This window comes from Notamacropus eugenii, chromosome 1 (assembly GCF_028372415.1).
Source record: "Notamacropus eugenii isolate mMacEug1 chromosome 1, mMacEug1.pri_v2, whole genome shotgun sequence".
In the NCBI taxonomy this organism is placed as follows: Eukaryota; Metazoa; Chordata; class Mammalia; order Diprotodontia; family Macropodidae; genus Notamacropus; species Notamacropus eugenii.
Window position 1 is genome coordinate 14,671,785 of NC_092872.1, and position 144,179 is coordinate 14,815,963.

Sequence of the window (144,179 nt, forward strand, 5' to 3'; positions counted from 1 at the left end):
CTATGTGCTGGCACTGTGCTAAGCACTTCTATAGATATTATCTCATTTGGTCATCACAGTAACCCTGGGAGGTAGGTGCTGTTATTACTCCCAATTTACAGATGAGGAAAGTGAGGCAAACAAAAGAGAAAGGAAAAAAGAGAAAGTGTATCAGTCCACAACCAATCAATCAGTGAACATTTATTAAGTTCCTACTATGTTTCATGTACTTTGCTGGGTCGCAGGGATGCAAAAAATAAAAATAATCCTTGCATTCAAGGAGCACATATTTTTATCAGGGGATATAAGATACAAATAAATAAATATACATAAAATATGTGCAGAAGAAAATATAAGTCAATTGGGAGGGATCAAGGAAGGCTTCTTCTAGGAAGTGGCACCTGAATTTGAACTTTGAAGGCAATTAAGGGAGTCTAAGGAGCTGAGAGGAGAAGAGAGGGCATTTCAGGCTTGGGGAGTTAGTGCAAAGGCATCAAGACAGGATCAAGTGATGAACAAGGAACCCAGTTTGAAGTAAATGAAGGGGTTGCTGGTGTTCAGTTATTTAAGTTGTTTGACTCTTCATGATGCTATTTGGGGTTTTCTTGGCAAAGATACTGGAGTGATTTGCCATTTCCTTCTCCATTTCTTCCTCCTTACAGATGAGGAAACTGCTTGACAAAATGGATTTTGTGAAGGTTAAATGATATAACGTTTGTAGAAGTGCTTAGCACAGTATCTGGTACATTGCTGTTACTTTTGTTGAGTCATGTCTGACTCTGTGATCTCGTTTGGGATTTTCTTGGCAAAGATACGGGAGTGGTTTGCCATTTCCTTCTCCAGCTCATTTTACAGATGAGGAAACTGAGGCAAACAGGGTTAAGTGACCAGCTAATGTGTCTGAGGCTGGATTTGAACTCATAAAGAAGAATTCTTCCTGACTCCATGTATAAGACTAGAGAGATAGGTTGGAGCTATGTTGAAAAGGACTAAATAATGAAAACATTTTGATCAGTGTAGAAAATACTGGGTTTAGAATCAGAATCCCTGGGTTCAAATACAGCCTCTGTGAGACCTTGAGGAGGTAGTTTAGCTGTTCTGAGCCTTAGTTTCCTTCTCTGGGGAAAAACTAGAATCTGATCACTAGACAAACTCAAACTCTAGAGCTATGACCTGCATGATACAAAAGCCAAATGCTACAATTGTTCCATTTTTTTTTAATTATAGTTGTTACTGGTCTTCTTTAACTGTGGAATACTTGATTTTTTAAATATAAGTGTGTCGAATGGCTCCTTTTCTCTCTTCCTCCCACAACTGGTACAGAGTTCTTCCCCTCCTGCTGCCGTGGCAACCCTCGTTCCCAGGAGGCTGCTGCCAGAGACCCCTTTAGCCAAAGCCCTTTGCCAGAGCTACTTGTCCCTCCAAAACCTCCCGGGACAATCTCCAGGACTCAGTCAGCCATCTCAGCTTCTACCCAGCTCCCCCAAATGGGATAACAAAGCACTCAGCCTCATGTTTGCCACATGGTAGATACTTTATGAAGACTTTCCCCTCCTTTCCCATCCTTACCCTTGTCTTCAGGATCACAGCTAAATGGGGTTCAAAGTTGAGGTTGGGGAGGGGGCTGGGGGACTCAGAATTTGGGACTTAGGACACCATAGTTCAGTTACTTTGTTCTTTATGTCTTTGCAGAGGCTGTCTCCCATGTCAAGAATGTCGTCCCTTCACACCTTTGCTTCTTTGAACACCTTCCCTTAAAGATTCAGCTCAATTGCTGCCCCCTTGAAGAGGTCTTTTCTGATCTCCTAGTGGTTAGTGCTTGTCCTTCCTCTAGCCCCACCCCTGCAAAAAAAAAAAAAACCTTCTTATTTATTTAATATTTATTTGTCTATGAATATGTTGTAACCTCCTGCTCCTTGTGGGCAGGGATTGTGTCACTTTTGTATTTGTGTCCCCAGCATCTAGCACTGAATAAATGCTTATCTGTTGATTACTTGATCCAAAAGATCTTTCACAAGCTGGGCTGGTAACATAAACTGTTTACCTTATTACCTAAAATTTTAGGTAATTTTAAAAAGTCCATTTAACTCCCTTTCTCTCTGTTTCTCTCTCTCTGTCTCTCTCTGTCTCTGTCTCTCTCTCTCTGTCTCTGTCTCTGTCTGTCTCTCTCTCTGTCTCTGTCTCTCTGTCTCTCTCTGTCTCTGTCTCTGTCTGTCTCTGTCTCTGTCTCTGTCTCTGTCTCTCTGTCTCTCTGTCTCTCTGTCTCTCTCTCTCTGTCTCTCTCTCTCTCTCTCTCTCTCTCTCTCTCTCTCTGTCTCTCTCTCTCTCTCTCTCTCTCTCTCTCTCTCTCTGGTTCTTTTACAGCCAGCAGGTGGCTCTAACGAGCTCCATTTCTTTTTCTGCTCTTGACCTTAAGATTCAACTCTTACGGTTCTTTAGGGAAAACTTCCAGCAAAAGTCAATGTTTTTAAAAATTGAGTTTATTTTTTCTATCTTCACTTGCTAATTCTACTATCAAAGGCTCTGTAGCTTATAGGGACTCAGTAATTTAACTGCGAAATCAAACACTTTCCCCTTTGCTTTTATCTCCTGAGCCATGAAAGAATTTTTTAATGAGCATTAATTCACTTCTTATCTTTGTGAATAATAATGAATTACAGTTATATAGCCTTTATTTTGAAAGAGTTTTAAAGAACTTTGTAGAAATCACCCCAAATTCTCTCAGAAGTCCATCCATGGGGGAGCTGATCCATGAAAAGATGAGGAAATGAGCTCAAGAGCAGGTCACTTGTGATTTTAGGAATAGAACTCATCACGTTTTTCCCTTCTCAAGGGCATCCTTTAAGAAAACTTGGGAAGGGCACCAACAAGCCTTTGAACTTGTCACTGAATTGTGGTGTAATATAAGGAGGGCGGAGATTGGAATTCTCAGAGCTTACATTCTAATAGGGAGGTAGGGGGGCACAACATATATAGGACAGTGGTAGCCAGGTAAGACAATGTGTCTAGGGAGTCACAGGAATTGTGAGTGGAGCCATGGGCAAGTGAGTTGTCATTTCCTTTCCAGAAGTATTTGGTAGTATTGATTTGATTACTGTTTTTTGCAGTGGTTGGGGCACTGGCCCTGGAATCAGGAGGACCTGAGTTCAAATCAGATGCTTGACATTTACCAGCTGTGTGACCTGGGGCAAGTCACTTAACCCTGATTGCCTCCCCCCAAAAAATTTTCCCCAAACTCCCAGGTAACAAGAGATAGAACAGAGGTGAGGGAGTAAAATTAGTGGTGGTGGTGGGGTAAATGGAGTGATAACTCAAGAAATCAGAGAAAGATGTATGTAATGGTCAGGGACAAGCTAGATGTTACAGTTAAGTGGATGAATGAAATAAAAAAAAGCATTTATTGAGTGCTAAGAGATGGGGATACAAATAGAAAAAGTAAGATAATTCTGACTCTCAAGGTGCTCACATTCTTCTGGGGGAGCCAGGACACATAGAAGGTTTTAGTTGCAAGTCAGATGGAAAGCCCCATTGTTCTTAGGGTGAAGCGGCAAAGCAGATGTTAATTCCTCTTCTTTTATGTCATTACTTAATTTAATGAATTTATTCTCATTCATTTGCCAATGTAGCTCAGGCTTACAAGATGGCTTCCAGTGCTGAGTGGTTTAATTCACTCATGGAGTGAGGCGTGGTCTCTGGTTCATAGAACCGGCTTAATTCATGCTTATTGACTGATTGGCTGGTTCAGATGTTCTGTGATAATAAGATAATTGCCACAAGCTCAGGAGGTGGGTGCTCTAAGAATTGCAGTGCATAGACAGGCTCAGAGGCATTAAGTGATAAGTCCATGATCACACAGCTAGTATGTGTGAAGGATAGAATTTGAATTTAGGTCTTTCCTGACTCTGAATGCAGAGTTCCGTTCCTTACCCAATGCTACCATGCGTGGTAGGGAAAGGATTGGTAGAAGAGATGAATAAGTTACTGGCAATGGTCTTTGAAAGGTTGTGGAGAAGGGGAAATGCTTCATGTCAAAAAAAAGGGTGGAGTCTTAAACTATATTAAGTCAATGAACTTGACTTTAATTCCTGGCAAATTCTAGAATGCACTATTACAGCAAAAGGTTATGGGCATTTTGAAAGGTAAGTGGTTACCACAAAGAGCCATCATGGAATCATAAAGAATAGATCATGTCAGATTAACTCCATGTCCTTTTAGACACAGAGAACCAGATTGTTAGATCAGGGGAATTCTAGAAACACAGCATGATAGCTGTGTTCAAGTATTTCAAGAGCTGTCACATGGAAAACTTCTTCTGTCTGGCCTTTGGGGACAGAACAAGGAGCAATGGGTTGGAAGTTCCAAAGAAGCAGATTCCACTTTGATATAAGGAAAATTTTCCTAATAGTTTTTTTTCCTATCAAACCAGAATGGCTATCTCAAATGGTGGTAAGTTTCCCATCATTGGAGCTCTTTCAGTGGAGATCAGATATGTCAGAAATATTGTAAAGGGAATTTTTATTCAGGGAGGGGTTGGTAGATAGCCTCCAAGGTCATGAGGAGGAGACATTTTGCTTGTTTCCCTTAGCACCAGTGGGACAAAGCATGGTAGACAGAAGGAAGCAACTAGTTAGCATAGGGGAGAGAGCACTGGGCTTGGAGTTAGGAAAACTTGCATTCAAATCCTGCCTCCGACACTTATATGTAACCCTGGGAAAATCCCATAACTTCTCACTTGCCAAATGGGGATAATAATACCTACCTCCTGTGACTGTTGTGAAGCACTTTGCAAACCTTAAAGTGCTGTGTAAGTGCTAGATTATTATTAACTTGGAGAAACATAGTTTGATGTGCACAATAGGTTGCCATAGGAGGTAGTAGAAGGAATAATGATGAAGATGTATGATGGCTGCCTTGAAGTATTTGAAGGGCTATTCTATGGAGGAGGAGTGATATTAATCAGTTTGTCCCTGAGTTGAAGGAGCCAATAAGAAAACTGAAGCTTGATGTAACGAAAAACTTCCTAATAGCTGGAGCTGTCCAAAGATGGAAAGGGTTATCTTGTGGAATAGTGGTTTCACTGGCAGTCTTCCAATGGAGCTGAATGGCTACTTGTTGACAAAGTTGTAGGTGGGATTCTTGGTCAAGTGTTAGTTGGACTAGATGCTCTCTGAGGATCCTACTGGCTCAGAGATTCTGTGGTCCTGTGGGTAGCTCTGAACCCGTGTTTATAACATTATAGGGGTAACATTTTTTAAAGTGAGAATAAACCAGTTGTCCAGTGCTTCCAAGTACAAGCAGAGAGCCTGGGTAAGAAAACAGATAAGGATAGCTTAAAGTTGACTTATTTGATTGTTTTTAGAGCAATAATAATCAATATTATCTAATATTATTAATGTCCATAATAGATTTTAAATACAAAATGGTGACATTTATATCTGTACCATGTACAAATCATTTGACATAATAGCAAATCATGTGCTTCTTATAACCACTTTGTGGGGTAGTTTGAGTAATAAAGAATCACAGAATCCAGGTTGGAATAGACCTCAGAGGTTATCTAGCCTAACATGGACTTGTTAGGAATCTCTGAAAAATTCAATTCAATTTCAGTTCAATACTACTATGTCCTAGGCACTGTGCTAAAATAAGAAAAAGAAAGAGTCTTTTCCCTCAAGGAACTTGTAATCAAATGCAAGAAGACAACACACAAAAAGAAGTTAAAAGGGGAGGAGTAAAAGGAGAGGTTACCAGGGGGTACCCCACAGTGCTGAAACTAAGCAAAGCTACACTGGAGAATGTAGAGTTACCTGGAAAGTTCTGCCAAGACTAATGGTTATTCATCTTCCACCGAAAGATTGCCAGTGATGGGAACCCCCAACAGTATGATTTTTAGTGATCTCATCATCCTGGTCACTTTCTTCTGAAAAGTTTTCAATATCCTCCAAGGTAGCCACAACTAATCCTATTTCTCCAGATGTAGTCTCATCATTCTCATATGCATATTTATATTATTGCCTCTTCAGACATAGAAAATTTCTGACCCTCTTATTCCAACTTCTGTTCTCATAGATGAGCCTAGTCCCTGGAACTTGGCCACATCTACCCCGCACACTTCCAGTGGTAACTCTGAGGAGGTATCTTTCCATGATGGCATTGGCCCAAGCTCCCATCCCAGGGTGTTCTCCCCGCCATGTTAACTGCCAGTGATTAGCACCCCAGTTTCATGTAACCAATTAAATTGAGTTAGATTTTACAAAGGGATATTTATGTGGAAGATATATCAAGAACAGAGGTAACAAAGTATTCCTTCTTTCCCCTCATACATTAAGTAGTTTCTATAAAACATTTGACCCACCAAGTTCACTTCCAAATGCATTACAGCCCCTGAATGAATACTCATTTTATCTACCGCTGAACTGGCAAATCAGACTGCTCTTCAGGACCTCTGGTGCTATGTTACTTGTTCTTTCCCTTTGACTTGGCATGGATTCCAGCTCCTAGACTTTTGGCACTTCTGACCTTTCAAAGCTCACAAAATTGAGGCCATCTCCAATATTTCTTCATCTAAAATCAGGAAAGAAGGGACACAACAGAAACAGAGGCAATGGCAGAGCCCTTCACTCTTGAATTCATGGTGGCTCTGGGTGAGAGAGGGCCAGAGCTGGTGGTTCATAGCCCTTGTCCTGCTTGCTCAGATACCAGCCAGGAAGAGAAGAGGAAGAGACTTGCTTGTGTTAGTGCCTTTTGAATGCAGCCCACTTCAGGCTTTTTGGTTGCGCTCCGTCATTTCAATCATGTCCAATTTTTTGTGACTCCATTTGGGGTTTTCTTTTCTTTTTTTCAGTTTTCTCAACTTTATTTTTTTTCCCCCTCCAAATTTATTTATTTATTTGTTTTCAGTTTTCAACAGTTACTTCCCTAAGTTTTAAATTTTCTCCTTTTCCCTCCCCAAGATGGCATGCAATTTTATATGGGCTCTACACATACGTTCTTATTAAACACATTTTCACATTAATCATGTCATCTGGCATTTTCTTGGCAAAGACAATGAAATGGTTTGTCATTTCCTTTTCCACCTCATTTTACAGATGAGGAAACAGAGGCAACCAGAATTAAATGATTTGCTCGGCTAGCAAGTATCTGAGATCAGATTTGAACTCAGGTTTTCCCGACTCCAGACTTGGCACTATGTTGCCTAACTGCTCCATTCTCCACTCTAAAGGACCTTATATTTTATTTCAGGGACACTCAGATGGTACACAAGTATACGACAAGGAAAACTGAGGAGAGAGCACTAATACCTTAGGGATAAAGGAAGACTTAATCTTCTCCTTAACATTCCTCCCCCTGCCAATTCAATACCTCCTGATTGGCAGTTGAGGTTCCAGTACTTAGTTAAAAGTTCCTCAGGGAATTTGGCTGTGACAGGTTTGTGTCACAAAGAAGTCTTGACCTTGAGAACAGCTTCTGAGGCATCTGCCACTACCTATCCACCTTACCCCTAAGGTGCCATTACCTATCTACCTTATTCCCCATGTCTGTGTTGGACCCTAGGAGGATGCTGACAGAAATCTCACTCTTCCTATTGTTAACTGACTATTAAAAAAATTTGATCTGATAGAACAGAATGTCACCTTAGGGCCTCTCTTTCATGTGTCAAAATTATACAAGATTTCTTGAAAAACATGACAGAGAGAACTGTGTTTAATGACCATCTGATTATCAGTATCCAAAGAGGCATAACACAGGGAGACAGGTTTGTTGAAGCTACATGTGCAGCTATTCTCCAATTGATGAGTAGTTTGTATTTCTCAGTTCTTTGCCATTATAAAAGGAGAATAAGTGTAAATATTTTTGCACATACGGGTCCTTTCCTCCTTTCTTTGACCCCCAAAATAGACCTTGGTGTTAGAGGAGGTATCACTGGATCAAAACGTTATGCCCATTTTAGTCACTTTTGGGGTGCAGTTTCAAATTGATTTCCACCATGGACAACTTCATCAACAGTATATTAAAGTACCTGTTTTTCCACAGTCTCTCCAACATTTGTCATTTTCCTCTTTGATTATCTTTGCCATCTTTTCCTTTTTCTTTCTTTTTTTTTTTTTAAAAGAAGACTGGATGGAAAGTTTATTTGATTTTGGTAGCTTTTCACTTTCCATGAATTCGATTTGCTTTCTGGGAAAAATCGGCCTATATATAACATTTCATTTTCACCTTTTTGACTTCTTACTGGTATCCTTATGGATGGAATGCACTTCATTCTGCCTCTTAGAATCTGTAGCTTCATCTAAAGCACTGCTCAGGTGACATCATTTCTGATTTCCTCAGTTGTTAGCATTCTCTCCCCATTAAAATTACTTTGTATACATTTTATATTAATTTGTTGTTTTGTTATATTCTCCATGAAAGCTTTTTATCTTTGTACCCCTGGTACATAACATAGCCGCTTAATAGATCTTTTGAATTATTCTATTAAAGAATAACAGTGTACTTTATAATGCTGATGTAGAGGAGCGGATTAATACGATTGTACGCATCTACTGTGTGACTTTTCCGAGGGGGAAGGGGAGATTATCTGAAGTTATTTTAAAAATAGTTTTACAACCACATCTTTGTAAATTTAATCAATAACATTATCTTTCAGGCTATTCTCTAGAATTACATTTTCTTTTCTTTCAGAAATATGCACCTTATTAAACAAAGACGATCGTAACTGTGGCCTGAAGTTTCCCATTTCACCTCAGATGTCGCTAATTGGCTCACGCTTGTGAAAAGTGTCTCCCATTCCCATCAGACAAAGCTATCAATTTTATCTGCCTTTCCACACCCAAGATCAGACTTGTATGATGTGTTGGATATTTTCTTTTTAAAATATGTTTATGATCACTGAATTTAATATAACTCATTAGCTTCACAAACCTCAGCTAGAATCATGCTGAACAGCTCATTATCTCAGGAAGAAAATGTTCTTTTAATTCCCCTGCTCTAGATTTGGAATTTCAGATTATTCGTAGAGTTCTTCCTAAGGTTTTCTCTCCTGTTAATGCCAAGGGAGAGAACACATCTCTTTTCTAAAGAAGGGAGAATGAATTCCTTTTCTCTTCCTCAATACATTTTTGATAAGGGTTATTATGCAAACAGAACAGAAATCCCACCCCTCCTATCTTTGAGGGATTTCTGCTTCCCTTAAGTTCAAGCTAGTACATAGTCTAAAACGAAGGGAAAAAGTCCCTGAAAATTTTGGCCTTTAACAAAAATTTATTGACTTTGAATTGTTGAAAATCCTTTTGGTTCAACAAATGGAAATGCACATATGTTGAAGAGGAACCTTCCACAGAGTTGTAACCTCTTTCTCAGTAAAGTTTGAAGAGGACCCCAAAAGAATTACCCTAACAGATCCTCTTACTTCATAACATTGTACATTAGAGTAATTTAATTTACATCAAATTAATTCTCCAAATGCTACTGGGTATCAGTTGCAAATTGAATTTTGGGAGTCATTACATTAGGTGGCAGTGTGATTGACATAAGTTTAAAAATAGGAACACTGTAGCTTCCACTCCAAGGGAGAGATTTTATTTTTATATTTTTGATTTTTAAGTAGGATAAGAATTCAGAAAATTTCTGGTATTTTTGTATGGGGAAAAACAATCCTGGATGTGGAGTCACAAGACCTGGGTTCAAATCCTGGCCCTGCCCTCTATTATTTCTATGACTTTATTACTTCTTGGCAAGTCACTGTACCCCAGTGGGCCTCAGTTTTCTCAGCTTTAAAATTATGGTGTTGAAATAGAGGATTCTAAGGTTACAAGGTTACATTGATGATCCCATGATTCCAAATATTATGATGGGTACAGAACTGTGGACTCCTGCTGTTGAAGAAGATACCTCATGCCAATTCTTCAAGGACCTTGATATTCTAAGGTTGTATTTTTCAAGCAATGCTGATTTCAGTTCTTCTACATTTTAGTGGAGGAGCTTTTGGCGTGGCTATGGCCGAAACATTCTTCACCCTGTAGTCAACTTCCAATTTAGCGATGGACTCTTGGACTAAAGCCATGCGTTTATCACTGGGTCCCTACCGTAAACTTTCCCACCTTGGCTAGATCTGCCAGAACTTGAATTCCACAGTCATAGCTTTCAAGGACTCAGGGTTAATCTTCTCACTCTAATGAAGTATTGGAGTTGGGCTTTGTTGGAGATCAGACAGGGGTGTGCTTGTAAATGTTAACAATCAGTTCTTTGACTGGGAAGCAAATTTTGCTTATGACATGCTTTAAAGTTTAATCTTCACTGTTAACATTTTTTTCATTGCTTTCTGAGGTCTGGGAAATCAACAGAACAATAAATTAAGCCTTGATTTGTAGCATTTGCTAATTTCTGAAGTATAAATGCTCACAGTAAACATTTAACAATGATTTCAGGAGCTGGCTTCAGCACACACCTCCATTATGTACCAGTTAATTAAAAAATGACACAGCCTTTACCTGATAGTGCCTAGAAATTGAATGTGTAAGTTGTATAGATTGTGTTTAAGTCCATAAGGATACATGGAACACCTTGATGCAAGCAACTCTTTTCCTTAAAATATACTTTCTTTACCAGTTTCCTGATGCCTGAAATTCGTTTACCCAGTGTAAAAGGAAAGTGTTTCAATCCACACCTGGAAATATGTTTTATAAAGTCAGTTCCTGTAGCCTATATCAAAGTGCATGCCATCTTTGGAGGGGTAGGGAAGGGAGGAAAATTCAGAACTCAAAATCTTATAAATATGAATGTTGAAAACTAAAAAAAAGCAAATGCCTGTGGGTGTGCTAACCCAGGGACTTAACAGTTTTCACACTGTTTAAGAACCAGGCTGAGATAGTGAAAAAAGCCAAGGGATTTGGACAAACAAGGGGACATGGAGTAAGATTGCACTGTTCTCATCTTATAACACAGCTTTACATTTTGAAAAAATAAATTTAAAGGATAAATTAAGCAGGAGTAGGAAAATGTCAAAGCTGTTGAAACATGTTGTGATTTCTGTGTTTTCATTCCAATTCTATGATGTTCATGTTTTATATTCTAAAACAATTTGCTTTATAAGTGTTCATGTGATTTCATAAGGATAGACTTGTCCTATTCATTCTATTTTGACTCTAGGATGGAGTGAATCTTGTTCCTCTTCAACAACTAGGTGAATGACTGATTTTAAAAAATCATTTATTTTTTAAGTTAATTTATTTTTAATATTCAACATTCACTTCCATAAGTTTTAAATTTTCTCCCCCTCCTTTTGCTCTCCCCATCCCAGATATCATGCAATCTGATATACGCTCTGCATATACATTCCTATTAAACATATTTTCACATTAGTCTTGTTGTATAGAAGAATTAGAATGAACTGGAGGAACCACAAGAAAGGAAAAAAATAAAATAGTCTGCTTCACTCTGCTTTCATACTCCATAGTTCTTTCTCTGGATGTGGATGCCATTTTCCATCATGAGTCCTATGGAACTGTTTTAGGACCTTGCATTGCTGAGAAGGGCTAAGTCTATCAAAGTCAGTCATCACACACTGTGGCTGTTACTGTATACAGTGTTCTCCTGGTTCTGCTCACTTCACTCAGCTTCAGTTCATATGAGTCTTTCCAGGTTTTTCTGAAGTCCACCTGTTCATCATTTCTTATAGCACAATAGTATTCCATTACATTCATATACCAAAACTTGTTCAGCCATTCCCCAGTTGATGGGCATCCCCTCGATTTCCAGTTCTTGGCCACCACAAAAAGAGTTGCTATAAATATTTTTGTACAAGTGGGTCCTTTTCTCATTTTTATGATCTCTTTGGGATATAGGCCTAGAAGTGAAATTGCTGAGTCAAAGGGTATGCACATAAAAATTATTCCTTAAGAGCAAATTTTGATGGGAAGTTTTTGATAGGGGGTATGAAGGTATTAAGGACCAGAAAGTGGAGCAGAGATGTAGGGGAATTCTATGTGTACACAATGAAGCTCATGAACTTGCTCCCTAAACTTGTTCTTCTTTCAATTTTTTCAATTTCTGTGGAGAACACTGCCATGTTTTTGGACCCCCCAGGGTTTGCAACCTGAGAATCCTCTCTGACTCATTCCTCCTGACTTATCCTAACTCCCTAGATCCAACCAGTTTCCAAGGCCTGAGAATTCTGTTTTTACAACATCTCATATCAGTTCCTCTCTCTGTGCTAACACAACCAAAACCATAAGCCAGTCTTTTCTCCTTTTCTGCCTGAATTACTATAATAGCTTCCTAATTGGTCTCCTTGTTTCTTGTCTCTTCTTTCTCCAATCTGTCCTCCATACAGCTATCAAAATAAACTTTCTAAGGCATGAGACTGATCCTGTCTCTCCCTTGCTCAAAAACTCAGTGGCTCTCCACTGCCTAAAGAAGCAGTAGCTGGGTTTAGTGAACAGATTGTTGAACCTGGAGTCAGGAAGACCTGAGTTCAAATTAGTCCTCAGATACTTCTGGGTAAAGCTGGTGTGGTCACTTCACCTCTGTTTGCCTCAGTTTCCTCAATTGTTAAGTGGGGATGATAATAATAACACCTATTTTTCGAGGTTGTTGTGAGACTCAAATGAGATAACATTGGTAGAAGTGCTTAGCGCAATGTTTGGTATGTTGTTATTATCATCTTGGTTCAGTCAGACATGATCTCATTTGGGGCTATTTTTTTTGGAAAAGATACTGGAGTGCTTTGCCAATTCCTTCTCCCACTTATTTTACAAATGAGGAAATGGAGGCAAACATTGACCTACCCAGGGTCACAGAGTCAATAAGTATCTGAGGCTAGATTTGAACTCAGGTCTTCCCGACTCCAGGTCTGATACTCTATCCAATGTGCCACCTGGCTGCCTTGGTATATAATAGAGTAGGCACTCAATAATGATGGCTCTTTTTCTTCCCAAGAAGATAAAATACAGATTCCTTAGCATGGCATTTTGGTCCCTCCACAGTTTAGCTTTTCCTCTTACCTCATATTGCCCTCATTCATACTATTTCTTCTGTCTTCATATTCACAGTCCCTTAGCTGTCATTCATGGTCTCTCTATTCTGTCAACATCCTTTATTACTCTTCAAATATGCTGTCTAGGATTGAAGACAGTACTCCAGATGTGATCTGCCCAGGGCAGAGGACAGGAGGGCAGTCATCTCCTTGATCTGTACACTATGCTTCTTTTAAGACCTAAGATTGCCTCAGCTGTCTCGACTAACACACTATACCAACGGCACATATTGAATCAACCCATTTCTGGATTTTTGTCAGAAGCATCATTTGTAAGCCACTTCTCCATCTCGTGCTACTGAGAAAGCTTTTTTAAACCCAGGTGAAAGGTTCCATATTTAATAAATTTCATGTTATTATATGAAATGCATTGCTTCAGGCTGTCAAGGTCTTTTTGGATACTGATTCTCTCATAGGTTTGTTATCTATTCTTTCCAGATTTTTTGTCATTCACCTATTTGATAAGCCCACCATCTTTACTTAAGTCAGTTGATCCCATAGTTTCAACTATCACCTTTATTCAGATAGTTCCATTACCATAGCACCAATGACTACCAGACACTTCCATGGGCACCATCTACAGGTATCTCAAACTCACGTCCAGAACTGAAATCGTTATCTTTCCTCCAAAGCCTTTTCCCTATTTCTGTCAAGGGCACAGTATTAAGGTGTGAATTGGGCACAGTATTAAGGTGTGAATTGGACACATTTGTGGCCTTGGCCTTACATTATCATTGTAGTCTAAGTTCTTGCCTACTCTTCCCGTGGGAATTTTGGATGTTTATAAGTTCATGTTTGCTAGTGGTAGAGGGAATGTTTTGTAACTACTGTACTTACTATTGTATCTTAGTAAGTGCCTTTGCTTCGAGCTTATTGTTTCTCTTGGCTGACCAAAAAACTTAAGTCCATTGGAAGAGGTTTATGAGCCATAGTTTTTAAAGTGTGGACCCCCAGGGAATCCTTTGAATTCAAACTTGGGAGTAGTTATTCTCTAGGGAGCCAAATCAAGAACCAGTGAATGTTGAATTGGAGAGGTAGCCCAGAGAGGATGCTACAAAAATATCGAATGGACAGTGCTAAAGGTCTATGGGACGACTAGTAAGCTACTTCTGGGGGTATGTTGGAGTCAACTCTTACTGAGAGCCTTGTTAAATTTTCACAGTGAACGTTTATATCTTGTAAATTGGCAAAAACTAAGACTGCAGTTTGATTTATTGTCTTATCAATTGTCTTAGGAAAGTGATGGAGAAGATATTAGTGCAGATTAAATTGAAAAGTATGTTTTATGTACTTTTTTTGGAAAGTTGGTTGTTAAACATTAACCAGCCTACCTCTGCTTACCTCTACAGCATGGAAGTCAAACACTGGCCATTTCTAAGTGTAGACAGAATCAGATTAAAATACAATTGGGGAATATTTACTAAAACAAAATCATATACAATATAGATAATTTTAATATGTAGTTTTCTAGGTCAGTGTTGTTTGCAGGTATACTTATCATATATGGTTAAGCTGAGTTTGACATCGCTGCTTTACAATATATCTGAAATATGAACTCTACTGTCAAGGGGCAGCCAGGTGGTCCAATTATGATAGTATGCCAGGCCTGAAGTCAGGAAGACTCATCTTTCTGAGTTCAAATCTGGCCTCAGACACTTACTAACTGTATGACCCTGGATAAATTACTTAACCTTGTTTGTCTCAGCTTTCTCATCCATAAAATGAGCTGGAGAAGGAAATGGTATCAGCATCTCTTCCAAGAAAACCCCAAATGGGGTGACAAAAATTGGATACAACTAAAACAAATAAACATCGACAAAAAATTTAATGCCAGTGAGTATACCTCAAGTAGAACTGTGTTGTTGACTTTTGGTCTAGACCAAGGCGTCCTGAATGTAAATAAGAAAGGTGCAATCTGACATAGCAGAGTAAACACTGGTCTTGGAAGAAAGAGACCTGATTCAAATCATGGTTCATGCCATTTACCAGCAATGTGAGGTCTGGGAAGTTGTGTCACTCTTTGTCTCATTTTCCTTGTAGGTAACATGGGGATAAAAATAATAATTGTGCCACCCTATCTTGCAGGGGCTCCATGAGGAAAGTGCTTTGTATGTTGTAAATCATGGGCTGAATGTGGAATGTCATTTCTACAATAGTAAGAGAAAACCTTTAGAAGGTAGCAGAAAATACTCATTCATATGATGAGAGAGAAGGTCAACCTTCTATAGGCACAACTGAGAGGAACAGTGATCTAGAATATTCACTTTCTCCCAACTGGGACCATTTGGGGGCTAGAATCCAGCTCAGCGGCAAGTGGAAAATCTCACGTAGGAATTCATGTCATCATTTGGTGGAGATGCCTCAGTCACTAGTGCTCCATCTTTGGGAGGCAAACATACAGAAGGATGTAAAGATGGCCAATGACTGGCTATAGGAGCTGTTATTGTTTTCAACTGGCCTCAAACTCCATGAGCCCGAAACAAATTGACGCAGACTGGTTCATGTTTCGGGTCTCATTACTGGATAATTTCTGGATTTTCCCCTTAGTCACAGAGTCTCTCTGGGCTCAGGACTCCAGCTCAGTTACTATGTTATGGGCTTTTCCTCTTCAGTGCACCTTGTGATGAGACAGTAGCTTGGTTCTCATCATTACAGGAAAGCAAACAGTAGCAGGATTTCTCTGCATTTAGTCCCTGGTGGCATGCTGTGTTTGGCAATTCAGAATAAGCTGCTAATGGGTGAGAGGATGAGAGAAGGGGAATGTGGGAGAATGCAAAAGGAGGAGGAAGTGGGGGGAAGAAAGTGGTGGAAAGGATGCTGTCTTGTAGATTGGGGAAAGTGGCTTGAATAGTCTGCTGCTTTGTAGGGATTTTGGAAGAGATTGAGTTTCTATAAAAGGCATATTCTCACTCAGGGACTTGAAAGCTGTTACAGAAATGCAAATGATCTGAAATTCTGGTAGATGGGGATGGTTCCAAAGAATTCAGAAGGGAATCCATAGCAGAGGGGGGAGCAATAACTCTTGATATTCCTTTACTCTCGATGGGGTGCCAGGTGGTTTCTAAGATTCTCTGGGGTTTCTCCTATTTTGGGAAATCCATAAGAATGGCTAAAGGCCTTCAGAGTCTAGGATGTTTTCATTTTGTGTTGGTAAAAGTGACAGAGAGTGGGCGAGTGGGAAAAGAGCTCCATCTGGAGTCAGAAGATGTGCGTTTAACCCCTGGCTCTGCCACTTAATGCCAGTACAATCAATCAATCAATCAATCGACTTTTCTTAAGTGCCTACTGTGTGCCAGGCACTATGCTAAGTACCTAAGTACAAAAAGAGATAAAAGACAGTCTCTGTCCTCAAGGAGTTTGCAGTCTCGTTGAGTACATTTCTGGAACTTAGTTTCCTTGTTTGTAAAATGAAAGGGTTAGTGCTTTCCAGCTCTACCATGCTATGATTTTCTGAATAGCTTCCTGCTTATCAAATATTAACCAGATTGGGGCAGTGCTGCAAGAGGCCACTAGGAGACAGCCCACATCAGGGATAGAAGCAGAGCAGCTAATGAGACTAGTTGGCTAGAAGAGAAGGATCTCAAGGGAAGCTGGTTTGGGGTGAGGTCTAGTTTTAGTTCATAGAATCACAGATTTTAGGGCTGAGAGAGAACTTAGAGGGTATCCAGTTCAACCCTCTCATTTACCAAGACCCAGAGAATTTCATGACTTCCTAAATGTTGAAATAACTTGATCTTTCTCACAAATCCTAAGTGACAAAGTCAAGATTTGCTGGCCCCTAAATCCAAGGCTTTTTCTGCTACACTAAGCTACTTTTTAACATAGAGTGGGCCAGATGGGCTAGAGGGGAAGGCACTGGCAGCACGAGGGACCAGGAAAGAAGGCTGTAGTTGAGGGGTCTTGAAGGAGGCTGGGATTCTAAGAGGTAGAGGTAGGAGGGAGGGCCATAATTCCAGGCATGAGAGACAGGTTTTGGAGCATTGGGTAGGCTGTTACGGCTGGACTGTAAAGTGCATGGAAGAAAGCAATGTGGATAAAGAATAGAGAGATAGGTAGAGAAAGAATTTATTAAGTACTTGGTAATTTATTAAGTATTCTCCTAAGTGCTGGCAACTCATATTCTAATGGAAGAAATGTAGGGGGAGCAAAGAGGGAGGAGCAGAGAGGCATGAGAAGAGCCAGGGGAGAAGTGAATGCGGACAGCCTGGCGCCTCTCTGGTATAGTGATTCTGGGCCAGGACTCACCAAGGAGAGGAGGAAGCTATGACGGGGGAAGCCTCTGTAGGCTGAGAATGCTGCCAGGGAAGAGGTAGAAGTCCAGAGAGGCATGAGCCATTAGCAGAGCCAGAAAAGACGTGAACATACATAGTCCAGACTCCCTTAAATGATACAAAGGGGCCAGATTGTGAAGTGATAAATGCCAAATAGAGTTTATAAGCAAAAGACTGTAAAGCAAATTAAATGAAAAGAAAACATCCCGTCCACCATTCACACATGGGATACATTTTGCCCACAGGGTACCATCGAAGCACTGGGGAAGTTGCCAGAGAGCACGTGGGGAGGGCCTATACAGAGGAGCACATGTGGCCAGGTCACTCTACATCTTTCATGTAGCAGAGCTGCCATAGTCCTCTGTTAATACCATTGCTTTGCATTCCACTGGGTACCATGCTTTCACTCCCTGCTGAGTATCATGTCATTTCTGCTGAGTGTTGAGTCCCTACTCTGCTGAGTTATCTATTCATTGCATCATGTCTGTTTTCTTTTGAACATCTCTCCTGATCTTGTGGACTCTAAGCTGGTCTCTTACCATCTGCTGGCTCTCTAGCCAGCCTTCTTTGGATCATCAAATGCTTGGTTCCTATCTATTGGGGTAGAGGAGCTATTAAGTCTGTCCCTGATAAGGGAGGGCTAAAGCTGTTTTAGTATATAGTCTAAGGTCTCATGCCTAGCCAGGTTACCTACAAAAGCCAACAGAAACTTCAAGGCTAAGGCTGAATAAATCATTTTATTTATACAGTTGTATTTTATTTTTTTCAATCAGCAAAATTCTTCTGCTCATTTTTATGGTGCTGACTCAAAGTCTGGTCCCAAACAACTCTCTGACTTCTATAAGACAGCTCTTCAGATACTTAAACACAACTCTCATATTTCTCCTGAGTCTTTTTTCTCCAGACTCAACACCCCCAGGTTCTTGAAGCAATGTAAGGGGGAAGAACTGGGGTTGGAAGGGAAATAGGTTCCCAATAAAAGACCATGAAATGGCAAGAGACACTCATTGGTCAATAACCTCAGGCTTCTTGAGTTTGCAAGAACTATCAAGCTCATCAGGAAAGAATTAGACCCTCACCAGCTCTTGCTGGGAGATAAGCAAACACAGAGGGACCCCCAGAGGATTTTTAATCTCTCATGTCTGTGTGTTTCTTTTTCCTTTTGAGAAGATAATCCGACAGTGGCTATCCTGAACAAAAACCCAGTGGGCCAGTTTCTTCACACAGTTGGGATATGGTTTTGAATTATGAATGTAACAGCTTTTTCTTCCTTTCCTTTCCCTTTCCTTCCTTTATTTAATGGGGGAGGTTAAGAATATTTGTGAGCAGTGGGGCAGAAGCCAGCAACTTTGGTAGGGCTTTATTACTTCATGTGTAAAATGAGAGAATTGGATTAGAGGTGGCCTAAGCTCCTTCTCAACTCTAAACCTATGATCTAATGATCCGTGGTAGAAAGACAAAGAGAGATTGATGGGATCCACTGATTTTGACTGGGGTGGGGTATCATCTCAACCTTCAGGACTAGAAAAAGACAAGGGAAGGCTTTTTGAAAGATGGGATCATTTGCCACTGCCGTGTGGATTGGGGTGGGGAGTCCTTCAGAGACAAAAGAAGGGATTTCAGCTTTTGAAAGCTGACAACATCACTAAGACTTTTGGTACACCCTGTATGATATTTTTTTTGGTATATATTTTATATTTATTTACATATGTATATGTTGTTTTCCCTGACAGAATGCTAGCAAATTGAAAGCAGGACTACTTCCATTTTTGTCTTTGTATCTTTAGTGCCTTGTATGGTGCCTGGCACATAGTAGGTCTTTTTATTAGTGCATTAAAGCATTTAATAATGCTTATTGATTGATTGAATCAGTTCTCATCTGATTTAATTTTGAGATTCAAGTCATCTCCCTACAATCTTTATTAACTCTTTAGAATTTGGTAAAGATCAACACATTAGCATAAGAAACATAATTATCTCTTAGCAACCCCAGCTTCATTCAATGCTGCTCAGCTCATGTGCTTCCTCCTGTGAGAATCCTTTATGAGCTCTGTGGTTGTCACTGCTCTCTTCCTCCCCAAATTATCCTGTTGTTAACTATTTGAGGAGTAATATAATGTAATATATAGGGCACTATTCTTAGAGATTGGAAGACCTGAGTTCTGACACACACTATATACTAGCTGTGTCACAATGGGCAAGTAAGTGACTATCCCAGATAATTCTCTAAGACTATAAGTTACCGAAACCCTTGCCAATCTGTATTGGTAAAGCGAGTTTTTACATCTGGCCTGTAAGTACTTTGAGGGTGGGTATTATTTTCTTTTTGTCTTTGTATATCCAGGGCTTGGCACATAGTGCCTAGTCCATAGGACGTATGTTGGGTTGGACTGGACATTTTAAGGATATCTTGAATTTCTATTGTATTCTACATAGTTGGTTGTATTTCATCTAACTTGTGATACCTCTGTGTCTTTGGAGGGGGTTCTACTTATCTCTGTCTTACTGATGCAAGCTTCTCAGACTCAGACAGATGGTCAATGTTTAGAGGAAGAGCCAAGCCTGCAGTCCTGCTCTTGTTTTCTAATAGCCCAAAGTAGTCTTCTTTCTGAAATTCCATTGTCAGCATTCCATTTTCTTTAATTTTACTCTCACTTTTTTTTGGAGGCAATTGGGGTTAAGTGAGTTACCCAGAGTCACATAGGTAGCAAGTGTCTGAAACCAGATTTGAACTCAGTTCCTCCTGACTCCTGGGCTGGTGCTCTATCCAATGCATTATCTAACTGCCCCTTGTTATTCTCTCAACTCTCATTTGGTCAATATTTTGTACAGAACTGTGGATTGACTCCCTGGTATGTCACTGCTTGGGTCCTTTCTCACTACTATAGCTGGTTCTGGCTAAAATCAAAGGTAGAGTAAATCTAATTCTTCTTTTACAGGGCAGCTTTTCTAAATACTTGACTACAAGGAAGAGTGAAAGAGGGTAAGGAAAAACTCAAGCATTTATTAAATACTGGTTATATGCCAGGCACTGTGTTTTATACATAACAGTTCATTTGATTCTCATAACAACCCTGGGAAGTAGGTGCTATAATGACAGGGTTGGGCTATATAACCTCTGGCATCCTTCTAGCTCTAGCACCTGGAAGGTAGGAGCATTCTCATTTTACAGTTGAGAAAACTGAGGCAGACAGAGATGAAATGACTTGCCAAGGGTCACATGGTAATTAAGTGTCTGAGGCAGGATCTGAACTCAGGTCTTTCTCACTTCCTGCCCAGTGTTCTATCTATGACTCCACCTAGTTGCCTCTCTGTCAAATGCTTGAAAGACAGTGCTACATTGTCTTTTCCTTTGAGATGCAGTTTAGACATCATCTTATCCATGGAGTCTTTCCTAATCTCCCAGACTTCTAGTGCCTTTCTTCCTGCAGTGTGCTGTAAGCAGCCTGAAGTCAGGAGAGTTGATTGTTAAGTTTTCAGCATAAGCATTTACACCTTGAAAATTGTCAAACGCTACAAATGAGGGCTTGACTTATTGTTTGTTAATTGCCTAGATTTAAGAAAGTGGTGGAAAAGTTAATTAGGCAGTTATTATTATTGGAATATTATCTGCTCCTCAGGAAAAATTTAGTAGTATGGTCTGAAAACATCCCCCTTCACCCCCCACCCCATACTAACATGTTGTTAAACATTTATCAGCGTACCCCGCTTCCCACTCATAATTACTTTGTATTTAACTACTTTGTGTATGTGTGTGTATATATGTGTGTGTGTGTGTGTAGATGTGTAGATTATTCATGATATGTATATTTTGACATGTTCTTGTTTCCCTCATTAGAATGTAAGATTTTTGTAAATAGGACTTGTTTCTTCTTTACTTGTATCCCAAGTACCCACCACAATGCATGGCACGTAATAGGTGCTTTATAAATATTGAATGATTGATTGAAATTGCATTTCTGACGCTTCCTACCCTAGGGACCTTGGACAGCTCCCTTCATGTCCAGAGCCTCATTTTCCTTCTGGGTAAAATGACAGGGTTAGGCTAGGTAACTTCTGGCATCCTTCCAGTTCTAGCCCTCTAGCTCTGCCTAGGTGCTTTCTTTGTCTTACTTGATAGCTAGCTCTTTGCCACTTTAAAGGCAGGTCATGTTTTCTCCTGCTTTATCTTCTTGGCATAGAAGTTTTGAAGTTTTCGTATCTTTTCTAAGATGTTGTATATCTGACAGAGCTTGGTAGATCAGGAGCACTTCCCATGGGTAGAAAAGAATGATTTGTGGGCTTGTTTCTGTGTTTCTCCATAAATTGGGTAGTAGCTCTGCATGTTTGAGGCAGGTAGTATAAGTTCTAAATTGCCTTACCAAAGATGTACATTTTTCGTAGCCCACGTTGTTTTCCTGGAAAGGATAGTAAAGAGGCTGAGAACTAGACTGCAAAAATAAGATGAATTATTTTTTCAGTGTTCAAGAAGACAATAAAGTAGTCAGGGTATGGTTGGCTGTTGCTCACCAACGAATGTGAATCTTAGCCCTGGTTCCCTGACTCAGCCTGAAAATAGAGTAGGCTGTCAATGGATATTTATTGAATAAAATGAACAGATGAATGGAAAAAACACAACAATGTCATTTCACATGTAAAACTGCATCACTAGTATTTTAACTTGATAGGCAACATGGTGCAATGGACAGAGCACTGAGCCTAGAGCCCTAAGACTTAGATTCAAATCTTGCCTCAGACACTGTGTGACCCTGGGTAAGTCACTTGACTTCTCTGCATCTTAGTCTTTTCTTTTCTTTGTTGTTGTTCATTTCTTTCAGTTGTGTGCAACAATTTGTGATCTCATATAAGGTTTTCTGTGGTGGTTTGCCATTCCTTTTACAGCTCATTCTACAGCTGAGGAAACAGAGGCAAACAGGGTTAAGTAACTTGCCTAGGATCGTAGACATAGTAAGTGTTTGGGTCAGATCTGAACTTGGGAAGTTCAGTGTTCCTAACTACAGACCAAGCACTCTATCCACTATGCCACCTAGCCACTCTAATATAATATGATATATAGTATACCACTAATATAATATATAGTACACTACTCTATACAAGAGGCAATAGTCTTTTAGAAACAGAAAGAGTCTCAGAGGTAATTTAATATTATGTTCAAATGTCCAGTTCGTACTTCCATCCAAAATGAATGAGTCTATTTTAGGGGAAAAAGTAGAGGATAATACATTTTCAAGAGATTTTTTTAAAGAAGGAGTAAATTTTCCCTTTAGAAGAAGCAAAATGGGGACAAAGGTTGAAAAAGAAGATTTAATTTGCTTTCTGTGTTCGGAGCAGTGTTGTAACTAGTAGTTTTGTGTCCAGGGCACTAAGCACAAAAAGGGGGGAGTGGGGGCAATGAGGAGGTGCAGTGGATAGGGTATTGGCCCTGACATCAGGAAGACCTGAGTTCAAATCTGACCTTAGACATTTACTAGCTGTGTGACTCTGGGAGAGTCACTTGGCTCTGATTGCCCTCCTCCCCCCCCAAAAAATGATTAAAAAGAGTGGAGAGGGAAGGGGAACTCATTATCAGGAGAAGATCTTACCTTGGCATAAAATGAGGCTTTTTCTGGGGAGATTGATCCTGGTGAGGCCATTGGGAAGGGAGGCAGAAGGGCCAGGGTTAGGCTGGGCCAGGGAGAAGGTCACCTAGGGTGTAGATACAAGAAGCCCCCAGATCTTCCCTTTGGCCTTTCGGATAAGAAGACAGGAATTCTATGACTGCCCCTGACACATACTAGTTTGGGGACCGTGGGTGAGTTACTTAACCTTTCACTGTCCCAGATACCTCTGAGACTATATAAGTTATAAACCCTTGCTGATTTTTATAATTTATATTTTATATAATATATAATATTATACTTAATTATATAATATTAATATTATATTTTATAAAATGTAATTTATATTTTCTGAAAAATTTTTTTCCTTTTTTTCCCATCATGTTCCATTACCCTTTACCTTATTTTCCCCAGCTGAGTAACAACAAAAATAATTTATGAGAAGCCAACACTGCAGTACCCACCTGTGCTGTATGAGCCACATTTCCCATCCATTCATTCCTACCTCTTTCCTTATTGAGAGGAGAGTGTATTTCCTTATTCACTCTCTAGGGCTGATCTTGTTCATTGCATTAAGGAATTGTTTTTGTTCATCCCGGTTGTTTCTGTGCACATGCTCCAACTGCCCTCTATATTTCAGTGCTCAGAGACAAAACCTTGTTCATTCTGCCTGGCTCTCGCTCAGAGCACCTTTTGTTTCCCTGGCTGAGCCCTTCTCTTTGCATTTCCATGGTTCTCCTTCACTGCAGTAAAGTCAGACCAGAATAATTAGGTGATCACTGGATGATCTCCAGCCAATCTAAATATTTGCTTCTATGCAGAATGAATGTTTTGACATGTGAACTCTACAGAATGAGGAATGCAACACATTTTCAAAAAAAAATCAGCTCCAGGTGATTAGACATTTAGAGCTGGCTTCTGTCATAAATGAAGAGATATCATAAATGACACAGAGAATGTAAGACAGGTGATCTGGGAAGATTCCTGTGGAATTCCTGCTGTTTTAGTTTTGGTTCAGAAAATAATTTCCTTCACTTTTGAGGTTCTTCTACATAAAGTAGTGGAAGTAAATATGAAGCAAGAGACTGGAGGACTGAGAGTTACATGGGGTGGTTCCTGTTTGCTTTGACCTCCTCGCAAAATGAATCCTTTAGCAAGACCACTTCCTACCTTCCTCCAACAATACCCTATTCCAATTCCTGGAGGTGACCCTAGGGTTGCAAAGGTCACAGTGGCAGTAGTTTGCTCTCTTTCATGTCCCAAGGATTGTGGGAGAGAATCTTATTTACCATATAGAAGACTTTGGTCTCAAGGTTTGGGAACTTCATTGGGAAGTTCCCCTGGAAACTTAGTCCTTCCTTATATTCCTATATACCAAATGGGGCAAGTACTTAGTCCTACCACAGGACACAAGATGCAAGAAAAGGGAGAACCCATGGACACAGCTTTCTTGGCTGATTTGATACCATTCAATACAATATTGAAGCAATGAAAGGCATACTCATCTCAGGGCTACTTCTTGGGGACATAGTTAACTACACATTGTCAATTCTAGAAGTTTACCCTGGTCTGACTCCTTGTGAATGATTTAAACTAGCTAAAGGTTCCAGTTTTTTAGCTACCCTCAATTTCTATTGAAAATAGGTAAGAGCAGACTCTTTAAATGCCCCCGGCAGCATTGTTTCTGTACACTAATAGGACATGCTGAAGGAATACCTGAGTTGATTGCTAGCCTAATGCACTTTCTTCCTGTGTTTGTCATTCCTAGGACCATGCCATTATAGATGTAGAGCTGGAAGGGACCTCAGGGACCACACTTGTGAAAGGGACATGACTAAGGTATAACCAATTTTCTTGGTAGTTAGGTGGACCATTGCACAGAGTGCTGACTTCAGAATCAGAAAGAGTTGAGTTCAAATCCTTCTGTTGGACGTTTACTAGGTGAGTAACCCTGAGCAAGTTACTTACCCTCTCTCAGATTCAGTTTTCTTATTCTGGTGTTTAAAATCGTATACAGTTAACTCCAACTTACCTTTCCAGACTTATTTCACACTTACTTCTCTTCAAGCAGTCTATATTACAGTCAGATTCCAGTATTGGCTGTTTCATGATCTAGCTATCCCCTCTATTTTCTCCTACTTTTGCTCAAACTCTACTTCCCCCATTCCTGTAACAAACTGTTTTCTTATCCCTGACTTTTAACATCTTAATCTTGGTTTATGGCTCAACCCTGATGACACCTATCCTGGTAGTTCTCTCCACAATTGATTTCATTATTAATATACTGTCCCTCCTCAAATTACCTTGTATTATTTACTGATCCATGTGCATGTCATATTCTCCCCTCCCAAGTCAGGGGTTATTTTTATATTGTTTTTGTATCCTAGTGCTTAGCATAGTTCTTTGAACATAGACACAATAAATATTTGGTGAATTAAATTGCTTTCAGTGTTTTTCTTGATGTCTCCATGGAGGGTCTCTTAGTATTAATGGTATTGTAAGGGGAAATAATCAATTCAAGTTTGTTTAATCTGATGAAAATACAGGGTTATTATTTGAAGGAAATTGAAGGGTTATCCTCTCTCATGGAATGCGAGCATATGCACTTCCCCAATACTAATTGGGTTTCAGATCTGGAGCTATCTAATGATTATTGGTTGACTAGAAATCAGCAGCTGTTTGCTTTCTTCCTCTTCAGTATTTCATCTTTCACCCTCCTATATCTTCTTTGAAGTGTTGCAAGGGACAGAAAGAGAATTTATCCTTTCTCTGCCCTGTTGCAGTTAATCGTTATTGGAAACCTTCAGCAGAAGCATGTAGCTATGGTAGACATGTACTTGCATCTGACCTGAGAGGAAAGATTCTGAGAGCCAACTTTCTCAGCTTAACATGGGGTTGTAGTGAAAGGTTTCCTGCAGAAGCTTGTGGTAGAAGGATATGTGTCTATTCATACTCAGCGCTTGAAGAGAGCCCCAGCTTTGGAAATAGCCTTGTAGGTACTCCAAGTTTAAGGGGAACTAGAGAAATATTTGCTGATATTATCAGTTTCTGGGAGATAGAAGAGGATACTCCAAATACTTCCTGTGCAGCCTCCTAACTGGAGAGCAAATCTAGAGAGTTACTTGGTTTGGTGGAAAGCAATTGCTTGTTCACCATCCCCAAACTATGTTTATCTTTCATTGGAAGTCTAAACATTAAAATGGTCTTATGGGTCTGGAAAGAAATGTGTATTATCCTGTGAGAGAGAGAGATTTTACCAGAATGTTAGTCTGGTATTAACTCTGTGACCCTGGGCAAGTCACTCTGTCTCTCTATGACTCAGTTTCCTCACCTGTAAAATGGGTATAATAGTACCCTACATCACAAGACTTTGTGAGGATCAAGTTAGATAATATATGTAAGGTGCTTTGTAAATTTTATAACTACATAAATGTGAGATATTATGATCAAGGCATCATAGATTGACAGATGAGGAAACTAGGCCCCAGGGAAGTTACTTCCCTCAGGTCACACAGGAGATGACAGAGATGAAATTCAAATCCAGATTCCTCTACTTCCAATGCAGTTCTCTATCCAGTGCACCACACTGCCTCCAATCTTAAAAAAATAATGTTTATTTTTTTCTTAATTACATGTAAAAACAATTTTAGCATTCATTTTTAAAAATTTGAGTTCCAAATTCTCTTCCTCCCTTTCTCCTCTCCTCCTCCCTGAGATGGCAAGCAATTTGATATAGGTTATATACGTGCAGTCGTGCAAAACATATTCCCATATTAGTCATGTTGTGAAAGAAAACAGACCAAAAAGAACCACACAAAAAGTGAAAAATAGTATTCTTCGATCTGCATTTAGACTCCTTCAGTTCTTTCTCTGGAGATGGATAGTATTTTTCATCATGAGTCCTTTGGATCACTGTATTGCTGAGAACTCATTCACAGTTGATCATTGTGATACTGTTACTATGTATACTATGATACTGTTACTGTTACTATTGCTGTTACTGTGTATAATATTCTCTTGATTTTGCTCACTTCACTTTCATTTGTTCATGTAAGTCTTTTCAGCTTTTTCTGAAAACATCCTGCTGATCATCGCATTACAATACAATAGTATTCAACTGTATACCACAACTGTTCAGTGATTCCCCAATTGATGGGTACCCTTTCGATTTTCAATTCTTTGCCATGACAGAAAGAGATGCTATAAATACCTTTGTACAAATACATCCTTTTGCCTGTTTTTTTAAATGTCTCCTTGGGATATAAACCTAGTAGTGATATTGCTGGGTCAAAGGCTATGGAGAGATTTATAGCCTTTTGGGTATAGTTCCAAATTGATCTCCAGAATGGTTGACTGTTCATGACTCCACCAACAGTGTATTAGTGTCCTAGTTTTCCCACATCTCCTCCAACATCTATCACTTTTTCTTTCATGTTAGCCAATCTGAGAGGTGTGAGGCAGTACCTCAGAGTTGTTTTAATTTATATTTCTCTGATCAGTAGTGATTTAGAGCATTTTTTCATATATGCCTAGAGTTAGTTTTGATTTCTTTGTCTGAAAACTGCCTGTTCATATCTCTTGATTATTTCTCAATTGGGAAATGGCTTTTGTTTTTATCAAATTGAGTGAGTTCTCTACATATTTGAGAAATGACACCTCTGTCAGAGACATTTGCTGTAAAACTTCTCCCTCCCCTCACCCAGTTTTCTGTTTTTCCTTTTAATCTTGGCTCCATCGATTTGGTTTGTACAAACCCTTTTTAATTTAATGTAATCAAAATTATACATTTTATATCTTATAACGCTCTCTATCTCTTGTATGGTTGTAAGTTCTTTCCTTATCCATAGAACTGACAGGTAAACTATTTTATGGTCTTCTAATTTGTTTATGTTATCACTCTTCATGTTTAAATCATGTATCTATTTTAACATTATCTTGGTATATGGTGTGAAATGGTGGTGTATACCTAGTTTCTGCCAAACTGCTTTCCAGTTTTCCCAGCAGTTTTTGTCAGTAGTCTTGTCCCAAAAGTTTGGATCTTTAGGTTTATCAAGCACTAGTTTACTATGGTAATTTACTACTGTGTATTGTGAATGTAATCTATTCCCCTGATCCACCACTCTTTCTTAGCCAACACCATATTGCTTTGATGATTACTACTTTATAATACAGTTTGATCTGGCATGGCTAGGCCCCCTTCCTTTATGTCTTTTTACCCCCATTAATTCCTTTGATACTTTTCACCTTTTATTCTTTCATGTGAATTTTGTTATTATAATAATAATTATTTTTTAGCAATTCCCTTGGTACTCTTGACCCTTTTTTCTTTCAGATGAATTTTGTTATTGTTTTTTTTCTGGCTTTATAAATATTTTTTGGTAGTTTGATTGGTATGGCACAGAATAAGTAAATTAATTTAGATAGAATTGTCCTTTTTAATGTATTGTCTCGGCTTACCCATGAGTAATTAGCATTTTTTTGATTGTTTAAATCTGACTTTATTTGTGTGAAAAGTATTTTGTAATTGTGTTCATACAGTTGCTGAGTTCTTCTTGGCAGGTAGATTCCCAAGTATTTTATATTGTCAACAGTTATTTTTAATGAAATTTCTCCTTCTGTCTTTTGCTGCCAGACTTTGTTGGTAATATATAGAAGTACTGATGATTTGTGTGGGTTTATTTTGTATCCAGAAAGTTTGCTAAAGTTGTTAATATTTCAACTAGTTTTTAGATGATTCCCTAGGGTTCTCTAAGCACACCTTCATATCATTTGAAAAAGTAATAATTTTGTTTCTTCATTACTTAGTCTACTTCTTTCAACTTTTTTTCTTCACTTATTGTTATAGCTGGCATTTCTAGTATAATCCTGACTAACAGTGGTTATAATGGGCATCCTTGCTTCTCCTGATTTTATTGGGAAGGCTTCTAGCTTTTCTTTATTTCAGATAATGTTTGCTGATGGTTTTAGATAGATATTATTTATCATTTTAAGGAAAATTCTATTTTTTCCTATGCTTTCTGGAAAGTGTTTTAAATGAGGATGATTTAATATGAAAAATATTTAAGTTTAATATGTCAAAAGCTTTTTCTGCACCTATTGAGATAATCATATGATTTCTGTTGGTTTTGATATTGACATGGTCAATTATACTGATAGTTTTCCTAATACCGAACCTGTCCTGCATTCCCAGCATAAATCCCACTTGGTCATAATGTATGATCTTTGTGATATATTGCTATAATCTGCTTGTGAGTATTTTTTTTAACATTTTTTCATCAATATTCATTGGGGGAATTCATCTATAGTTTTCTTTCTCTGTTTTTGCTCCTCCTGTGCTGAAGAACTCCTTCGTTGCCTCTTTTCTTCCCCAGATAGTTAATATAGTATTGTAATTGATGGTTTAAATATTTGGTAGAGTTCACTTGTGAATACATGTGACCCTGGGGATTTTTTTCTTAGGATATCTACCATGTTATTTCTCCTTATTCCCTTTTACATCCTATATTTAGCCCCCATAATTCTTCTGCCCTCATTTTTTTGATTTTTCTTCACTGTTTTATTTCCTTGACCACAAATGATTTATAATTAATTCATGTCAATGAAATTTAGAAAATTAAACTCATAAACCATAGCTTTCTACATATATGTGTAAATCTAATAATATATTACTTTGACCTTCTAATAAGATATGCATGTACAAAAATAAAATAAATAGAGGAAGTAGAAAGAAAATTGGGAGCAAAACCAATACCAGAGACAGAAATATCCATCAACTAGCAAATACTACTGATCCCAAAACCTGATGACAATAATGATCTTGAAGGGAAAGACTGTACTCTCTCCAAGCCTTGCCAGCATGTTTCCATGCCTCAGTCTCACTCATCTACCTTCATACCTTTGTTATTGACATGAGGAACTGAAATGTAGCTTACGTGAGATTATTTCTAGTGATTGCAAGAAAATAGATGACAGATGAAGGACTGTCTTCCTTCATTTAACATTATAGTCCTAGGGGAAAGGAAAATGAAAAGCAATGATCAACAGTGCTGCTTGACCAGTTTACTAGATAAATTATTCTGGCCTTTGAAACAGAACAACTGCATGCTTTTCATTTTGCTGATCTGTGTGAAATTTTTTAAACCAATAACATGAAATATTCATCTTGTGCATTTGGTATAATGCACAATGTGGAGTAATGACAGTTTTCTAGTAGTCTTATTTTCCAATTGCAATGAGTTTTCATATAATATTTAAGCCCCTGTTGCAAAATATTTCAGAAATAATTCTAGTTGGTCTATTTATAAGGCACTGTATGGAATTTCACAACAACATGGGAAACATGAATGGAAAATAATGTCATCACTTTGCATATATCTTTTTAACTTAGAGATTTTTATGCATAAGGTGTTTTTTTCTTTCTATTTCTGCTTCATGGAAAAGAACAAAAAGAGGATTTCTTAGAGTGGGACTCTCTGGGGAATTGTTTCAGCAGCAGCCTGTGAAGGAGGTGAGGAAGAAGATTCCTTTAGCTGGGTGCAAAAGCAACCAATCTCTCTGCCTTGCTCTGTTTTTTTTCTGTCTTTCTCTGTCTCCCCTCCCCTCCGGTCTTCTTCCCTCCCCTCATTTCCTCTCTCCTCCCCTCTCCTTTCCTCTTATTGCTTTCTCTGTCTCTGTCTCTCCCTCCCTCTCACCCTTCTCCCTCCTTCTCTCCCTCCCTGTCTAACTCTCTCTGTCCTCTTTCTCTCTGTCTGTCTCTGTATCTGTCTGAAAAAATTATAAAAAAATTTTCTTTTGGGGAAAAAAAAACAAATTTGAGAATAATTAGTCATTATCATTGAGTGACACTTGTAAACATTCCTTAATTTAGAGCTCCCCAGGCAGATTTGGAAAACATTTTTACCAGATATTAGTTATTGTGGATTGGAAGGTCATAAGAATACTATTAGGATAATAAACAGTTCACAAAGAAAAACACACAGAGACACAAGAACCCTTAAATTTCTTATGCAAGCTGAAAGAGGCTTAAGAAAATCAGGTATTAGACTCAGAGATTTGAGGTTTGAAGAGACCTGAGAGATAATTTTTTCCAGTCATCATATTTTATACTTGAGGGAACTGAGATCAAAAGATGTTAAGTGACTTGACTAAGTTTGTGTAGTAAATAGTACAAGCCAGTTTCAAACCCAGGTCCTTTGATTCCAAATCCTGCAGTCTTTTCTTGTATCATGGTAGGCCAATTTTGGTGCCTGGTCAACGACATAGAAACCTATAGATTATACAGCAAATCCCAGTTTGGGCCTTGAAGTCAATAGCCTTGTGTTCTAAGATTGACTCTAGGATTAATTCACAGTATGCCCTTAAGTAAATGTTTTCCCAGCTCCACTGAATTCTTGTGGGGGAGAATATGTCAAGATAGATGTGAAAACATTGAGGAAAGTACTAAGTTGAAAGTACCAAGGCAGGAAATGAATAATTGAATCCATAGGATTTGGACATTTCATCATATTGCTGGGGTTTGGGTTTGGACAATGAATTGTTGATCTGTGCCTTTGCTGAATCTGAGTTGGAAGGGAACTCAGAAGGGTAAAAGGATTATCAATCAGGAGCTGGAAAGGAACTTTGAGACCATCTAGTCTAATGCTCTCATTTTACAGGTGAGGAAACTGAGGCCTAGAAAGATTGAGTAACTTGGGGGTGGAGCCAAAATGGTGGAATAACAGCATGGACTTGGTAGTACTCTCTCCCCAAACACAGCCAAATATCTGTAAAAAATGGCTCTAAACAAATTCTGGAGCTGAAAAACCCACAGAATGATGGAGTGAAGCAAATCTCCAACCCAAGACAGCCTGGAAAGTCACCAGGAATTGTCTATCGCAGGTCTTGGGGGGACTGAATCTCGTGTGGTTTCCAGACTTCATGATCCCAAAATACTGAGGCAAATTGGAAGGTCACAGGAGAAAACCTGTGGGACCTGTATGAGAGAGTAGAGTGGTCGGGCCCCAGCCCCAGGGTAGGAAGGGGTGGAGGAGCCCACAGCAGAGGAGCCTGCAGCAGCCACAGCAAGGGCAGAGGCAGTGACTGTTTCTGGAGCTCTAGGTCCACAGATTATGTGGGATCCAACTGCTGACGGCACTCGCATCACCCCCACTGGAAGCAGAGAACTATCTTGACAAAGAGCTCAAAAGTCAAGTAGATAGCTGGAAAAATGAGCAAAAACTGGAAAAAGAATCAGACTATAGAATCTTACTTTGATGACAAGGAAGACCAAAGTATACAAACAGAAGACAAGAAAGTCAAAGATCCTCCATCCAAAGACTCCAAGAAAAATATGAATTGGTCTCAGGCTGTGGAAGAGCTCAAAAAGGATTGTGAAAATCAAGTAAGAGAAGTAAAGCAAAAATTGGAAAGAGAAATGAGAGTGATACAAGAAAACCATGGAAAACAAGTCAACTGCTTGATAAAGGAGACCCCCAAAATGCTGAAGAAAATAACACTTTAAAAAATAGACTAACCCAAATGGCAAAAGAGATCCAAGAAGCCAATGAGGAGAGGAATGCCCTAAAAAGTAGAATTGGCCAGATGGAAAAGGAGGGCCAAAAGCTCACTGAAGAAAATAATTCCTTCAAGATTAGAATGGAGCAGATGAAAGCTAATGACTTTATGAAAAATCAAGAAATTATAAAACAAAGCCAAAGGAGTGAAAAATAGCAGACAGTGTGAAATATCTCATTGGAAAAAACAATTGACCTGGAAAACAGATCCAGGAGAGATAATTTAAAAACTATGGGCCTACCTGAAAGCCATAATCAAAAAAAGAGCCTAGACATCATCTTTCAAGAAATTATCAAGGAAAATTGCCCTGATATTGTAGAACCAGAGGGTAAAATAGATTTTGAAAGAATCCACTGATCCCCTCCTGAAAGAGATTCCAAAAGGAAAACTCCTAGGACTATTGTAGCCAAATCCCAGAGCTCCCAAGTCAAGTAGAAAATATTGAAAGCAGCCAGAAAGAAACAGTTTGAGTATTGTGGGAATACAATCAGGATAGCACAAGATCTAGCAGCTTCTACATTAAGGAATTGTAGGGCTTGGAGTATGATATTTCAGAGGTCAAAGGAAATAGGATTAAAACCAAGAGTCACCTACCCAGCAAAACTAAGTATTATCCTTCAGGGCAAAAGTGGTTATTCAATGAAAAAAGGACTTTCAAGTATTTTTGTTGAAAAGACCAGAGTTGAATAGAAAATTCGACTTTCAAACACAAGAATCAAGAGAAGCATGAAAAGGTAAACAGGAAAGAGAAATCATATGGGACTTTATAAAGTTGAACTGTTTACATTCCTATATGGAAAGATCATATTTGTAACTCTTGAGATTTTTCTCAGCATTAGGGTAGTTGGAGGGATTATACACATATAGCCAGAGGGCACAGGGTGAGTTGAATATGAAGGGATGCTATCTAAAAAATTAAAAGGTGAGAGAGGAATGTGTTGGGAGAAGGAGAAAGGGAGAAATAGAATGGGGTAAGTTATCTCTTATAAAAGAGGCAAGAAAAATTTTTTTAAATGGAGGAGAAGAGCAGGGAGGTGAGAGGGAAAGAGTGAAACTTACTCTCATCACATTTGGCTTCAGGAGGGAATAATATACACACTCAACTGGATATGAAAATCTACAGGAAAGTAGGGGGGAAGGGGATAAGTGGGGGATGGGGATGATAGAAGGGAGGGCAAATTGGAGGAGGGGGTAATTAGAAGTTAACACTTTTGAGGAGGGATAAGGTCAAAGAGGAGAACAGAATAAATGGGGGGCAGGATAAGATAGAGGGAAATATAGTTAGTCTTTCATAATATGACTGTTATGGAAGTGTTTTTCATAACTACACATGTATAACCTACACTGAATTGCTTGCCTTCTCAGTGGAGATAGGTAGAGAGGGAGGAAAGGAGAGAAGTTGGAACTCACAGTTTTAAAAACGAATGTTGAAAATTATTTTTACGTGCAACTAGGAAATAAGATATACAGGTAGTGGGTTATAGAAATCTATCTTGCCCTACAAGAAAATAGAGGGGATGGGGGTAAGAGAAGGGAGGGGTATGATAGAAGGAAGGGCAGATTGGGGAAGTGGTAATCAGAATGCACAGTGTCTTGAGGTGGGGGGAGGGGAGAGATGGAGAGAAATTTGGAACTCAAAATCTTGTGGAAGTGTCTGTTGAAAATGAAAAATAAATAAATAAATTTTAAAAAAGAAAAGAGTCCCCTTCTGCCCCCCCCCCCTCCCAAAGAAAAGATTAAGTGACTTGCCAAAGTCATACGGGTAAAGTAGTATCTGAAAAAGGATCTGAACTGAGGTCCTCTCACCCAAGAGTCAGTGTTTTTCGCACTTTACCCTATATATATAAGGTACTTATAAAAATTCCTGGCAAGTGGTCACCCAACCTCTACTTAAAGACCTCCCAATGATGGAGAACCCATTACCTCCAAAGAGGACAGCACCCACTATCTAGAAATTTTTCTTTATTTTGAGTCAAAATTTGCATTTCTGCAAATTCCACTCATTCTCCCTGGTTTTGCCCTCTGAGACCCTCTGAGCTTCAACAGAACAAAGCTAATTGCTCTTCTCCATGCCAGCCCTTCAAATAATTTAACCTGGAAGAGTTTTCTTTTCTCCAAGTTAAACATCTCAGTTCCTTCAATCAGCCTTCCTATGGCAAGGTTGCCAGTCTTCTCACCATCATAGTCACCCTCCTTTGGGTGCTCACTTCTACCTTGAGATGCATATATCCAGGTTTGGAGGTGATTTTGTGAATTCAGGAGGTCCAAACATCTTGTGTTCTCAGTGAATTTTGGAAAGAGTCCCTAGTGACTCTCTCTCTCTCTCTGTTTTTCTCTCTCTTTCTCTCTGTGTCTCTCTCTGTAGTAGACCAGTGATTGTAGTGGTGTTTGGGAACTCCCTATGTGGCAAATGTCTCCTCACCCCCCCAAAGCAATTTGTTTGTATATTTTTAGTCTTAGAGAGTTTCCTAGGTTCAGTGAGAGGTTAAGTGGCTTGTCTATAGTCTTCCATCATGAAAAATTCATGGAATAGTGGATCGAGTGCTAGATTTGTGGTGAGAAAGACCTTTGACACTTGCTAATTGTGTAATCTTCTGAGCAAGTGACCAAATTTTTTAAGACTCTGTTTCTTCATCTATCAAATGAAAGAGGATAATAATATCTGTAGTACTTACTTTACAGGGTTTTTTTGAGACTCAAATGAGATAATATGCATGATATGTTTTGAAAATTTCTAAAAATACCACATAAACACCAGTTTTTATTTATCCCAGACAAGACTTGAAATGTGATTTTCTTGATTCCAAGTCCAGCCATCTATCCACCTTTAAAGAGATGATACAAATACAAATATATTTTGAAATATGATAATTATTAATTATTCATTAGATATCTGTTAGGTCATCCTTTCCAGCTCTCCTTCAGTCATTTGTTTGACATGTAAAATTTCTCCAAGATTATGGAGGAGAAAGGTTTAATCTACCTGCAAATGTACAAAAAAGTAATGAAAACAAGCATGCCTCATATTAGAGTATCTATTTTGCATTGGGTTTCCCCTTTGGTTTTCAAAATAGTGAATGCCTCCATTTTGTTTTTGCCTTTCTGAACCTCATTAAGAGATAAAAACGACCTTTTAACAGGATCATGAACATCTTTTCTTGGAGGCGGGAGGTCATTGTAGAATACGATTTGATCTGGCAGTTTGGTTCCCTTTTAAAGTGTATTAGAAGAGGGTCCCAGCAATACTCACTGACCCAGATTGTTGGAAGACACACTAGAGACACACAAACAGCCCATCATGGCTGCTATTGGACAGAGAGCTATTGATGCTCCATGAAAGGAGAAATAAAGGTGTCATGGCTTCATTATGATCAGGGCTTCTCTGTAATGAATTTCCCAAAGAGTTCTCTTCTCAATCCTTAGTGCTTGCTGTGTACCACCCACTCACCCTTTGTAGCCTCCTGGATACACAAGTTGTGTAATTTAACCATTTGCTTTTATTTTCAAATGAAAGAAGTCTCAGGTAGGAACTACTTGGAAAGGAAAGTGATTACATGCTAAGCAAGATTGAGAAATGTCAGCAGTCTTCCAGGAGCCATGAAAATTGCATTTGAGGGAAATAACCCTACTCATTAAAGTAAATGGGTAAGAACCAGCAGCTCTTCTGAGCCACAGTGCTAAATTGGAGTCCTTATAAATACCTGAACTAAGGACAGGTTTTTTTTTTCTGAAGGAAATGGAGTGAGTTCAAAGCTGGATTTTTCAGACCAGTACAACCTCATAGTCTCAGTATTCAGGCACAGAGGGAAGAGTGCAGAGGTTTTCCCAAGAGAGTGTCTTCTGACAGATGCATATCATTATTAAGGTTTGCAACACCATTTGCTATAATTATCCCCTATATATGTCAGTGATCCCATTATGGGTTTTTCAGAGAAACAAAACAGCTGATCTCCTTTATGAAAAATATGCCATGTTGGTGAAATATTGCTTTTTCCCTGGTCTTTCCTCCCACACCTTCATTACTTCAGTATTAGAATGAAAAAAAATACAGGGATTACTGGTTTGATAAATTTAGCTTCTGCTGGGAAACTGTTCCCTCTGAGTGCTCAATGGGATCAACAAACTTGAGTCATGGGGAGAATGAAATCACTAATTGTGAATCATCACATCAAACTCAAGACTAAAATTGCATAGGATGAAGGGAGCAATCCCACTATTTGAGAAAAGATGGAAACTATTCTGTGATTGTGAAATGTAGTATTTAGTAGATCTGTAATCTAATTACAATAAATGATAATAAATTCAAATATAACTGGGGTACACAAGGTTCCCCCCACCCCTGCCAAAGCAACTTCAGGTTTGAAGGCTTCCAAAACTCAAAACTATGTGAACATCCACTGATGTTCATAGCCAGAGGACTTATTAGTTCAAAACAAAAGACCTTTAATAAGACAGTTTAGAAAATAAGGTGATGATAAAAAAAAACCCCAATACACACGTGTGGTACTCTCTCACAGGTTACCATATCACCAATAAGGGGGATAATCCCCCCCTCCTCGAGAACATGTAACCAATAGCACCCTAGGGCACTTATGTAGGAAACACATAAGGTAGGACTTTTATGAAGGGACACTGTCCAGAATCCCATGTGGCTAGATCATACATAGAGGGGACACATGCATGGGGGCATATGTGACTGGGGAGGGCACTTATGTGGGCAAGGCAACTCATACCTCCAGTATTATAGGGCTGATAATATTATCTAGCAGTCTTCACTTTGCTTTGTTAAGGTGCAATGACTAGAAGGTGTCTTCCTGACAAGGTCAGCTTAGTAGTCTTTTAGTTTATCGTTGAGTCTATGAGTCACCACTCTTAGCTAAGCCAATCAACAAAAGCCAACCAGAGTGCCCCATAGTGAGATTAAATCAATCTTTTTGACAGAACAACGTCTGCTGCTGATTGAAGTCTATGACTGTGGATAACCATATGACTTATAAAGAAATGCACAGTCAATACTTCTCCTTTCCAATCCACGGTTAGAAATTCACTATAACTCCCTCATGGAGAGGCTGTGCCCCCAAATCTCAATTTTAGGAATCCTGCTCCCTCAAAAAAACCTATATAGAGGCTAGGGGTACAAAGCCTACTTTATTCCCAAGGGTCTTCCCACTTGGAATACGAAAATGAAGTTGAGTAATAACTAAGCTAAGGGAGGATGGCAAGGTAATTTCCTTCTGTCCTCTTTCCCCATAATCCTACTTTTCTACATAGCAAAGGCCTTTAATTTTCTGCCTTAAACTGCTCAAGGAATGTTAACAACAAGTCAACAAGCATTTATTAAGTGCTTATTGTATGCCAGATATTGTGGTAAATAAGGAGGACACAAATAGAAGCAACGAGAAATGACAATACCTTGAGGAGCTTGTATTCTAATGGGGAATCCAACATAAAAAAAACTGAAAGGAGCGAAGATACTCATTTGGGGGTATGGTGGAGAAAGAAGTCCGGAGGGTCAGGGGTGAGGCCCAGGGCAGAATGCAGTAAATGTTGCTTTCTGAAAAGTCTTCCTTAAAATGGAAATGTTGGGAGATGATGAAAGGAAGGAGTTGCAGAGGAGGGAAGAAAGTGAATAAGTACTTGTTAAACACCTACTATGTGTCAGGCATTGTATTAAGCGCTTTACAAATATTATCTCATTTGTTCATCATAACAACCCTGGGAGGTAGTGCTATTATTATTTCTACTTTACAGTTGAGGAAACTGAGGCAGAGAGAGGTTAAGTGACTTGTTCAGCTAATCACACAGCTAGTAAATACCCAAGAGGGGATTTGAACTCAAGTCTTTCTGACTCCAGGCCTACTGTGCCACTGCAAGGATAGAGGGATCTTCCAGGATGAGAAGGATGCTGGAACATGGTGGTGAAGGCAGCTTGCAGGGTGAGAAGGCTGATGGTATGTGGTACAGAAAGAAGGTCAGAGAATCAGGAGTGGGGCCCAGAGTGGAATGGAGGAATGAAAAACCTTTCATGTTTTTCTACACAATTATTGAACATAGATAAGATCATAGCTTTAGACTTGAAAGAGACCTTAGGGATCATCTAGTCCCGTCCCATCATTTTATGTGTGAGGAAAATGATGTTTAGAAAGCCTAAGTGACTTGCCTAAGGTCATATAAACATGGTTCAACAACTGATGCCATTGGCCAAGAGTTGCCATCTTGAAAATCCTGGAAGTCATAATACCTTTCTCCAAAAATTTATTTCTGATGCCTGTAATTCCAGCTGCTAATGCCTTCCCATCTGAATTAACCTTCCATCTACTCTGTTCATATTTTGTAGGTGTGTGGTTATTTATGTCCCTCATTAGACTATAAACTTCTTGAGGGTAGGAACTAATTTTTTAAAGCATTCTTTGCATCTTCAACACTTTGAAGAGAGCTAGCACACAGTGAGTACTTAAATACTTTTGACTGACTGACAAATTTCACTATTACTAAGCATCATCTTCTCCCTTGAAGTCCCATTTGAAAAGGCAAATACTCTTAAAAGGAGTCCTTAGAACCTGAGAGTGGAAGGGTTTACCATTTTCTTCTTTGTGATAGGAGGGATTTGGGCAATAGGGAATCAAAGAGCACTGAGGGAGGAGGAAGAGGGATGAAAGGAGGGGAAAGTTCACAGAAAGCCATCTTTATTATTTTTCTAGTTACTGTCTTCCTCTCTTGATTAAAATAAAATTCAGGAATAACTGGTCTTCCAACCAGATCTGGACATTTTGCATGCTCTTCTGCTTGCTGAAGCAGACATGGTTCCTAATTGGGGGAGGGAATGCTGAATATGAATTGATGTTGAGTACCTGGGTAAGCGGTGGAGTTGATGCCAGAGTTTTTTTGGGAGAGACAATATGGTTCCATGGATTCTGGGAAAAGAGCTCGGAAGTTCCAGATATTCAGGGGAAGCCAGCTCCTCAATATGTCCCTGATTTTTAGTGTGCCCTGCCTAGAGAATTTGTAGACTTTCTCCTTGGGTGAGATCAGAGCTTCCTTCTTGGTTTGAGATGACATTTCATCTTGCTTTGAGCAAAGGATTAATTCATTCTTGTGTATTTTTGTATAATTTGTAAAACTCCATTTCTTTTTGCTGTTTTGCTTGAATAAATGGATTTAATTTCTCTTTGCAATTTGTGATGGTATTTTATTTAAAGAGTTTAGAGGAAAGGGGCTAAGGAGGAAAATGTAAGCCAAGGGTTATTTTTTCTATTAAAAATGACCAAGGAACTGACTTTGCTTTGAACCCCTAATAATTATGTCCCTAGACCAGAAATAATTGAGGGGGACAGACATAAATCTAGCCTGATATCCCTCTTGGACATAAGCAAGGGAAAGAATAAACACCTAGTCATGGCCCTTCTACTGCTCCCCCAAGGCAGAAATTTTCCCTTGGAGAGAAATTAGTCAGATTATAGATGTATCTGTCCATGCCATCTCTGAGCCATATGCCAATACATTTAGACAACTCATGTGGATTATCTATCTATCTATCTATCTATCTATCTATCTATCTATCTATCTATCTATCTATCCAATCTATTTATCTATATCTCTATCCATCCATTCATGTATCCATCCATCCATCCATCTATCCCTCTATCTATCTATCTTAGATGTGTATACACATCTCATGTAAGTTTCCCCCATCCTGGTAGTACCTTCCTTTGACCTTTGAAGCTATTGGCCTATAGCTCTTCTCATTTGCTACTAAATTTCCATAAGCAGTAGTCTACCCCATTTTACTCATTGGGCCATTGTTACTAGACCTCTAAACCCATCACTCTACAGAATCTGATCTCTCCAAGGTCATCAATGATTACTCAGTTACCAGATCCAATTGCCTTTTCTCAGCCCTTATCTTCCTTTACCTTTCTATGGCACTTGGCATTGTTGTCTGGGACCTTCTTGTTTTTCCTTTGACCTGTCTGGTCATTCCTTAGCTTACTTCTTCACTGATTCATCAATATTCTCCCACCTATTAAGAGGCAGCATCCTGCAAGGATCAGCCTTCTTGTCTTCTCTCTTTTTTCCTCTTCTCTTTTGTATTCTCATCTTTTCCTCTAGCTTCAATTATACCTCTCTCTAGAAAGCTATTCAATGTTTATCCAGCCTCAGTGTTTCCTTTGAGCTTCTCCTTCTAGCTCAATGTATCCCAAACCAGAATTCTTCATCTTCTTCCTAAACCTTATCCAAACATTGAAATCTTTGTTGATCGCATTCTTATTTGACCTGTCACTCAAATTCAAAATCAGAGTTGCCTTGGATTTTTCCTTTTGTTTCTCTGCCCATATTTAATCACTTACCAACTCTTGTTGATTTTACCTCCATAAGAGCTCTTGCATCTGGCCCTTTCTCTGTTCTAATTGTCACCCAAATTAAGGCCATTATCAGTCCTCATTGGGATTATTGCAAAAGCCTTCAAACTGGTCTTCCTGTCTTAACTATTTCTTCTTTCTAATCCATCTTTCACAAAGCTGGCAAAGTAATTTCCCTGATGCACTGTTCAAGACCCTCGAAAGGGTCCTTATTCATGAAAGAATAAAATCCCCAATTCCTTAGCCTGGTACTTACTCCATGTCTCATATTGTACTACTTCCTTTCATGTACTCTGTTTAACAATGACAGCAAGATCAAGCTTTATTAGGTGCCTACTAAGTGCTAGGTATCTCTAACACAAGTAGTAGGGCTATAAAGACAAAAATACTGGAATAATTCCCAGTATTAAGTGATCTATTTGTGTATATTGTTAGATTCCCCCTTATTAGATGGTAAGCCCTTGAAGGCAAGAATTGTTTGGTTTTTGTCTTTTTATCCCCAGGGACTAGCACTGGTACTTATACACACAGTAGGTACTTCAGAATGTTCTTGAAATATTTTAAGCACTCATCATATGGTGGGTGTTGAGAAGATACAAAGCTTAGATAATCACAATCCATGCTGTGGTGAAGCTCATAGTCTACATTGATTAATTTAACAGAAAGCCCTTGGACATAATAAAAGCATTAAACGCTAAGGACAGAGTGTGGAAAGGAGGAGAAAGGGTACAGAAGAAAGGTAGGGAGGCCAACCAAAGACATACTTTCCCTATTTCATAGTCTACCTGCTCCCCCCAAAAAAGTGGCACACAATCAATAAAGAACAGAAAGGATGGCCCTCTCTGCAAAATACCAGCTTTGCAAATGATTTTATGTTGCAGACGACTGCACATCCTCTGGTGAGATGATCAGTTATCATTGTCACGTGAAATTTCCCTTGTTACTCTTGGCTGCCAGGATTTGCTCATCATTCAATTGGGACGGAAATCAATGGTGTCTATTTCAACATTTCTCCTTTCTAACTTGCAGGAGCATCAAGCTGCGAGAAGTGATTTTCATTTCTTTATTTGGTGTCAATCTCTGTGGAAGTGCTTTTGATCTAAGTCATTTTTAGTGCCTTTTATTTGTTCTAAGACGTAAAGGGAAAGGCATTTTTTTAATCGGAGGGAAGAACTTTTAAAAAACTAACATGTAAAAACATTATAGCAAACCTTATGTGACAGAGCGTTTCCACATAAATCTTTATACCAATGCAATCCTTTGAAGTCATTTTAGGCAGGACAGCTGAGTAGTTGGGGTCCTGGGGTTTGCCATTCCCCACAGTTTGACTCTTCTCCGTTGTCATGGTCACAGTCCTTGAGATTGCTTCCTCCTTGAGTCACTAACTCCATATTTGTTTCTGATTGGCTAATGTTTATTTCTGTTCTCTCAATTGTGCCTTGAACTCTCTCAAACTGAAACACTCTCAAAATGTTGAAAGGGGATATTTCTTACTTGGTCAGCTAGGTGTTGGATGAATAAATCACTGGGCCTGGAGTCAGGAAGACCTGAGTTCAAATCTGTCTTCAGGTACTTATTAGTTGTATGACCCTGTGAAAGATTTGATCTCTGTATGCCTCAGTTTCCTCATCTGTAAAATGGGGACATAATAGTACCTACCTCCCAGAGTTGTTGAGATGATCAAATGTAAAGTGTTTAGCATAGTGAATGATACATAATAGATTCTATTTAAATGTCAGTTATTCTTATTAGATGAGTAGTTTCACTGCTAGATGCCAAAACCAATGGCAGAAGAGAAAGTCTTTTTGTCCCTCCCTCCATCACTTTCCTCAAGGCTCCCCCTCCCCCATCTAAGAGGTGAAGAGTGACCCTCTCAAGGTCTGGGTTCTTTCTCCATGGCTTCCAAGACTGATTTCAGAGCTGGTGAGGTCAGCCTTTTGAGTGCTATTAGGACCATGCCTTTCATCTTCCAGGACAACTGACTCTTTTAATTCGATGAAAAGGAAAATAAATATTTACTTTTCTAAAGGTTAACATTATCGATGTTATCTACCCCTTGCTCCCTATGATGAAGCAAATCACAGGGTAGAGAAAAAATTCTAGTTTCCTCCCTTCCCCTCTTTGTACATTGCTCTGCATTCCATTCAGCTGGTTTGGGGTAGATAGGCACTGTGAAGCCTTTACCGCAGTTGTTATTGTTACAGTATTAAGTGTGACTCTTTTCAGAGAACTAACTAGAAAAACCTGAATAACCTAAAGAATTGGCAGCCGATTAAGGCATCTGGTTTTTGGAAAGTGATTCATGGAAACCTATAGGGACTGTACACCCTAGTGCAGACATGGTGCTGAGGGCTGTGGAGGGGGTGAAGGGTGTTGGCCTAGTGCAATTGAGCAAACAAAAACATATTTACTCAAGCATTGACTATGTGCCAGATACTGTGCTAACCATGGGAGATATAAAGAGAAAGCAAAAATGGTCCCTGTCCTCAAGAAGCTTATGTTCTAACGGGGGAGACAACATTCACACGTATTAGTAAGTAAAACATATGTGTAAGGTAGAGAAAAGGCAGTCTTAGCGTGGAAGACACTAGGAGCTAGGGATTGGGAAGGGCAGAATGGAACTGGGAAAGGTCTTTTTCTAAACCACCTCTGATTCAGTCCTTTTGAAAAGCCCAACAACTTCCCCACTGTCAGTGCTGGAATATACATGGATCCACCACATGGTGTGACCTAAGGAGAAATAATTTCTGAGAGCAATACAGCAGTCCCCAGGGAAGTCTGTTGCTAGGAGGTGCCTTTATGTTTCATCTTGGTAAATACTCAAGTCTACCTATCCAGTTTCTGCTTATAATTTTGTGTTTTGACTAATGGTTTTATTGTGCTACCTTATTATTCCAGACCTGCAGAACAACATCAAATTTGCCTGACAATATGATGTTTGGCTGAAAAGTGCGAATGTCAGCATCATTTATTTTTCATCTGTGCCTCCTGTGGTTAGAAATGCTACAGTTTCTGAAGGATTAAGATTGAGGGTCACATAAAAGCTAAAGGAGAGGTGCATGGCGGGTTTGGATGGTCTGTCACATTTACTAATGTGAATTTTGTAGGAGACCTGATGTAGAGGAGGGTGAGAAAACTGGAAGAAGAATTCAAGATTATTCAATACATCCTCTTGGAATGTGGAAACAGGCCTAGAAGAGGAGAAATGACTGGCCCAAAGTCATGCAGGTGGCAAGTAATAAAGTCAGAATCTGAATTCAAGTCCTTTGACTCCAAATTCAGCTGCCTTTGCAGGAAAAAAAGGACAGGAAGATCATAAAGCAAGAGCAAGGAAAAGCTCTTGGAGCTCATCAAGGATAGATGACCCATATGATTTTTTTCGGAGGCAGTCAGGGCTAAGTGACTTACCCAGAGTCACATAGCTGGTAAGTGTTTGAGGTTGGATTTGACTTCATGTCCTGCAGGACCTAATGCTCTATCTACTGTACCACCTTCTACCCATGACTTAAAAAAAATTCATGAAATGTTAGGTGGTCTGGAGAAAGGCCCAGTGGAGAGTATGTTGGGTGAACCCCATGCAGAGGATGTATGGGAAGTCACTGAAAAGCAGTTGGAGGGATGGGAAGGCAAACATAGCTTGGAATCTGTAGAATTAGAAGGGGATCATAGCATCGAAATACAGACCATTAATCAAGGGTGTACTGGAGCCAGCTCAAACTGGCTCCAGATAGTAGATTGTTAAATTTTCAGTGTGAGTATTTGCACCTCAGATATTGGCAAAAGCTACAGATGAGAGATTGAACTATTGATCTATTGTCCAGACTTGCGAAAGTGATGGAGAAAATATTAATAATGCAGATTAAACTTGAAAGTGTATCAAAGGTACTTGTCCCCTTCCCTCCCCAGCCAGTTGTTAAACATTGACTACCATACCACTGCCAAGAAATTTCTAAAAGCAACTGTAACTAGTTCTGCTATACCTTAACATATGAGTTCTTAAAAACCACCACACTATGCAAAATGCTGGGGGTTGGGAAGGGGAGAATGGAACTGGGAAAGGTCTTTTTCTAAACCACCTCGGATTCAGTCCTTTTGAAAAGTCCTGGGACTGTGCAATGAAAATCATAGGGTTAATGGGAAAAATGGGGTTAGGGGCACAACACTTCTTGCTTCAACCATGTCTGACTCTTCATGATCTCATTTTTACAGATAAAGAAACTGAGTCAAACAGAGTTAAGTCTTTTGCCCAGGATCACATAGCTAGTTAGTGTCTGAGGACAGATTTGAACTCAGTTCCTCCTGATTCCAAATCTGGTCTGTCCTCCGCACCATCTATCTGCACTATAACAATTCTAGCCACAAACATTTCTTTTATTTTTGTGGTGTTGTCTTTGATGATCTACAATGTCGATTCCTTTATGCCTGTCACTTTGAAGATATCACATATTCTTTAGTTTCTTTCAAAATGCTTTATTATTTCAAGTTTCTCTTTAATATTTAAAGCTTTTTACTTGACATTTTTGCATTAGGACTCTTAGATGTGCTTGGCACATTGAATAAGTTTTTTAAAATAGAAAAGTTCACAGTTGCAAAAGAATATAAAAACACAAGCTAGTGGGACAACATACACACAGTGAACTGATAGAGCTAGTAGGTGCTTGAGATATGTATGTGTGTGTACTTTGTTCTTACATGGCTTGGTGTAGCTGGGAGCAGTTTTCTGCATTTCTCTAGTGTTTCTTGAGGACAAAATCATGTATAAGCAAACTCAAAATTTGCATTATGCTCAGCTTGTTACTTAATCTATCACTTGCATTGGAACAAATTCACGTTTTCAAAACAAGCATTATAATAGAACTGACCGTGTGATATTCACTTTTGATGAGGATTTTTTTCTTTTTTTCAACAAGACTACACAGTTAAACTTTTAAATGAAAACAAAAAAGAATCTAATCTAAGTGTTATATCATCACCGCCATTTGGTTACCGCTTGTTATTTCACCCATTTTTTTTCACTCTAAGTATACTAACATGACATGACTTACTAGACAAGAGGAGGTGATTATTTCAGTACTACTCAAATTTCCTTACTTCTTGGGAATTGAGGATTGAAACTATAAACCATGAGAAAGAAAAGGGAAAAACCAATTCTTTTACTACCTGTAAGGAACAAATCACTGAGAAATGTACACAGTGAATGAGGTACTTTCTCAATAAACCAGATCATGGGACTTTGGAACCATTCACCAGTGCAAACATTGAAGGTTCGACCACCCTGCAAATAATATCTGGAAAGTTGGATCCAATTCTCCCCTTCCTTGGAGCATGCCAACCCTGGAGTGGTCTCAGCTTTATGACAGAGCTACCTGGGAGGGACCAAGCCCAGAGGAACTAGGCTATGCAAAAGGTATCTGGAAGATTCTGTAGAAAGGGTGAAGTTCAGAGGGGCTGGCTAAGGAAGAGGAGAACAGACAGGTTCCATGTTATTGTTCAGTCTTTTTCAGTCATGTTCAACTCTTTGTGACCCCATTTGGGGTTTTCTTGGCAAAGATGCTGGAGTGGTTTGCCATTTCTTTCTCTAGCTTATTTTACAGATGAGGAAACTGAGGCAAACAGGGTTAAGTGACTTGCCCAGGGTCACATGGTGAGTGTCTGAGGTCAGATTTAAACTCAGGAAGATGAGTCTTTCTGACTCCAGGCCAGCACGTTATCCACTGTGCCACTTAGCTGGCCTCTTTATGGGTACAGTACAGTTAAGGCTCAGCAGAAGCAGCGTTAATTCATTTACTGAACTCAGATCCCAGAGCTGAGGATGTTTACTCTGCCCTGTTTTTATAAGATTGCTGAGCATGGCTGTGAATTGTAGCTAGGAGGCAACAGGAGCCTGCCCTGGAATCTTGCTTCTGGCTGAGGCAAGGGCAGAACCAGACTTATTTCACAGAGGAAGAGTCATATTTTACTGTCTCCGTTTTCACAACCTGTTCAGTGAGAAGGCTTTCAGGTGTAACAAATGCAATATTCTAGAGAACAACAGGAGTAATTGATATCCCTAGGGAAGACCAAGAGGACCTAGAAACAAGGTGAAAGTTAAGGGTTGAGGTAGACAGCCAGTGGTATCCTTGGTATGTCAGAAGAAAGTGATGAAGGCCTCCATCATGTGGGGTGGCTCCTCTGCTGTGCAGCCATAGGAGAACATTGACAAGAAGTGCACAGAATGGCCAGGTGTGAATGGGTTGTGATCTGTATCATTGGAGGGAATGTTCAAGTCGATGTTCATAGATCCATTTGAGTACGATTTCATAAAGGAATTTCTCAGCTTATGTACTATGTCATGGCCTGGATTGCAAGTCTGCCTAGAGGAGAGCATGTGAAAGGGATCAGAGCATCATAGGTTCAGATCTCAGAGGTCAAAGGATTGTGTATGCTTCTGGTGGACATCAAACAAATGGGAAGCAAGAGACAAGGGGAAGCAAGAACTCTGGAAGCTCAGAAAAGAATCTGATATGGAAGGACTTAATTCTAGAGAGGTTCGGTGGGCCAGGATATTGGTGTAACTACCCCCATTCCTACAACACCAGGTACTGTGTGGGTGAAAAGTTTGAGTTAATTTTTCCCCCTGGTGGATGTGTTAGGTACTGTGGTCTCTTTTGTTAGGCTCTTCAGATCAGCTTTAAGATTCTGGCAGGGAACTCTTACCCAGAGAACTTCCATACTCATTGCTCTTAACTCCTTTGTCAGGGTTTTTTTTTTGATGGTTTTTAGCTTCTTGTGACCTGGGCAACTGGTATCAACAGACGTCTTAGGGCAGGGATCACACAAAACGATATCTTAGGGTGGGGCTTGATCACAAGCACCCCATCATTGCCCCCTTCAAATGAATGGGGCACAAAATCTTGGGGTAAGGGACGAAGATCCCTTCTTCCATAGCTCCTCCCTGCTGAGATTGGACATAGAGCTGCCTCTGCCCCAAGAGGTCCCATTCGAGGGGTCAGTTCTTTAGCTAGCATCCAGAACTTGGTTGATGCCAAGTCCAGGGGTGACATATCACAGTCACAGATGAGGGTGACATCTGGCTTAAGTGATCAGGCATCTACAGGTGAAGGGTACTAAGTCAAATCTGACAAACAAGGTCAGACAAAAAGTCAAAAAGAAACAAGGAGACAATAACCAGAAGCAGGGTAGATATAGGGTCAGCCATGCTTTGGGAGTCCATGAACCCATTACCATAGCCTCATTCACTATTGTTTACTGTTTTCTAATTTACTGTTTTGGGATCATCATTTTGGCTAGAGATACACTTTCTTTAATCTGAGCTGGAGCCTGGTCAATTTCCCATTCTCCCTGCAGGTATATCAAACTTGGATACGATGGTTCAGGAGGATCTGTAGGGCAGTCCTTATTTCCCTGCCCAGTCTAATATCAAGCCCCTTTTCTTGATACATTTTGTATAGTTCATTAGTTGGAATGCCATCTATTCTTCCAAAATCTACCTCTGTCCTCAATAGAGTAGTAAACAATTCTTTTCTTGTCAGTCTATTCTGACTTGGAATCTGTTGGCTAAATACTTATTCTTCTCTCTCAAGGAAATTTATCTTTTTTACTGATTTTCACTATCCAAGATACCAATGATTCTTCCATCCTTTGGGTGAATTGACTCAAAATATCTGTGACCTCCTGCTGAGTAAAATCCTCAATTACCTTCCTAAGTACTGGGATCCCTCCATTCTCCTGTTGTACTTTGGCCTGAGAAGCCTCCCACATTTCCTTCCTCTTGTTACTTTCTTACTTCTTTTTGTGAGCCAAACTAACAACAGCTTTTTCTTCCCTCAAGGATACTTTTTAGGTTGTTCTTCTAAAGGAGAGTTCAGCATAGTAAGTTTTTCTCGCAAATCAGCTAACTCCTTTCTCATCTGAGCTTTCTCCTCCAGCAGCTTGTGTCTGCTTTTACATATAATTCGATAGCTTGTTAGCAAAGTCCAGCCTCTCTCACACTCCCCTGTCCTTTCTTTCCCTGATTCTATTGGTATTCCTTGCAAACATCTTTTTAAGTCTCTGAGTTCTCCCTTCTGTAGCCTTATTTCGCAGTTTTCACAGAACCCTGTGCTTTTAGCCCATTCTCTTGTTAGGGATGAAAAAGGTAAATTCCCTCCACCCTGGGATATTTGTTTCTTCCTCTAAAGTCTTTCTGTCTCCAAATAGAGGTCTAATATCTCATGATCCCATCCTTGTCACCATTTGTAGTGCCAATGTGATATTTACAGCAACTATGGCAACCACGAACATGTCAGTGCAATTCTGAATAGTAAAATACAACAGACTCTCCACGTGGAAGACAGAACCAAAACATTTATTCAGACACCATAAAACCAAATCCCAACACCAGAAAGCCAAATCCATCACAGTAACAAAGAAATCTATACACAATAACAATGCAGAGGATAATACCATCCCCAAGCCTCCCCTAACCTCTCTAGGCTTCCCACAAAGCAGCTCCCTTAAACAAAATCATAAACAAGTTCTCTCACCCCTGTTAGCCAGTTGCCTGCTTGCCTGCATCCTTCCTAGTTCTGTTCCTAGTTCACCAATTTTTTTCTCAACTCTGCTCTAGCTCTGTCTCTTTCTTTTACACCCATCCTGTTCCCCAAACTTCAACAAACTCCTCCCATCACAGTCTCCAGATCACATGGACCTATTAATGAATGGGAAAGATCTTCCCATTTAAATTACCATTACACAAGTCTATCTAGAGGAGAACATGCAAAAGGAATCAAAGCATCATAGATTTAGATCTAGAAAGAATCTCAAAGGATTGTCTATGCCCCTAGCGGGCATAGAAAAAGAAAACAGGAAGCAAGAGACAACTTCGAAGGGCATGAACTCTGCAAGCTGAGAAGAGAGTGTGATATGGAAGGAATCAATTCTCGAGAGGTTCGGTGGACCAGGATACTGGTGAAACTTCCGAGGTTTGACTTAAGTACCCCTACTCCTACAAAACCAGGTACTGAGTGGGTGAAGAGGTTATGATGCCTACCTGCAGCAGTTTGAGTTAATTTTGCCCCCGGTAGATGTATTAGGTACTGTGGTCCCTTTTGTTAGACTCTTAAAATCAGCTTTAAGATTGGGGCAGGGAGCTCTTAGCCAGAGAACTTTCTTTCTCATTGCCCTTAACTCCTTTGCCAGGGGCTTTTGCCTGTTTTTAGCTTCTTGTGATGCACTTTTTAACCACATTGGGAGATGCTTTTACATAAGGGGGGAGGTCTTTGAATAAGTTTTTATTAAATGGATTTAAAAAAAATCTTGGGGCATGAATGATGGGTTGCACTAGTTGCTGAGGCAGTTGGTAGTACAGCAGATAAAATCCTGGGCCTGGAGTCAGAAAGACCTAAGTTCAGATGCAGTCTCAGACACTATCTGTGTGACTCTGGGCAAGTCATTTAATCCCTGTTTGCTTCAGTTTCCTCACCTGTCAAATAAGGATAATAATAGTACTTCCTTCCTACGTGTTATGAGTATCAACTGGGATTGCATATTAAAAATGCTTAGCATAATGGTTGGCACTGAATAGGTACTGTATAAATGCTTCTCTTCTCCACAGGGGCAGAGGATAGAGCACCAGTGCAGGAGTCAAGGGGACCTGAGTTCAAATCTCACCCCAGATACTTGGCACTCACTAGCTGTGTGACCTTGGGCAAGTCACTTAACCCCAATTGCCTCATCCTGGGTCATCTCCAGTCATCCTGATGAATATCTGGTCACTGGATTCAGATGGCACTGGAGGAGAAGTGAGGCTGGTGACCTGCACAGCCCTCCCTCACTCAAAAGAAAGTCTAGTGCAAGTTATGTCATCATTTCTCTGATGGCATGGTCTTCTTCGGCAACAAAGGATGAACACACATTAACATATGCACTTCTCCACAAAATATGGAAAAATAGATATAAGAAACAATTACTCCTTTTAAGTATCTCTGTTAATCACCCCACAGGAGACTTCAGCACCAAACCAGGAATAATTTGTGAGTTAGGAAAGTTAGTCCTGGCTGACTGGAATTGAGAGGCAAGGGCCTAGCTGACGGCTCGGCCAAAGAGAGATGTTGTTCCCACTAGTACAAGGGCACCATGAGAACAGGAAAGGACTTTCGGGCCATACAGTGCTAGAACTGCCTGGGTCACATGCTTTTCTACATTTCTACCTCTCTACTAGTACACTGGATAGAAGGCTTGCCTTGGAGTCAAGATCTGGTTTCAGTTCCTCATACTAGCTGCTTGACGTTGGCAAATCAACCTCTTAGTGTTCCATACAACTCTCCAAGACTATAAATAAGTTACAAACAATTTGCAATCTGAATTGGTAGAGGGAGTTTCCACACTGGAAGTTCCCTATACATGGATGAAATCAATTCTGGCATGGAAGGTAGAGGAAAAAAGGGTTAGCATACTCTCCCAAACCTTATGTGCAGCAAGAAAGGGCTAGAAAGTGTGTCTGTTATCTTGTTGGCGTTATTTTGCTTTCAAGAGAGACAAGAAATAGAAGCAATATAATGATAGGACATTATACCTGAATTACAGGCCTGTTCTTTTAGAATATCAGACTTGTCTCTGTTTTACTATAAAAGTTTTCTTGTGCCTTGGACAAATTGGTTTCCAGTCTATTTTCTTTGAAATCCATTCCCTGGGTTACTGCCTTCCCCGCACAATGCCCACATCTCACAAATAGGAGGTGGTATTGATTTTTCATAATGTCACAGTCCTTTGAGGCTGTCTCCAATGGCACTGTGAAACTTCTGATCAGACAACCTATTAGTCAGTCTCAGAGAATAAAGTAGCTGCGTTTTATAGACTTCTCAATCAGCTGCATAGCGATAGAGCCAGAAGTCCATTTTTGAAACGAGGAGTAACTTTACGAAACTGAAAAATACATTTTGGCAGATATGTCATTTACAGAGAGTAAAGAGAAGGAATGAGAATAGGTTTGTACTCGAAACTAAAAATGTCTTCAAGCAGTATTGGACTGCCTGAAAATTCTTTGCTTTTACAAAAATGTGCTCCATTTTATGAAAGATACAAGTACTAATCCATATCAAGTAAACCAGACCCCTGTAAAATGGACGACTTTGAGGGAGGAAATAAGGTTCCAGGAGCATTCTTACTTGAAAATCCCTTTAGAATGAGCCTGTATGCTGCCTATGATGTAGTACCATATGCACTTAACTACATGATTTAGCAATGAAATAAAATAAAAATCTTTCAATGAGAAACTGTTTCTCAACAAAATCACAGTTCTTTAGAATTGAAAGGGACCTCAAAGAATACTTGTTCCAATTTGTACCTGACTAGAATGACCTCGACAGCATCTCTGACAAATAGTTTTCCAGTTTTTATTTGAACTCCTCCAATGAAGGAGAGTTTACTACTTCTCAAGACATTCCATTCCGTTCATTTTTTTTTTTTTGCAGGTGATGGGGATAGTTCTAATTGCTTAGGGAATTTTCCCCTTCCCTCAAACTTAAGTCTCTTTCTCTAACTCTCACAAATACATTATTCCTAGTTCCTAGTTCTGCCCTCTGAGGCCAGCCAGTACTCCCCTTACTACATGACTGCCATTTGGGTATTTGAAGACACCTTTCATAACCCCCATAAATTTTCCTTTCTTCAGGCTTAATGCCTTAATCTTTAATTCCTAAAATCCTTCTGTATAGTACAGTCACTAATCATCTCACTGACCTGGCCCCTTTCTATTGGACAGACCCTAGGTTATCACAATTTCATCCATGTAATGTTAGATGCTGTCTGGGGCCAGATTGTGGTGATACTAGTAGTCATATATAGAGTAATGGATGAGGATGCCCGGAAACAGAGGTTTGTGGTCTAGTTTAAAGTGCATGTTGCTATAAAAGAGATCAGTCTGGGGTACTGACAAAGGATGAAGTGGTGTGGCCAGAGAGGATCATAGGAGCACAAATCAAAGAACTGAGTTGGTAGTTCAAAATACTAAGAATTCAGCCATGAGAAAATCAGTTCTAGCCGTGTGTATCAAGGTTGGGATGAGCTCAATTTCTTAGCTTCCTGTTATCCAGGATCTAGCTTTTAAAGGTGTCTCACAGCTGCAGTAGCTTTAGCTTTGCATATATAGAAATGGACATTGGCTAATTTCCTGCTGGTTTAGATCAGGGGTGGGGAACCTGTGGCTGTGAGGTCATATGTGGCCTCCCCAGGGGTGGGGTTCCCCAGGAGGCTGCAGGTTTCCCATGGCTAGTTTAGATGCTTGGTGCTTGAGTTCTAATTTATTGATCCCAACTTGACAACATGGAGTTGTTTGTCGTTTCTGACATTTATTTGTTTCTTGGGCAGTATCTCAGGGGAAAAACATTATTTGGCATTGTCTACAACATTAGTTTCTTCTTTGAATCACATTGGCCTTTAACTAGAGTTGGAGGTCTTGGCTTTCTTATGAAATGATCTTGCCTGGAGGTGTTTGTGATGCCAGAGAGACAGATACCTCTCATCTCTAAAGAGAATGAATCACATCTTGGTCTTCAAGTTTAGAGGTTATCTTGTCTCACCGGAAGCATGAATCTCTGCTACAGTATGTCTGACAAATGGACATCAGGAAGAGTTAAAAATGACTTGAGATGTTCAAAGATGGCAAGTGTTACCCATATTAACACAGCAAACCTTGGAGACAGTTAAAAGATACCTACACATAAACTTAGAAGAAAATGGTTCAATTCGATGGAACAAGGGAATATTTTGACCTCCTTTCTCCATAGTTTCCCTAGTACTTTGAGGAATCTAAGAGCTCTTCAACTTGAGTCCTTCCTCCAATGGTGTGGATCACAACCTGTTTGGACAGTTTCATTCTGTGGTTCTTTTTCTTATTCTTTAACTAGCATTTTTATAGTGCTTTAAGATTTGCAAAGGGCTTTTAAATCATCGGATCCTCACAACAACTTTGGGAAGTAGGTGCTGCTGCTATTTCTATCTTTACAGAGGCAGAGAGAGGTTAAATGACTGCCCAGAGGCACACAGTTGGTAAATTTCTGAGGTAGGATCTGAACTTACTTCAGGCCCAGTGTTCTTACTAGCATAATGACTAGCTGCCTCATAATTCTTATCCATGATTTCCTATTAATCCTCTATAGTCAAGTAAGGGATGGGAGGCCTTTTCTGGGCCTTTAAATATTTCATGGGAACCAGTACAGCATCTGGGCCACCCATCCCTTGCTGTTGGTACTTGACTGTCCATCTTAGGAAGCATTTACTAAGCACCTAGTATGTGCAATGTACTGTGCCAAGCACTGGGGATACAAAGAAAGGAACTCATATTCTAATGGGCATCATCTCATTTTCAGCTTATACATTTCCTGGACTATATCCTTTCTATCTCTTTGTTTGCACAAATCATTCCTAGTAATTTGCTGTTGTCAATCTGTCCCTACTGTGCATTTCTCCTTTACCCTTCGGGTCACCCGCAATTCTGGCTCTTTGGAGAGAGTAGTGTTCTATGACTTGACTCCTTGGACGTTGCCAGGTGAATGTTGTGTTAAAAGGATTTTTTCCTCCTTTTTGGTAATGGAGGATCCTAGAGTCATTGAAAACAAGCAATAAACCAGGGCTGGGGAATCTGAGGCTTTGAGACCACATATGGCCCTCTAGGTCCTCAAGTGTAGCCCTTTGACTGAATCCAAACTTCACAGAACAAATCCTCTTAATAAAAGGATTTGTTCTGGAAAACTTGTACTCAGTCAAAAGGCTGCACCCAAGGACCACATGTGACCTTGGGGCCACAGTTTCCCTCCCCTATGACCCCACCCCTGCTATAAACCATGCCCAACAACTATTTAAAAAAACATACCACCAAAATTCAGGAAATTCAGTTGAGAAAATTGTTATTTGAAAGCTGTTACCACAGAAGTTTATCTTAACTCAACTAATTTCTTCTCTCCAAATTGACTGTCATCCACAGATATAATTGTAATTGAAGAAATGCTGAGTTGTATTCTCAAGGATATGTTTTCAAAGAAAATTCCATAACTTTTTGCTTAACTTACTTTGTTCACTGATGGTCCCCACTGTCATTACAGAACCATTAGTTGGAATTCGATGGGCAACCCAGTTCTCTTTGTCTCTCTTACTTAAAGCACATATTAAGGATTTTTTTTTGCTACTCTCCCATCTTTATTACTTCTGATAGAAATTAGCTTATAAAAATTAAATTTGGGGATTTCAGCTTGCCCATTGTGAAATCTACCACCATTAAAAAAAATCAGGTATGAAACAACTTTTATTTCTTTCATTCCAGAAATTGCACAAGATGAAAAACCACTCAAAGACAAGCACGAACAAATATAAGTAACATAAAACACTTATGTAGTTCATTATATTCATTCCACTCCTTCCTAAGGTAAGGACTCCCTGTAGGACTGTTGAATAGATAGCTCACATTCACCTTGAACCTGAGCCAATGGAGCAGCCCACAATAAATATCACAGGGGTTTGGGAAGTCTCAGATCTCCAGGACAGGGCACCATTTTATATATTAGTTTAATTGTGAAGTACTGTAAAGAACACTGACTTGGGAGTCAGCAGACCTGTCTCGACTAATTAAGAGCTGTGTGACCCGCAGCCTACTTCTCTCTGATTCTCAGTTTCCTTACCTCTAAAATGGGAATCAAAATACTTGCTCTCCTTCTCTAGGGGGGTTGCTATAAGTCAGTGAAGTTGCAGATGTAAGGCCTTTAGTAAACAGAACAGCATGATACACATGCAAGTTTTTATTATTACTTGGAGTGTACTTGAGTTTCAAGGTCCTGGACCATGTAACCATTGGTTAAAGAAGTTGTCAGTCCATGGTATTCCTTCTTATTTTGGTAGCCCTGGACCTGAAATTCACCTAATCATAAGCAGGGATTTTTTAGAATTGAATGGCATAGGGGTCAGGGAGGTTTGAATGCATGTCTAATGGGTTTATGCACTGAGAAGCAGCTAGTGGTGGCAGTGGATACAGTGCTGAATCCTGGGAATTAGGAAGACTTGAGTTCAAAGCTGGCTTTAGATAATTATTGGATGTGTGACACTGGACAAGTTACTTAACCTCTATTTGCCTCATTTTCTTTTACTGTAAAATGGGGATAATAATAAGGTGGTCATGAAGATCAAATGAAATTATATTTTTAAAAGAGCATCGCATGGTGCTTGGCACATAGTAGGCACTATGCTTAATTAATACTTAATCCCTCTCTCCTTTCCCCTTATGCAAACTTACTCTTTATTATCAAACTGCAGCTGCGATAACTCATGTAACCATAGCTTTAATGGCTCCTCTCACAGAGACTTGGGTTATCACTATTGTACAGTTAAGAGAAAGGGGATAGAACTGTGGAGTTGGGACAATTGACGCCGTCTCTGAGAAAATCTGTGTGAAGCACAGGGGACTAATTGCACCTCCTTTCTAGATCTAGAAGTTAAAGGTTGTGGAGTAACTAGAGTCCTTAGAACATGAGCTCTGTTTGAATAAGGATTGTTTTATTACATAGAAATCCAAAGGTAGATCAGAATACCACAGTGCCTAGCACATAGTAGGTATGTCATGAATATGAGTTGTCTGATTGAGTGATCGCTGGGGAAAAACTCTACCAGATACTAGTTAACTACTATGAGAGAACCCCTATCAGTAAGGGACTTGGAGAATTAACTGCCATCTTTGAGAGAGTCTAGAGATACATTTTGAAACAACTCAGTTTAACTCTTATTTGGTGGAGAAGACATTCTGGAGAGAATTCTTGAGAAACTTTAATTGACATCCTGAGAGAATTGGATTATTGGATGGTGGTACCGCCATTTTAGAGGAGTCAGCAGTTTTGCCTATTGGTGACAGAATTCTAGAGGCAATTGCTTCTCCTTCCCTTCCCTTGATTTTCAAGAGCACAGAGGGAGAGAGGGAACAAACATTTATGTAACCTCTATTATGTGGAAGAAACTGTGTTAAGTGCTTTTTACAAATATTACTTCCTTTGATAAAACAACTCTGAGGGATGGGTGTTATTATTATCCTCATTCTACAGTTGAGGAAATGGAGACAAACAGGTTAATTTACATGCCCAGTATCACTGAATTTGGACCTCGTTCTTCCTGAGTTCAGTTTTGGTGTCAGATACTTACTAGTTATATGACCCTGAGCAAGTTACTTAACCCTGTTTGCCTCAGTTTCCTCCTCTTTAAAATGAGTAGGAGAAGAAAATAACATAGCACTCCAGTATCTTTGCCAAGAAATTTCCAAATGGGGTCATGAAGAGTCGGATATGACTAAAGTACTGAGCAGCACCCCAGCACCAACAGCCTCTAAAGATGACTTTGGCTGCGTCTTTTCTCAAAGCTAATGCATTGCTGAAATATTTTTGCATTATTAGTTACTGTTAAATTCTATAGCCAATAACATATGTTCAAACCTATGCTATCATGGCTTCATGCTAAGAAAGTTTATGGGAAAAAACTGGTTTTCTTGGGTCTATTTGGATGAGCATTTGGTCCTAATTAAAGGGAGAGATTTTGAATTTTACATATTTTATATGGTGATTCCTGTTTATATCTACTAGAAAATCTGTACCTTGTGAGGGAATTAATAAGGCAGTGAATAGTAAAAGGCTGAAGGTTTGGTGTTTGTCTTGGAGAGTGCCTTAGAGGTTTTGTTTTCATTCTGAAACATACACCCATACCCCCATTCATAGGATTGCTACAGGTAGGTTAGCTGAAAAGTCTGTTATACTGTAATAATTGTGACTTTTTGAACTATATATGTTGATGTATTTGTGTGATAGGATTCTAATATGAAGTCACTTAGGTTAAATGGTCCTAATGATCATAAACATACAACCATGGCAGACAGCCTGTACCTTTCCACTGTCCTGTCTGGTTCTGACCATATATCAAACACAGATGTATAACTCCTGACTGGATGAGGCTTCTAGCTGATTGCATGGGCTGCACTTTGACACTCATCTCTGATTAGGATTTAGGCTTTAAGCCATTTTCTGATCCCAAATAAGAAACTCCCCCACCCCCACCCGAGTCTGCTATCACCAGCTGACTCTGGTAACTCCCCCATTACATTTGGGCTGATTAGGAATGCCTCCTTCCACATCTGACATCAATTATCTGCTCTCATCAATTACCATGCTCATATTTAAGGTATAAAACTGCCTTGCTCAGATCCCCTTCTGAGTGTGTAGGTCTTGCCACTGTACATGTCTCTCTGGCTCTGCGTGGCCAGATCTTTTGTCTGTTTTGCATCTGTTGTGTAGTACATGTATAAGTGTGTGCACTTCTGATTTTTTTGCTTGCTCCCTATGCTGCAGAGTAATAAAAATCATGCTTGTTAAACGTTTCTGAGTAACAATTTTTGGTAAATTCTTGAACACGAGTCTTTGCTCTAATATTAGCCATGAGGTCAATTACTTTTAAACATTGAGAGACTCTGCCCTTTTGGAGTAAGAATAGAAAAGGAAAAATATCATTTGCTTCTTTCACTTTGTTTTGGTGTGTTTGAAAAAAGCTTCCCTAATTTACATTTTATAATCTAATCCTGTGATTCTCCTCGCTTAAACTTACAGTTCTTTTGGAGATTGGCTCTGTGTCCCCAGCCAGGGCTGCTACCACTGATTTCTTCCTATTTTGTCATTCGACGATGTCAGTGGGAACTTATTGACCCGTAAGCCTTAGCTCTCTTGGATTAATCCCTTATTAGAATAGTTTACACATGCATCAATGGCATCTTTGCTGATAATATAAGTAGAGAACAAGCAAACTTTCATCAGTAATATTCAGAACAAACCTTCACAGTCACACACACAACTGACTGAAAAGTATAGTGAGCATAGGATCCTACTATGCTTTTTCTTGGTGTCTATAGTCTATGCTTTTATTCTCTGTTGATTCAATAGAAAAAATGCTGCCTGATAGTCTCTCCTACAACAAGATGTCTCCTGGGCATATGTGAAGATCAGACAAGATTCCTTGATGAAAGGAAAAGTAGAGATAATTTTGATGATCCTTTGATTATTAATAACAAGAAAAGCATAAAACTGAAGGACCTATACTTGACAAAGATGTTTGCATTACCATGGACAGGATACTGAGCAGATGGCAAATGGAAGTGAGATTCAATATAGATGGCAAGTTTCTTCAGACTCTCCTTTTTGTGGATGGCTCTGGGATGTTTATACCAAGTCCTAGAACACTGCAGAGCATTTAAAATGGTATGTCAAAGCATTTAATAATTTAGCTTAACTATTCACTGAAGGGAAACTCAAGTGGAAGAATATCTTTTGTCCATACTGTGATATGTAGTTGGATTAAGCTGATCTGTCAGGGCATATATCTTGTTATATCTTGACAGATACTGTGGAATGGTGATGAACTGAGTCCAGAGTTGATGAGAAGGAAAGCAGGTTGGATCACTTTTGGGAAACTGCAAATTTCTCCCTAAAACACACTTTCATATTTTTAATATCAGTCTTCTTCCACTGATGCTATATAGCTGTGAATCATGGAATACCATAATTTCTGAGGAATCAAAATTGGGTCACTCTAAAAGCAATGGAGATTTTCTGGCGGGCATACGTGGGCTACAGCATATTACCAACAATCATTGAGTATACAAGTGGAGTATAAGGTATTTTCAGAGTTAAAAGACTGGGAAAGAGGATGAGTTGCTTAGTTTTATGAATGGAGAATGATAAACTAATGACCTGTGGGTAAGAAGGTAATGTCAAGAGATGCTGTCCATTAGAATTGCTACCTGCTCTGTTCTTGCTCCCTATGGACCCCTAAGATTTTACATCTGTCTTGGTCTTGAACCCTAAGGACCACTGGGCATTTCTGTTCTTCATAAAGTTTACCTCTCTTTTATGTGTGGTCTTTTCCAGTTAGAATCTGAATTTCTTAAAGCAGAGACTGTCACTTTTCTATTTATATCCCAAGCATTTAGCATAGGATTTAGCACATAGTAAGTGCTTTTTCATTCATTTATCTAGAGTAGGTATTCTTAACCTTTTTTCTTTCATGGGTCCTTTTTGGCAATCCAGTAAACCATCTAGATTCCTTTGGCAGAATACATTTAAAAAATACACCAAGTAAAATATATAGAACCTCAACTAAAAAACATTGAAATAGTTGTCAAAATGAAAAAAAATTAATAGACATGGTCCGTAAATGAAGAGCCCTTGATCTATAGGAAGGCCCCCCACCAACTGAGTGGAGCCTTTATAGAGAGCTTTAGGAGGATGTGAACAAGAAATGTGCAAGACAGATTTTTTTTCCTAAGCAAAGGAAGCAGCAGTTTCTTTTTATGGACTGAAAAGGATCAATGACCTCCTTCTGCCTTAGGTGGAGTATAAACTGTACCATATGATTTGTAGGAATTTAGAATACTAAAGTACTTGATGACAGTAGCTTAGATGGTGTCTATACAATGTGACATGGGGATTAATATGAACATAAATCAGAGTTTAGCTTATTAGTCCCCTGTCTGACACTAAATACCTTTATAATTTGTCATGATTAAATTCTTCAATCAAGGAATATTTAAAAAAATCTATTCCTTTAAAGAGACTTGTGATTATTTCTATTATGTTGATTTCTAAAAGCCATGAAATGATTTCACTGTAGTAGGTAATTCCAACAAGTTTTGGTTCAGTAGTTACTGAGATGCCTTCCTTAATATCTTAATCGATGGCACTCACAATATGTTACATTCTGGATGAATCACAATTAGTCTATGGTCTGAAGCTCAAGGAATCTACATTAGAGAGGTTATATAAAAATGAGTTGTGATATATGACTAACCAGCAATGTCCTGGCTCCTTTAAAGTTGTGTCTACATGTATATATCAAAAGAATTGGAACAATTATCAGGCTACTTCTGTCTATAAAGTTTATTCCTCCTGGAATACCCAGAAAATGGAGTCTAGAGTGATCTTGTTGGTGGGGTTGATGAGAGAGCTAATTGTCTTGATTTTCTACTTCAACTCATCCACTCTAGCTACTGAAGGATTCAATATACTTTATAATGAAACATAAATTCTTGGCCATGAAATACTGCTACTATAAATTTACTAGAAGATGAGAAACTTTGATCTGCGAGGCAGTTTTAAGAAGCAAAAGAAAAATAAAGAATTCATAGCAATGGACTTTGTGTGCAAGTGGTTGCTTCCAATTGTTCAGACCCTATAGGAAGCAGAGATACCAGCTTGTGGAAGTATGTGCAAGATGCTTCATTGACAAGCCTCAGCTCCTTTCATTTTGTTTCCCTGGCTGTTTGGATCTTAATTTGCTTTGATGCATCAGACTCTTCTAATCTCTATGGAAGTCTCCTTGTTTATAGAAACTGATTCGGATTAACTCCCTGGTCACCTTCTGCCCAGGACCATTCTCTATTTTAAAAAAAAACAATAGCTCATGACTGTCAGGTATAGACTAGTGATTAAATCTTCCTCGGTAAAATTCAGGTTGATGAAATGGAATGCTATGTAAATTTTACTTCTAAAGAAATAGAGTGATTAATGAGAAATGTACAAAATATAAGAACTCTCAATCCGTTTATTAATTTTATACAAACATTACAGGTTAGTCCTGTCAGCCATCAGGGGTAGAGGGTACAATCATCTGTCACTCAGCCCCTTACTGCTTCATCCCAGGTCCTTTTGACTAGGAATGCTTTTCAATCACTGGTTCAGATTTCACTTAACCTCCTATTTCTTAGACATCCACTGTTTCTTCTGTATTCAAACCTTAACTTTAGGTCATGGCTAAACAATTTAATTAGATTAGATGAAACCAGAGTAGAGATCAAGAAAACCTTAGCCGTTTTTATCATAAAGTGAGAGATTCAAACATTTCCCAATTCTAACCTCAGGGAAAGGTTCTTAGGTTGGAATTTGTTTCCACACAAGGGCTGATCAGAGATAACTCTTTCAATGGATGAGGTACTTGACTGAGTGCTAGACTTTTCCCCTCCAGTTATTGCTGCTTTCATGGACACTGGAGATTGAAGATTGCCATGGTCTTACAGTTCTGCGAATTATCATTCTGGCTTGGTAAGACAGCAGAAAAGTAGCGCCTTCCTTGTTTTGGCTTAGATACCCTTCTCTTCTGGTGGCAACTTGGGGATATCTTGTGGATATGAGAGATGAAGAGAAAATTATCAACTTTTTAGACCTATCCGGGGAAGAGGAAAAGATAGTTTTGTCTTCTACAACAATCTCTGTTATCCTTTCTAACTCTGTCCTTTTAAATGTCACTCACTACTTTAGTGACAGACATGTCCTCAAGCCAATAAATCTGGGCTGTGTTGGCAATGAAACCAAGCAGAAATTGTCATGGTCCTGGCAGATTTGGCAAAAAACCTTACTCTTACGGACACCTCCCTTATACAAATATAACCAACTTATAGGAATAACTTGCATTTAGGTCATATCTTAATCACACTTTTGGTATGAGCTTTTCTCATAACAGCCTTGTGAGGTGCACAATATAAGGTGTATATATGTGCAAAATAAAATGTTGTGCTGAGATAATTATAGCAATTATCTGAGTAATTCAAGCAATATCCATCCTTCCTTTCGTTCCTAGACTATTTCAGTGAAAAACATTGTGTTGCCCCAAATTACCTAGGTTAACATTAATAATTGTCCACATATTTCGTATGTATAGAAGCAGCTAGGGAGCAATAAATGTGGATGGATCAATTTAGTTTCATTTTAAAATGCTATTTTCTTCCCTCCAGAATTATCATCTAATATGTTTACTTCTTAGAGCTCAACCAAGGATTCAGGATTGGTTAGAAAAACTTATTTGTCTGAATGTTTTTCTTCACATAGCATTTTCTCATTTTAACAATTTTTTTCTCATGATCTATTGGAAAATGAGTGGAAGAGATTCTAATTCTGCAGCCTATTTAGGTTCTAGCAATTTTAATTTGACATGTTGTATAAAATGATATTAATCAAGTTCATTTATCCTTCTGCCACAAGATGTGGTAAAGGTTCTCAGTGGCAGTGCCTTTAAGCATTTAAACATAATTTAGCACAGTTTATGGCAGATTAGACATTTAAATGATCAGTTATTTCAAAACACTACTATAGCCTTTGCAGAGATGAGAGATATGAAGGCAAGTGCTCTGTTTGAATAGGGCTGCTTGTTAATATACTTATAAATTTTGGATATAATTAAAATACATGAAGCAATATGGTTAGAGATCTCCTTAGCAGGCATGGTGACCAGAGGTAAGTTACTCAAGATCTGAGTATTTTTCTAATATCATAGAAGCACAGAGTTGGAAGGGAGCATAGAGGCCAGTTCGTCCAACCTATTACTGACCAAGAATTGTTAGTACACGTGGTCATTAAGCTCCTCCTTGAAAGTCTCCAGTGATGGGGAGCCATCTGCCTATTGAGGTAGTTCAGACTACTCTTGAACAACTCCATTTGTTAGGAAGGTTTTTCTTATATCAGGTCAAATTCTATTTTCCTATAAATAAGACCCATTGCTACCTGTTCCAGACAATGGCCTGTGACTCAGGAAACCTTAGTAATAAAGATGATTAAGTGTGATCCTAGGGTCCCCAAAGTTTCAGTACTGCCAAAAAACAGTAATGAGTTTGGGGGATGGTATTCCTGTATCACAAGTTCAGCAACCAGTAGAACCTTTGACAACACTTTCTAAGTCCCTCTCTATTCTCTTAAATATGGCAGAGATCACCTAGTGATAATAGGGAAAAAGAGCTTTGTAGTATTTCTTCTTCCCTTATGTGACTGTTTAATGAGACTCGAGTACATTCTATTGGCCATAGAATCATAAATTTAGAATGGAAGGAAACTTTAGAGGTTATCTAATTCAATAGCCTTATGTTACAGCTAAGAAACTGAGGCTCAAACAAGTAAAAATAGTAGAGTTGGATCATTCTAGCATCTGACATTCTCTTGCTAGGCATTCTACCTACATTTTAGAGAATTGCTAGCAGTTGGATATTTGTGGCTATTTATGATTTTTTGGCATAAATAACAGTTTACCATAGTCACAAGTAACATAAAGAAAGAAAATATAGTGCACTATTTCTGCTCTTTTCATAAAGCAAACTTGTTTTTAAAAAGGCATCACAGATAAATAAAATTTTAATGACAAATAATGAAACCCTTGGAGTGAGGTTTAAAGAAATGTAAATACAGTCAGAATCCTTTTAATGAATTTTCAGTCACTGATTAATCTAACCTTAGTTCTGTTTCTTAGAGCAAGTGGGAAAGAGCTTCTCAATCAATCAACCAATATTTGTTAAATATCTGCTACTATAAGTTAGGTGCTATGATAAGTTCTGGGCATATGCAAAGAGGCAAAAGACAGTCCTTTCTCTCAAGGAGCTTTTAACCTAATGGAACTTAATTAGAACTTTTAATTCACAAGGTTGAGTTCTTCACCTTTTTTTAGTGGTGCTTTCATTTCTAGTCATGGATCAGAAGTGTTATATGATTTGAGATGGGTTTTTAAAATGTTATTTACTTTTCCCCCGACTATATTTAAGGTCTTTTATTTGTCATCGAAGCTTTAGCATTTGAGAACCATATTACTTGATAAGTAAGATGTTAAGTTCTTATCTGGTGAAGTCTTGTGTGTTTCATTACTTATACTTTTCCCTTTGTACTCAATACTTCAGAATATTTTCCTGCATGATTTTCTGAGACAGTATAGTTTATGTATAATACATATTTCTTTTTATTTTTCTGGGAGACCAAAAATTCTTAGTGTGTCTTGCCAAGATCTATTCATTAGCTCCATTAATTTCTTTTTAGCTATTTCAAATATTTTTTTTTTTACAATTAAGCTGCTTTTAAAATTTGGTGATTTTTCTGCCAGCTCAGTCTTTTGCCTTCGTAATATCACCTCAGAGGACATCTAGTTCAGCCTATACATGAAAAGAATGTAACATTTAAAACATAAATGTTATAAAATATTTTTTCAAGCTGCCAAGTCACATTTTGGTAATTTTGGGGGGATTTTCTTTAGCTTATTTCATATCCATTTTTGTTGATGTCAGAACTTGTTAATCACACTAAAGATTCACAGAGCAGAGCCATTCTTACTTCTGGGTATTGAATTATTCTTCTAATAGTCTTTCCATTTGTAGGTTCTCATTTTCTCTTAATGTATAATATTTATTTATTTTATTGAGACTTTTTTTGCTCATTAAATTTTCATGTTATTATTTTTCATGAGGTGATTTCCCGGAATTTCTTCTCTTCTCCTCCCTCCTTCTTCCTCTTCTCTTCCTCCTCCAAGTGATTGAGTCTGGAAAGAGGACATGCCCATTACTAGTTACCATGAAAAGCCCTCACTGTCTGGGAATTCCCTTCTATTGCATCAACCAATGATCCAAAAGGGGACTAGAGACCCCTGAGATTACTATGATAGGTTTTTGATGATTTAGGGATTGGATATCTTGATTTTTAGCCCATTTTCTAGGGAGAAGGGGAAGAAATGAGCTAGTCTCATCATCATAGGTTCTAAGGTTTTCTTTGAGCAGAACATCTAGCCCTCTAATGACCATCCTGCCCATGGTAGAGGCATCATCTTTCCCCTAGTTGCTTTGTTCATTTCAGAGGGTCAAATAAGACTGTACCCTGACTAGTTTCATAAGACTTTGAGCTGGGCATGGGAGTCTCCCCAGGGTTGTGGGGTAAAAGTAGGCAAGGTCCTGAAAGGTTGTTGCAGTGTTGGTGATCAGTGTGGAGACTTTGTTGAATCAATATGCATAGCGATGAAATCAGTTCATGAATTCATCTAGAATATTAGGAGGTGGGCACTTGACGAAGATCCTGGCTAGGGTGAGATGAAGAAGCAGTTCATCCCTTCTTTGAGGGGTAGGTTATACCCACCCACCCCCAGGCTCCTGCTTCTAGCAGACAGAAGAAATTTCTGAAGGCTATCTCTCTCCTTGTTCATTCCAAGAAGAGCAACTTTGAGGCTCAGACAATAAAGCAACTTAATAAGAGAGATAGGGAGCTATTTATTTGCAAGGTAACTTCTAGGTTTATGGTCACTTTTTAGGTTAGAGGCTGCAAATTAGGTCTATTTCCACTTTGTACAGAAGGGTAGTCTTGTCTCAAATACTGTGACCTGTGGTTAAAAGAGTTGATGTTGTTGAATGTGTTATGGTCATGGAATTCATCCCTTCCTTGGATCTTTTCTATTCAGGGAATGTGGCAAATGATCAGCCCAAGGGCATCTATAACAGGACCAAAATAAGGATTAAATGAGTTCTGCATAACCCCCATATGGGCAAACTAAAACCAATGAGCGGATAATACCAGGAAGCAGATTTTGGTTTGATATAAGGAAAAAAATGTTCCAACAAAAATTATCCAAAAGTGGAACGGATAGTAAGTTTTCCTATGGCTGGACACCTTCATTCAGAGGCTGGAGTTATCGACCAATCAATCGATAAACAAGCAATTATTAAGTGCCTATGAGGTACCAGGATCTGAGTGAAGCCTTGGGGATGCAAATACAAAACTAACACAGTCCCTGATCTTTGACCACTTCTTTGGAATATTATTGATGAGATTCACGATTTGGATGGAGATTGGACCAGATTTCTGAGGTTGCTGTAATTCTATATTATCTAGTCTTTAACCATATTTGTAATGACCATGAAAAATGGGATCATCAATGTAGTTTTATTTCAAGTGAGACCCACACTTATCATCGGGAAAGTGTAGGATTAGTTAAAAAAAAGATAAAAAGATTCCTGTCCTTGGTCTCAAACTGGCATTTCCTCCACTGAACCAAAACTTCTAATCTCTGGGGCACACTTCTATAAATTGACCAGCAGGGGGCTCTCTTATTTCATAAATGGAACCACCCATCATTAGTAAACTTTTTTTTTTTTTAATTTTGGCCTGATTGTTGGGGAAACTGTGGGGCTCGAGTTTTAGAATTTTTTTACTTTGAATCTGGGCCAGAAAATTGTCATCTTCAAAGTATTCAGTGGCCATGGTGGGAAAGTACACCCCAGTGGTGGCCAAAACATCCTTGTCTTTCTGGTTTATGATCAAGTTAGACGGATACTGACAGATTTGATTCATTTCTATCTGCTTTTGGAACTCTGAACTCTGATGCCATCCAATCAGAGGGACAGCGTCCAAGTCGTCATTTTACCTCCCCCACTCCCCATCTGCTCCTCCTTCCAGCTTCCCTGTTTCATTTGATGACACCAACATCTGTCTAGTCAGTCAGGCATGAAAGCTCAGTTATCTCTGACTCTTCTCCCTCTCTTTTATCCCCTACATCCAATCCATTGTCAAGACCTCTTGAGTCTACCTGCATGATAATTCTTTGCATCTGTGTTGCCCTTTACCCCTCAACTCTCAAGGCCATTTTTCTCCTTCAACTCATATTACTTCTTTTCTGGACGATTGTAATGGTTTTCTACATGATCTCCTTTATTCCAGTTTCTCTCCCCTACAGTCTATTCTTTACACAGATACCAACCAAATATTCTTAATGTAAAGATGGACCTGTTTTAGGCCCCTTCCTCAAACCTTTGAGTGAGTCCCTGCTACCCATAGGATAATGTAGAGATCACTCACACAGATCCCTTCATAGTTTTACTCTACCCTGATCTTCCAGTCTCATTTCATGCTACTGTCCTTTATACTTTTTGTGCTCCATATGAACTCAATGATTACCTGTTTCTCAGTCTTGTCTTGCACTCTCCTGCTTCTGTACTCTTGTGTAAACCAACTTTAATATCTAGAATGTCTCCCCTCCTCATCTCCATCTGTTGAATTCAATTGGGCATTATGTTCATTGGCCAGGTCATAACCCATCTATAACTTAGAGACTTGGAGAAACTCCGAGAGAGGTTAAATACATAGTTTGTCCATGTCACATAGCTAGTAAGTGTCAAGGGTAGATAACCACGCAGGCCTTTTTGACTCCAAGACTAGTAATCAGTTCATTGCAGCATACAGTCTTTGTACTAGGAATTAGGATTACGAGGAGAAATAAAATATAGTCCCTGGTTCAAGTGTGATTTTGATCTGACCCAGGACGCTTGAACCCCCAAGTATTTACTGGCTACCCACATTCCTAGGTGCCCAGGGTTTGGAATACCAATATATGGAAGATCTCAAAACTATTTCTGTACAACATGTTGCTTAGTTACTGCATAACACTAGAGAGAAAGGGCCCTGATTCTATCCTCTGCCTGTCACTGGAAAGCTCTCTCCTCCTGCTTCCTTTATCCCTGTGACTCAGTGTGATTGCAGAGTTGAAAATTCTTCTCCCTTACTCCTTCTCCCTGAACTATGGATGGGGGTAGGAACCCCTTGTCTGTCTTCCTGTTTCATTGTTTTCCCTCTACACTTTTCTCCTATATTAACCAATTCCCCATGATCCCAGAGCACTTAGACTCACAACCTTCTATCTGGTGTTCACCAAGTGCTGGTTTTCTTTGGAAGACGCTGCTTCCCTGGCCAATGTCCCTGTATAGGGCATTCTTTTTCTCATGCCCTGACAGACTGGGGCAGGAGTATTTCTCATTCCTATGTCTAGACTGCCTTTAGTCATTTTCTCATTTCACTCTGCATAGAAGCTCAGATTCTGCTTCTGGGACCCTGGACTCTGGTAAGTAAGTTTCCCTTTATCTTGCTCAGAATCAGGCTTCTTCTTCACTTCCTGGTCATTTCCAAGTAACTCCACTTGCACTCTGGTGATCCTCTTCCTCTTCCTCCTCCCGTGCTTTCTAGATCCTTATTTATTGTATTCTGGGCAGCTGGATGGTGAAGTGGATGGAACACAGTGTCTGGAGTCTGGAAGACTTGGGTTCAAATCCCATCTCAGACACCTACTAGTTGTGTGGCTCTAGGTAAGTCACTTAACCCTGTTTGTCTCAATTTCATGATCTATAAAATGAGCTGGAGAAGGAAATGGCAAGCCACTCTAGTATTCCTGCCCAGAAAACCTCAAAAGGGCCCATGAAGAGTCAGATAGGACTGAACACAAACAGAAAGAAGCTATTAGAATGTCAGTGCCTTGAGGACAAGGGCTGTCTTGCTTTCTTGTATTTGAATCTCTAGTGTTTAGCACAGTGCTAGAGAAATGCTTTTATCATTTTATCATTCATTCATTCATTCATTTGTTCATTCATTCACATTGCTGATATTGTTAATTGAGATTTACTGCATTTGTCTATATCAGGGCTTCTTAAACATTTTCTACTTGTGACCTCTTTTTGAGTTTGGCAGTGTTTGTTGGTGTTGTGTGGCCTGAGGGCATGCACAATGCAAAGTGCACATGCTTTGTGTTTGGAACCAAGGCTGCCTGATACAACATGGGCAAGTGCTGCTAGCAACATCTCAGATTCGTTACATTTGATTTTGAATTAATTTTTGATCATTGTATGTTCAGAAACCTTTTACTGTCACCAAGTTTTTCAGGACCCCATGTGGGGTCAAGACCCATAGTTTAAGAAGCATTGGTTTATATCACTTGGTCCAGATCTCTGTTGAGGTGGGAGAGGGGAAGGAATAAATACTTATATAGCACCTACTATGCCAAGTCCTTTTTACGAATATTATCTCATTTGATCCTCACAACAGTCCAATGAGGTAGGTACTCTTATTATCCCTATTTTACAGTTGGGGAAAACTTGGGCAAACAGAGGTTAAGTGACTTGCCCAAGAACATAAATCTAGTAAGTATCTGAATCTAGATTTGATCTCAGATCTTCCTCAGCTCTAACCACTGTACCATCAGAGGTCATCTACCATCTTCCAGTTCTTTCTGACTCTTTTCTCAAGGAGTTCAGTATTTGCCTCATGGTCTTTCTTTCAGTTCTGACAAATGCCTGTTCTTATACTTAGGTACTTTATATCATATATGTTGATGTCTCCTTGATCACCTCATGAACCTCAGTTGCCATAACCTATATCTTTACTCTGCTTCAGTCATCTTTAAGAATCTTAAATCTCACCATAATTTGTACCTGCCATTTCCATATCTTTGAACACTGAAATTCCTGATTCTAATCTTCTATCTTCCTTATGTATCACTTCTCTGCAAACCATTCCTTTGAAAGTATATGATGCAAAGAAAGCTGGATATGTGGTCAGGAATACCTGAGCTCAAACCCTGTTACAGACACTATTAGAGCTATGTGACTCTGGGCAAGTCAATTAAACTTTCCCAGTCTCAGTTTCCTCATCTGTAAAATATGGATAATAATAGCATTTATCTTAGAAAAATATACCATAAGTGCTTTGCAAATCTTAACGTTCTTTGTGTATTATCTATTACTATTCTTTTTTAAAAAAAGTTTTACTATTTTGAACTTGACAAACACACAAAAAAATCCCACAAATTGATCTTCGTATATTGCACAAAGAACAGAAAAAGAAGATTGCATGTGAAACCATGAATCTCTACCATCTCCCCAGTTTGGGTGATTATTTGTACTAACTGATCTCACTATGCCACATTAATAAATACCTAATTGTGAAAGCTAATTTAGTCTGACTGGCTAATTGGTATAGACTGTTAATCAATGGGGAAGTTCTTCTGTGGGACTTAAGAACTATAGCCCTGGAAAGACACACCCACCCAATTCTCCATGATTTACTCCTAGAGCTTGTAGGCATTCAGAGGATAGCTCCAGAACCTATGCTACAACAGTCTTGACTTATGGCTGACCAGTTCAGCTGTATACTATCAACTACTCTTGAATTCCTTATGCCTTTATTTGATTTTTATTCATGCCTTGTTAGATCTCAACCCTGGGTTGCCCTCGCCAACCTCCTTCTCTGCTCTTCCTTTTGCTGTGACCGAATGCTTCTGGAAGAAGTCATATAACTATACTGACTGAGCCTATTATATGATTATTTTCTTTAATCTCAACTGGGTCCTCAGTGCTGTAAGGAAGTCCTTTTACTTCTTCCCAGATTGACTATCACAATTACTGAAGTGAATATTCTAAACCTTCTCTGCTCAATCTCACTATACCATTCTTTCCCCTCTCCCTCCCCCTGAGCAAAAGACATCACTTCCTACTTTAGGGAGAAAATCAAGTCCAATTCTCATGGGTTTTCTCTTCTCAGCTACTCTGTATGTACCTTGACTCAAAAGGTCTATTGTGTGGGATGCTTTCTTCATTGGTGGAGACAGATTATCTCATGCCCAGTGACTGCATGAGGCTTAGACAGAGCTGGTGAGAGCTAGAGAGAAGAGACATTCAGTCTCTGGTGGCTTCTAGCTTCAGGAGAAAACATGTTGTTTTAACCTCTTTTCAGCTTCCTAAAGAGAGAGAGACTCTGGAACTCAGAACCCATCATACTGAAGAGTAATGGTAATCTCTATCACATCCCTATCCTCAACTAACTGCATTAGAGACTTCAAGGCATTCCCCTTGAGTGAAAGCTGAGACTTTCCCTCTCTTGGTTGAGATGAGATATCTCATTCCCCAAGGAAGAGCTCATTCACTCAATGTTGGCTGGTATATATTCTCCTATGTGCCTGTCTATTGATTTCTACTTTGTTATTGACTTGGATAAATTTATTTGCTATATGTTCACTGTAGAAATGGTATTTGGTGGGAAGAGAGTTGAGTCTTGAGTAGATAGCTTGGAACTTTTCTTCCTTATTAAAGAATAGTGATCAGAAATGTAGCTTGAACCTAAAAATGATTTCCCCTAGACTAAGGATATTTAAGGGAGCATCATATATATATGCACACATAAAATTCTAGCTTAGGTCCCCCCTTCTTTGAGAAGAGCAGAGTGGTTAGCTTCTGGCCTCAACCTTTTGCTTTACTCGTGGTAGCAATCAAAGTCTCACTTGGAGAAAGGTGGGAAGACTCTAGAGGTATCAGTTTTTGCTTTCCTATGAACATCTAGACAGAATCATGTGGACACACTCAACCTATATGAACAAAAAACCCAACCCCACCACATACAATTGCATACAAATAAAAGTTACTCCAGATTGTCTCCAATTCTCTCCTCCTTTGCTTTAGTTTTTTTCTGTGCCATCCTGGAAAATGTTTCTAGGGCTTAGGATTTTCTGCATAGGAACTTAGGTGCTTTTAAAGAGCACCATCATTGCTGCTGATTCAAGATAGAGACTTCATTAGAGAACAATGGGTTTGGGGAATGAACATTTGGCTAAGAAAATCTCATCATTGAATTATATTTGGATTTCTGTATGAGGACTTAAGAGTCCTGGTCAGGATAGAGAGCAGATCTGAGCTACTGGAAGAACGTGTTGGCCAAAAGATTGAACGATCTGCTCAAGAGGACTTTAAATTTAAATTTGAGTAAGAGGGGAAGAAAACTACCTATGAATTAGATATTGGAGGGTGTAGTAGTGCTGAGAAAAGAGGAAGAATGGAGAAAGACATAATACATGTCATATGTAATATATATGATATATATATGATATACGTATGATAGTATCTTATCCGAAGCAAAATCCAGAAAGAATGGCAGGAACAACAACCATGTCCTTAGATATCTATGTAGAAATGTTCAGCATAGGGGCAATAAATCAAGTAGCTCGACTCAAATATCTTAACAGAAGGAGGGAACTTCAATTTCATTATGATCATAGAGACTTATGGTGAAACGTATGGCAATGGAAGAGGATCCCTTTTCCAAAAGATAATGATGAGCCAGTGGTGGGGAGAGAGTAACAATGAACATCAGGAAGATAAATATGTGAGGAAGTTGATTAGCTGGAAAAGAGAAGCATGGTAGAGAATATTCGGATGAGCATTACGTAGAGGAAGAAACAGAAATAACTTGATGAGAATATATTACAGACTATCTTGACAGAAAGAGGAGATGGATAAAGGCTTCTGAAAGAAGGTTATAAAATTGTTATAAAGACATTATATAGTAGTGATGGTGGGGACATAAGCTATCTACACAGCTGATATCTTTCTGTTAGAACAAGTTTCATATCCATCATATTGGCAAAGATGACAGAAATGAAAAATGACAGTCATTATAAAAGAGATATGGGAAGGCAGGTATACTAGTGCATTGTTGGTGGAGCTATGAATTGATCCAGCCATACTTGAAAGCAAATTTTAATTATGATCAAAAGATCACTAAATTATCCATGTCCTTTGACCCAGCAGTACCACTACCAGAATCATACCCCAAAGAGATCAAAGTCAGAGGTAACAGAAAAATGGACAAAGGAATCATTTGCTGTGTGTTCATTTTATGTACTAAATAAATGCTCTTCGGCTTGATAAATATAGAGTAGAAATGAAGTGATATAGAATATGGGAGGAGTGTGGTTTAAAGATATGGGGGAGGAATGACAGCTTTAGAAAGCACTAGAAGGAGGAATCCTCCATGGTCAGATTTCCCTTGAGCCCACTTCATTTACCAGTAATGAGCATATTTTAAGGAGCAATTGTACTCCAGTACAGGCCTTTTTATGAACCAGTTAGAGGGTGGAATTGGAGGTTTGCCAGTTATAGGGTGTTGAGTAAGGAAAAGTCATTAGAGGAGATCTTAGTGGTTTGAATCCTAGGTCTTCCCAACTGACTGAAGATTGGCCTTCAGGAGGCTCTGAGTGGAAAAGTACTGGGAACACTAGTTTCTGTTGGGAGTTGCTGATGAGGAAGCCTGAGTTTCAGTACTCGAGCTGTGTTTCTGGGATTTTCAGGTGGGGCATCATCATCATCTTGTACCTGCTCTGTGCCCCACACTGTGCTAGATGTTTTACAGATATTATCTGGTTTAGTCTTTACAACTCCATAAAGTAGGTGCTAGTGTTATCCTCATTGTATAGTTGAAGAAAAGATGCAGAGCAAGGTGAGCAAGTATCTGAGGCAAGATTTGATGGCAGGTCTTCCTGATGGCAAGCCCAGCACTCTATCCGCTGTGCCATCTAGTCATTTAAGTGTATCTAGGAGATCTAGGAGTAGGTACCATTGCATAATCTGAGTGGCAGTTATTTTAAATTTATCTCTTTTTTTCCTTGTATGGATATAAATAAAGAACTTACATGATATACTTATAAAATACAATTAAACCATATTAATGCAACCAACTCCATTATATATGTTAATGAGATCAAATAGAAACACAGCACAAAGGGAAATGGGTAGAATTTTTCTGGTGAGTGGAGGCTGATCCAAGACTCTATAAATCTACATTGATCACAGCACTAGAAAAATGTGACATCAACAAAAAGGGGAGAGGTAGGGGTTCTCTGAGAATCACAGAACCTTGGTTTTTCCATGGAATGCCCCCTAGTGGTGGATGGAGCATATAATTAGCATGGGATGAACAATTTGTTGCTCAGTCCTGTCTGACTTTTTGTGACCACAATGAGGGTGTTCTTGGCAAAAATACTAGAGTGGTTCATCATTTCCTTCTCCAGCTCATTTTACAGAGGAGGAAACTGAGGCAAACAGGCTGAAGTGATTTACTCAAGGTCATATAGTTAGTAAGCACCTGAGACCAGATTTGAACTTAGGAAGATGAATATTCTTTACTAAAAGCCCAGTACTTTCTCTACTATACCACTTAGCTATCCAGGGATTAACAATTGTGAGGATAAAAGGCTATCTAACCTACAATAAGAGAAACTGAGGCAGAACTCTGAGTCCATAGCACTTTATTAAAGGGTGTAATGGTAATATTATGGGAGATCTTTCATATTCATCAATAGGCCCATATGACCTGCCTGGGTCACATGGAACCCTAAATCACATGAGTCTGAGTCAAATGGAGCGTGTGGTGGAAGGAGTTTGCTGAATAGGTAGAACAGGAAGAGGCAGAGCTAAAGCAGAGCTGAGGGATATTAGTGAGAGAGCTGTCAGAACTGAAGGATGCAGGCAAGACCGCAGCTGGCTGTGAGTGTGAGAAGGGCATTTTATTTAAGACAGCCTGCTTGTGATTTATTTAAGGGACCTGGTTTGTAGGAAGCCTAGCAGGGGGAAGGCTTGGGGATGGTGTTGTCCTCTGCATTGTTATTTTGAATAGATTTTTTGTTACTATGATGGATTTGGCTTCCTGGTATCTGAATAAATGTTTTCATTCTATCTTCCATGTGGAAAACCTGTGGCATTTTGTGATTCAGAATTGTGCTGGGATATTCATGGACACCATAGATGCTGTGAATATTGCATTAGTGCTACAAAGGGTCTGTGGTCCCCTCTAATGAAGTGGACCTCAGATCTCCCTCACAATATGAGATCCTCCCTCCTTCCTGAACCCTATTTTTACAGAGTTTCATATGTAAACCTTCAAGAGAAACTATACCAGATATAGAATAATTCCATTGGTTGACATATGATGCATAGGCTAGAATAAGCAAAAGAATATAACAGCACGGTCATGAGTTGGGCAAAGCAATGATTAGATGGTTATAAGGTAGTCACAATATGGGCACCTGCTCATGCTGGATGAGAGAGAATGGTCTGGAGACACAAAAATAACTTTCCACGTAGTTGAGTCACTTTTGCTGCACTGGGCTTGGTCACTAGGACAAGGAAAAACAAAGGTGGAGGGCCTCCTGCCAGTTTCCCATGATTACACAAGTGATCTTACCATCGGTAGCTCACAGCTCTGGGGCCAAATATACAGACCTTATAATCATATCAAATTGGTTAATACCGATTGGAATAGAGTTGGGGTTTTTCAATGAATCAACTTCCATTCAACATTTTGTTCTTATTGTTGAGCAGGACCAGGCAACTGACCCACAGCAATCCCAAGTGCTTAAATATCTAATAAATATTTACATCTCTTTCTGGATATCTATTTGTAACTATTTTTAAGTAATAAGAAGTAGTATGCGATGGTGGATAGGGAGATGGTCTTAGAGCCAGGAAGGCTCAAGTGTCATTTCTGACCTATAATGGCTACATGACCTTGGGCAAGTCACTTAAACTTTTAGTGCTCTACTCAATTCTTGGTGACTGTGAATAGAGGAGAAGGTAATTACTTGTATTGGTTGGGAGAGATTCTTCTCTCAGGCTTTCCTTATACCAGTGACATCACAGGTGCAGTCCTTAACCTTTTCTCTCTTTCTGAGAGAACAGAAGAGAATGCTTGGAGAGATTTAAGATAAATGGTTTCGTTCAGCAGGTTGTTTAATTAAATAAAAATAAATTACTCTGAATAATTAGCTGGCAATTATATTTATTAAAAACTAGTTATACAATTATGTCAACAATCTCTAATTTTACTGGTCTGGAAGCATCTTCTGCTAGTGAAGATTACAACCAGTCTATAACTAATTGCTAGATTTGGAGAGTTCCCTGAGTCTTGGAGAAGCTTGTGATCACATGACAATCAGAGGGAGAATTTGAAACCAAGTCTTCTTTACTCCCAAGTTCAGGATACAACCTATTATTCCATGCTACCTGTAGTTATGAAATTTCATGTTATTAATTAGGATTTTATTTTGGTGAAGCAATGAAATTTTTTTCAAATGCCCACTTTTAAAATTCATCAAGTTGTACATATGAAGATGGAGAGAATCCCTACCAAGGAAGCTGTAAGAGCCCAATCTAAAATATAGTCCATGAGATATATGGCAGAGGCTGACCAATGTTGCACCACGTTTAGTAGCAGAGTGCAGCCTTTGGGACATCTCTAAAGAGACTCAGGCATGGTTCAATCAACTGATTGCAAGTACTTACGATCTCAGCATTGTGTACCAGAAAGAATGCTGGACTTGGAGCAAGAAGAACTGTTCTTGGTTCCTTGTTTTTCTAAGTATATTAAATGCCCGCTAAATGCAAGGCTCTGTATTCAGTTCTGGGGAGACAGAAATAAAATTACATGCTTTGTCCTGAAGGAGCTTATATTGTACTGAGGGGATGAAGCATGTAATACGGATATTGCTATTATTATTTTAAATAACCACACACATAGGTACACACACATATACATATTAAAAATTCCAAACTAATTAAATTCTGGGCTCAGAGTAATATCCTTTGATAAATATTTTCTTTAAAAGGACTTAGGTGTAAATCTGGTCATGCCACTTTGCTCAACAATCTTCAGGAGTTCCGTAGTACCTAAATTAGTTTACATTTCAGTTGGGCAAAATGTCAACTTGTTTGCCTGGCATTCAAGGTCCTTCACAATCTGGGGCCCATCCTGTCTTCTAGTCTTTTCTGTATTGCTCTCCTCCATTACACTCCAGCCACATGAGAGACTGTTTTCTGTTCCACATCCAGATCCTGGCCCATACTGTTTACTGTGTCTGGAATATTTTTCTTTTTCTTCTTCATCTGTTGGATTACTACCATGTCTTAAAGTCCAGCTCAGATGCCAACTTCTCCATGAAAGCTTTCCCTGATTGCTGATGACTTGGCCCTCACACAGCATTTTGACTTTTCCTTTTTGAATGAATGAATGATGTCCTTCAGTACATAGATCTTAGATCAATGGTTCTCCAAGGGTGTCAGAAGTTTCCCTAGTTGGGTTAGGAATTGCATAAAATTTATAATTTCAGTTACAGGGGCATCTCTTCTTACTCTGCTGTGTTGGTGTTGCTTAGTCATTTCAGTCTTGTCTGACTGAAATGACCCCATGACCCCATTTGGGATTTTCTTGGCAAAGATGTTAGAATAGTTTGCCATTTCCTCCTGCAGATCATTTTACAGATGAGGAGCTGAGGCAACCAGGGTTAAGTAACTTGCCCAGGGTCACATAGCTAGTAAATGTCTGAGGCCAGATTGAACTCAGGAAGAGGAGTCTTACGGACTCCAAGCTTGGCCCTCTATCCACTGCACCACCCAGCTGCTATAGGTGTTGTGATTACTCCTGGCAAAGAATAATGCTATAATGGAGCAAAAAAAGTCTGAGAACTGCTGCTATGGACAGACACTGGTGAAAGACTGAATTGGGACCAGAAATAAATAACAGGCCAAGAGCAGACTGATTCACATTAGGAAGTTTGAAGTTTGGTTTGAAGCTACTGCCTGCTAAGAAAACTCACCCCCTTTTTTCAACCCTAATGTTTTTATAGTTATCCTAAATCATTGCTGACCACGTACCATCATGGTCTCTGAAGAATCACAATTGCAGGTGATTTAAAGGATGATGGAAAGATGTACGGGTGTGGGTCTAGGAGCAGTTTAATGTTTATTATCAACAAGGACCTTGGTGTTAGAAGTGGTATATGCATCATGCCATACAGGACTGGGAGAGGAGATGGGTCTGTGACGTATTGAGAGTTACAAAAATTCTGTGCTATTAAAAGGCCCAGAAGAGGGCTGCTGGTATGTTGGGTAGATTCTCTAGGAAGGATTTGTAGAATATTGATGAGAGCCATATAGATGCTGGTGTGATGGGGCCCTAATCCGTATTCACCGCACCAATGAGATCGCAGAGCCAGTGAAATATGGTTCTCTGGGTATATTCTTTCATTCTGCCAGACTTTGAGCTTCATAAGGGCAGGGATCATGTCTTATTGAACTTTTTGTAGCCCTTATTGGCTCTGGAGATCCTTATCCCAACTCCCACTTTGACAAATGAGTAGGGCTATCAAAACCAGACTGGCTACATCTTCCCCTCAGGGCTGCAGGGGTACACAATATACTAGGCAGCTTCTTCTCTAATGCCACTGGCTTAAGCTCCCACCTGTGGGCTCTTCAAGATGATCAGCTGAGAATCAATTTAGTCAGCCAACCTTAAGAAACTTTTGGAAAGGGATATTTACTAAGCTAGTACGATAAAAAGTTAGTATAAAACATTCCCCTAAATGTCTGTGACACACTCTCCAACAAGTACAGGCAGAGTTCAGGGGAAAGTGGGCTCAAGCTTAAAGAATATCTATGGCAAAGGTGTAACTCACAGCTACTGGTTGCTGCAAGTCCATTTCTCCTCTTTATGGAGGGCTCAAGAAGTTTCCTTAGATATACTGGATTCTTTGTTGGATTCCTTCTAGAGCTGTAAGTCCAGTCTGTCTTTGCTTCTTGATGGAGACGCTGCCACCAGCTGAGGCTGGGAGTGGGGAAGATGCCAAGGTAAAGATGGGAACATGGGAAATCCAATATGTACCCTTTAACTTGCAACATACTCTTCTGGCCAAAAGGGGTGGGAAGGCGAAGGAGATCTAGCCAAGGTAGAAGCGTCTTCTTTCTCTTCCTATCCTTAAGACACTGGGGCAGCTAAATAGTGCACTAGATAGAGCACCAGTGCAGGAGTCAGGAGGACCTGAGTTCAAACCTCACCTTAGACACTTGACACTCACTAGCTGTGTGACCTTGGGCAAGTCACTTAACCCCAATTGCCTCACCCTGGGTCATCTCTAGTCATCCTGATGAATATCTGGTCACTGGATTCAGATGGCTCTGGAGGAGAAGTGAGGCTGGTGACCTGCACAGCCCTCCCTCCCTCAAAACAAAGTGAAGTGCAAGTCATGTCATCATTTCTCTGATGGCATGGTCTTCTTCAGCAACAAAGGACGAACACATAACATAATCCCTAAGACAGTTTTTCTCATAGGTTTGTTGGAAAGGGAAGGGAAAGAGGAAGATGGCAGGGAGGTCACTGTACCGTAATTTTTTAAATTCTATTTTGTTATAAGAGAGCTGTCCTAAAGTGGGGAGAATCTCTAAGTGTTTGTAACATAAAAACAAAACACAAATAAAACTATAATACACATTTTAATCTAAAAACAGGAAAAATTAGGCTTTTCTAATACCTTCCATACAGATGGACATTTTCATTAAATCTCTATGTCTGATGTTATTTCTTGTTAGCCTTCCTTACCTCTTGGTTCCTCAGTAATTTATAGAGTGGATGAACATTCTTAGAAGGTGGGGTAGATTTGGACTGACAATAAGTAGGAAGCCTTTTGTTCCATCCAGAAATCCTTAACCACTTGGCAGTCAGTCCTTTGGATGGTTCAGGTAATTTAGCCCTGTTGCTCTAACCCCTTAATAAACAAAAAGTGAATGTTCTTACCTGTCACTGATTGGCTCCTGTCTTTTCGTTTTTACTGTCATTTCTGTTTCCCCATTGCAGGGCTCACGTGTAGGAAGCTAGGTCTGCATGGTGCCTTGGCCAGGTTAGGCTGGTTGGGACAAGTCTGGGCTGGGCTGACTCCCACAGGCCTCGACCCAGCCCCTACAGCTAATCATTTAGTCTGTAAGTACAGATGTGAGCTTGATTTGAAGCAGCAAAATGCTAAGGAATAATTGTCTTTGGGGGCAGAAGAAAGCATTAATGGAAGTGCTAGAAATCAGCTGAAATGTGACATTCTTGATTGTTTCTCCTTCTCCTTAGTCACTAAGGCCTCTCCTCCTTCTTGTTCTTCCCTCTCCCCTTTACTCACTTGACAGAACTTTAACTGTTAAGAAATTTGGGCCTGATGATTTTTTGTAACAGGCAGAGAAGCCTACAGTGACTGCAAAATATAGTCATTTTCAAGACTCAGTGGGAACTGGAAGGATGCAGTTAGGAGGTGGGGCTTGGGAGTTACAATAGTTATTAGCACTGGTAGACTGAAAGGTGTAAAATTCAGGAAGTGGGAAGTGTTGAGAGCAGATGTGTTTTTGCTCATTTAGCCCTGTGGATGTGATCTCTCACAGGCCCGTCTTGTACAAATGGGGGAAACTGGGCATTCCTTCATCATATTTGTTCTTAAGGCATCTAGGTGGCTCATTGGATAGCGTGCTAAGCCTTGATTCAGGAAGGGCTGAGCTCAAATTTGGCCTCCGACACTTACTAGTTGTATGATCTTAGATGAATTACTTAATTTCTATCTGCCTCAGTTTTTTCAACTATAAAATGAGGACAATATTAACTACTTTATTGGGTTGTTGTGAGGACCAAATGAGGTATTTGTAAAGAATTTGGCACACTGTCTATCATATAAAAGGTGCTTAATAAATGCTTCTTCCTTTCTTATCTATAAATTCAGGTAAGAACTTTGCATAATCCAGAAAGGGATGTATAGAAGATAAAGACTTCAATCCAAAAATGATAACTAACTGCCACATACCAGGCACTGTGAATATAATAAGGACCCAAGACAGTGTCTTTCCTGAAAGAGTTGACATTCTTCTAAACAATCCCTGAGTACCTAAGAAATATATCCCAAGTAACTACAAACTAATCTGTGCGTGTAGGGAAGTTGGAGACTGACCCTAACCCACCTAGGGAAATGGAAAAGGTGTCCTGGGGAAGTGGTACTTACAAGAACAAAGAACTTTTTATCTGTTACAAATTCTATTCAGAGTTAAGGGGGAAAATTAATGTATATAATGAGGAAAGTAAAACAATACTTTTTCACCTATCCACCCTTCTACAACCTTCCACCTCCTTTTAAAAAATGCTATTTTATGGATTTGGGTGATTATAGTCTGTGAATTCTTCCCCTTTTGGCTATGACAGTTGTTAAAACCAAGGATCCAAATAAATTGGTCTATGAACTAGACCTTGGAGTCATTCTCTGTTCCATCATCTGTCACATCGGGTGAATAGACCTTGCATCACAAAGTGTTAAACCAAGGTTTTCAAAAACAATGAAGCATATTCAATCCCATTGTTCTCACTAAAGACATGATCATTATTGGTAATAATATTTAAAGTAAATGTAAAGAGGTTTTTTATGCCCCAATGAACAAAGTAAGTTAAATGAAACATTGCTTATTTCATCTGTACTTTATCCTTTTAAATTCCTACTTTTGTATATGTTGTACAACACTCATGTATGAGAACAATGATCTATCTTTATATATATGTATACCTATATAATGTATGTGTATGAGAACAACATAGTGTATATAATATATGTATATGAGAACAATAATTCAGGTTTATATATGCATACGTATATAACATGTACATTACATACATGATACATGCTCAGATTTTTTCTTTTTATGCATGGAATTGCAAAGTGAAAGTCTGGAGGTCATTGTTCTGGAAGAGTAGCTCTCAAAGTGTGGATAAAAGGATCCTCAAAACCTGGGGGGGAGTTTAATGAAGTCAAAGCCATTTTCTTAATAATACTAAAATGTTTTAATTTCTAATATGGTGAATACTAGTAGATATAATCCACAGAAATAAAAGCTCTTTGGTGGGATCCTCAATAGTTTTTAAGAATGCAAAGAGGTCCTTGAAACCAAAAAGTCTGAAAATGACTGATTTAGAAATTTGTCTATTTTATCCTATTTACCCTACAGTTTTAATAAGACTATCAGAACATGAGAAATATCATTTCTCCAGATGTCTGACCCTGGATAAGAATTTATTCTTTGTTCTCAATATCTTCATACAAGACTTTTTCTATTTCAGAAGTCTTAAGATTCCTAGATATAAATTGTTTGCTTTTTACACATTTTTGATGCCCAGCTAACAAGTGAAGCGGTGGTATCTTTTCATTTTTCAGCATCTGCCAAAGGAAGAGAGTCTAAATCATATGAGGAATCAGATTCAGGTTATCTGTTGGAGGGGGAGGGGAAGGGATGGAAACAAATGACTGATTTTTCATTCCAGCTGCTGGGGCTATTATTTTTAATTACACTCCTGCTGCTGCAAATTGATTGTGCTCTATAATCAGCATAATATTAAATAAAAGGTGAGGATAAGGAACTGGTGAGGAAACCCCAAAGCACATAGCTCTCTGGCACCTAATAAAAAATGCTATACATGAAGGATTGGACTTAACATTCAAAAGGAAAACTGAAGAAGATGGAGATAGCGAGGGAAACAGATTACTGAGTAAATTATGTGGTAGGTGACCTTGCTGGCTTGGGATAGCTGGAAGAGGGCATGAGCCCTGGAGGGCTGAGAATGGAAAACCAAGCTGAGGTCAATTACAGGGCTCTTTGGAAATAGCTCATGTAGTGTAGGTAGTGGACACTTTGGACCATGGTAGATTCTAGAAACTGAGTTCTAAAGAGGATTCACAATTCAATTCAAATAGCATTCATTTAGGACCTATTTTGTGTGTTACTCACTGTGTATAAAGCCATTAAAATTACAATTGTAATGTGTCATGAATTTTACCTAAAATAAAAATGTTCTATCTATAATAGGCATTAATTAGATTGTGAACTCCTTGAGGTTCAGTGCTGTATTTTGCCTTTCTTTGTATCCAGTGTTTAGTAGAGTGCCTGGCAAATAGTGGGAGTTTAATAAATGCTCATTGACTAACTAATGCACAATTTTGCTTGCCTTATAAATTTATTTCAGGGTTTTTAAAATGCGTTTTTCAGCACTGTTATTTCCTGGTATCTTTCCACTCACCGAACCTTACTTTCTTTGGTTTTTAATTTAAATTTATTTTATTTTCAATTTATGGGATAAAACAAATATTTCTCTAATATAGCATAATAAAAAGGGATTCCATGTGAAATTGTAAATCTATTATGTACTACTTGCTATTCCTTTTAAAGTTATATGTAAATTTCGTTTTTTCCCCTTTCTTTCCCTCCCCTTCCTCCCTCCCCCTAGAGATGGCTACCATTAGGCACAGATATTGTATATATATATATATATATATATGTAAAATCATTCTATACGTACTTCTATTTATCAATTCTTTCTTTGGATGCAGATAGCTTCTTCATATGTCTTTTGTAGTTAATTTGGGCATTAATAATAGTCAAAATGACTTATTTGCTCAAAGCTGTTCTTATTGCTGTTACTGTATACCATGTTCTCCTGATTCTGCTTATTTTGCAAGTCTTATTTTATGCAAGCCTTTCTTAGATTATTGAACTCATTATTTATTATAGCACGATAGTTTTCAACATGATCACATATCACATCATATCACAAGCCATTCTAAAAAAAGTACAACTGATTGCCAACTGATCATGTTTGACAGAGTATATGGCATCTACATCCCAAATCTTCCACACAGGTGTGCATACAGACGGGGTGTACTGGGTGCATCTAGACACAATGTCTAAAAGAAGTGGTTTTCTGTTTTTATTTAATTGCATGATATACATTTAGTTGGAAAATATGGAAGTTTATATTATGCTTAACTTTGTCATTTTAGTTTCTTTAGTTTGAGAAATAAAATGAATGCCCATTAGGATTGGATATTCAGAAAACATCCATCCTAAAAAGTAAAATTCTCTAGGTACGTACTCTAATGAAATATGTTGTGTCAACTTATAGTCTCTAGTAAGAGGAAAGACACGTTTCCTCCTCTGTTCTTTTGGAACTTTTTGGTCATAGCAATGAATTTGACATCCAGCGCTCTTTGACATTATTTTTGTTTACGCCATTATCATGACAATACATATTGTTTTTCTGGTTTTGTTTCCTGTTTGCTGTACATTAATGCATCCATATCTTCTCAAGTTTCTTTGAATTCCTCATATTCCTCATTTCTTAAGGCCTTTTCTTAGAATTTATTTGATCTTGGCAGAATGATTTGGATAACCCAGTTTCCTTAAAAAAAAACCTCTAAACTATCTAAAGAAGTTCAATCAGTTACTTTATTTTTCTATCGACAAATTTCCTGTGGTCAGTAGAAGCAATCACCACCACCTACCAATGGATCATTTTTCTTATATGGAATGCAGTATTTAAAGATATTAAGATGCTGACGACTTTGCTTGTGAGGTTTCAGAGAGCAAGTAGATCTGTAATCTGTTTGTCTTTTAAAAGTTTTGCTTTCTTCTCTCATTTTTATCTCTTTCTCTCCTCCAAACATCAATGCTGAATTAGAAGAGTTAGTGGAAAAAGGGTAGCAGCACCACCTGCCTCTAAACCAAGGATGTGTGTGAAACAGTGAAGGGAGGGGCAGAAATGCGCCTTTGCTTTGTGTTGGCAGGGATGGCTAAGGCGCCTTTTATGTGTGGTAGTCTCTACTTTTGCAGCAATTGCTGATAGAGCTAAGTCCTTTTCCTCCATCCCACTCTTACCCGGAGTCATTGCCCACATGGGGCACTGCTGCAGAAAAAGATGTATTTATTACTGGGTAAAAGCTTTAAGAAGTGAAGTATAAATATTAATTAGATTGTGTTGAATGAGCTGAGTGTTGACACGCAAAGTATTTAAAAGTGGGAACTGCCTGCGTTGGGAATATACAGCTGTTTGAGTATTCTGCAAGTCACCAAAGCCACTATAAAACTTATCTCTAGTTGTCTTTTTGAGGATGAAAGTTTGAATCTTAATCACAAGTAGAAGATTTCAAATGAGATAATCTAACAGTTAACTAATAGTAGAGTGTACAAGGAATCAGTTGGGACTGTGCAGAAGGAATATTATTATTTTGGGGCAAGGACAGACTATGCTCGAGAGAGACCAGTGGTACTAAAGTGCATACATGCGTGTTACATCAATTAGCTGAGGTTTCCACAAATCCATTTTTTCCCTTGGACAGTTGGCACTTTTCTGAGCTGATGGTTTTATCTCATCCGTGCTCAGTGTAGGGTGAAGGCAAACATCAGGTGGACACTGTAAAAAAAGGGAAAAATTTTTAAATGCCATCTCTTGGCTAACGAATTCTGTAAGGTTGAGACAAACAGGCTTTTGAGTTCATTTTCTTCCTTATAGTCTTTGGGGTTAGAATGTCTACACTCAATTCTCTATCTTCACATCAGTGGTAATGCAATGGGACAAATGATCTTCCTTTGCCTATGGGTCTAGTACTCTCTCTAGCAATGATGACCGTCACCATTTGATGCTTTCTCATATGGCATTATTCTTATTTATCCCCTTTTCTAGATCTTTTGACTTTGCCTAGATATCAGTGCAACACATGAACTATCCATTGTGAAACCCTCACTCTTTCCACATGACTGGTCCACTTTCTTTTCCAATTATACATATCTCTGAGGACATCCTTTGCAATGCTTCTCTTGTCCAATTCTTAGTTGGCAATACAGTATTTCCACAATATATCTCTTTATTGACCTTTGGGTGACAGCCAATAGAACTTCAGAAACTGTGTTCCATGACATGTAGTCATACAGTATTGTTGGAAGAATATAGATGTTAAAAAAGGTGGAAAATTGTTTCACCACTGATAAAAGCTTAAAGTTTGGGTCCTTGAACAAAACACGGCAAAAATCACATACTTTCTACTCTCCCAAAATGCCCTCCTGGTATTTCACAGACTTTTAAACACATAAAGCCTGTTGGGGTGGTACTCCCTTTTGTGTGTATCTCTTAGGCTTTTGTCTAATGAGTGAAAGCTTGTTGACTTGACTTGAATGGATGAATGAAAAAGCGTTTATTCAGTACTTGCTCTGAGTTTTGTACACTTTACACAAAGCCCTAGGAATACAAACTAAGTGCTAGGCATACAAGAAGGAAAGGGAGACATTCCTACTACTCAAGAAGCTCACTTCGTAATAGGGGGAGAGAATATAGTTTAGGGGGCTACATCTGCCTTTCTCGGGCAGATGGAAAGGCCCCATGGGTCACTTGATCTTATATTAATTTATATTTTCTTTTCTCTTTTTGACTAGAACTTTGGTTTCTTTGGTATAGGATGTTCCTGGTGAGAGATACTTAATTAAGGCAAGTTGACAAATATTCTGCTGCTTATAGGCACACAGAGATGTCTAAGGCAACTGAAAGCTTAAATGACCCACTCAAGGCCACAGAAGCAGGACTGACAAGAGGTAGATTTTACTTGTGAGGACAGTTCTTTATCCACTATACCATGCTGATTAAGACAATCTACCAATCATAATTTAATATATATTATTTTAATTTTAATTTTTCTCTTTTTCTACTAGAAGCTCCATCAACATGAGGATCTATCTCATTTATTGATTTTATAAGCTAATCTCCTCTAAGACCTAGAGTGGTTTAGTGGAAAGATTATGAGACTTGTAGTTAGGAGAGATCTGGTTTCAAACCTCATCACCGACACGTGGAAGTCTTATTAATGTGGGCAAATCATTTAGCCTCTTAGTCCCTATATCTGTAGGCTAGGAACATTAACACCTAGAGTACCTACCTCCAAAGATTGTTTTGAAGATAAAGTGATCTGTAAATCTTCAAGCACTATTATTCTTGTTACATTTTAGACTCTTAGCACATCATTGTTGAGTAACATGGACAGAATAAATTCTTTGAGACATTTAAAGGAAGATGATGGAGTAAGCTGGTACAAAGCATGACTCCCAGGCTCCAGCATCAAAAAGTAATGCATCACAGGTATGGTATGGTATTAGAACAATAGTGGCTAACGATAGTTAGCATTTATAAAGCATTTTAACTTTTGTAAAGTGCTTTATGAATATTATCATATTTTTTACTTCCAACAACCCTGGGAATTAGGTGCTCCTATTATCCCCATTTTTCAGAAGAGGAAACTGAGGCAGATAGAGTTGGAGTGAATTGCCTACTATTAACGTAGATAGGAAGTGTCTGAGGCCTGATTCGAACTTCTGAGTCCATGTCCAGCACTTACCCACTGTACTGCCTAGCTGCCGTTATTGTATGGTATGGTATGCTATGGTAAAGTAAGATAATTAGATGGCATCAACAAGGGGAGAAAAGAATACTTCTACAAAATGTAAAACCTCCTTCAATAACAGTGAAGGACTAGGTTTGATGGATGAAAGCTGGAAGTTAGAGGGAAGCAAATTTCAACTCAATATGAAAAAGCTACAGACCACCCAAAAGGTAATAGAGACAGAGACGGTGGGCATGAATAGGCTGTGACATATTACCGACAAAGAGTTGCATAGGAAAAACAGAGTAAGGGAAGTCATCAAAGACACAAATGAGTGGAAAAGGAAGTGATGTGGTTCTGCAGTGAGAGTAAAGGATAACCAATGGATACTACTCCACTGGTCTCTATGTAATGTTAAGTAACTGAGAGGGAGGCTCCCTGCATGTTGAGTGGAGCTCTTGTTGGGAATTTAGAGGAGATCATGGACAAGCATCACACAGGATAGGGAGGCATGGGTGATTTGTGAGCTGGACTCACTGGGAATGCCTGCATCGCTGAGATTACCTATATACCTAAGTGTGAAAAAGTACAACCAAAGTTGTCCAATAATGGAAAGGGTTGCCTCACACAGTACTAATAACAATGAAATATTCTTATGGCACTCTAATGTTTATAAAATTCTTTTCTTATAATAATGCTGTGAACTAGATAGGCTAAGTATTATCACTCCATTGTAGAGATGAGGAAGCTCAGAGCAAGGTTGAGTGATGACATTTATCCCCAGTCACTATTGAGCTTGGGATTCCAATGAAGTCTGTGCATCTCTCTCTCTCTCTCTCTCTCTCTCTCTCTCTCTCTCTCTCTCTCTCTCTCTCTCTCTCTCTCTCTTTCTGTTTTTCTCTCTCTGTCTCCTCTCTGTCTCTGTCTCTCCCTCTCTGTCTCCTTGCTCTCTCTCTCTCTCTGTCTCCTTGCTCTCTCTCTCTCTGTCTCCTTGCTCTCTCTCTCTCTCTCTCCTCTCTGTCTCTGTCTCTCCCTCTCTCTGTCTCCTCTCTCCCCCTCTGCTGTGCAGAACTCTGGTGAGTTTCTTTCTACTACAATTATGCAGTCACCTGTGAGCAATACTATAAAAGAAATTCCAGTTCCTTGGAACAAAAGACCTTTAAAGTTCTTTGCAAGATTGAGTCTATTTAAGGTTGTGGTGAATAACGGATCCTACACATGTTTGTAGGCCACCAGTTAGACAGATTCTGGGTTCAAATTTGGCTCTTGACAGTAACTGTGTGACCATAGGTAAATCAGTTAACATTTCTGGGTTTCAGTTTCTTTAACTGTAAAATGGGGATTATGATAATGTCCATAGTATCTACCTCACAGAAGTATGAGGTTCCATTGAAATAATGGCCATGTAGGGCTTTCATTGTAGATTCAGAGTTGTGGGGGGATCATAGTATCATAGGATTAGAGTTGGAAGAGACCTCAGAAGCCATATAGCCCAATCTCCTTGTTTTACAGGTGAGGAAACTGAGACTCTGAGAAATGAAATAACTTGTTCAAAGTCATACTGGCAGTAAACATCAGAGGTAGGATTTGGACCCATTTGTCAGTCCAGAATCTCTTTCCACTAGACCAGACTACCTTGCTAAGGGACCTTAGAGATCCCATTTCTTATCTTACAGGTGAATGACGGAAGCTCAGATCCTGTTTAACCCTGTTTGCCTCAGTTTCCTCATCTGTAAAATGAACCAGAGAAGGAAATGTCAAACTACTCCAGTGTCTTTGCCAAGAAAACCCCAAGTGAGGTCATGAAGAGTTGGACATGACTGCAACTGAGAGCTTTGACGAGTTAAGTCTGTTGCCCAAGGTCACCTAAGTTATAACGATCAGAGCTTTTTGCCGACTTTAGAATGTTAGCTAAATGTCCATTATTATTTTCGTTGTCGCTGCTATTACGGTGACAAAAGACATGGCTGTTGGGTTGGGGACAACCCAGAGGCTAAGGGAAGAAGGGAGCTTTAAATATCCAAATGCGAAGCAGTAGTTAATTAAAACAGACTCCAAATCCATGAGAATACACAGTTAACAGGCTGAGATACTTTTTTTTTATATGAAAGAACCACCGAGAAGAGGAATGAAGCCTAAATGGCCGTCAAGAAAGGGAATGAAGGAAACCCAAAGACAGGCAAATCAAATTGGTGAGAAAGGTCACCAAGCATTTAAATATGGTTTGCTGTAGCTATTAATTGCTTTGTTAGAAAAGAAACAGCTGAAAAATATGTGAACAAGGCTGGGCCCTAGAGGTACTAATGGCAGTGGGAATGGTTGCCATGGATACCACAAAGAAAAGCCGACCAAAGGAATTGCTAATACATAGGAGTGTAAATGGGTCTGACATTGAATTATGTGGGCTGACTCCATGACAGGCCCCGGGACTATTTTTGAATCAGAAAAACATGTTACCCAGTTTACAGCATATAAGTTTTATTTTACCTTTGTACAGTAAGAAATGACTAATGTTTTGATAAGAGCTAGAATGTAAGCCATACGAATACAGTGTGCCTTGCTCCCATTTCATAGAGCATTTGACTCCCAATGTTACATAGCTTTGAGATGGTGTTTGGGCTGCAGTGGATTATCAAGATCAAATGCCCTGCAAGCCAGACTAGGGAAATCAATAATTTTTGATCATTCAATAGGTCAAATGATGAATAACCTAGGGAAGGAATGCCACTCCCTTCTGCGGCATCAATGGTTCCATCACATATGTCAGTTTCTCTTCCCTTGACTAGTCCATAAGCTATCTGTGTATTTCTGAGAAACTACCATGAACGTTATTTCATGCTCCCAAGTGATTTTCTCAATAATAACAATTATTATGGTAAAAAAATACAACAAAACCTAGCATGATGGGAAAATTCCCTTATAGTTGGCAAAGGAGAGAAAGGCACTGTAAGTCAGAGGCGAGCAATTTGTCCTCCTTCCTGATGTAAGTCACGTGCCTACTTTTTGTGAATTAGAAAGGGATTCCAGGGAGCTTCGACCACATCCATCTTGCTTTGTGTATGTAATCTTGGCATTGGCTCAGGGTGTCTTATGTCACGGATTCATTTTGGTCTATTAATAGAATTGTTTGCGCTGATGGAAATACCCTTTGAATGCATGAGGGCTCAACTTGGAGCACATATGATCACCAAATAAAAGGGGAACTGGAGAAGTCATTATTTATGGCACAGACTGTTCTTAAGAAATTTGATGTAAGCTTATGTTTCCCTAATGATGGATTAAAGAACTCAGATTGATAGGAAGGACTATCCCCACCCTCCTCCATTGTTTTTAGTTTTGGGAAAGGATAAAAAATAAAAAACACATTGGCTTATAAAATTTCAGCATCTTCACTGGGTCCAGTCCTAAAGAGAGGCTAGATGAAAACATTAATAACAAACCATTCACAATTTGAGGAATGGAATTTCAAATGATTAGCCAGGACTAGTAAGATGCTGCCTTGTGTAATTCCATTAGGAAGGAAGGAAAGAAGTATTTACTAAGCACCTACTTTGTGCCAGGCATTGTAAGCGCTTTACAAATATTATCTCACTTAAACAGCCCTGGGAGGTAGGTGCTATTATTATCCTTATTTTACAGTCGAGGACTAAGGGAAAAAGGTTTAAAGGACACACTTGGGGTCACAAAGCTAGTAAGTATTTGAAACAAGATATGAACTTGGGCCATTTTGGCTCCAGGCCCAACGTTATCCACCGTGTCACCTAGCTGCTGTCATTAGGACAGACAGAGAATGGTCAGTCATGTAGAGTACCTACTGCTCTGGATTGGGTGTATTTCCTGCTCTTCTACTGACTTTGTGATCTTGGGTAAGTCATTAACCTTCTCTCGACCTCAGTTTCGTTGCAACGTGAGGAGATTTCACTAAGACTGGGTGATCCCTAAAATTCTTCTGACTGAACAATTTATGGGATCTCTCCAAGGCATGGTATGGACCACTGTTGTCTGATTGTATTTGTGTTCTCCTCAGTGTGTGGATGCTTACTAATGTACTGTGGAAGTGTGATGTCCATGGTCCCAAAGCTGCTCTGGAGTTACCTGGACCCGATTTTATATCTTAGAGGTTTCCTATCGCATCCTTGAGGGCAGGTGCTGTCTTTTGCCTCTTTTTGTATTCCCAGCACTTGACGCAGTAGGTGATTAATAAATGTTTATTGAATTGAATTGAATGACTCAGATAGGATTTTCCCATGAAAATACCTGAATTTGACTTGTTTTCAGCTTTCCTCTAGAGATATTCACTTTCCTTCCATAAATATCTCAGGCTACCAAGGCATTTGAACTTAAATCAACTTTATTACCCATCATATAAAGAGCAGGAAAAGGAATGGTTATCGATAACATTGTTTTTATGTTGAGCTTCCTGGTAATCTCCCGGGAATTTAGGTCATGGTCCCCAGAAAGACTCATGACACTAATAGGTAGAGTTATGGTAGCCTTGGTACCCTCTTCTTATAGGTGGCTGCTTTCAGGTAAGCTGCTTTAATCTTGATTTCCCATCTTTGCTACCATTCATTCTATAATTTCCACAATATTAAAGGTAATTTAGATGTCATTTTACTCAATTTTTGCCAATCTTATATGTAGTACATGTATTCCAATCCCCATTTTATAGATGGTGAAACTGAGGTTTAAAGAGGGGAAGCAAAGTCATATAGTTATGAAATGAGGTAAGCAGAAACCCGATCTAAGTCTTCTGACTTCAAATCCAATGCTTCCACTCCCTTCCTCCCCCAAGACTCTCTTGGTATGGGATACTATTGGGCAAGGATGGGTACATTTCCATCTCACCCACACTGCTGGGTGGTCCTACATTCTGCCTAGAAGTAAGACCAGATTGTAGAACTTACTTGCTATGAGATTTAACATAAAAGAACGTAGTTTAAAGAAATTCAAATGCATATTCATGGGAATCAGCAAATTCTGAACACACGGTAAGCATTATTTTAACTCAGGTGGAGCAACTGGAGCTTGCCCCAGGGTTCTGAAATTTAGAGAAAGTAAAAACACTTGCTGTCCTTCACAAACATAGGAACTATTGATTTTCGCATCTAGTTAGTAAGAATTATTAGTTCCAATATGGAACTAATAGATAGCACTCTTCCTCCCTTTGGGGTCCCATAAACTCACCAATACCACCAACCATTCCATCCCACCTACTGATTTGTGAGCATATTTTGCATTGCTTGCCTTGGCAAGCATCTTAATAGTGATGACTCTGTTTTTAAGATCAGAGCATTTAAAAAAGACATTGGGATAGACACATACATACATATATACAGTTTTACAAAAGTCATATTTTTAGGCAGTTCAGCTCCCCATAATGCTGCCCAGAGCATATATATTATCTGGATAAACTTTGATGCGTGGTACCCCGCAGTTCTGTAAACAAATGGTAAAAGATGAAACAATCCTCTTATGACTTTCCATAGGTTTCAGTGTTCATTCTGAGCAGCTGAGACTGGATCCTAGCTGGGTAGACTCTGCTGTAAGCAGTTTCTTAATTTGCAATTGAAATAAAAGTTTTCTTTCTGCTTTTATTTTAAAACAACCAAGCATAAGAAACATTACTGCTTACTAGGCTGACTTTAACAGTGGTATGGAGTAAATTGGAGCAACACATTTGTTTACTTTTTGGTTGCTCTCAACAAATGATGGTGATGATCGTTACCCACTCAAAACCCAGCCTACTCATTCATTTAATTGGGGGGCAGGAGGTGAGGCAAAGGTCCTACAAGGGAATAATAATATATAATAGTCAAATAATAACAAAAAGCATTTCCACAGAGCCTTAAAGTTTCCAAAGTGCCTTACCTGTGCTATCTTATTGGATCCTCACAACAGCCTTGTGATCCTCATAATAGCCTAGCTATTATGCTTCCTGTTTATAGATGAAGAAACCAAGGCTGGGAGAACTTAAGTGACTCACCCAGGGTCACTCAGTTAATAAATATCTGAGGCAGTATTTGAATTGAGATCTTCCAGATTTCAAACCCTGTGACTCTAGGTCTATGACATCTTGGTGTAACATCTTGTTGCCAGCTGGGGTAGTTGATAATATGTATATGTAAATGTTCATACATATGCATGTGCACTCACACATTCATGTATATGTGTGTATGTATATATACATATGATTTCATATTCTCTGAGATCATTGGTAGATATGAAAGCCTGGCAGAAATAATGAAACTAATGGGTTGGACACTGTTGATACTACTGATTGAGGTGGCAACCTAGCCATTGTGAAGCAACAGCTGCCAAGAGTCAAAAGAATTAGGGGAGTTTTCATAGAGTTGCAGGTTAGTCCTAGTTGAAATTGTCATGTTCAGTATTGTGCAGTGGAAGGCAAAGTGATTAGCATTCCTTGAGGTTCTGGTACCACAAGAAGGCAAATGAGACCAGAACAAAAAAGAGATTCTGCTTGCTGGAAATGCTTCAGGACAGGTGAAACTGACCACAAAAGTGGATAAACCATGAGCATGTAGGAAATATACTAAAGACTTGAATATTTATAATCACAAGATTATAATACTATGATAAAACAAAATTGGTAACCGATTTTAATAGTTATGGGTAAGGACTTTGTTAATGATTTCCTTGCTGACAAGTCATATAATACCTATTGCTGAAAAGTTGCAGGACAAATATACAAAGGAACTCCTTAAATCTAGTTTAGATGAAATAAGGGATGAAATTGAAAAGCTGCTGAAATTTGAAGAGGGATTGTTTAAGAAAATCCATTAAAAATCTTACTTCATACCAACTTCAGAAATTCTGCTGATGAATGAGATGTGTGTCAAAAAGAATATCAATTTTAAAATGATTTTTTATAAAGGCTATGGGCATAATTGGACTGGAAATTCGAAAAAAAAACCCCTTTTCATTTTGATAGCGTGAATCCTACCAGTAGAACAACTACACTGAAGCAGAATAATTTTAAAAAGCTGACATTTTCCTTAATGATCAAGATCGAATTTATTCTCTCACAATATCTGACAGAAAAAAACACTTTAGGACTTGCACACAACAGTATACTCGGTGACAGCCTCTGAGTGGCTTAATATTGCCATGTTAAGAACCGTAGGAGAAAAGATAGAGTTATCAAGTGATGCTCCTGAAGGCAAACATCAAACACTATCATGGCAACCTTAACCTTAGGGAGCTAGCAAAGACCTATGGAAAGGCACTCTAAGATTCCATTAGTATATTGCTACTACACACAGTAGAAAACTTCGATGCCATATTGTCTAATTAACGGCAACAAAAAGGAAACATGAGGGACAGAGGAAACAAAAATATATCAGGAATTGTGGATTCTCTTAATTAATGATGGAAAATGAAAGCCAAATGGTTAAGATGATAGAGGAAATTAAAGCAATGAAAAGAACAAAATGAATCCTTCAACATCAATCAAAAATTTCATATAAAGAGCAGAGATTCTTAACCTTTTTTTGTTTTTGTTTTTGGTAACATGGACTCTTTGGTAAAGCTTATGGATTCCTTCTTTGAATAATATTTTAAAATTTTTGTAGGAAATGTTAGATTTCAGTTAGAGGTTAGTATTAATAATAATACAAGCTAGTATTAATATGGTGCTTTAAAGCTATTTACAAATATCTTATTGTTGCAATTACCCTGAAAAGTAATCACTGTTATTATCCCCATTTTACAGATGAGAAAATTGAGGCAGACAAAGGCTAAGTGACTTGCCTAGGGGGTCAAGTGTCTAAGTAAATGTGTACAGCTAAACGTCTGAGGTTGGATTTGAATTTAGCTTCTGCTGCCTCCAGGTCCACCACTTTATCTATTGCAGCACCTAGCGAACTCTAGTGAAAATAAAGATGTAATTTTTTTCCCCACCCAAGTTCATGTGTGTTCATCCTTCGTTGCTGAAGAAGACCATGCCATCAGAGAAATAATGACATGACTTGCACTTGACTTTGTTTTGACTGAGGGAGGGCTGTGCAGGTCACCAGCCTCACTTCTCCTCCAGAGCCATCTGAATCCAGTGACCAGATATTCATCAGGATGACTGGAGATGACCCAGGATGAGGCAACTGGGGTTAAGTGACTTGCCCAAGATCACAAGGCTAGTGAGTGTCAAGTGTCTGAGGTGATATTTGAACTCAGGTCCTCCTGACTCCTGCACTGGTGCTCTATCCACTGCACCACCTAGTTGTCCAAGTTCATAGATGTCTTGAGATCTAATCATGGTCTCCTTCAACATCTGGGGAACCCAGGTTAAGACCTTTGCTATACAGACTTGAGAAGCAAAGAAATAAGAGACCAGAAGGATTTCTCAAAGAAGGAAGATATTGAAATTTTCTGGGCAACTCTATGGTCACAAGAAACCCAATGCAATAAAAATGAATATTTTATCATATGAGAAACAGAAAACTTTCATCCTCTATATAAAATGAATTATAAAATAGGGAGGTTATAAACTTAATTTCTAAGCAAAATTGAAAATGTTGGAAACAGTAAAGACCCATGATTATTAACCCTATTACTTCATTTTGGGATTACTAGGTGGTACAATGGATAGAAAGCCAGTTCTGGAGTCAGAAAGACCTGAATTCAAGTCTGATTTAGACATTTACTAGCTGCAACTATGTGACGCTGTCAAGTCACTTAACTTATGTTTGCCTCAATTTCTTCATCTGTAAAATCAGGATAATGATTCTCAGTGTTGTGAAAACAAAATGAAATAATTATAAACACTTAACACGGTGCCTGTGTATCAATAAGCACCCTGACATACACAGAGGGGCTTGCTATCACAGGTTCTTAGATCTGAATTTATAAAAGGAAAGATAACTTTTGAGGGGTCAACAATCACTTCAATTAGTTCAGCCAGATGCTTCTTGACACGCCTTTTTATTTTTTACATTTCCAAAGCTACCAAGCCTCCTATCTATTCAACAAACAGAGAAAAAACAGAGAAGCTAAGACCAACAGACAGGGCTCTACTGCTTGAATGAAAGCAATATTGCTATGCACTCCACACTTCTGGATCAAGAGAGCCTTTACATCTGAGGAGGGAGGGAGGGTCTGAACATATGGCTACTCAGAGTCTCCACCAGGTAATCACAAGATCCTTCTCATAAGCGAACCCCCAAAGTAAAATACTAACCTCCCACTATATATATAACAAAAACTCAGCTCCTAATTGGTTCAGAGTCAGTAGGCGTGAAACCTACATGACTCAGCACAGCTGTGCACCATCAGAGTTCAAAAGGGATTGAACCTTCAGGTACTCACAATTTAGTCTGAGCCTGGAAAACAACTCCAAACAAATAAATATCACTTTGCTGTGATAGCCCGGCACATAATAAACACTTTATAAATTATTCTTATTCTTACTGGCATAAGAATTACTAGCAAAGCATTTTACCAGCTTCCTTTTAGACACAAACCTAATACAATCATTCTTAACAGAAGGCATCACATATTTACTACCAAAAGATGAGAACATTAGTGATCCCTCCAACTAAGGACCAATTACAGGTTTATGTACTTTATTTAAATCATTCACAGCTAATATTACACAAAATCTATAAATATATGTAAGAAAACAAATACATTGGCTGAGAAAAAAGAGTTACGTCAAAAAATCTCAGGAGCATAAAGAGTGACTTAGTGATTCAGTAATTACTGAACAAGCTGATTAAAAGAACTGTAGTATTTGTGCTGCCTCTGAGGTTATTGCAATATCTTTGACTCAGTCCCATACTGTTTGCTTGTTTACCTATTGAAAATATATAAAATAGACCCATGTATAATGAGAACACTGGAGTATTTTATGTCCACCTGGAAAAATTCTCTGTTTATGTTTATTAGAGATATGTAAGTGGCACGATGGACCTGGAATTAGGAAGACCTGAATTCAAATATAGCCTCAGGCACTAACCAGTTGTGTGACCCTGGGCAAGTCATTTAACCTTAGGCCTGCCTCAGTTTCCTCATCTATAAAACGAGGATAATAATTGTGTTTACTAAAAAAAATAATTGTGTTTACTTCTCAGTGTTGTTGTGAGGATAAAATGAGATAAATTTGCAAACCCTTAAGTGCTATATAAATACTGTCTATGATGATGATGATGATGAGGAAGAACCAAAATACTTTATTAATTATTTGATGTATATAGATGTTATTAAGGTATGAGTCTTCAGTAAAAAACATATCAAATATATTCATTTAATGGAATCTTTCTCCAGTGATTTAAAAAAGTCATTTGGACTTGATAGATGGAGAATTCTTCATTTATACTGAGAGGTAGAGCTTGAAGTCTCGGAGCTTTAATTAATGAGCCTCCTCCAGAATAAACCGATCGCCTGAAATCTTGTCACCAATGTTGACTGATACAATTTGTGACACTCAACACCTCAACTCCCTCCATTGCCTCTTCCATCTAATTGGAGGGTGGAGCAGTAAGATCCCAGAGCCTTCCTTTATAGAGAGCTCAGAACTTTCAGCAATTTCCAGATGACTCTCCATTTTCTATCAGTAGCTTCGTTGGTTTCAACTCCACAGAACACCATGCCTCTGGGCCAGGTGCCCCCTGGTGGCTATTTCTTCCCATATTAGACTTCAAGCTTCTTGAAGGTGGATTTTGTCTTTTTCTTATTTTTATTCTCAGGACTTAGCAAAGTGCTTGGCACAGAGTAAGCACTTAATAAATATTATTCGAATTAAATTGAATTGAAATCAGGAGGTCACATTGAACCAACAGCTCAAGCCAATAGGTTATCCTGTCTACCCTGCTTTCCCCATAGTGGTGTTTTGAGTTGGTGTAAGAAATTAAATGATAATTTTTGGGGAGTTTTGTGGAAGCCACAAGTGACATGCAAAGACCAGTAGATGACAGAAAATGTTTAGAAACTCAGAAATGCATAACATATATATATATCTGTACAATATAGCCTCTGACCAGATACTTAACCCACATTTTACAATAAGGTACTTATAATAAGCATTTCATGATAGAAAAATAAAGAAAATTCAGACTTCCTTGGTAGAAAGGGAGGGTCAAAAAATTTTAATAGAATTTTCCAGATGGTGCTGAGCCCCTAACTCTGTGACATGGAAGGGATAACTGTATTTAGAAACACCCCAGCCTCTTCTGGACATGACTATCAAGCACAACGTGTCAAGAAGAAGCTGCAGTTAACTATATTAGGAGACTTACCAGTGTCCCGAGATCAAAACTTAATGAGAAGAATATATTTAAAGTAATTAATACCTGTAATACCTCTGTATTACCAATCTTAATATGAACTTTTGGAATTGTAAAATGTCTAAGATATACTTGAAAAATTTCATTAAAAACCCATATGATAAATTTTTTAAAAATAAGTTTTTATTTGTGTCTATTGTTTTTTATATCATCATAGTTTTTTCAGTATCTTTCCCCTCCCCCTCCCAATGAGCCATCTTATATAAGCCATCTTATATGAGCCATCTCATAAAAACAATAGTATTTTTTAAACACAAAAAAGAGGAGAAAAAAATCAGTACAACCAATCAATGTGTTGAAAAAATCCTACAACTTGTGCAATGTGCAAAACTTGTGAACCTCCCACCTCCACAACGGGGTAGGCTGTTTGGTGGGGGGGCTGTCTTCTTAAATTACTTTTGTGTCTGCTTAGTTGTTTCTATTGTGTCCACTCTTTGTGACCCTATTTGGGATCTTCTTGGCAAAGATATTGGAGTGGTTTGTCATTTTCTTCTCCAGCTTATTTTACAGAGGAGGAAGCTAAGGCAAACAAGGTTAAGTGACTTGCCCAGGGTCACACAGCTAGTAAGTGTCTGAGGCCAGACTGGATCTCAGGAAGATGAGTCTTCTGAGTCCAGGTCAGATACTCTATCTGCGCCATCTAGAGGCCCCTCATATGTCTTTATTCAAGACGCTGATTTTTATAATTTTGTTACATTCACATTTGTTTCTTTGTGTGTGGTTACTCTTTCCATTTCCGTTGTTGTAATCTGTATACTGTGTATTGTTTTCTTGACTCTGCTTACTTAACTGCATCAGTTTATTTAGATCTTTCCCATGCTTTTCTGTAGTCATCACATAGAACACTTCTTGCAACATAGTAATTTTCATTATATTTACGTACCATAATTTGTCTAGACATTCCCTAACTGGTGGGCATCTACTCCCCCCTGTTCTTTGCTATCATAAAAAGTGCTGCTATTTTGATGTATTAATGAATTCCTTGGAGTATAAGCCTAGTAATAGATTCTCTAGTTCAAAAGGTATTAATTAATTAATTATTAATCTTAATTACTTTATTTGTATAATTCCAAAATGGTCTTACTATTCTACAGCTCCATCCCTCAGCAGTGTATTACTGTGTTTAACATTCCACAACCTCTCCAGCATTTATTGTTACCATTTTTGTCATCTTTACCAATTTGTGGTATGTGAAGTGAAGCCTCAGGTTTGTCTTGTTTTATAATTCTCTCATTATTAGTGATTTGAAGCATTCCTTCATGTGGGGAAGGGGAAAAGAATAAGCATTTATATAGCACCTACTATGTGCCAGGCACTGGAATAAGTTCTTTTTTCTTTTACAAATATTATCTCATTGAATCATTTGATGTGGTTGTAAATACTTTCCTTTTCTTCTTTTGAGAACTGTTTATTTTTTTCCTTTGACCACTTCTATATTTTAAAAAACTAATTTCTTTAGACCACCTATCTGCTGAGGAATAGCTATTAATTTTATACATATGCATATATGTAATATTTATGATTTGCATATCTTGAATAATAAACCCTTATCAGAGAAATGTCATGCAATACCCCCTGCCCCCATTCCACCAGTTCCCTTTTTATCCTAAGTGCATTAATTCTGTCTGTGCAGCTTTTCAGTTCCCTGCAATCAACATTATCTAGGTGATCTTTTGTAATTGCTTCTATCTCTTGTTTGGTTAAGAATGCATTGTTTACTTCTAGTGAGAAAACTGTATACAATATTAATGAACAAACTACCCTATCATTCTAAAGCAGCAATTGTAGAAAGACTATCACTTCCTTGCCAAAAAAGGAAAATGAGACCAATAAGAAATCCTGAAAATCAAAGGAGAGATCAATAAAATTGAAAGAAAACCATTGAACTCATAAATAAAACTAGGATCTGACTTTATGGGGCAAAAACCCCAATAAAGCAGATGGACCATTGATTGTTTGATTAAAAAAAAGAAAGAGGAAAACCAAATGACCAGGATGAAAAATGAAAAGACGAATTCACCAATGAAGAGGAAATTAAAGCAAGTATTAGGAGCTATTTTGCCCAATTATATGCTAATAAACCTGACAATCTAAGCAAAACAGACGAATATTTACAAAAATATCAATTTCCTAGATTAGGAAAAATGAAGACATTCTAAGAGCACATTGTAAACAGGCTAAAAAATGTACAGAAGTACTTTTAGAACAGGCATTGTTGATGTTATTGGATTTATTGAATATCAAAAAAATGGTATGACTCAGGATGGGCCTGACAAAACTACTGAGAGCCAAGTATGGGATTAAAGGGCCTTCCATGGGCAAAATCTGAAAAAACTCAACCAATAATGCCAATAAAGAAGTGTTGAATAAACGACTGAATGATGAGAATTTATTTGTGGAAATGGTGAAGTATATGATAATAATTCAGCATGAGCTTATTGACTATGTCTTAAGGAACCCACACTTAGTAGTCAGTGTAGATTATACCAGGAAACATTAGAAAATGAATGACGTATCTTTAAAATTGGTAAAAATTTGGCACCTACCAAAAACCTTACCAAAATGTGACATGATGGATAGAGTTACACTCCAGAAATTTGCTCTCTTTCATGTTATCCTGGATATTGATTTTGCCATCCTTTGCCTAACACTTTGCCATACTCTTTGTCATACCTGAGAATGACATTGATCAATGAAAACTCAAGATGCTTTCAATAGATGCCACCATACCAAATACTTGTAACCTTTAAGGTACATGGAATTAAAGCTTTAAAAATATAGATATCTAGAACAGCAGATGAAGATCATGCAGAGGAAGGATAAAGGTGCATATCATTCATATTGTATTGTCTGCTAGTATAACTGCATTGAAATTGCATTCAGTGAGCTTACAGAAAATGAGCTTACATCCTATTATTTTTATTCAGCTACAAAAGTCAGTGGTTTTTATATATCTGTGTAATAGTTCATATAACACTAAATATAAAATATAAGGAGAGCAACTTATCCTAGGATCATTTCTATCTTAATACCAGCAAAAAGATTAGCAGATGAGATGCATCATAATGATGGTGATAACAATCGTGGCTTACATTTGTACTTCTCTCAAATTCCTTTGACATTTATTTGATACATATACATTTTGAGAATTGTTAGTGGATTATAATGCCAATTTTGTACATTAAAAAAACTCAATCCAAGCAATGTTAAAACCTCAGTGACAGAACTAGTACAGTTACCAGATTTAGACCTGGATGTAACCTTAGAGAAGAATACTAATTCTTTCATAGAGGTAAAGTGACTCATCCAAGATTATATGGGCAAGTAGCAGAACTAGGTACTCTGACTTCAAATTTAGACTGATTTCCCCAGCACCCACCTTGATGTTCCTTAAAATTAAAGTCTCTTATCTCATGTAATTAACATTTATTCCACTGCACAGTGCTGCCTCACCAAGAACAATTGACTAAGTTTGTATAACCTATGTGTCAGAGGCCCTTTTCTAGGAAACATTTTGGGTGACCTATCACTTCTCTGGCTCACTGCCTCTTCTCAGTTGATGTGAGAATGTCAATATCCGATACTCCACCCTAACTGCCACCAGTTCCTCTTACAAGCACATAGGCTCAGAAGGATTGAAACATGAAGAGTATTATTTACAAGTTAATAGATCCACATAGGACTAATATCTGAGTCCATTAAAGGTATGATACTTTCTAGTGAGTAACCCTCCCTCATAAGTTGTATATTACTTACAGGACTATCCTTGGTACGAGTTCCTTTGGGCACAGTTGGTGTTTTCTTTCCTGCATTCTTTCCTTCCGTTGCTCTTTCATCTATGCCACATTGTTTGCTTCCTGAAACTCACCTTTTCTCCCAGCCAGTGCATCATTTATTTCTCCCTGTTGATGCTCCTGTTCAGTGTAGTGCTCCAACTCTCTACTGCAATTCTTCTTTTTCAATTATTTGTTAAAAAGGTTTTGAGCTTAGCAATCATTAACAAACATAAAATTTAAATATATAAAAAAGAAAAAGAGGCTACTATAAGAAACTGTGAACTTCTCTTATGTATAGTATGTTTTAAAGAAGCATATATGCAGCATATATTATATTGGTATATGTGGGTATATAATTTAACAAGATAATAACAAAACCTTATTTTTAAACTTTAAAATTTTTTCTTATCCTTAGAAAAGTTATATTGATGCTCTTAAGTGTATTTGCCCACTAACCTACCAAATCCATCCCCTCCTCCTTCAGCAGAAGCCCTCCCTTATAACAAATGTGAATAGTCCAGCAAAACCAGTAGTACACTGGCTGAGAACATACAGTCATTTACTTCTCTGTCAAGGCATGGGAGGTATGTTTCATCAGTAGTCTTCACTGCAGTTCTCTTCCACTCTTAGTGGTCCTCTAACCTTTGTTGGTCATCTTTGAAGTTCAGTTCTCCTCCGGTGGATGATGCCCATCACCTACATATTTATCTCGGCTTATTATTTCCCCCAAGTTGGCGTTCTCAATCTGATGGAGGGGACCAGTTCTCTAATCTGGTCCATATGGAACAAAACTTTGAGGGTGCTTTCTAACCTCAGAAAACACACTTCTGTTAGTTTTAGCCTTTGATCTTATTTTGTATATTTGCCCTACCTATAGCAATCCTTCCTCAAACTCACCTGCTGCTAAGTGGCATAGAGGACAGATTGCCAGGCTTGAAGTCAGGAAGACTCATCTGGCTTCAATCTGGCCTCAGCACTCACTTGCTTTGTGACCCTGGGCAAATCACATGACCCTATTTGCCTCAGTTTCCTCATCTGTAAAATGAGATTGAGAAGGAAATGGCAAACCATTGCAGTATCTTTGCCATGAAAACCCCAAATGAGGTCATTAAGAGTCAGTCACGACTGAAAAACAACAAAATTGTGGATGGGATGGAGAGCTGGGAACTTTTTCCTTGTAGTGTTTGAACAAAATCTCTATCTTTAATTCCATACGAGATTATTGTATGTTTCCTTAATCAACTAGAACATAAGTGATGTAATTGTCTCTCACACCAGCATCTGCTCCTAGGTCTTAGAGGTCAGGGGTGCATCATTTCCATGATCCTCCATCTACCTCCACTTTCTCTTGGGCCAGTTGTGTGAAACTATTCAATTTCCTCAGAGGGTCTTTCACCAAAACATCCTCCAAAAATTTTGCGGTAGTACAAAGTGACATTTTCCCTTGATCCTAGTAGGAATGCCTACCCTGGAGAGAAGCAGATTTTTTTTGACCCCTTCCACATATCAAAAACATAATTTTACCAATTCATTCTGACATATGTAATGTAATGGATATTTTAAAAAGGAATATTTACTTCAGAATGTATGATCATAAATACGCAAACTTACTCTCCCAATACATGGGAGGAATAATACTCCTCTTTTTGTACTACTTGGGGAGGGGAAGAAGATTAGATTCATAGTTTAGCTTGAGCACAGTTCCAGTTCCAAGTCCCAAACCTCTTCAGGCTCAAGTTCCAGGCACCTTGACTTCTTAGGGTTTCCATGATAGGTTGGCTGGGTGCACCCCTTATATGCAATCCTGGCTCCAAGGTTGCCATGGTTTGAACTTCCTGAAGCTGGCAATGAACCAGATCCATTTCTGGAAGCAGGAGTAAAAGAGAGGTAAGCAATTCATCAGTTCCTTTTATGGTGCCCAGTGAAAAGAGAGGTGGAAAAGAGGCCTGGCCTAAAAAACAGGCAGGAAAAAACAGTGAACAACCCACTCTCCCAGTTTTAAAGATGTAGACAGCCAATCAAAGGATGCTACTCCCATGTACAAGGTGGGACACACAGCATACTTCATATTAGATCACTAGATATTCTCAAAATGGTCCCTGTAGGGTGTCTCCATTTAGAACTGGGCATTGCTAGAGAAGTAGGTGAATCCCTTATCTGCTACAATTATGGTCAAAGTGTTCTTTTAAGCAACTTTAAAACTTTAAAAATACTCTCACTGTCAGTTATCTTTGCTTTAAAACCCTAAAAGTCTAGCTACTCCTAACCTAATCTATTTCAAAAGTGGTTGCATTTGGCATCATTTTGGTAAGTTCAACTATGACACTCATTACATATAATCTTTTAATAGCTCTTGGAGTTGTCTTGTATACTCAGGGTGGAATTTCCAAATCAAGCTGTGTTGACCTTTCCTTTTATTCCTTAATCAGAGAGTCTACATTTGGAATTTAGGTAAGTATTCAATTAGCTATGTTCTAGCTTTAGGGTGGCAGAAGCACTTTATATCTGAAAAGTAAATAGAGGTCACTGAGAGCATAAAGGGAAAGCTCATTAAATTAGAAGCAATAAAATGTTAATGCATTTCAACACATAGTTCTCCTCGAAAGGCCTCAGAGTTCAGTAAATACTGTAAAGGTTTTTAACCTTTCAAAGGGTTCACTTTCCTGGTTATGAAAGCTTTAGGCTACGTTACCAAGATGATGCCAGTGCAAGCATTTGGAAAGAGACGTAGCAGTGGTTAGATTTTTAGACTTCTGGAACATTCCTTCAATGTATGGATCTCCTTTTTGCTGTTCCTGCGGTGGGTGGGGCACCTAGGACCACAGCTGAGTTTTTAGTAGAAACCATGACCTACTCCAGGCCTAAATCTCACACCATTGGCCATGAAGGTGAAATCGTGGGACTTCCTCAGTGCATTAAGGATGGGCTCCCCATTCTTATTTTGAGTAGCTACTGATGATGAGGTTCTCTACATCAGGGATTCTCAAACCTTTTCCCCCTCACACCACGGCTATTTTTTGCTGTAAAGAATCATAGCAAAATATAATGTAAATCGACAAGAAAGAAGTCTCCCTTGGCAATTGTTTCCAAATCCCATTACCTGACCTTTGGAATCCTTTACTTCTTTTTCCCCTTCCCAGCCCCGCTCCATCTTTTCCCACAGGATTCATAGCGGAGGAGGAGGCTCTGTGCCTCCATGGATAGAACTGTTACTGGGGAAGAATAAACAGTAGAATAGACAGTAGAAGCAAGCTAATGTGGGAATCTTGTGAAGTGTGAGGAATAATTTCTTGGGACACTGTGGCAAAGAAAGTGAGAAAGCCATGTTCTGGGAAAACCCCTGCTCTAACTGCTCCTTTTAAAATAGATTTTGTATTAATTGTGCAAAGCTCTTAAATGCACAAAGCTACCTCAGTGAAATACATAATAATTCAAACCAAATTGATCTAGCCATCCACACTGGAAAAACAAAGTGGTTGGAAAATGCATATGGGAGAGAGGTAGGTTACTGATTCAAAGATAGATGTACATAAAAAGAGCATCAGAAACCACTCAAAATGTGCAGAAGAAATGGAATACAGAAGGGGACAGAGGCAGATAAAGCAATTTTATAACAAACTAAAATTTATAGATGTATAGATTCACATAGGTGTATTACAGTGCCTTTGAACAGGCTTGGTTACTCTGTCAGGAAAAGTGTCCAGAAGCCATCTAGGGATCTTGGTATTTGTAGTTTTGGAGGGAGAAACATTCTCTCCCCACATTGAGAGAGATCAAGCATCTACGGAGAACTCTGAGTTGGAATTTTCGTACTGGAGCAGGAGAATTTTAATTACTATGCAGGAGAGAGGGAAGAGACAGACAGATGCACAGATGGGTGGATGGCAGAAGCAGAAGCAGGGGAATACTTGTTGTCAGAGTGGCCGTCAGGGTAGTGAGCATCTTTGTCCGCGGCAGCACAGAGATGATCAGATTGTGCAGAATGGCTGATCATTAGGGAAGTTTCCTCTGGCCAAGGATCTGGGAGGCTGGTGAAATGCTCCCTTTTTTCCTCCTCCTATCCCCTTTCTATCTGAAGGGACAGATACTTAAATCCAATTGTTTTCTGTTCATTTTAAAAATTGCTTATTCGCTGATATAATTAGTACTTCAAAATCGATTTTCCCTGGATAAAGAGAACAATTTTAATTTTTGATTCTTGCACGTCTTTAATTGAATGCAGAGTATAAATGTGTGGTGTGTGTGTGTGTGTGTGTGTGTGTGTGTGTGTGTGTGTCTGTGTATCAGTGTCTATTTTGAATGTAGAGGATTTTTAAAGGTCATAGATCTATATATTTGGCAGTTTCTCCATTTGGAGGCTTCCCAAACCATGTGTATGTGAATCCTGTGGTGATGGTATTTAAAAATTAATCTATATTATAAAGTTACCTGAAAGAGCAGGCAAAGGGATCTGTGTGAATCTGGACAATGGCTCCTGGGCAGAGTCTGTATTCATAGACAGCACCAGGTCACCAAGAACACAGAAGCCTTAGGTAAATCTTCAGCCTCTGACTTAGAGAAATGGGAGGTGGGCGCAGTAAGTACGGTGTTCCTGACCCTAGGACTGGCCTTCTATCCACTCTGCAACATTGCTAGGGTCACAGACTTTAGTATGCTTTTTGATTTAGGGATTCCATTTTTTAAGACTCTGTCCTCCAAATATCATAAAAAAGGGAAAATAACCAATCAGACAAAATAGTCATTGATGCTTTATTGGGAATAGGAAAAAATGGAGAAAAACCAAATTTGTCTCTACAACAATTGGAGGATGGCAAATTAAATTATAGTGCATGAATAGAATGAAAGAGGAAGTGTTGACTGGTGGATAGAGACTTAGCCTTGGGGTCAGGAAAACCTGAGTTCAAATCCTAATACTGACACGCACTACCTATATGATCATGGTCATATTCCTTACCGTTCAGTCCTTCAGGGAACTCATTGAAGCATAATTTCCTGTCTACCTTGGCAAAGGTTTTCCTTATTGGGAATTTGTTACCTGCACCAATAAAATTGTGATCTGGAACAGAAATGTAATGGACTGATTGTAGTGATATAAAACCAAATCTGAAACCTATAGGGAAATAGAGGAAGACTTATAAGGTGAGACAGAGTAAAACTGGCAAAATAAAAACTAGATACACTGATTACAGTAATATAACTGTGTGTGTTCATCCTTTGTTGTCAAAGAAGACCATGCCATCAGAGAAATAATGACGTGACTTACACTTGACTTTGCTTTGAGTGAGGGAGGGCTGTGCAGGTCACCAGCCTCACTTCTCCTCCAGAGCCATCTGAATCCAGTGACCAGATGTTCATCAGGATGACTGAAGATGACCCAGGATGAGGCAATTGGAGTTAGAAGGAAGGAAAAGAAAGCTAAAGTTAGTGAAACTTCAGGCACACTTGAACAGCAACACAGAAACATTTTCTTTGTTAACGTGTATGTTATATATTGTCAAAGAATAGGACTTTGGGGGAAGAATTTGTTTCCTTGTTCTGTTCATTCATTTGATGATTTCTATTGATGGCATTTTTTTCTTTTTTAATAAAACCAGATACAAGATTTCATCTGTGCAGGCAACTCCTGGTTACTCATCTTCCATCTATTCATTCAGACGGTCAAGTCCCTTTGTAGTGGCCATCTTTCATGTTTACAACTCCTTCCCTTCTTCCCTGTGCATCATGAAGTCTCTCTCTCTCTAAGATGCAGCTTGGGAACCACCCTTTGCATGAAGCCTTTTATGAGCCCCGCAGCTTCTAGTATACTCCCTCCAAAATGACTATTTATTGAACTACTTGCACATATTCATATTTACTAACATAATACTGTATATATTCTTATATGTGCTTGCTCTCTGTATAAGTTTGTTGTGAGCAGGGATTATTTCTGTCTGACACATAGTAGGTGCTTAATAAATACTTGTTGATTGATTGATTGAGAGTTGCCTGGGCATTAAGAGATTGCTTTGACCAAGATCACATAGGGCATGTTTGTGGCAGAAGTAGGACATTGACTTTGAACTTGAAATTTTTCCTATTTTGAGGTCAACTCTATCCATGTGGTTTTACTTTGCCTCTTGATCATTACTGGCTATTAAGTTTAAAACAAAAAAGGACGCCTTAGAAAGAGAAACATGAGGTGGGTCCAGGACTGACTAGGAGGAGATCAGGTTGGACTGAAGCATTTTCAGACTTACTAAACTGCTTGTTGGAACGAAACTCATCTTTTTTTAAAAAAAAAATACTGATATCTTCCCAATGAAGATATTTTCAAATCATTATTTTAAAATGGGCTAGATTTTGCTCACCCAGATTAAGCAGCATGCCCAAAGTTCACTTGAAGTGGACATCCAATTGCACACTCAGCCCTTTCCTATCCTATTCTGTTAAAAGTTTAATGTAGTTCTCTACAACTAATTATCCTTCTATCCAGAAATAATCAGCACTGAACGAAAGCAGTTTGCTAAGTCTGCATTTAGAGTGAGCTGCTGCATGTTTTCTAGTATAATTCTGTACTTATTGCTCCTACTTCTCTATGTCATTGAATATTATCCATGTGAGGATTCCATTGCCTTTTCTGTTTGAATTACTTATGTGTGGCATGAAGCCAGGTGACAGACTGCTCATTAGTCCTGATTTTCATTGATTTTTACTTTGTATCAGTCTCTACAACTAGTCAAATCCACAAAAAGTTCACTGAGCACCTACCATATGAAAAGTGCTAGGCTGGTGGTCCTAGAGAGCTATACAGAGATACATAGGACATTCTTCCTGCCTTCAGGGAGCTGACAGCTGAGAGATTAAACATCACCCAGTGCAAACTTCTCATTTTGTAGTTGAAACTGAGGTCCAGAGGTGTTAATGAAAACACATACTCACAGAAATACAATGTGAAGTCAGCAACGTAGTCAGATGTGAATTTAGAACTGAATGGAGTTTGTGGATATTGACATCTTTTAGTTGACTTTTGATAGGTTGGATCTGGTGGCATTGGCCCCTTGGGTTCATTTACTTGCTGGTGGCTGAAGACTGAAATAATGAATAAGTGACATTCAGTTCTTTATTGAGGCATAACCCATTGTCTGGTTTAAATCTGCACCGAGGAGATGCAAGATCGTCATCATTTCTCACTTAGCAAAGTACATGCCCTCGTTGACAAAACTAAGCTTATCATTCAAGGTATTGATACTAGGCACTAGCTTTTCCACTTTTGTTTGTGATGTTGGAAAAAGTGATGAATCTGAGGCTTTGTTCCTCAATCAAAAGGAATTCTACTTGAATTTAAATGACATAGATTAATAATAATGAAACTCCTTATGAATGCACTTTCCTATTTTTATCTTCAGAGAGGAAGTGACTGGCTTATCAATACTTTGCAATATGAAGACCAGAAATCATACAAGACTCAGAAAACATAACTTGATGGATCTGTGAGCTCATCAGTGTGGACATTCATTACAGTACAATACAGATAGCAATACAATTCAGTACAATACAGTACAATACAGATAGCAACCTATTTATGTATTCTTATTCCGTGCAACTCTTGTCACATTTTCCTCTAAAATCTCCCCAGGAGATATACTCACTATGTTGGGGGGGGGGGGGTTGTCTTCCTCTAGATTTCTTGACATTGTACGGATTCTAATGGAATACACAGGCTACTGTGGATCATCCCTGTTCAGCCTTTATGACTATATACCTTTTTTGGTCACACAGCTCTCTGATAACATCTTTTTTTCCACTTCTGCTCAATTCTTACTTGGTAATAAGTTGCCCCTTATTCTCACCCACCATGCACCTCTTCATTGTCCCTGAAAATGCCTGTCCATTGAAAGTGCATTTGATTATTACGCTTCTAAATACTGTGATGTTAAGCTCCATCTTCCAGAAAGCAGCTAAGTAACTTCAAATGCACTGTATCCTAGAGGCAGCTACCATGATCAGTTGAGTACCCTCAGACTTTGTCCTTGAAGACTTTTCATTCATGAAAACTACTTGAAACCTACCAACAGGTCGATGTGCTCTGTATTCAGAAACATATATTTAACCAAAGCCTTTATTGAGGTTATAGTTTCATAACAAATGACTAGAAATTGTAGACATATCTAAAATAGGCTCTCTAGATTATGTGGGGGAATAATAGTGGATACACAGTAACTTTTGTCACAAGGTCACTAATTTCATTCTAGCATCTGATAGCAGTGGCTGAAAATTGTGCTGCACGTGTGTGTGTGTATGTGTGTTGGTCCATGTGTTTGCTAGCTTACTTTAAATCTGTCAGTGGTCCCCCTTAAGTTTCTAAGAACCTAGCTTCCTTATAATGACTCAGTTCTTCAGGATCTGGGATGTCATCAGGGGTGGACACTGTCCAGCATGACAGATAGTCTTTGGTCGCTACTATGGCTGAAAAATTTATTATTACCCTCTGGCTACTCTAACGATGAGCTCTCTAAACTTAGATTACTCCTCAGATGAGCACCATGATAAAGTTTAGAGCTAAAGCCTTTCTGTTTTGGTGGGACCTTTCAGAAGCTGTACTTTTCTGCCATCTGGGGTCACCCTCTCATATCAGGTAAGGAAGTAGAGCAGGGTTTTATGGAGTCTTACTAATATGTACCACAAAGTGAATAGACCAGGCTGGTCAGTTTCTTGAGAAAGGTGGGAGACGGTGCATGTTCCCAGTCTAGGTAATCGTGGTTGAGAAGAGTAGTTTAGGTGGACTGATTGAACCATGCGGGGGATAGTTCATCTTGTTTTTGCTGGTCCTCTCAGCTGCTTTATCAAAACGCCTCTTTAAGGAGCACTAAAGTCGTTGAAAGCCCGAATGCAGAAGTAGGAGTAATTTCCCCCTCTGTTGTTAAAGTGTCTTTAGTCATTTCAGCTTGTGACAATTCAGCTCACAAGGCGTAGGAGTTGTTGCCAAAAAACCGATGAATGATATTGTCATTGACAGGAAAGAAACCAAGCAATTTGGAAAATCTTTTACTTCAAATCACCTTGTATAAGCTGGATCTCTGCATACTACATACACCTACCACTACCTGACTGGAAGCCTTGGGAAGCAGCAGCTTGTGGCATGGACTCTTGGAAGACTCAGGCCTTTCTGCTCAGGAGCTTTATAAAAGGTAGAACCTTCAGCTTTGCTGAAATAAGATTTTCTGATTTCAGAAGAATTTGCCATGTACTATAGCATGCAGATGAAATTTATTTTATTTACTCTGGACTTGAAAAATTCAGTACCCACGAGGAAGAACTATATGTAGTACTCCCATCTGAGAGTAAGATTCTTAACCTGGTGTCTGTGAACCTTTTTTATTTAATGTTTTGATAACTAGATTTCTCTCCCTTCCCCACCTTTACCCAATTTCTTTCTCTTCCCTCTTCTCTCCTTCTCTTTTCTTGTCTTCTCTCTTCTCTCCCTCTCTCTCCAGGCTAGAAGTGCAGGCCAACCCCACTGAAGATCAGCACGGAAGCTTTGACCTGCTTTGTTTCCAACCTGAGTGTTTTAAAAGAAGAGAAAAAGCATCAGCAAAACCGAATGGAAAAGTCTAAAAATATATACAATGTACCACGCCAATGGACCTCCTACCTTAGCAAAGGGGCAGGATCTCTACTTTGCTCATTTCTGTAATTTTGGCAATAATTACTTTTTTTTGGTGGTTCTTTCCATTTGCATTGTCATAGTCATTGTGTATGATTTTCTTATTTCTACTTACTTCACTCTATTCAAGTAGATATTTTCATGTTTCTCTGTATTCATCACATTCATAACTTCTTCTAATGAAGTAATATTTTATTATAATCATGTAACACCAATTATTTAGCCATTTCCTAACCGACAGGCATCAAATTCTTTGGTTCCACAGAAAAGGGCTGCTATAAGACTTTTGGTGTACATAGATACTTTCTTCTTATTGACAGCTATATTTCAATATACGTTTATCCCTTCCACATCACAGGGGTTAGGGACTTGATGCTCCTGTGATCTGGAAAATCCATATAAAATTTTTTGGCTCTCCCTTTGTGCCAGAGAAGAAGCCTAAATTTTTTCTCTTTCTTTATTTGGGTGTTTATTATAAAATTGGGGATGATATTACACAATATCATACACATATTTTGTGCATATCTGAGCTTCTAAACTTTTTCTGTGTCATCTGTTGGCCTTTGTGTGTCATCACAGCTTCTATAAAACTCCCCCCAAATTCCCATTTAATTTCTTCCACTCACCTGTGATCTATTGGAATCATGATGGGGAAAGTTATGATGGGGAAGGGATAATTTGTTTCCTTGGTAATCCTATATGTTTTATTTTATGCATTTAAAAAGTTATTCTGAGAAGGGGTTCATAGACTTCACCAGATTGCCACAGTGGTTGTGTGTGCTCTCCATCATTAGATGAAAAAGTACTGATGATGACATAGACTAGCTTTCAAAAATTAGTAGAGTCACCTATGTTGGAGGCCATGCCAAAGTCTTCAAGCAACTGACTGTAATCTACCAGCAGAGCCCTGAGGAGTGAACAGGACCCAATCCAGGAGTGGTTTGACCTCCACAGCCAAAATGCTGAGTCTTTACAAGCAAAAGACTGATCTGTCCATTGGCTACGTTGAAACTGGAAGTGAGCTTGGTGGAGCTAATATTTTGTAGCAATTGCTTTAAATTTGAGCCAATTATCCTCAGGAATGAAAGCAATATGGAGGAGAATGTGCTCCTGGTTTGGTGTGTGTGTGTGTGTGTGTGTGTGTGTGTGTGGGCTTTGTACTTCTGTTCTTGTTATGCCTTTTCAGTAAATATTTCATAATAAAAGCTAATTGATAATTGAAACCTATTCATTCGTGATTGATATTGGGGAGAACATACCATAATGGGAGCTCCAGCGGATAACACAGAGAACTCCACTGCCCCTCAGAGTACCTTCAGAATCCTGAGGAGGAGAGAGATGTAGCCACTTGTGAGCCCTGCTCTGTGGACCTGACTCATCAGCATGAATGGAAGTCTGGCTAAGTTGTCCCAGAGTTTATAAAGGATGCATGGTTATTTAAATTCCTCTAAAAAAAAAAGAATATTTTTATTCTTCTCAATTATATGTAAAAACAATTTTTAACATTCATTTTTTAAAAAGTTCCAAATTCCTTCCTTTCCTTCTTCTCCTCTAACCTCCTTGAGAAGGCAAGCACATTAATATAGATTATACATGTGCAGTCATGCAAAACATATTTCCATATTAGCCATGTTGCAAAGAGAACACAAACCCAAAAATTCAAAGTAAAAAAGTATGCTTTGATCTTCATTCAGACTCCATTAATTCTTTCTGTGGAAGTGGATAGCATTTTTCATCATGAGTCCTTTGGTATCGTCTTATATCATGGTTACTTATTTTCAACAATGAGTTGCTCTCTGAAAGTCTATAAAAATGCATGTTCCTGACCATCTCCATTAAATGAATTTCAACCTTTTCCAAGCAAAATTCGTTTCTTTTTAGTATTGTTCAGCCCTCAAGGGGCTCTTGTAGCCACTGAGAACAATGTCTTTCAGTGAAAAGAGACTAACCCATAACAGGTTTGGGTATTTTAATTTTGGCACCAGTTTTTTGGTGGAAGAGTGAAGACTGTCAGATACCTAGTGGGAAAAAAATAGGCAGTCTCATTAACAGATTGAAGGATGGATGGATATGGGTATAGAGTTTATTAATTATCTCTACCACTTCCAGTTTCTGCAATAGATTGGTGAAAGAATATGAACAAAGTCTTATGGAAAATCCATGTTCTCTGGTGCTAATAACAATTAATAACTTATAGAACAGCACAATTTACATAACGCTTTTTCAATTTTCCTTTCCCTTTTCCCATTTTTATTATCACCTCAGTTTTGCAGATGTGGAAATTAAAGCTAATTAAGTAATTTGCCCAAGATCATGCAGGTGCTAAAATTCAGTCAGTATTCAAACCCAGGTCTTCTCATTCCACATTCAATACTCTTTCTGCTCTGCCAAACTATTTCAGTGGTGGTATCTCTTCCTTCTCTGTTGTTTCATGGTGGTGAAAAGTCTTAAGTCTCTATCTTTTGACTTCTTAAACAAATTTAATTTAATTTTTTAACTAACTTTAAATAAAACCTAAATTGCTTTCTCCACAATGGTCATGGCCTGACCTTGATGACTCTGTCTCCCTCTCAGTGACAGGACTTTTGAACCATTCATAATAGTTGGGCTTATGACTTTGGGGATCCAATCCCTCTTCTATGGCAGAATCCATGACAACTGTTGTGTGCCAGTCTCCTGCTGCCATATTGTCCCATACCAGTTGTTCCCAGATTCTTATGGCTGGTTCCCTGACACATGTTACTAGAAACTTCTTTATGCCAACTCCTATTTTTACAACTCCATGCACATGCCTGTCCATTTGAACCCATATCAAAGACCTGCTGATTTGGACCTTTGCCACCCATCTTTCCATTTGGGTCTTTATCATCTAAAGGCCCATTTGGACTAGCTCTGGGCATTTTGTGCCAAACTTATGGCCCTGCACCTGGTTTACTGGCATGGTCCCTCAGTTTCTGCCTGGATTGATACCCAAGGCCTTAGACTGTTTCAACCTTAGTGTACAGTACAGATACTCTACTTGTTCTTTCCCCTGGGACTGATCTCCTGGTCTTGAATCCACTTTCTAGGGTCATGTCTTCCCATATCTATAGCTAGAGTGACAAATCCCTTAGCTATAATCTTATGACTTTCAGGTCCTGGTTCTGTTCTCCCTCAGTTGGTCCCATTTTTCTGCTCATGCCTTAGTTTTTTCTCTAAATGAGAGCATGGAATCAAATGTGCTTCTAAAGAAGATATATGAAAAGACTTCCCATCCCACCCCTTTGCAGAAGTAGAAGGAGTATGCCTTAAATATATAACAAATGACTGAAAAAAATGTCTGTAGGACACACCTTTAAATTTAATCTGTATTATTTATTTTTTAAATAATTTTTATTTATTTTGTCAAATATTTCCCAATTACATAAAATTTTGAGTCCCAAATTCTATCCCTTTCTCTCACTCTTCCCCTTAAGAAGGCAAATGATATATCAATTATACACGTGAAGTCATGCAAAGCTTATTTCCAAATTAGTCATGTTGCAAAAGAAAACACAGACACATAGAACAACAAAAATAAAGAAAGTGAAAAAAAAGCCTTCTTCAATTTGTACTCAGAGTTCATCAGTTCTCTTTGTGGAGGTGAATAGCATTTTTCTTCATAGATCCTTTGGCATTGCCTTGGATCATTGTCTTGATCAGAGTAGCGAATCTTTCACAATTGATCATTGTTACAATGTTTCTGTTATTGTGTACAATGTTCTCCTGGTTCTGCTCACTTCACTTTGCATCAGTCCATGTGCATCTTCCTGGGTTTTCTGAAAACTTAATCAGCATTATTGACATTTTCTCCATCACTTTCTTGAGTCCAGACAATCAACAAAATAATAAATCAAGCCCTAATGTGTAGTGTTCACTGATTTCTGAGGCATAAATACTCACACTGAAAAGATAACAATTGGCTTTCCAGAGTCAGTAGGAATTGGCTCCAGTATACCCCTGTATCTGCCCCAGTGATTATTTTCAACCTGAAAATAATTTAAAAATAATTTTGGAGAAGCTATGTGTTAAGGGGAGAAAAGGACAAAACTGGGAAGCAGGGAAACTTGTATGGCAGCAGACTCAGGAAGCATTGATTTCCAAAGAAGGTAAAAATTCTGCCTTACATTTTCTTTCCTCTCATGGTCTGATTTTTTTTACTTCACTTTTTTACTTTCAGAAATCCCATTAATTAAGGATTCATTTGGGATGATAAACTTTTCCTTTTAAAAGATGCAAACATTTTTGAGAGGGTTAAGGGTATATCATTTATTCTTTCAGTCAATCATTTTTCAAGCATATATTAAGGGCCTGCTATGGGCTTAGAACTATATTAGGCATTAGGGATTCAAAGATAGTTCCTGCCCTCAAAAAGCTTGCATTCCTTTGGGAGAGATAACATGTACATGTATGAATATACTATATTTCTCTACATACGCATATGTAAGTATATCCATATATATATGTAACATTTTTTTTGTAGGGGAAAAGATACTGAGAACTAATGGGGGCCAGGAATCAGGAAAAATTTCATGTACAAGGTGCTATTTGAGCTAACTACTGAAGGAAACAAAGGATTCTAAGAAGCAAGGGTGAGGAGGGGGACATGTTTCTAAGAGGCATGATGGATAGCACAGAGGCTGAAGGTGGGCTGTTGTGTGGGAGTTAAAGCAACAAGGCCAACTTGTTTACACCATAGAGTATATGAAATAAAGCTTTGCCCAATGAGGCTGCATCTTTTAAAGAATCTTGTACAATCTTGACATATTCATGGAGGACATCTTATTGGAGAGAGCTTTTAAGGCTGCTTTTTTGCTTCACTAAATAAAATGCTTTTATGTCATCAACAAACAGTAAGAATGTGCAATTTCTTCCCCTTTGAAACAGTAATATAACAGTAAATATTTGGTCTGCTGTAGAATCGTGCTAATGAGAAGAGAACAGGCAGGAATTCACAGTTTTTTGAAGGTTACCTTTGATTCATGTATATCTCATCCTCAAAGATTCTATAGAAATAAAAAATGGCATATGGGTTGGTAGTGACTGATGTCCTTTCAATGACCCTTTTTGGTTTGTAGAAATAATGCTCATGATTTTTTTCAGCCTTTGATGCCTTCCCCCTTTCAGATATCTTGAGAAGTTATCCCTCTATATTGATAAAAGTATACCACCTCCAACACAGATTTCCTCTGTCAAGGATTCTTGACTTAGAGTCCAAGTACCCCCAAGGGGGTGGTGGATAGATTGCAGAGAATTTGTGAACTTGGATGGGAAAATAATGCATCTTTATTTTCACTAACCTGTAATTCAGCTTTTCCTTCCATTACGAATTAAAAGAAATTTTTCGCAGAAGGGGTATATAGGTTTCACTAGACTGCCAAAGGGTCCGCAACACACAAAAAGGTTAAGAACTTCTGGTCAGCATGCTCTTGTTTTCATCCAGCTGCTCTTCCTGACTGTCTTTTTTTAGTACCATTCCCCACTCCTTCATAAAACAAATCATAGACAGAGAGCTTCCAATCTAAATAAGATCGATCCATATTAATTGATGAGACCAATGGTTTTCAATAGAAATAACAGCAGATTTGTTCCCTTTTTCATTTCTTATGCTTCTTTCAGTTTTATCTTTAAATGATCTTGGGATAATCTGGTTTAACTGGATTTTATGCTAAGATTTCTGCAAATTTGTTTTTCTTTCCTCCCCTTCTCAGTGTCTTAAGAGGTGAGAATGCTCATAATCTTTTAAAATATATATGTATATTTATTTAATTTGTTAAATATTTTTCAATTGCATTAGCATTTTTTAACATTTGTTTTTTATAGTTTTGAGCTTCAAACTCTCTCTCTCCCTCCCTCCCTCCCCCTCTCTCTCAATCGCAATATGGTCTCATAATCTTCAACCCTCCTAACAAATACAGTTCTTGACTGTCATGTTGCTCTGCTTGACAAGGAGCTTGTGTTTGCTTCCTGAGGCGGTTTCTGGGTTCTTCAGACTTCCTTGTTGTAGCGATTATCTATATTACTCAAACTTCTGTAGGAAATGTTAATAGTCTTTTGATGTTTTTTCCTTGCCCACCCCCCACTCCCTTTCATTTGAATAGGTTGAGCTGTAACTGTACATTGCATCCTCTCACCTTTTTCCTTTCTTCCATAATGTAAGACCAAAGTGCTTGGATGAAAAGGAAAGAGATTTCTGAAAGTTCTGTGATCTTGCAAACCAATCAGGGACCACAAAAGACCCTAACTGGCAAAAACAAAGCTTTCCTATGAGGCGTCAAAGGCAGCTGTAGAATGCTTTACTTCTCTGCTCTCTCCCAGTTTCAACTTTCTTTCTTTCCACATATAAACATAAAAGCCTTTTCTCTCCTTGTTGAAAACCACTCCCACTGAACAACTTTGAAGTTACAAGTGGTTATTAATTAACACCAGATTTTAATGCAGTTCTTGAGGATTTAAAGAATGACTTTGCTTGAGTGCTGAGAATGAATCATGACCATATTAGACCCGGATTCTAGGAGGCTTAGACTCCATTTCCGACCAATTTTAAAGAGCTGTTACACTCTTCAATACCAAATTGCTTTTATCTTTCAAATCAGGCACAGAATACTTAATACTTATTAAAAAGGACAATATCAAGGGATTTTTAAGGGAGTCTTTCATTCCACAATTTTTACATCTTTTCAGCATCCTGAAAATAATCCCCAAATATTTTCCAATTAATTTGTTTTCATGTATTAAATGCTCCTGTTTGCCTTCACTATTTGTAGGTGCAAGTGCAAAATGGCATTTAAACAGTGTGAAGAGGTCATTTCTGGATAATTTAGTCATTTTATTAATAATGCCAGCATTTTAATAACAGGATGGTCATTTGACCATCTCTCTCTTAGATTAAAGACAGTCATGGTGGGGGCTCACAGCTTACATGCCCTTCAAAGAGTAGGTGATTCTGAGGGTGGCAATCAACTCTGATTGGCCAACAGTTAATAAGAATGAATATTACAATGAGGGGTTGAACCTGAACTTTGATTATGTTATTCAAGTTAACTCCAGCCAGGTGGGGCAATCTTTTCAAATAATTTGTTGCCTCCCAAACCTGAGCAGAACACAATGGCTGCCTCACCTGGGTGGGATCTGAATAGAGGAGAAGGTTAGCTTAACCTTCAGAGACTGAGGTCTTGAAATGAGGATAAAAGAAAAAGGGGAAAATCTGAATTTCCCCAAATCATACATTATTAATAATCATTTCTGTCAGCAAAACACAGTCAGGTTTCTCTGACCTTTGACAGCTCAAGTCCCTTGATCTCACAAGCCCAAAAGAATGGGGAAGGGCTCAGAGGCTGGTGTCAAGGATGCAGCTGGATCTGACCTTGTGATACAAGGTTATCATCAGCCAGCTGTTAGGTGTTTTCTGGGCCCAAGAGACCAGGGAATGCTTTACTCTCCTGTGCTAGGGAGTATCTCTAGGACATTTTGGGTTGCCTCATTGCCTCCTTATCAAATATTTGCTGCTTTTTCTTTTGACTAGGTTTCCTTCTAGTGACTAAGAAAGAATTATCTATGTTAATGGTCACTTCAATTATTTCCCCTGATTCCTTTGTACCTTCAGGTGTCTGTTGGGAGGGGTAGGTGGCCGGATTTTAAATCTCCTTAGAGATGGGGATAGGGAATTACCTTAGAGACCTGAATTCAACAGAATCTAATAATATGAATAATTATTATATATGAATAATAATTTAATTTATGTAGGACCTACTACTCTATGAGAGGTACTATGCTAAGTTATTGACAAATATTATCTCATTTGATCCTCATAACAACCCTAGGAGTTAAGTGCTATTATTATCCCTACTTAACAGTTGAGGAAACTGAGGCAGACAAAAGTTAAAGGAATTGCCCAAGGTCACACAACTAGTAAGTGTCTATGGCAGGATTTTGAACTCAAGTCTTACTGACTCCAAGCCTCACACTCTATCCATTATGCCACTCAACTGCCTTATTTGTTGGGAGCTTCTTTTATAAGTATGATCTTCTAGATTCTAGACTTATGCTGGAGCTGATGTTGATCAACTTCTTTCTCTCTGGTTTATTTTGTTTTACAGCTATTAGAGTGGCATTGTGGGAGAAGAATGAAGAATTGTTGCAGTTATCCAGGTTTAGGGAAGGTACATTGACCTGAGCTCCAACCAAGGCATGAGATCCATTGCAGCCCAAGTACTGTCCCTATAAAATCTATGTAGTTAACTGTTAAAACAGTCAGATCTGCGACTTTTTGTCAGCTAGTTCAGTGAAATGGTTTCTTGTCATACCAATTTCCCAAGAGCCTGCCTTCAGTTATAATGATTCACTGAGACTTCATCTAGAGTATCATGTTCCTCCTGATCTGTGAAGAAATAATTCCCTGAAATTCTGGAACAGGTCTGCCTTGGCCTTTTCTCCTAGGCACACAATCTCTTGAAATCAAAGAGCAAATATGCATTCTCCTTGCTCCTAGGATTTTGCCTAACTCAGGTCTCCTTATCCCTTGCACTGTTAGTACCAGATGTGATGAACCCAGTATGAGTGTACATATGGTCAAGTTTCTTCTTGCCTAACTTTAAGTCTTTCCTGCCTTCTAAGGGTTTTCCTCAGTGAGCCTCATACTTAGCCTACTGGTGTATTAAGATCAGCCCTGGAAGCATAGACCATGCTATTGCAATCTCTCGCTAACTCCTAGTTCTGTGGGATTGGGGCTCTCATATAACACTAATAGCTTCCTGTAGGCCTTCTGGGTCTGGGCCACCCCCCCCTTCTTGTCTTATAAATGGTAGTTCAATTAAGTTGTCAAAACATCAGATCATAGATTTAGATCTGAAAGTGACCTTAGAGGTCACATAATCCAACTTTCTTCATTTTGGATATGAAGAAAATGAAACACAGACGAGAGAGAGAGAGAGAGAGAGAGAGAGAGAGAGAGAGAGAGAGAGAGAGAGAGAGAGAGAGAGAAAGAGTGGGGGAGTGGGAGGGAGAAACAGAAAACAAAACCCAAAACCTTCAGGATTCTTATATATATCTTTTATTTTTAATGCTCTATGCATGTACATCTTTATAAAAGATGTGATCTAAAGCAATATCAGCTTAGCGCCCAGAGACTCAGTCATGGAATCACATTATGTTATTTAACAGTCTAAAGAACTTTATGGTTGCAACATCAGAACCAATTTTTTATTTAAAAAGCTTATTTTTCTTAAAGCAGCTTTATTTATTGTTGTCTGCTAGTGTTGGCATCTGAGAGTATGTAAAATATTTAGATACCTTAATGATACCCTCTTATAGGAGAATAAAAGTCTGGATATTGATGTTAAAAAGACTGACACCTTTTTCCTTTGCCTGTGGCCCAGTTATGTCTATCCTATTTTTATGTAATAGGTGTGATCCTGAAAAGTTTAGAAGGGCCACCTATATCCCTTCCAAGTTTGAAATTCTATGAAAGGTGAATAATTATTTGACATTTTAGCTTTTATGGTGGAACTAGGTTTTAATACATCAGTTTTGCTTACATTAGGGGCAATACTTGTATATTTCCCCCTTTACTCAACTCATCTCTAGTGAACCATTTTTTCCCAGAATGTAAAGTCAGTCTTTAGAATATAATTTTCTTATCCCTTCCCTAATAAATTCTTATTTTCCTTGTGACTATGCATTCTTTATGGCACTTTTCTTAGCTAAATGAACTAGCCAAACAGTGCTCCCTTGAATAAATAATGGCCACAGTATTATTTATTGCCTCTGTGGACAATAGCTATCAGTTCAAGTATTTCAAACCCACATGACAATAGAACTAATAAGAGAGTAAAGATCCATGTGACTGGGAGAAGATTTTGTGCCCAGCAGTTGCCAAAGAGCATCAGCCAAGTAAAAATATTCCAGAATGTAATTGTTAGCAACATGCAGAGGTCGTTATGTGTTTAAAATCTCTAAGCATGTTTCCTTACCAAACTGTTGTGGCTTGCACTGAAATACTGCTTTGGAAAGATAGACAGATGTAGACATATAGGTATCTTAGGTTATAAAACATTTCTAATAAATTCTGCATAAAGCAAAAATTAACATACAATCTGCTTATGCTATAAAGACAGAGCTAGGTTCAATTCAATTCCACAAATATTCAGTTCCTACTAGGTAGAGCCATAACTAGAGTGGGCAATCAGAACTTTGTCACAGGGTGCTGAATTTAGAGGACGCTGTTAGAACTTTCAGTCCAGCATAGAAACAATAGGGCTTATCCCTTAGCAAAAGTAGTTAAAATAGGAAGCTAACAGATGGAATTGAAGTGAGCTCCTCCCCTGCTCTCACCATCAAAAGCAGCCTCCTCACAGTAGTTTCATGCTGGTATCTTGGGGTCTCTGTCATTCCACATTTCTCTAATTTCAATTGAGACTGTACTTTATACCATTTGCCTTGATTTGTAGCACTTGGGTGCAAAATTCCTAGCTACAATTCTGCCATTATGTATAAAGCCCAATGATGGATACTAGGTCACCAGCCCACAAGGAAGTGACTTGGAAAATTTGGGCAGGAAAGGAATTGTGCTTGGTCCCATGACAACCCTTTCTTAGCAGCATTCTAGAAGCTCTGTATGATTAGAGTTGTATCTGATAGTAATTTACTCTTAGGTAGAATGGAAACTCATTGAACATAGATCAGAAAGAGATTCTAAAGATTATCTACTTAAAGCCTATCATTTTACAGGCAAGTAAACTGAGGCTAGCCTAGAGAGCAAACCTTTTTCCCCAAAATTTATTATTTATTTAAAACATCATTGTATTTTTAAAAAATTTGAATTCCAAATTCTCTCTCTTCCTCCCTTCTTACCATTGAGAGGCAAACAATATGATGTCAATTACACATGTAAATCCATGCAAAAGTTATTTCCATGTGAGCCATTTGTTCCTCCCCCCTCTCAAAAGCAAGAAAAATAAAGTTAAAAGTTATATTTCAATTTGTACTCAGAGTCCATCAGTTCTCTCTCTGAAGATGGTTAGTATTTTTCATCATAAGTCCTTTGGAATTATCTTGGATCACTGTGTTGATCAGAGTAACTAAATCTTTCACAACTGGCTATTGTTACAATACTGCTGTTACTGTGTATCATGATTTGGTTCTGCGCACTTCACTCTGCATTCATTCATACAGTTCTTTCCAGGTTTTCCTGAAACCATCCTGAGAAGAAGCCTTTACTAAGTGATTTGCCTAAGGCTAGTTAATGGCAGAGGCCAAGATCTCAAGGCTATTTAGAAATAGAATCTAGATTGGAACCCAAGAAATCAGTGCTGTCCATATTAAAACAAAACAATTCTGCCCTCTTACCCCTTAAAAAAGCTCCAGATCACAAGAAAATATACCTAAACATTATAAGTCTCACTGGTATATCTGTGATGGTAATCTGAGTTCATTTCCCATTGGATTGGGCCGCAGGCTAGATACTGGGGCTGAAAGTAAAATGGAAATATTAGCAGAAACATGGATCTTTGTCATTGCTTCTGTAATTATTAGTGGGACTAGTGGCAGGGGCACGATGGCTTCAAGGTTCATAGACTGAGAGCTGGAGGAGGCTAAAAGTCTTCAACTTGGAGATGAGGAAACTAAGCCCCTTAGATGTTAAAAGGTTTGTCCAAAGTCACACAGTTGGTAATAGACAAAGCCAGGATCCTCCAACTGCAACTCTAACATTCATTTCACTATATCCTACTGCCTTCCTTCTAAAACTTTATTTAAAAAACTGTAAAGTGTTAAAGTAACAGATTTCCTACCTACTTGATAAATGTTATGATAGTGAAATTCCTCTTATTAAGTTTATTTATGAGGGCTACCTGTATATCCTTATGTTTATGCACCTTTCTGGGCATTAATCACATGTAAATAGATCAATTATACGTGTGTGTTCATCTGTTGTTGCCAAAGAAGACCATGCTCTCAGAGAAATAATGACATGACTTGCACTTGACTTTGTTTTGAGTGAGGGAGGGGCTATGCAAGTCACCAGCCTCACTTTTTCTCCAGAGCCATCTGAATCCAGTGACCAGATATTAATTATGATGGCTGGAGATGACCCAGGATGAGGCAGTTGGGGTTAAGTGACTTGCCCAAGGTCCCATAGCTAGTGAGTGTCAAGTGTCTGAGGTGAGATTTGAACTCAGGTCCTCCTGACTTATGCACTAGTGCTCTATCCACTGCACCACTTAGCTGCCCCTAATTATACATGTACATGAAGAAAGTCAGAACAGCTTTTAGTAAAGTTCTTCTCTTTTAGACACAGGATCTCTGGTAAAATGAAGCCATAGAGTCCACTGGTGAATAGTTAAGAAAAAGATGATAGAAGTATGTATGATATAGGTACGTGAGGTCTGTGATGTACCATAAGTATCACTGGACTGGGAGTTAGTACACTGGGGTTTTTCATCCTCATTTTCCCACTCACTAGTTATGTAACTTACTTAACCTCTCAGCCCTAGTAGCTTCTTATACAAAATGAAAAAGCTACACCAGGTCCCTAGGTCTTCAGCTTTAAAATGCAGTGATTCTGTGGTCGTGAAAAGGCAACATAACGTCACGGGAAGAAAGCTCGTCTTGTAGTCAAAATATAATTTTTTGTCCTAACTATGCTGTGTGATCTTGAGCAAGCCATCTGACTTCTCTGAAGCTCAGTATTCTCATCTATAAAATGGGGGTAATAATACCGACACATTTCTCAGGGTGATTGTGATGAGAACATTTTGTAAAGAGCTGTATGAAAATGAGTTGTGATTATCTCAAGAGATTTTCTCACTTTTGACTCAATAGACAGAAACCTTGATCAGGTAGTAGCAGGAGGAAATATAACTGAGCTTCTCCATTCATCACCTCTAAATAGATTTAGAAAACACATCAGATCAAATCTTGATCTGAAATTGGAGGAAAGAAAATCACAATGACTTTTCTAGCCCAGGCTGGCATAGGGAAACAAATACTGAAGACACTGGAGATGAGGTATAGTCAGAGAGTACCGTGCAGAGCATACTGTGCACTAGGGCAGGGAGTTTCCAAATCCAGAAAAGAGAGTCTGGGAGTAGTTCAGTTTATGTTTTGATGATCTTAAAAAATAATAGAAAGGTAAGGGAAAACGAAAACACAAGGGAGAGGGGAAGAGAGAAGGACAGGGAAAAATTATATAATCTAGAAGCACAAGCTAGAATCTGTAAACACAAGAAGGAAAGACTGGGGAGAGCAGTTGCTATTTGAATTTTGCTCTCATCTGAACTGATCAAAGGAGGAAAAATGTACTTTCTTTGTATCTTCAGAATTTGGCAGAATGCCTGGAACATAGTAGGAGCTTACTAAATACTTATTGGCTGACTGATACACATAGTTGGTTATAGAAATGCATTTCACTCAACAGAGAAATAGAAAGAAAAGAGGAAAAAGGGGAATAAGAGGGAAGATTGATTAAGGGAGAAACAATTTCTAATTACAGATGCAAAAAAGTATTTAGAGTAGCTCTTTTGGTTGTGGCAAAGAATTGGAAACCGAAGGGGTGCCCATCAATTGGCAATGGCTAGGGACATTATGGTATACAAATATGATAGAATACAATTGTGGTGTGAGAAAAGATGAAAGTAATGGTTTCAAAGAAGCCTAGAAAGACTTGTATGAGTGAGTAAAGAAAGATGAGAAGAACCGGGAGAACAGTTTATTGAGTTAAAGCAATATGATAAAGACAAACAACTTTAAAACACTTAGGAACTCTGATAAATGGAATGACCAACTATATTCCAGAATATTCATGAAAAAACATGTCACCCACCTCCTGCCAGAGAGGTGATTGACTCAAAATGCAGATGGAGACATGTTTCTTTGGGCATTGTTAATGAAGAAATTTATTTCACTTGACTACACATGGTTATAACTGGGGTTCTATTTTGTTTCTCAAATGGAGGAAGGTGGGAAGAAGAGAAGACAGATTTTTGTTGATTGAAAAAGTTAGTTTTGTTTGAAAAGGAGAGAAACATGGCATAATAAATAGCCTTAAAGTCAGGAGGTTCTGAGTTCAGGCCCTGCTTCTGACACATATTGCTTGTGTTACCCTGGGCAAGTGTTTTATTTATTCCTTCAGTTCTCTGGGCAACACTCTAAGATTATAGCATGCCACCCTACATTGGTAGAGGAAATTTCCTCACCTATGAGATCCTTATACTCATGAAATCAGAGGTCTTATCCCTATTCCTATGCAAGAACTAATGAAGTTCACAGGCTCTCTGATTATGTTCCTTATAAATGCTTTCCAGGTTATAATTGTAAGTTATAATAATAAGGATTAATTCAAGTAGAACTTGACTAATTTCTGAGGTGTAATTAACAAAAAGAGATCCCTTCTCTTTGTCAAGGCTCTTATTACTTTATGAGTTTGACATGCACAGAAGGGTGTTTAAATCACAGGGTTGAGCTCCCAAGGAGGATTAGGAAAGCTTTATCCCTGGAAATCATCAAGATTTGGATAGGTAGCCATCAGTTCTTTATGGATTAGCCACAGTCTATAATCCAGCCAGGGGCAAGGAGCTGGCAGGATGGCCCCTTGAGCATTCTTATAACTGAATCGATGCAGCAACGTTAATATCTGTAAAAATCCTTCCAATGGCAGACAAAGCTCATATGCAAAATGACCACTCTCTCATGGAAGATTATTCACTTCATCCTCCTGGTTCCTCTTGTGAATAACTCTAGTGTTTAATGTGTCCTGCAGACATTACTTAGAGTTCATTGATTGCGTGTCATAGCAAAAAAGGGTTGTTATGGACCTTGCTGAATGATCTGACAAGCTATCACACACACGCACATTCATACACACAGCCATTAAAAAACACAAACCAACAGAAAACCCACTTTGGGCAATGTTGGGGAAATGTACCTCCTGCCTTTTTGCCTCTTTCCTTTTGATTAATGTAGCACTTCAAAAACATCCTTTTCCAACATAGATATTTCATTTCCCCTTCTCTTGGCATGATGTCGGTAGCGCATGAGTTATCGCCAGCTCAACAGAGAAGTGCCTTTTTATGAACACATCTCATTTTCAGTCCATGGCTATGCCTCCAGCAGAATATACTGGGAGAAAGGAAATCATTGCCCAGGATTCCCTTGTGTTCTTGCCTCTGCTGGTCATTTCTTTCCTAGCAAGTTTGCCATGCAATTGATTTTTATTCTCTTCTCAACGGAAAGATAAATGAGTTTTTATTTCCTGTGGAAATAGTTTACTCTGCAGTGTCCTAGCACCCCGTGAGATGCCCTGGTATCACTGGCTTCTCCTCCCTACTGACTTTTCCTTCAAACACTTTATTAACTTTACGTCATATTTGAATCATAAAATTATTGTTGTTGCTTTCCAAAAGTAACAAACAACTTCCCTGGGGTTGCTGGGAGATAATAGTTACGATAATTGCCAATTCAGGACAAGCCATTTATGGGCTTTTCCTGTGATGGTTATAACAAGTACAGTGGTAGGGCTTGAGTTTCCAAGTTCTAGCCTTCCCACCCGAATACTTAGCTCTCATTCATGTCCTCTCAAATTGCTTCTTTCTTCTTCCTTGCATTAAGTTCCTTCTCTATAATACTGACACTCACTAGCTGTGTGACCTTGGGCAAGTCACTTAACCCCAATTGCCTCATTCTGGGTCATCTCCAGTCATCCTGATGAATATCTGGTCACTGGATTCAGAGGGCTCTGGAGGAGAAGTGAAGCTCGTGACCTGCACAGCCCTCCCTCACTCAACACAAAGTCAAGTTCAAGTCATGTCACTATTTCTCTGATGGCATGGTCTTCTTCGGCAACGAAGGACGAACACACAAATGCCACTAGTAGAAAGCCACTCAATGTGGTAGAATATCCATAGGCAATTTTTGTAAATGACTCAGAAAAGGAAAATTCATTGTAGCAGGAAAATGAATTTGCCTTTAAAATGCAAACACTCAAAGTGGAAAGTGTACAGCAGTAATAAGGTGGAGGGCATGGTGTCCTTTAAATGGTCTTGAAGACTTGCAGTTTTTTGTGTTCAACTTCCTTTTGTGTTTTCCAAGTCAGCATGGCACCCAACTCGATATAAAAACAAATCAGGTCAACAAATGTTTATCAAATGCTTACTGTTACATAGGCCTCTATGTTCAGTGCTGGAATACAAAAATGAACTGGGCCACAGTCCTTGGTCTCAAGGTGTTTACAATTCTCTTGTTTTGGTTTTAACAATTGTCATCATTTTTCCCCGGTGTGTCCTCACCCTCCTCAACTCCTCCACAGTATCTTCATTACTATTACTTTCAACTTTCTGCTAGACCCATTCTTTTCTTTCAAAGTCATCCTGTTGTGATCCTCTGAGATCCCACCTGGATGTCAATTTTATTCTCCGAATTGCCCAGAAAACCACTGAGCTGAAAAGGATTTCACAGTCATTTAATTCAACTCTGACCAGGAATCCTAACTATAATATTGCAGATAATCAGTCAATCAATAAAGGTTGAAGTACCTACTATTTGCCAGGCACCTTGCTCAGTGTTGGGGATACTTAAAAAAGAGGCAAAAGACAGTCCCTGCCCTCAAAGGACTCACAGTCCAAAGGGGAGGCAATATGCAAATAAATACAAAGCAAGCTGTATATACAGAGGGAAGACACTAGCACCTAAGGGGTTGGGGAAGGTTTCCTATAGAAGATGGGACTTAACAAAAGTCAGGAAGGTCAGTAGTCAGAGTCCAAGCAGGATGGACAGCCAGAAAAAATGCCCAGAGCTGAGAAATAGAGTGTCTTTTTTGCGGAAAAGTTGATGAGGACAACATCACTGGATCAAAGAGTATGTGTTGGGGAGTAATGTGTAAGAAGACTGGAAAAGTAGGAGAGGTTATGAAAGACTTTGAATGTCAGAGCATTTTTTTTACTCCTAAGGGCAATAGGAAGTCACTGTAATTTGAGCAGAGAAAGATACATGATCAGATCTGTGTTTTAGGAAAAACATTTTTGTAGCTGAATAGAGAATGGATTGGAATGAGGAGAGACTTGAAACAGGCAGACATACCATGACACTATTGCAGTGATTAAGGCATGAGGGCTTGCACCAAGGTGGATGACAGTGTCAGAGAAGAGAAGGGGGCACATTTGTGAGATGTTGCAAAGGTGAAATCGACAGGTCTGGACAATAGTATGGCTATGAGGGGTGAGAGATAGCGAGGAATCTAGGATAAATCCTGGGTTAAGAGTTTAAAAGACTAGGAAGATGGTGTGCTCTACAGTAAAAGGGAAGGTAAGAGTAGGGGACGATTTAGGGAAAAAGAGAATAAGTTCTGTTTTGAACATATTGAGTTTAAGATGTTACTAAGTGTCCAATTGGAGATGTCTGAAAGGCAGTTGGATATGCAAGATTGGAGGTCAGCAGAGAGACTGGGGCAGGAAAGGTAGATTTGAGAATTATCAGCACAAAGATAGAAATTAGATCTGTGGGAATCGATGAGATCACCAAGTGAAGTAGTATAGAGACAGAAGAGAAAAGGACCCAGGACAGATCCCTGAGGAACACCCACTGTTAGAGGACATAATATGGAGGAGAATCCAGCAAAGGAGCCAGAGAAGGAGCAGAATGGGTAGGAGGAAAATGAGGAGAGAGTGATGTCCCAAAAATCTAGACACAAGAGAGTATCAAGGAAGAGAAAGTGATCAATAGTGTCAAAGGTTATGGGGAGGGCAAGGAGAATGAAGATAGAGGAAATGCCATTGAATTTGTTAAGTCAGAGCTCTTTGAATGCAGGGCTGTCTCGATGACTCTTAGTAGACTGAGTTTTTAATGTGAATAACCAATCACATAGCTCTATATTGCTAAAGACCTAAAAGTGAGATCTTAAAGGAAATTAGGTAGATCTCAGATTTATTGGATTTCAGACCTAGAAACAATTCCCACTTGTAAAAAAATTTAAGGTTTAACAATTTCTTGACTCATAACAAGCCTGGGAAGTAGTCATCCTCAACTCTCATTTCATAGATAAGGAAATTGAAGCCAAACCCCATACAAGTAAAGGAAATTGACTATGGTCATATGGCTAGTTAAAGGCAGAGTTGGGACTAGACTCCAGGTCTCTCATCTCATAGTCCAAGTTCTTTTCATTATCATACGTAATTTTACCTTAAGTCAAATACTGAACATATTCAGTCTTTCCTTTATATTTTTATTTTCTTGTGACTTAATCTATGATTGTGCTTGCTGTAGGCAATTGTTCATTCTTTTGACCTAGTGACAGGTAGTGTGATAGAGTGGAAAAGGGAAGGGTCTGAAATCAGAAGACCTAGTTTTATGTTCTGGTCACTCATTGGTTTTGTGGTGTTAGGTCCAAAAATTTCTCCTCTCTAGACTTTATTTCTTCATTTGTAAAATGAAGAGGTTGGATTTAGGGGTGGAGAATCTGTGGTCACATGTGGTCACATGTGGCCCTCTAGATCCTCAAGTATGGAGTATGAATTTGGAGGGTTTTACTTGAGGACTTAGAGGGCCACATGTGGCCTTAAGGCTGCAGGTTCCCCACCCTTGGATTGGATGATCTCCAAATTCCATTCCAGTTGCAAGTAATCATAATAGTGAAAAATAATATAGCATAATAGTGTAACACAATATAATATGAAATCAAATGATATGATAATATGCTGTAATATAGCACAATATATAATACTATATATGTCATATCTATGCTCCTAGATATTGGAAGAAAGGAGGGTGTTATCTGTTTAAGAAAACTGAGGTAAGATGAGGGCAAATTCTGTGGGTGGCAAAGAATTTTTCTTGCTGGCTAAGTTCTGAAAGCCATTGGAAAGGTTAATATACAGTATTTGCAGAGTAGTAATTAAAGTTGCATTTAAACTGAGTCCCTGTACTTTGATAGAAGATATCTCCCATATTAATTAGATGAGTCATGAAATATTATTAATACTTTTTTTTTATTAAAGTCAGGGTGACCTAAGAGCAGTTGCACTTTAGTGTCAAGTGTTCTGGGGCTCTGCCCCAGTACTTATTTTAATATGTGATATCAAAGTTAGGCATTCTTCATTGGTTTCAAAACAAGGTTCCACCATATCAGTGCAGGCAGAGCCAAAGGGTGCTGTCCAGATTCTGAAATCACCCTAATGCAGTCAAGGGGACAGTTACCACTAAAATATTTTCTTTAAGATCTGGTATGTAGAGTCAATGCTACAAAAATCTTAAAAAAACACAAATTTCACTGGTTATCTTGATACTGACCATGATCCAGTCATGGGAGAAGGCTTCCCAGAGAAGATTCTGGGTACATAGTCTAGAAGTAGAATACTGATGGAGTAAGGCTTTCCCAGAATCCTTACCTCACCTGGTTTGGTAGCTAACTTTACATACTTTTATTCAGTGGTATAATAAAGAGTCTCTATAAATCTCTGTCTATATGTCTGTCATTTCTTCTCATTAGAGTGATCCAGGTTTTGTTTGCACCATAGGAGAAAGGACTTTCTTAATGGAAAATCCTTTCTTTGTGTCTCTCTAGAGGGACAAGTTGAAACATCTATGGGCTCAGGATATTAAAGAAAGAATTTGTGATGCTAACTGAATACAGGTTTGTGGGGAATTTAGTAGACTGCAATATAAATGAGACAACTAAAGGATAATACAAAGAAAATCTAATGGGATCTTGGGATTCATTAAGAGAGGTATAGCATCTAGGAATAAAAAAGTGACAGTTGCACTGAACTCTGCCCTAGGCAGAAAGCATCTGTAATACTGTATTAAATTCTGGGCACTATAGTTTAGAAATATATAATAAGCTGGATAACATTCAGAAGAGGTCATCTAGAAGAGCAAAGGACCTGGAGTCCACCTCTTAAGGAAACCAGATGAAAGAAATACAATTGTCGAGCTTGGGAAGAAGATTCAGAGGGGACATGAGAGCTTTGTTCATGGAAGAGAGGTTAGATTTGATTCACCCTACAAGGCAGAACCAGGAACAGTGCGTAGAAGTTGAACATTTTGGCTCAATGCAAGGAAAAACTTTCCAACCTTTTGGCATATTCATAAGTGGAATGGGCTACTTTGGAAGGTAGTGGGGCTCTCCACACCCCTAGATTCTTCAATCAGAAGTTAGATGACTATTTGGTGGGTATATTGGAGTGGAGGGGGTGTTTCTTTCTTTCAGGTATGGCTCAGGTCCTTTCTATTCTAAAAAATATTCTATTATTCTGTCTCAGCTTGTACATGAGCCTTAAAGGTCTATGACCCTGTGTCTGTAGTTTGAGGTATAGCTTGAGGAAGACACAAAATACCACATTCATGTCATGGTCTGTTATGTCTTAATTGGAGCATAAAATCACAGTTTCTCCCAAATGAAATGAAGACAATTCATTGTTCTAGTACCCTTCCTGTCATTCATTAAGCAATTAGAGGAGTTTTCTGAAAACCTATAAAAATTCATCCAAGGACAGTAAAACCATTATTCATGACACAGAAGAGAGTCAGCTTCAGTCTGAAGATAATGAAGTCTCTTCTGCATGAGATCAGCTGCTTAATCAGCACACATGCCTGGCCTCACAAGAGTTTTGCTGACACATGTTTTTCCCCCAAGTGATTTTAATCAAGCTTTCTGCTATTAGTTGAGAAAATGAAGAAAGAACACTTCCCTGGGAATCAGAAAATTTGGTTAACTCTGGCTTTGGTAATGTCAGACCATAAGCAAAGTAGTTAATATTTTTGGACCCGTAAAATGAAGATATTGATCTAGATGGTCTCTGCAGTCTCTTTCATCTCTAGATATATGGTAGTAGATATATTAGGAGAGGATATTGGTAAATCACATTCATTGACTATTCAAAACCATGAGTGAAGACAATTGAGGAGAAAGAGGACTAGAAGTCAGATACCTTTAAATTACATTTAATCCAAGAAATTCCCTATGCCATACCTCAGGATAATATGGTTGGGAATATAGGGTTTTCATAATTGATCAAAATATTCATTTATTGAATTTAGGTAATGTCCATGGTATGATTGTGTTAAATGATTGAGAATATACAGAATGAAAAAGGTCTAGGCCACTTGGTTATTTATTGTGCTTTGCTAATATAGCAGAAATCACAGATTCAATTCCCATAGACAGGGGATTTTAATCCTGAGAAAAACAACCACAACGTCATACTTATAGACTAACCTCCTCTTCCCCCCTCCCAATTCTAGCCAGTTATCTTGGAGAAATGTACCAGTGATCCCCAGAGAGACCTGGATATCAGTCAGCTGGGAAAGAGCTGTTGCTTTGAACTCGGTGCTTTTTTGAATAAATTGCTATTAGTTTAATGAGATTTGACTGTATTTTAGGTCATCTTCCTGATTAGAGTCTATTAACAACCCCTGAGTTTTATTAATATTGCCAAATTTGAGCTCAAAGCAGGGCAAGGGTTAATTTTCTGCCATGCAGAACAGTAGAATGACAATCAAGCTTACACAGGTACCAGGCAACCAGATTGTTTCTCTGTGCTTGGCTAGTCCTTGTAGATTTTGATCTTTGGATCATACTCACAGAAAAGAATCTATTGATTAATGGCAGCTCAACACCCAGGAACAGCACACATATTGGTGAGCACATGGAGGGACTGAGAGTGCTGAGCCCTCGCTGGGAGCACATCACAGAAAATCAATATTTAGAATATGGCACCAAAGTTTGGCAGGTACCCTTCACCATGGGAGCAAGATGTACATTTTTAACTCTCCTTCCCCTAGAAGAGTTGGGGTAGCTTTATAAAATGTGCATTGGGTTATTGCCAGAGAGAACAGGGTTGTCAAACAGAAGGCCTTAATAGAATGCCATATGAACTACTGACTACAGAACACTGTTTTGAGTTTTGGCCAATACACCAGAAAAAGATGATTCTTTTATTATAGTGCACAAATATGCAGCAAAGTATAGTAATAACAAAAGTTGATATTTACGTAACTTCTTAAGGTTCCCATTGCACGTTGTATGTATTATCTCATTTGATTTTCACATCAGCCTTGGGTAGTAGGTCTTAAAAGAGCTATTACCCCCATTTTATAGATTTGGAAACAGAACCTCGAAAGGTTAAATGACTTTTCCATAGTCACAGTAGGTAATATTAGATGAAGAACTTGAGAAAAATACTTTTCTAGGGGAGTGTTATGAGACTCAGATGGAACTGGATCCCTGAAGTTCACAGGTTGACTTCGAAAAATACAAATTAAAATGAGCTGTCAATTGTACTTTTATTTATTTTGTTAAATACTTCTCAACTGCATTTTAATCAGACTGGGGCAGTGTTTGACTCTGTAGGCGATGGGGAAGAAGTGACCAAAAAGAGAAGACAAAGACCAGACAAAGAAGTTCTGCCTTCAAAGAGCTTCCCTTCTACTGGGGGAAGATAGAATATTCAGGCAGGAAATAATGAGGAGAGAAAGAGAGCATTAATTACCAAGGAAATCAGGAAAAGTCTTTCTTGCATGGTAGATGGGTAGAGGGGTGGGTCCTATAGAGAAAGAATGCTGGGTCCTGGGAAATGAAGGATAATATTTTCATAGTTAGTCATTATTAAATATCTACTTTACACAGGCTAGAGAAGGAGCCACTACCAGAAGGGTGAGGGTAGGAAAATAACACCTCATATTTCTTGGACTGATTGATACAAAGCCTCAAAACCCTAGGGAAGTACATAATGCAAATATTATCATTCCCATTTAGCAGTTAGGAAATAAAGAATATATTAAAGTAATTCCAGGTCACACAGCTACTAGCAGAGCTAGAATTGAAATGCAGATTTCTACCGACTCTAACTCCAGTTCTCCATTTTACCATTTTGCTTCTCCAAAGAGGGAGAAAAGAACATGTGGTTAATTTGATTCAATAAACATTTTAAAAGTGCTTATTATGTGAAAGGGAAGGATTATGAAAGATGCCATAAGACATCTGACTGAAAAAGGAGGTATGCTGGTCATATAGTAGCAGCCTGCCTGCTGTGTTAGCTTCTATGAAACCTCAAGAGATCTAGATCTAGGCCCCCAGCAGTGGAAATTTCCTCTGTGGAAAGTTTAAGAGATAGACAAGAGTTGGACAGCATGAGAACATGTAGCTGTGCCTCAATCTACACTGTTGGAAAAGTAAGAGAGTGATCTTTCTGGAGTCAGAGGACGAGGGTTTGAATTTTGTCCCTGATGCTTATTGGTGACCAATAAGTCAAGTCACTTAACTTCCCTGGGCCTTTCTTTCCTCATATGTAAAATGAGGTGGTTGGACTTGCAGCCTTTTGGATTTTTTCTTGTTCTAAATTCTAAGTACTGACATCTCTGAGACAAAAGATCCACATAAGTATGTACAATATTAGGCCCTGGCAAAAGGTGACAAGAATTTATTAAATACTTAATGTGTGACAGGCACTGTGCTAAGAGCCGGGGATACAAATATAACCTATGTCCCAAAGTCTATCGGTATGGGACTCTCTCTTTATTTGATTTATGGAAATCAAAACTTGATTTACCTCCTAATAAAACCTTAAAATAGTAATAGCCTAATAAAAGCCTGCATGGCTGGTATCGATTAGAGTGAGTGAGAAGAATACTCTAGATTCTTCTGCTTTGACAGCTTTTCTTAGAGTACTTTTGGTTTTCAGCTTTCAGAGAGAAGGTAGGTGATACCAACCCTACTTGAGGTTGCTGAAGGGAGAATAAAATTCTGGGAAGAAATTAACGTGAGAGGAGTTAGCAGTCTCCATCATGTTCCTAACTCTAGCTTGTTATGTTAGAGATTTGTGGGATCTCCTCTTGGGTGAGGTCTAGGACTTTTTCTCTTGGTTGATCTGAGTTGATCTGAGTTCAATGGGAAAGATCCTTTATGCTATATTGTCTGGTAGATATTCTGGCTTCTTTCTCTGATTTGTTTGCTATTGGCTTGGATAAATGTGTTTCTTGTCAAATGTGTTCATTGGGGAATTGGTATTTGGTGGAATGGAAGTTAAGCCTTGGATACAAAACTTGAGTCCTGTTTCTCCCACAATGAACAGGGATCAGAAACTTAACTTAAACCTGAAAATCACATCACCTAAACGAGCAATGTTTAAGGGAGTAGATAGATGAAATTCTAGCCCAGTAACCTCTCTCTTTGAAGAGAGCAAAATGAAGAGAGCTTCTGATCTCAACCCCCTGCTTCTCCCCCTCCTGGCAGGAAAAACATCTCCCTTGGTGCAGAGTTGATGGAGAAGAAATTAGAGAGACATTTAGTCTGCCTTCCGTTGATCCTTACAACCAAATGTTCCACCAACCCTGCTCCATGTTGGGGACAACTCTTGCTACACAAATATAAGCAAAAAGGAAGAAGTCTATGCCCTCAAAGAGTTTACACCCTAGAAAGGAAACTGGAAAATTGGGGGTGGGTGTGAAGTACCTGCTGGGGTGACGGTGTTAAAGTCCAGAAAGTTAGAAGCACCTTGGGGGAGGAGGGGATTGATGGTTGGTCAGCATGGGCCCCTACTTAAAATGGAGGCCTTAGGAGAATTCGCTTGGAGAAGGGGGCCAGCATAATTGAGGGATGTTCTAGGATGAGGAGGCTCTTGGGGTTATGGATATTCCAAGGTAAGGAGGCTCCAGGTGCTGAGGGAATTTCTAGGGCGAGAATGCAGCCAAGGCGTTGTGTTTGGGGAGACAAAAATAGAGAATATCTGCCCTTTAAGTGTTTATATGCTATGGTAGATACAACTTCAACATAGATAAGTAAATACAAGGGAGTTTGAGAAGGGAAAAGAGTCCTCAGAACCAAGAGTGACGACGTAAAATTTTAAGGGGGAGATTCTGAGTTGAGACCAGAAGACAAAGATTCTAGGAGAGGGAGTGCAGAAGTATGGAGGAGGGTCTGTGCGATGGAAGGTAAGTGGGGAGGGAATTCAATCATAGAATCCCAGAGTCTGAAGAGACCACAAAAGTTACTCAGTCAAATTGGTACCTGAACAACAGCCCCTTCTACAATGTTATTGACAAATCTGTGTTTGAATCCCAGGTGTGATGGGGACCTCATTATCTCCCTCCCGAGTAGTTGATTCTACTTTTTGTTAGCTCCAGTAATCAGGAGGTCTTACTTTATTTAAAACCTAAATCTTTCTCTCTGCAATCTCCCATTGCTCCTAATTCTGTCCTCTTAACAGCTCTCTCCCTCTTGAAATTATTTTGTATTAATTTGTATGTAACTTGGCAGTTATTTATCTGTGAACATGTTTTATCATCTCAGTGGAATGGAGAAGGAACTGCTTCATTTTTGTCTGTAACTTTCATACCCTTTATTGTTTACTGAATTAAACTGAATTGAAACAGATGAAATCTAATGTCTCTTCCACATGACAGTCCTTCACATATGTGAAATACTTGAAGACAGCTATCGTGTTTCTTCTGAGTTTTCTCCAGGATAAACATTATTAGTTCTTTAGACTGATCTTATCTGATATGAATTCCAACGAGGAACTGGTTGTTGAGGGAGAAAAGTTGGGAACATTGGGAGCAAGTGATGACTCCAACTTAGAATGTATGTGGAAGACAACACTTGGAAGAACACATAATTTGCAATGCAAAATAATTTGGGCACATTCCATTAAAATCCTCCTCTGATTCCCTCTCATTTTATCAAAAATTGAAATCTTTCTTTTAATATTGTTTCTTGCACATACTGAAGTTTAGTCTCAAAGTATTTTTGTGAATTTGTGTGTACCTGGAAATGTAAATCTTAACTCACTGCTGAAGGCTTGAATACCTTTTCTTTCTTTCTTTCCTTCCTTCTTTCTTTCTTTCTTTCTTTCTCTCTCTCTCTTTCTTTCTCTCTCTCTCTTCCTTCCTTCCTTCCTTCCTTCCTTCCTTCCTTCCTTCCTTCCTTCTTTCCTTCCTTCTTTTTTCTGCTCCTTCTCTTCTTTCTCCTCCTCTCCTCTTCTTCCTTCTCCTCCTCCTTTTCCTCCTTCTCATCCTCCTTTTTCTACTTGTTCTTTTTTCTTTACTATGTTAGTATTTGATCTACATATATATACATGGGCATCTCCTGCAGAGAGATGATAACAACTTACGGAAATTGAGAAAGTTGCCAAGCTAGAGGGTCTACAGGGGAAAGAGAAGAGGGCCTGGAACAGAGCCTTCAAGGACACATGTATAGGGAGTAGGATATGGATCAAGATTTAGTAAAAGAGACTTAAAAGGAAAAGGTTAGGCAGGTAGGATGAGTCCTATGAGTGTCCTTAAAGCCAAGGAAGGTAAGCATGTCCAAGAAGGAATGGGCTATGTTTTGACACTACAGTGTCAAAAAAAAACTGCTAAAAAGTCAAGAAAGAGAGGAACTAGAAATTGAATTTAGCAATTAAGAGATTATTAGTAATCCTGGAGAAAACAATTTTAAACCAGATTGCAAGGGATTGAAAAGTGAGTGGGAGGTAGAGTGAATGTCATGAATAGATAGCTTTTTCCAAGTATTTGTGAAAGGAAGAGGAAAGGGTAAAATGTAGGGTTTAAAAAAATTATAAGAAGAGAGAGGACTATGGGGAAAGAGTAAGTAGATAAGGAGAGACTATAGATGAGAGATGTAGAAGGAATGATTGACAGGGCTTTTGAAAGTGACAAGAGGAGACTGAATCAGAGAAAAAATAGAATGATTGGCCTTGGCAAGAAGAGCCCCCCTTTCCTCAGAGTCTGGAACAAAGGAAAAGAATGAATAGATAAAGTGTGAAGGGTTTTTGAGGTGAGAAATAGGGAGTTCACAACAGAGTGTTTCAGACTTCATTAAGGTCCTCTTCTGAGAGAGAGAGGGTGAAAGCAGTTGAAGAGTAGATTTTTAACAACTGATGTGGGAAGTGTGAAAGAAAGTCAGTTAGGGGAAAATAAAATAGCTGCCCTGGGCAGTGAACATCTGGTTGAGATTAGAGAATATGAATATATAGATGATACAAATTTACCAGGTCAAACACAATCATTCAGTCAACCAAGTCACTCTAGTTGTGTGACTTCATACAACAGTGGGGACCTGAGTGAGATTAGATAATAGGGTCACAGTTTTAGAGCAGGAATGGACCAGTGAGTCCATACATTTTATAGATGAGGAAACTGAAGCACAAAATGGCTTAGTGACTTTTTTAGGGTCATGTAGCTAATAAACATCTGAAGTTGGATGGTATGAATGTGTAGATAATCTGAATTTACTGAACCACACCAGAAGACACATTCACTTAGTCATTTCAGCTATGGGACATTTTGTAGCAGTGGCAAGTAATATTAAAGAAGGAGCAGTACATTTGGAGGATGGGGATAATCTAAGGTTGGAATCTATTAAGGCATAGATGGTGATAAAACAAGTTGAGGAAAGAATTTCAGGGCAGAGGACTGTGAATGGTTGACCTGGTTAACTTTAAGGTCAAGATTGTGAAAGGGAATAAGTGAGACCACATCAAGAGTGAAGAGCCCAGAAAGCAGGGAGTATAATTACTGAGGGTTGTAGTTGGTGTGAAGAACAGGTTCAGGAAGGCAAAACAAAGGAAAATATGGAGCAGGAGGTTCTGATTAGACACAAGAGTTTCAGAGTTCTTGATCATGGGTACTGTCTCAACCAGGATATTCACTGGTCCCTCATCGCAGGGGTCTTCACTCTGTGGAGACTTCATAGGTCTCTACCTTGTGATCACTACTCCTGACAGGCCTTTACTGACTCTGGCATTCCTGGATATGGAAACCCCTTTTCCTCCACATGGGACCAAAAACATTGACAGCAGTGCCTAGATTCAGCATATATTATTGGGATGTGAAGTTTGGTTAATTGGTTAATTGATGATAGCATTTGTAAATTATGCTCCTTTGATCTTTGGGATGGTTTGTATGTGACTTTTAGGTTCTCCTTTGCCATTTTATTTCCTGCTATTGCCCCTTTATACTGGTTACTTATAAACTTACTATACTAACTAGAAGGGGTGGTGGTTATGGTCAGGGGGACCAGAAAAGATTCAATTTTAACACATTGTTTATTCCAGATTGGGGAAAGACTTGCCATCAATTATCTCTGTTAGGGTGAAATCATAGGAAAATAGACAAATTTTCCTTGAAATATCCTGGCAGCTACACATGAATTCAACAAACATTTATTAATTGCCTACTGTATTGCAGAACATTGTCCTAAGAACAGGGGGGAAGTGATATAAGGTCTAGTGACCCCAGGGCTCCTGCCTTCATGCAGCTTATGCTCTGACAGCAATTTATGACACATATATGAAGAATTAGAAGTCAAAATAGCAAATGAAGAAGTGTGTAATTGTAAAGTCCTAAGCCAAAGCCTCATGTTGGCATCACAGTGAGCCTTTGTTTTTAAAGATTGTGCCAATGGAGTACAAATGAGTTCTACTCACCAAACTAGAACATTTTTGAGTGTGGACCCAGTTACAGACCGGGTACTTATTATTGGAGAATGAGCACAGCAAAGTTGTGAAAGACTCATCACCAGAAGAATGTTCACCAGGGATGACATGTTTTGGCCACAGGAACTGATGTGGGGGAGACTGTGATCTGTATGGGAGGAGAGGGTACCTGTACCTATGAAATATCAGACCTTTTGATGTTATCGAAAAAGTACGTGAGAGGGGCAAAGCCTTATGTGAAATTGGGGAGGTTGGGGGGGAGGGGGAATCAGGGAAGACTTCTTGGAAGAGATGGTTTTGCCTTGGGCTTTATGGCATGGGGGAAAAATTCAAAAGACAAGGAGGGGAAGTGGGCATTCCGGGTAGAGTAGCCAATCAGGCATAAAGTAGTTTCAGACTGCTGGAGAGACTTAATGCTGTCAAATATCTCTATCAAAGGATGACATAAGAAATTAGTTTAGTTTCCTTAAAATGAACAGTAGTTATAAATCAATGAAAGAAAGGAGGTACAGGTAATAATAATAACTGACATTTACATAGCCCTTTAATGTTTGAAAAAAACTTTATACACATAATTTCATTTCAGCCTTATATTACCTCCCATGAGCTAGGTGCCATAGACATTATTATTTCTGTTTTACAGATGAGGAAAAGGAGACTCAGAGAAACCAAGTGACACAAGTCACACCACTAATAAAACATCAAGGTAGAAGATGAACCTAGGTCTACCTGATGTCAGGCTGTCTGTGTAGCTGCTCTACCACATTATCTCTCCATAGGCATTTAAGATTTAGATACATTTAGGATTTTGAAAAATCTGCAAAGCCTGGAAAAAAGCAGAGTTCGATGACTTCTCTATCCTTAGTTTATTGCTATGTGTATGACAATTAAGGTGAAAGCATTTTTGGTGGAAAGTCAGCCTTCTGTTTAGGCACATACCTGCAAATTTGGCACAGGATCACAATGGCACCTCTGCACACAAACAATTCACTTTTAGATGCTTTGTTGTCCCAAAGTAACAGCCCAGCTTTTAGAAATTCAGCCATGGATGTGTGCTGAAGTATTAGGTGAATTTTTTTTCACTATTTTTGGTTACTTTCCATTGTAAGTTCCAAGAGAAGTCCCATGTGGCTAATAGCTGGAGGATAGATTGTGGATTTTGTCACCTTCAAAAATTGAATGGAAGGCTACGACTGAAGATGGAAGTCTAATTTTCTTTAGAGTAGATTCTCTCTCAGGCTATACTTAATTGAGTTACAGTCATTTGCCAAATTACTTTGAAGAAGCGTAACATATATTCCACCCATTTGATTTAGCTTGCAAATGTATGATCTTCATCATTTAATGATATTAAATGTTGACTTGGTCCCCAAATAGTATTCTGCCCTCCTAGGCTATGTAGGATCTAATTAAGGTTTTTCTTTTCTCTATGGAAAATTAAAAATAATCTACAGGAATATATTTGCACATTAAAAGAAATGCTGAACTTCTCCAGCTTTTCCAAATACCTAGATATTAATATGCAAATATGAACCTATTTTAAAAATACTCAATAAATAAAGTTAACTGCAACCAGTAATAAGTGAAATGACAAGTAATGGAGAGATTTTTGACCTGTAAGTAGAGACATGGACAATCCATGATCACAACTAAAGTTGGGTGGGTGATTGGATTGATCTGGGTTAGAAGCACCATCCTTTTAAGAAACTGATTATGATGTGATTGGCACTTTTATATTAACCTTGTAAGGGTGGTTAGTCAGCAAGCTCTGACACTAAAACTCTTATTCAGTGAAAACTCTTCTTTTTAGCTTGATTTCCTTTTATCCAGTTCCCACATTTGTATGAGTTCCCTTGTACATGACTTGGGTTTGCACCTTAACTTTCTCTGATTGTTCTCCTTTGTCATAATGTCTCAGCTTAATTATTGCCTGATCTGGCCCTTGGCATCATTCACATTCATTCATTCATTCATTCATTCATTCATTCATTCATTCATTCATTCATTCACTCATTCATTCACTCACTCATTCATCTATTCATTCATTCTCTCTCTGACTCTTGTTCTGTCTCATTTTCATTTCTTTTTTAAAATAAATTTATTTATTTATTTCCATAAGATTTTTGAGTTCCAAATTTTCTCCCCATCTCTTCCCTCCCCTACTCCAAGACATCATACATTCTGATTACCCCTTTCCCCAATCTGCACTCCCTGAGTTTCTCTAATCTAACTTCATCCATTCACATGTATGCCTGTTTCTAGCTCATTATTCTCTCTGCCACTTTGGCTGGTTGAACTGGTAACTCTTTCCTGATCAAGACCAGTAAATACATGAAACTGGCCACTTAGGTGCTTTTTTGGCATGAAGTTCTAGGTCTAAGTTTTGTAACCAACTGGTTGCTGTTTGATCTTGAGGAGACAGGCTGACATAATAGGAAATCATTGGATGTGAATTCAGAGAGCCTGACTTGTACTTTATCAACATGATCTTATTACCTGTGTGATTTGGGCCAAGAAATATAACCACTCTGAACCTCAGTTTCTTTATTTGTAAAAGCAGGGAGTTGGACACAATAACCTCTTGAGGTCCTTCTCATTCAGCCTCTCTGAGCTTCAGCTTTTTTATCTGTAGAATGTAGTTAGTGTAGATGATCTTCAAGTTTTCTTATAGTTCTAAATTCCTATAACTTTCCTGTAGACCCATACTTTTTCAATTCTTAAACTCATATCAATAAAGACTATCTCTCTACTGAGTCAATGCTCCCTGTCATTAGAATCAGGTGATTAGACTATATAATTCACCAACATTCTAAAAATCAGTACAGAGAACAAGTTTCTTTTTTAACCTTGAAGAAGCTATCTCAAAAGTTGCAATCACACCCACTTACAAGATAGACCAGCCAGTGCTTCCTAAACTATGGATCACAACCCCATTTTAAGAAGCACTGACAGACAAGCAAAGAAACCCTGGACCAGACAATGCCTCTCCAATCCATTCTATTCCATTCTGGCACATTCTATTCTGTAGCATTTACTAAGCATCTACTATGTGTCAGGTAACACGCTAGGTTCCTAAGCCCTTAAAGAACTAATACCTTCAAAAAGCTTGTATTCTACCACTAGGAGTTATGGAAAAGGATAGAATAATCTGTACACAGATTTAGTACAACACGTACAAAATAAATGCAAAGTAATCCAGCATCCATGTTGCATTCCTTGGGAGAACAGAGTGTTGACAACTGGAAGAAATCAGGAGAAGCCATGGGAGTTGAGCCTTATAGGGAGCTCAAGTTCCCAAGAGGCAAGAGGAAAAAGGTCAAGAGGGAACATCTGCATGACTTAGAGCAAGGAGAGGCATTTTCCTTTGTAGAATGGCTCTGACCAGGCTATTTGATAACGCTAAAATGAAATGGGAGAGGGTGAAAATCAAAGGAATCAAAACAAAAAGATTGCCCTCTATTTTTATCATCTGCTGAGAAGAGGAGAGAATAATAGAAAAGAGGGTATTGGGTGTAGTTCAAAGAAGCATCAATTAATGAACATTTATCTAGTCCCTATTGTGTGCCAAGCATTGGGGATATAAATGTAATAGGGAGACAGTTCTTGACTTCTGGGAATTTACATTCTACTCAGTTCTAAACCTTGGACCTCAATCTGGAAGGGACTTGAGGCTATCTGGGTCAACTCTCTCATTTCTATAGATGAGCAAAATAAGACCCAGAATGGGGGTGGGGGTGATAGGTGACTTGGTGGTCCTGTGGGTAGTTAGTGGCAGAAGTGGAATCTGCACCTAGTTGCTCAAACTCCAGAGCTAATAGCATTCTTTCTATC

The 144,179-nt window shown here is 38.7% G+C and overlaps 1 long non-coding RNA gene across 2 annotated transcripts; it reads left to right on the top strand.

The window, feature by feature from the left end:
- The first annotated feature begins 2,938 nt into the window (after positions 1–2,938).
- Positions 2,939–113,112, top strand: LOC140534123 (uncharacterized). Of its 2 annotated transcripts, XR_011977168.1 has the most exons (5): positions 2,939–3,023; positions 8,662–8,823; positions 20,223–20,266; positions 111,265–111,436; positions 111,743–113,112. It is a non-coding gene; the product is annotated as an uncharacterized lncRNA (long non-coding RNA). The 2 variants fall into 2 exon arrangements; XR_011977167.1 differs by lacking the exon at positions 20,223–20,266.
- The last annotated feature ends 31,067 nt before the right edge of the window (positions 113,113–144,179 follow it).